We start from the raw sequence: 144,179 nt of genomic DNA on the forward strand, positions 1-144,179 counted from the left end.
AGTCCGGACAAGTCAAGGAGACAGTGCTGAGCTGGAAGTTTGAAACTAGGATGAGGTGGGGGAAGGGGAAATGAGGAAGCTGTTGAAGTCCACATTGATGCCCTGGGGTTGAAGTGTTCCGAGGCGGAAGATGAGGCGTTCGTCCTCCAGGCGTCTGGTGGTGAGGGAGCGGCGGTGAAGGAGGCCCAGGACCTCCATATCCTCGGCAGAGTGGGAAGGGGAATTGAAATGTTGGGCCACAGGGCGGTTTGGTTGATTGGTGCGGGTATCTCGGAGATGTTCCCTAAAGCGCTCTGCCAGGAGGCACCCAGTCTCCCCAATGTAGAGGAGACCACATTGGGAGTAACAGAGACAATAAATGATATTAGTGGATGTGCAGGTAAAACTTTGATGGATGTGGAAGGCTCCTTTAGGGCTTTGGATAGAGGTGAGGGAGGAGGTGAGGGAGGAGGTATGGGCACAGGTTTTACAGTTCCTGCGGTGGCAGGGGAAAGTGCCAGAATGGGAGGGTGGGTCGTAGGGGTGTGTGGACCTGACCAGGTAGTCATGGAGGGAACGGTCTTTGCGGAAGGCGGAAAGGGGTGGGGAGGGAAATATATCCCTGGTGGTGGGGTCTTTTTGGAGGTGGCGGAAATGTCGGCGGATGATTTGGTTGATGCGAAGGTTTGTAGGGTGGAAGGTGAGCACCAGGGGCGTTCTGTCCTTGTTACGGTTGGAGGGGTGGGGTCTGAGGGCGGAGGTGCGGGATGTGGACGAGATGCGTTGGAGGGCCTCTTTAATCACGTGGGAAGGGAAATTGTGGTCTCTAAAGGAGGAGGCCATCTGGTGTGTTCTATGGTGGAACTGGTCCTCCTGGGAGCAGATACGGCAGAGGCGGAGAAATTGGGAATAGGGCATGGCATTTTTGCAAGAGGTAGGGTGGGAAGAGGTGTAATCCAGGTAGCTGTGGGAGTCGGTGGGTTTGTAAAAAATGTCAGTGTTAAGTCGGTCGTCACTAATGGAGATGGAGAGGTCCAGGAAGGGGAGCAAGGTGTCAGAGATGGTCCAGGTAAATTTAAGGTCAGGGTGGAATGTGTTGGTAAAGTTGATGAATTGCTCAACCTCCTCGCGGGAGCACGAGGTGGCACCAATGCAGTCATCAATGTAGCGGAGGAAGAGGTGGGGAGTGGTGCCAGTGTAATTACGGAAGATCAACTGTTCTACATAGTCAACAAAGAGACAGGCATAGCTGGGGCCCATACGTGTGCCCATGGCTACGCCTTTGGTCTGGAGGAAGTGGGAGGATTCAAAGGAGAAATTGTTAAGGGTGAGGACCAGTTCGGCCAAACGAATGAGAGTGTCAGTGGAAGGGTACTGTTGGGGACATCTGGAGAGGAAGAAATGGAGGGCTTGGAGGCCCTGGTCATGGTGGATGGAGGTGTAGAGGGATTGGATATCCATGGTGAAGATGAGGCGTTGGGGGCCGGGGAAACGGAAGTCATGGAGGAGGTGGAGAGCGTGGGTGGTGTCTCGAACGTATGTGGGGAGTTTCTGGACTGGGGGGTAGGACAGTGTCGAGGTAGGTAGAGATGAGTTCAGTGGGGCAGGAGCACGCTGAGACAATGGGTCGGCCAGGGTGGTCAGGCTTGTGGATCTTGGGAAGGAGGTAGAACCGGGCAGTGCGGGGTTCCCGGACTATGAGGTTGGAAGCTGTGGGCGGCCACTTCTTCCATCGCCTCCGCCTCAGAGCTTACTTTCACAATCAGGACTCCCGCCCACCTTCCGAGGACCCCTTCACCCACCTCCAACACACTGCATCAACCTGGACACCTCGCGCTGGCCTATTACCTGCCCTCGACCTCTTCATTTCCAACTGCCGCCGGGACATTGAAAACCGCCTCAACCTGTCGACCCCCCTCCCCCACTCCAACCTCTCACCCTCACAACACGCAGCCCTCCAATCCCTCTGCTCTAATCCCAACCTCACCATTAAGCCAGCGGATAAAGGGGGAGCAGTGGTAGTCTGGCGCACTAACCTCTACACCGCTGAAGCCAAACGCCAACTCGAGGACACCTCTTCCTACTGCCCCCTCGACTATGACCCCAACCCCCATCACCAAACCATCATCTCCCAGACCATACAGAACCTCATCACCTCAGGAGATCTCCCACCCACAGGTCTGTGCTATATGACCCACACTCTACCATAGACACAACCACAGACTCCCACACATCCACACAGTCCTACAAATGCACTCACCCACATTCACACAAACTCAGACACACATGCTTACATGTCACATGTCAAGTTTTGAAATACTAATGGATGAGGCTGAAAGAGTTTGGAGGTTCAAAGGACACTCAAGATGCTCACACTAGACAAAGCAGCAGCAATGAAGGCAACAGCTTATTAAAAATCACTGTCAAATTATTGGATAAACTCAGTGGGAGTGCAGATCAAACTGCACACACTCGAATCAGACATTACCTCTAGTCATTCAGACAAATGAGAAGTATTCAACATGCTGGAGACAAAGTTCTGAGTTATAAAGAGAGACTTTAGAAACTTGAAAGGAATTTGAACTTTCACTTCTGAACTGTGAAATGAATGGAATGATTGTTCCTCTCACTGAGAGGTGGGAGCTGCTTTCATGCGAGGAGGAGGAGAATTTGGGATCGAAACAACATCATTTAAAACCTTTCTGCTCCTTCCTAAGACAAAGTGCAGTCTTCATTCCAAAAACTAACCACAGAAGCTAGTTTCAAAATGGGCAAAGAGTCATTAAGGCTAATTTCCCCCCCCTCCGCCCCCCTGGTTCAGACAAGGGTGAAAAACCAGCTCTTCACTGTAGATGGGAGATGGTACCATGTCAGTTAACCAGAAAGCAATGCCCCAAGGTACCCAAGCATCTAAAGACATGAAGCATGGCACCCTAGCTTGGCATCAGCAGTGTAGGAAATTTATGACTTGGTTTCAATGATAAAACACCAAATCACAGGTTTGTTTTGTTGTGGACGCAGCCCTACCTCACTAAATTGCATAGCACCAGCCCCGTTTTACCTGACCAAACACATCAGTACAAGTCTGTGTCCTTCCTACTTCAGTCTCCTCCACATCCAGCTGCCGTCACAGCCTATGTGCTCTCGTCTACATTTGATGTTTCTTCACTGCACCATCCAAATTATACTCCACTGACATACAGTGGAGCCACTACCTTTCAGCAGGCCACTCACTGACACATCCCATTGCCTTATGCAGGAGAAGATAGCAGCACAGGACACAGAGTCATACAGCACAGAAACAGACTCTGATCTACCCAGTCTATGCCGAACATAATCCCAAACTAAATAGCCCCACTTGCCTGCTCCTGGCCCATATCCATCTAAACCTTTCCTATTCATATACCAATCCAAATGTCTTTTAAACATTGTAATTGTACCCACATCCACCACTTCCTCAGGGAGTTTGTTCCACATCAAGGAGAGTATCACATTGGCATCAGCTCAGGCTTGGCAGCAGGTGGCAGGCACCAAGGCTCAGCTCAAGCTATCATGGATAATGAAACAGAAGTAAACATGGGAACAGGAAGAGGCATTCAGCCCCTCAAACCTATTTCACCAGTTAGATCATCACTGATCTGTATCTGAGCTCCATCAACCTGTGTTGTCACATAATTCCTGTCAATCTCAGTATTGACATTTTCAACTGATCCCCAGCCTCAACAGTTTTTTGGGGAAACAAGTGTTCCAGATTTCAGTGACTGTAAAAAGTGCTTTCTGATTCATCTCAGATGGGCCTGGCACTCATTTTAAGGTTGAGGTGTCTTCATCTGGAAGGGGCTTTGCTCTCAAACTGGATTAGTGGTGCTGGAAGAGCACAGCAGTTCAGGCAGCATCCAACGAGATGCTGCCTGAACTGCTGTGCTCTTCCAGCACCACTAATCCAGTATTTGGTTTTCAGCATCTGCAGTCATTGTTTTTACCTTTTTACTTTGCTCTCAAACTGCCTGTCTCTCATCACTGAGATCAGCCTGGGGTTTCACTAAGCAGCCACACTAGTGCCACCAGCAACTGAACATGGTGCCTTTATGAAACCTTTGCAAGTTCTGGGGATCATTGGTATTAGAGGAGTGAGAGGACAGTATGCTAGAAGATGCACAATACTCAGTCTCCCCCATGCAAACACCAGCCCAGAAACTGATATCCAACAATTGGTAAATAGGGATATGTGAGCCTTGACAACACTCCGGCAATAGTACTGAAGTAATGTGCTCCAGAATTAGCTGTACCCCCTGCCAAGCCGTTCCAGCTACAACTCTGGCATCTTCCTGACAATGTGGAAAATTGCCCAGGTACATAGAAAGCAGAACAAATTCAACTCTGCTAATTACAAACCCATCAGCCTCCTCTCGAACATCAGTAAAATGCTGGAAGGTGTCATCAACAGTGCTCTCAATCAGCACCTGCTCAGCAATAACTTGCTCAGTGACATCCTGTTTGGGTTGCGCCAGGGCCACTCAGCTCCTGACCTCATTATAGCCTTGGTTCAAACATGGACAAAAGAGCTGAATATCAGAGGTAAGAGTGACAGCCCTTGACATCAAGACTGCATTCGACAGAGTGTGGCATCAAGTAGAAACAAAAACAGAAGTTGCTGGAAAAGCTCAGCAGGTTTAGATTACATTACATTACAGCGTGGAAACAGGCCCTTCGGCCCAACAAGTCCACACTGACCCGCCAAAGCGCAACCCACCCATGCCCCTACATTTACCCCTTACCTAACATTACGGGCAATTTAGTATGGCCAATTTAGTATCACCTGCACATCTTTGGACTGTGGAAGGAAACCCGAGCACCTGGAGGAAACCCACGCAGACACGGGGAGAACGTGCAAACTCCACACAGTCAGTCACCTGAGGTGGGAATTGAACCCAGGTCTCAGGTGCTGTGAGGCAGCAGTGCTAACCACTGTGCCACCGTGCCGACCACGGTCTGTCGGCATCTGTGAGGAAAAGTCAGAGTTAACGTTTTGGGTCTGGACCCAACATAGACCTGCTGAGCTTTTCCAATAACTTCTGTTTTTGTTTCTGATTTACAGCATCCACAGTTCTTTTGATTTTTATTTAAAATGGCATCAATCAGCCAGAGCAAAACTGGAATCAATGGGTATCTCAGGCAAACTTTCCAGTGATTAGTGTCATACCTGGCACATAGGAAGATAATTGTGGTTGTTGGAGGTCAGTCATCTCAGCAGGAGTTCCTCAGGGTATTGTCCTACGTCCAACCTTCTTCAGTTGCTTCATCAATGACCTTCCTTCCATTATAATGTCAGATGTGGGGATGTTTGCTGATGATAGTGCAATGTTCAACCCCATTCAAGACTCCTCAGATACTGAAGCAGTCCGTGTTCAAATGCAACATAATCTGGGCAGTATCCAGGCTTGGGCTGGCAAGTGGCAAGAAACATTTGCACCACACACATGCCAGGCAATGACCATCTCCAATAAGACACAATCCAACCGTCATCACTTGACATTCAACGGTGCAAATATCATTGACTCCCCAAAGCTGTCCACCATCTACAGGCACAAGTCAAGAATGTGTTGGAATACTACCCACTTGCCCAGATGAGTGCAGCTCCAACAACACTATCTAGGACAAAGCAGCCTGCTTGAGTAACACCACATCCACAAACATTCACCCCCTCCACCACCAATACTCAGTATTAGCAGTGTATACTATCTACAAGATGCACTGCAGAAACTCAAAGATCCTTCAACAGCACCTTCCAAACCCAGGACCATCTAGAAGGGCAAGGGCAGCAGATACATAGGACCACCACCAACAGCAAGTTTCCCTCCGAGGCACTCCCCATCTTGATTTGGAAATAAATTGCTATTCCTTCACTGTCACTGGGTCCAAATCTTAGCATTTCCTCCTTAATGGCATTGTGAGTCTACCTACAGCAGGTGGACTGCAGCAGTTCAGCAAGGCAACTCACCACCAACTTCCCAAGGGCAACTAAGGAGATACAATAAACACTGGCCAACCAGTGATGCCCATGTCACACCAGTGACTAAAAAAGTGTTTCCAACAAGTAGTGCACCGAGGACAAAGATGTGAGATCAAGGGCAGAGCAAGTGGACTGCTGATGCTACAGCTCACCAGAGGTCATGCTCAAATTCCAATCCAATGTAGTTTCCAAAGCCCAGTCTAGAGGAGGGTGCACGAGAGAGCTGGTCAGCAGAGCTATGTATTGGACAATGTAGACAAGTCAATTTCTAATTTGCATGTAGCACATTGAAGCATCAAAACTCATGGTAAATCAAGAAGTTACCTACAGCTCTCAGAACTTACAAACAGATCTCTTATGGGTACTGAGCTCAAAAGGGGCAGGGGGAGCAGTCCAAAAATTCTTCATATACTTAATCTGTTGTCCCACAGAATATAGCAAGTGCTGGTGTGCAGAATTACTGGCAGAGGTACTATAGGAGAGGCATATGCTTTCCACTTTCAAATGGGTTTTTGCTTGTTCTCCTTCCTCCTACACCAGTAACAGTCCTTCATACAATGTCAACTGAACCTGACTACCCTAGCAGCAATGACATTCAATAGTCTATAGCCAGCAAATTCACAGGAACAGAATTTCTTGGGATGAACTACAGTCAAGACAAGTGTCCTCATGGGGAGCTTAGCTGCCTATCACTTCCTGAACTATAATTCGTGGACAATTATCTTATATGGCCATAATGGGAACACAGGACAGACTAGGAGAATGGATCGGAGTAATCTTTAGTTTCTGTATGTCTCTGGTATTTGCAAATTGCATTTTCACATGGACGCCATGTGTTGTGTTTGAATAGAAGACTTGGCCAGTGACGGGATGAGATGGTGAAAAATCCCTTGCTGGCTTTTGGTGGGACACTCATTGAAAGATACAGTGGAAGGATGGATTGAGGTGCAGGTGGGAAAGAGCTGAATTCTGCAAAGCTCTTCAGGTTAACATCAATCAGCTGGAATTAATGCTTCCAAATAAACCTGTTGGACAATAACCTAGTGTTGTGTGATTTTTTTAAAAACCATATAATATCTATCATCGTGTGGTATTGGAGAAGGACATGAGATGTGCATAGAGTATGGACCGGTACACTGAATCATCTTAGTAGAAACAAGGAACAAAAACTTCACTAGAATTGCCCAGTTTACTGATTCAGTGTTGGAGATAACTCATTCACCAATAATTATTTTTGGAGATTTGTAATTACCACTTCCTATAGGTCTGATAGGTTGAAACCTGAGCAGAAGCCTATTTACACAGTAGACTCAGCACTTCTGTGGTGGTTGACAGAAAAGGTATTTCCACAATAATTTGGACAAAAATAAGACTTTTTAAAAAAATGTTCATCATGGAATGTGGTTGTCACTGGCTGGCCAGCATTTATTTCTTCATCCGCAGTTCCCCTTCAGGTGGCAGTGAGCTGCCTTCTTGAAGCACAACAGTCCACCTGCTCTGGGTTGACCCACAATGCCATAGGGGGAGAATGCGAGGATTTTGGCCTAGCAACAGTGAAGGAATGGCAATATATTTCCAAGTCAGGATGGTGAATGGCTTGAAAGGGAACTTGAAGGTGATGGCGGTGTTCCCAAATCTCTGCTGCCATTGCCCTTCTAGATAGAAATGGTGATGGGTTTGGAAGGCGCTGCCTTAAGCTCTTCAGTGAATTTCTGCAGTGCATCTTGTAAATGCACTGAGTGTCAGTAGTAGAGGATGAAATCCATGTTTGCGGATTTGTGCCAATCAAGCAGATGCCCTAGATGGTGTCAAGCTTTAGTGTTTTGGAGCTGCACCACCCAGGCAAGTGGTGAGTACTCTACCACAATCCTGGCTTGTGCCTTGTAAGTGATAGATCGGTTTTGGGGAATCAGGTAGTCAGTTACTTGCCATAGTATTTCAAGCCTCTGACCTGCTCGTGTAGCTATTGTGCTTATGTGGCAAGTCCAGTTGAGTTTCTGGTCAAACACACATGCACTAGGAATCTACATTGGACATAGCAGCCCTAACATGCATGACTTCCTTTGAAGATTGTGAGTGATGGTTTAAGTTTGCCTTCACCAGCCTTCGCACCATAGTGGCCTGGTCAGTGCATACCCCAGTGATTGAATAAATTGGTCAAAACTGATATGCAGTAGTTTTAATAACAAATAGGTGTGAATCCAATTAAATAGGATGGCCTGCACTCAAACTGCACAGGGTATGATTCGTGTATAAAATTCATGACAGCCTCTTTTCACACATCCAGAAAGAAAACCTTAAAGAGATGTTAGGCTTATTTAGTACATTAGAGTCCTAACCCCAGTTGAGGTGCCCTATATAATTTTAGTTACTTTTTAAATAATTTTTATACTTCCAGATGGGCAAAAAGCTTCAAAACACACTTGCAAATGTTGGGTGTAAGATGCATATGCGCAGACTGCTCTTTGTCTTTGCAAGGCCCAGGAAGTCTGGGTCAAAGAACAGTCTGCAATGGAATCTGTTCTCCAAGTTGTCAATCATTTGCAGGTTGTGTCAAAGCCTGGTGTACCTATTGTCTTTACAAACACAGTTTCTGTGAATTTCTGCCAAAGTTGCCGCCTGATGTCGGAGAAATTCCTCCTGTTCAACATGTCGAAGATTCGCCATTATTCCTATGACACTGTGCAGTTACTAAGCAAAGTTAAGAAAGCTCGAGAATACAGTTGAAATTTTGCCACCTTGTTTCCATTTTTATTGCTCTATAAACATTCAAATCATTTCTACTTGTATACACTTAAAGATGCACAATATCAAATTTCAATTGTTCAAATTTGTTGATGCACGTACTTTGCGACTGAAAAGACTGGGCTGTTTTACAAAACATGCCGCACCACTTGTGGTGCACGAAAGAACAATGAAAGCTGACTGTTCATCTCCCCCGTTATTCCACATTAAAGTGTATCACCCAAAAACCTCCTTCAAAATGGTTGAAAGAAACAAAAGAAATACCATAATGTTGAGACAGCAGTATAGACAGTTAATGTCACTGTAAATGATCAAGACTACATTTGCATTGGAGTAATTCATGATTTCTAAGCTTTATAGTGCAAACTTTTCATCCGTTTTAGCATTTGTATGTTATTTATAAAAAATATCATTATTGGTTTAAATTCCACCGGCTGCCATGATGGGATTTGACTTCACATCTCCCTGGGGCCCTGTCATTGGATTGGTAATACACTATGCTAGCAGCTCCACCTACTTTCCACCCATTTAAATGTAAATTTTTGATCTATTCTTCATTTTATTTTGAATTATATTCTGGGTTTATCTATTGTTTCATGTTATTTTACATACTTTTAATGAGATCTTCTTCTCCAATACTGGCAGAAAAAAGTTTAAACTCAAGAGTCTCAGCCTTTTTCCAACCTTTAAACTTGGTGATCTTTCCAACTTTTAATGGATGATATTAACTGAACACAGTTGCTCCAAGGTATTACTGTAAAATCTTAACATTCAAAAGTATCATAAAAGACTAAAGAAAATGAACAAATTACTTTGCACCTGATATGCTCATTATACAAACGGATGAACGAGAAAGTAACAGATTGACAGTGTGTATAGATTCAAAAGAAAACTCGATATCTGTAAATAGTAAAGAAGATGGAGAAAGGACCGAAGGGTCTGTTTCCATGCTGTACATCTCTATGAATAACAGGGTTTGTGATTTTTCAAGTACAAGACTAATCAGATGGGTTGGAATGGTCTCCATCTGTTCCAGACACACACATTGTCCGTTGATTTGTGCACTGCTGTTTTGGGGGAACAATTCTAATTTTTTTGTTGTTGTTTTGTGACAAAATTTAGAATTTGGAAATGACAACTCTACTTTTTTTCCTTTCCAATTTTACTCACTACAAGCAACCTGATACTTATACAATTCATACCAAATAAAGTGTTAAATGCACCCATCCAATTGCATAACAATGAAATCTTTTGAAGAATGTTCAGTTGCACCTACTGTTTTACATAGTTACAATAAGCGGAAATTTAAATTATGGTAGCCGCGTCATATAATCCTTTATTCCATACGCTTTTGCGCAAATGATTTTGGTTGTGCCTCTCAAAAACAAATGAAAAAAATTTAAAATTCACAATAAATTGTCACAGCCTTTGGTGCACTGTAGAGGAATACATTTAGCAGGCGATTGGAAATCACAGTGTGATTTGGAGGAACTTTACATTAGGTTACACAAAGATACAAAAGCAATGCATGATATCTCAAAAAGGGTCATGTTGTACCATAACACCCTGAAACACTGGAACTCATCTAAACACGTGACAAAACATTATTCTTCATTTTGATCACTAAAAACAATTCTAATGCATTTATTTCTCTCAGCCATGATTTTATTAGATAAGTGCACGTGTCATAAACAGATTCACTTGAACAATAAATATTACGAGAAAAGGTAATCAACGTCAAACCAAAAGTGTAGCAAGATAAAGCTGGTTCAAATTACTGAAGCAAATATTCACAATAAATTATCAGGTTTTCCCTGGTAACTCAAATAGTTACTACCAATGGTGGTTTAATGAAATTCCAGCACAGCAACATAATATGGTACAGCCAACTTTTTGAGACACTCATTCTGGAATGCTCTTCTGTGATCGACACTTGTATTATAGGCTTTCTGCAAAACTATGAAAACAAATGCATTAGGTAGCAATTGCAAAGATAATTCCTAGGGGAAAAAACAGCAATATTGAAACATTGCTCATTATCCTGAAAATCTTCTACCACAAAACCTTTCAAAGAGTTCTGTTGATATAGATATATCAACTCAAATTACTGTATTGATTGCTGAACACTAATCTTGCAGAGAGTAACACTGGATTAATACTAAAGATCATTAACTATCTCCTTCAAGCACAGTTCAGAGTCTCTGGTAACTATTTCTTAATTACGATCCGGCAGCATTTACCATGGACAGACGAGTTTATGGTAAAAACAACTTGAGCTCTGTACATTTTGAGGGAGACAGTTATCTTGTTCATTCATATAAATCTGTGGTGAAACATCACACAGACGAAACCAGAATTTTAGAGACAGAATTCAGGAATCCTGCTTCCGCAACTGGATGAACTTTGCCTTTTGCACTTACACTATTTTTGTATTTCCAAAGGCACAACAAACCACTGATAAAAAATGTGATAAAATCAGGAGAGAATCCTGTCTGGCATGTCTACTGGACTAACACTTTAGATAGGGATCATGGTTAGAAGTCTCACAATCTCAGTACATGCTGTTGTTTCTTGCTGCCTTTGAGGTAATTTGCAGATTCACTGCATGTAAACCAACTGCAGCAGCCATGTAAGCTTTTAAAAGGAAACTACAAATTTTGATTATTAATAGGACATTCATTACCAATTAATGTAACCACCGTGTCCTGGTTACAGCCGTGCCATTGCTGATTGCAGGATGAGCAAGAAGCTCTTCACCATATCTTAGTGGAGATTCATATTACATTTCACAATAGTTGACAGTGGTGATGTATCTTAATGCAAACTCAATAAGGTACAGCAATTTTGACTACTCAGCATGAAGAGTTCGTCTCATCCTAGCACAATGTTGCAAGAGTCCTCTATGGGCCAGCTTGTCTGAGTGATACACAGTACTGATCACACTCACTGGTCCCTAAACACTGCTACATCTCACACTTTGTGGTCGTTCAGAAATTATAGCATTAAAGCAGGGACTGCTTGGTTTTCTCCGAGAGATGAGACTTTACACAAAGCAATAAGCGGTCTTACTGTTTAAGGTTGAGAAACAGTCTTGAATAGCTGGGGAAATTTAACAGGATACAGACAGCAGTAATATGAAAAGCTATTTTTCAATAAGCATATTTCTGGTTGATACAACTGGAGATTCCAAGTAGATGATTCTGATAGAGGATCTTTGCTTTTCAGAATTCTTCATGAACGCTCTGAGCGTAATTCATTAGTTTACTTCCTGTAAAGTACTCGCTGTATTTCAGGATCTCTTCTAGTTCAAGGTAGTGGTCTTGATTCTCATCTGCAACAGCTATCATCTGCTTGGCCTCATTCAGGGCACTGTATTCATTCATGGGATCCATGTATTCCTGTCAATTTAATAACACTGAATTAATTACGGGTGATTTCTACGTGGGAGAGCGAAGCATGAACTTGAAGAGGCAGATTTTTATTATGAGAAAAGTCACAAACATATATCTCATAACACTCAGCAGGCTATTAACCCTCAGCTTTTTGTTTGTGTTTTGTTGCATTTATTTAAATTTTGGTGATGTGATGACAAGCAGTGCTAGAACATAGCATCTAATTCAAAATCCTTTGTCTTCCATCCGTGGTAAGAGCTGGAAAAAGCAGTTGTGATTCATTCTTCTCAACTGAATTCTTTTCTTGTGGCTTTCCTTGTTTGGGAGACGTTTCTCTGAAAAATGTGACTCTTTTTACCAACCAACTCCCACTTCCTTAAGTCACTGTCCACATGGAGATATAAGCACTTTAACAAATACAATCCTGTATACTTACCTGCTATTGAAGAGAGTATTGCCCAACTTTTGGGTTTTGTTCAATTCTAACCACCTACCTCACTTTGACTCCTCAGTAGCTGCAGCTTCAGAGCTATCAATCCAATGAGATTTCAACATAAACTGCAGTGTATCAGCCATGGGTCAGTTGGTAGTGCGCACACACACACACACACACACACACACACACACACACACCTTGAAGCAGGGCTTGAGAACAAAAATCAAAGCTGACACTCAAGCCCAGGATGGAGATGTTAAATTGAGGCTCCACCTGTCTGACTGAGTGAATATAAAAGATCCCATGGCATTCATTTGAAAAGGAGCAGTGGAGTCATTCACAGTAGCTTGGCCAATATTTATTCCTCCTTCAGTTTTACAACAACTGTGAATCTTGTCATTATCATATTAACGTTTACACAGCTTACTGTCTGCAGATTGGATGCTAGATTTCGTACATTACCACAGTGACTACACTTCAAAAAGTAGTTCATTTCGTTGTAAAGCAGGTTGGAGGAGTTGACTGAAGGGAAGGGATGAATAGGCTGGGGCTGTTTTCCCTGGAGTGAAGGTTGAGGGGTGATCTTATATAGATTTATAAAATCATGAGGTGCACGGATAAAAGCAAATAGACACAGTCTTTTTTCTGGGGTGGGGGAACCCAGAACTAGAGGACATAGGTTTAGGGTGAGGGGGGAAAAATGTAAAAGGAACCTAAATGGCAACGTTTCATGCAGAGGTGGTGCATTTATGGAATGAGCTGCCAGAAGTAGTGGTGGAGGCTGGTACAATTGCAACATTTAAAAGGCATCTGGATGGAGATAAGCATAAGAAGGGTTTAGAGGGATATGGGCCAAATGGGACTAGATTAGGTGGGATATCTGGTCGGCATGGTCTAGTTAGACTGAAGGGTCTGTTTCTGTGCTGTACATCTCTGTGACTCTAAAGTGCTTTCAGAAGTCCAGTAGATGGGAACAGCATTCTATAGAATCCCTACAATACAGAAAGAGGCCATTTGGCCCACTGAATCTGTACTGACCCTCTGAAGATCATCGCACTGCGTTCCCAACCCTAACCCTGAACTTCTCATGTATATCTCCACTGAGCCTGCACATCTTGGACACTACAAGGAAATTTAAAATGATCCATCCACCTAATCTGCACATCTTTCCACTGAGATGACAGATGCAGACATGGGATGAACGTGCAAACTCCACACAGACAGCTGCCCAATGGTGGAACTTAACCTGGGTCCCTGGCAATGAGAGGGGACTACTGATAAGTTGCACGCCATTCTCTCTTTTTAAAGAAAAAGGATCAAGGTTTCAATTTATTCCAAATGGTTGTAATCTACACCCTCGTAAGAAAGCATGACATGGCTCTCTGGATCATGACAACTCCTGAACAACCAGCCTGCCATGAGCCTCAGGATCTCAAAGCAGCACTCAGCCTTGTTATTTTACTGAGGACAGAAATGATCACCCTCAAAGTCCAGCAACTGTGTCCTGCTCCTAGAACATCTGACTGCCATTGCATCAATTAGACATTGGGCTTTTCAATCTTTCCTAAACCAAATAGATCAGAATTGTGCAGACATTACACTGTGGGAAAGGAGAATAAGCAAGATTTTGGCCAAGGGGCACCATTCACTATTTTAACCCCTTTCAAAGACTCCAACTTAAGCAACAGTAGTGCCACCTGAGGAACGGGTAGGTTTGGATGAAATGATAAATTAAGACAGAATCTGGTCTCTCACGTCGATACAAAAAGATCCTGTCACACGGTTTTGAAGATCAGCAGGTGAATACTATCTGGGCGTCCTGGTCAATATGTACACCTAAAGCAACATGGCCAAAACAGATCATATGCTCATTATCACTTGCTGTTTATGAATGTTTGATGCATAAAAACTGTAATGTAGGAATGGGAGCAATCAACAGGGAAATGCGTATTTCTCAAAACAATAGGCACAAGCATCACAAAACCAAAGATGAAAGGAAGTCATATCACAAAAAAAGGGAAGTATGAGCTTTGTTCACCTGCGAAAAGCAAGACTGGCCCATGCTGTACTCACACAAGGACAGTCTAATGCTGGTACTAAAATGTACTGAGCATTGATGTTGGATGCTGGAAATGTCTCCTGTAGTTATGAATTTCGGAAAACTGCAATGCCTCTAACAATGAACTGGTTAGCCAAAAACATGAGTCAAAAACTGTATTGTTCTAAATCAACAGTACTCCCTTCTGGCAATGGTAAAAGTCTCATTTTCTGCTTCCCCTTGGCTGGAGGGAAGATGCCAAACTGAAGAGGAAGAAATTCTAAACAAGGATAGGTCAAATAAAATTCAGGAGAAATAGGATGATTGTAGAAAGAATGCAAAAATCAGTCCTGTGCTTGAAGCACAATTCCAACAGGGGAAAAACTATTTGGTTGCATAGCTTTAAGAACTGGTCACTGTGTACATTCGTGGAGGAAAAGAGTTGGAACTCAACCTGAGGAAGATCAGAGCCAAGAAGGTCACGTCAACAGAATAAGGAAAATGTGATTAATAAACTATTTTCACCCTCTCAAAAACAAAGGGGTAGATTATAGTCAATTAAGTACATGAAGAAAGTGCTTAGGATGCCTTGAAGTGATGAATGGTGCCATTAAGTGCAAGTCTTTCTTATTTTCTTAGTCATGAAGTGTGACTGTGAAACTCCGAATCCAAGACCCTGCACTGGAGTAAGGGAGAAGCAGTGTTTAATTGGAATTGTAACAAAGTTGAAAACATTCAAACAGAAATTAAACTAATGTAACTCAGCAAAAGAAAGCAAGCTATTAGCAAGCAGCCTTACCCACTTCCCTTTACACAAGGCAAGATACACAGAACCTCAACCACTCCTGGAAAGTGGTAAATTCAGTTCTCAGAAACATTTTACTCTGGTTTTACAATTAAATGAACTTTAACCATTAAAGTCTTTATTTTTACCTACAATTTTCACATGGTATAAGGGCCCTCTCAAAATACGTCTTGAAATGAAGATAAATCTGCCAGTTCATTGACAAAGCTGCAAAACACATTTGCAGAGTTCTCCACTTCCTTTTGTTTTTGTTAAAAGAAACTACACTTGAGTACAGCTTACTTGGTTTTTGTGGGTGATGGGGAACGTCTGCTTATTCAACAACTCGGCACAAGGAGGAAAACCCAATCTGTTCCATTGTAACTTCCAGTGCTCAATATTTTAAACATCTCATAGAAAGAAAAGATTTGCATTTCTATAGTTCCTTTCACATCAGTAGTGCATTAATGGGAAAATTTACCCTCCCCCCCACCCCCAAAAGTACTTTACAGGTAGTAAAATACTTTTTGAAGTTCAGGGAGTGGCATAACAAAGGAAACAACAGTTAATTTGCACACAGCAATTTGATAATAACCAGACCATCATTTTTTTTAATATATTGGTCAGGAGGCTGGGAAGACTCTTTCCGCACTTGGTCAAATAGTGCATTGGAATCCTTATATCTACAAGAGGAAGACAAGGAATGGTTTAACTAGGTTCTGACAGTACAGAAGTCCCTCAGCACTTTCGCCATTCTTAAAAACTCAAAAGCCAGCAGTCATCTGACTGATAGGTATCAAATCCTGCTGGAGTTTCTGAAAATGGATATAGTAGGGGTGCCATCCACTATCTGGCTGGTGGATAGAGTAACCACAACAGTCATTAAATTCAGCCCATAAAGAGACAACAAGGCCAAATCTACTACATGAACTGTTGGCTAGGTTGATCTTAGGCAACTGACCAGACGCTGAAGATCAAACCCTGACCTTCTGGATCAATTTGGCTAAAATGCTCCAAACAGTGCTTTCAATCTGAGAGGTGGCATCAGCAATTTTCAAGAATTTGACTGGAAAACAACTGGGTAACATCCAGCAGATACCAATCTTGAGAAATGTTTATTCTCCTTGGATAGCAGGAACGCATGCCAAGTACCAACCTAAGCAATCACAATGCCAGTAGGAATGAATTTAACTTGTCACACTACATAGATCTGACGAATCAGTTCATATAAAAGTTAATTATATGGTTTGGACTTTTTTTTTGATCCTTATCTCATTTGTTCACATTTTGATCTTTATTTGCCTAAATTGGGGTAAAGTGGGTTTGCAGAGGTGTGTAATTAATAGCACAAATCATAGTTTGCATATCTTATTTTTAAGAAATTACCATTGCCAGTTACTACAGATCTGTACCCGGAGTTAAGGTTTCCGGTATTGAACATAGATTGGTGTTGATCTTAAATGTAGATTGCAAGATGGTGCAAAAGAAAAGCGATATATCAATTTTGACAGCAAAAACTAAAATATTTGTATGACGTGCAGCTATTGTGTGGCTGCCAAATACTCCCTTCCAATTATAAGTAATATTATATACAATCCGCTTAACCTACGTTCGTGTTCTCAAAAATAAGTTGAAAATGTGGTTTTAACGCTATTACTAAAGGGTGTTTGAAGAAAATACCCACCTCCAGCTCTTCCATTGTGACAATGCCATCTCGATCAGCATCAATAACCTCCTCAAACTCCTTTCTTCTTTCCTTGACCCAATCGTCATCTATGTCTTGAGCCTCTTGGTTTTCCACTGTGCCAACTGGCAATGAAATGAATTCCGATACAGTCAACCTTTTGTCTCCATCTTGATCTGCAGAAAAGAATCCCAATGTATTAGCGTTACAGCGTGTGTGTGCGCGGGGTGGGGGTGGGGGAGAAAGAGAAGAGAGAGAATCATGTAAAGGACTGCTGCACCTCACCAGGTTGGGCCCCCTTCCCAAGTGTCAAGATGGGCCCTACCCTGGGATTTAGGACACTGTCAACCATTTTCCAAAAGAGGTCACCAAAAAGGCCACAAACGGTGCTGGAATCCAGCAATCTCTGGCCCAAACAATCTCCATCCACCACCACTCTCCTCCGCCTGGCTGAACTTGTTCTCTCTCTCAACAACTTCTCCTTCAACTCCTCCCATTTTCTCCAAATTAAAGGTGTAGCAATGGGTATCCACATGGTTCCTAGCTATGCCTGCCTTTTCATGGGGTAGGTAGAACATTTCTTGTTCCAGGCCTCCCCTCCTACAACTGCTTTATCGGTACATCGATGACTATTTCAGCTTCGTGCTCTCGTCCTGACCTGGAAAAATTCATAAACTTTGCTTCCAGTTTCCATCCCTCCATCACCTTCACCTGGTCCATCTTCGATACTTGCCTTCCTTTCCATGACCTTTCAGTCTCCATTTCCAGCAATAGTCTATCCACTAATTCCCACAGCTATCTGGACTACAGCTCTTCTCACCCTACGCCCTGTAAGGACTCGATCCCTTTCTCTCGGCTCCTTCGCTTCCGCTGCATTTGTTCTGATGAGGCCACTTTCCAAAGCGGTGTTCTTCATATGTGCTCCTTCTTCTCCAACTGTGGCTTACCACCTACAGTTGTTGACAGGGCTCTAGACAGCGTGTGGCCCATCTCCCGCGCCACGACCCTCACTCCGCTCCCAGAACAAGGATACAGTCCCTCTTGTTCTCATCTTTCACCCCACCAGCCTTCACATGCAAAGAATAATCCTCTGCCATGTTCGCCAACTCCAACACGACACCACTAAACACATCTTCCCTTCCCTTCCCTCGTCTGCATTCCGCAGAGACTGTTCCCTCCAGGACAACCTAGTCCACTCCTCCATCACACATGGTACCTTCCCATGCAATCGCAGAAGGTGCAACACCTGCCCCTTTACCTCTTCCATGCTCACCATCCAAGGCCCCAAACACTCATTTCAGATTAAGCAGCGTTTCACTTGTACCTCTTTCAATTTGGTCTATTGCATTCGTTGCTCCCAATGTGGTCTCCTCTATATCGGAGAGACAAAACGCTGACTGGGCAATCGCTTTGCGGAGCACCTTCAGTCTGTACACAATCAGGACCCGGACCTTCCCGTGGCTTGCCACTTCAACACACAATCCTGCTCCCACGCCCACATGTCTGTCCTTGGCCTGCTGCAATGTTCCAGTGAAGCTCAATGCAAACTGGAGGAACAGCATCTCATCTTCCGACTAGGCATGTTACAGCGCCTGCCTGTCTCAACATTGAATTTAACAACTTCAGATGATTATCCCATCTCAACCCCTCTGTTTTCATTCTGCTCTACAATTTTATTTTTTTTAAATATATATATTTATTTCACTGTCCTGTACCTCTTATTTCTTGATTGTGTCTCTTTCTCTCGCTCCCTACTCTCTCATCACCTTTTTCCTCTCCTCTTCCCCCTTAGCTACCCTTCTCCCCTGTTTTCCATTTTGCCTCTGCTTCACCCATCCCTCACATATTTTGTCACATAGCACTGGCTTCAGCCTTGGTCATTCACAGCTCCTAATCTCCCTATAATCTCTGTGCACTGTCATTATCACCTCTTTATTGCTACCTTTGCTTCTGGAGCCATGACTTACCTTCTCTCAGCCTAGTATAAATACCTCTCTATTTCTCCTTTTTTTAAAACTTTGACAAAGGGTTAGTTAGGTTCGAAACATCAGCTCTTTTCTCTCCTTACAGATGCTGAGATTTTCCAGCATTTTCTCCTTTTTGGTTTCAGATTCCAGCATCCACAGTAATTTGTTTTTAACCTCTGGGGTTCAGTGTGCTTTTAACCTTTTGCTGAATAGCTTTTCCACACTCTCCTTACACTTTTTCCTACAGGAACCATTTCCTTGTTACAGATGGTGCTGTTTTTGGAGTTAAGGACTTTTTCTTGTCACTGGATTCCATATTCATATAGGTTCATACAACTTTTGTCTACTGACAATGTGAGTATAAGATTGATCGGTAGAATAAATCTTTACAGGAACCTACAGAATGGGTACTTTGATAAAAGAGGAATACAATAGGAAATCTCACCATCTGATTATTACCAGCAGGTTGCTGGGAAATCATGTCAACTGCTGAATTCACTTCATGCTCCAGCAGAATCACATTACTGACTTATAACGAAACTTGGAGATTTGCATTTGGAGAGAATCGACTGTGCTTCAGGATATCACACTACACACTTTACAATTACTACACTGGTTGAGACAGGAAGGCTAGGAGAAAGCAAAAAGAACTTCTATCTTTTTCTTCACATGATGCAACGTGATTTTTTTATTTTTCTTATTTGTATGGTTGGGGTAGTAGTTGGAGCTCCATGTTCAGATTAATAATCTGCTCAATGGTTTCAGTTGATGCAGTAAGCGTGGTTGTGGTAGCATCAGCAACTGATCTCTCAAAGGCAGACGTCCAATCTGAGGGTGATGGTCTGACTCGAACAGTTTCCCATTTTCACTTGCAAGTGGCCACATCTTCCTTGGCTCTATTCCAAGCACCTGAGGATTTTCTGCAGTAGGTTGAAACCTAGGACTTCACCACTTGGGTCAGTTGTGGTTGGTGACATTAACTAGATGAGCCATCAAGAGGTGGAGCTCTTGTTAGCTTTTAGGGTTCTGGATGTAGGTTTGCTCATTGAGCTGGAAGGTTTCGTCACCATACTAGATAATATCTTTAGTGGGCCTCTCGATGAAGCACTGGTGGCATGGCCCGCTTTCTACTTATGTGTTTAGGTTTCCTTGGGTTGATGCCATCATTTCCTGTTCCTTTTTTCCCCTCAAGGGGTGGTAAATGGGATCCATGTCAATGTGTTTGTTGATAAGAGTTCTGGTTGGAATGCCATGCTTCTAGGAATCCTCGTGCGTGTCTGTTTGCCTTGGCCGAGGATGGATGTGTTGTCCCAGTCAAAGTGGTGCCTTTCCTCATCTGTATGTAAGGATACTAGTGAGAGTGGGTCATGTCCTTTTGTGGCTAGTTGATGTTCATGTATCCTGGTGGCTAGTTTTCTGCCTGTCTGTCCAACGTAGTGTTTGTTACAGTTCTTGAAAGGTATTTTGTAAATTATATTTAGTTTTGCCTGTTGCCTGTATAGGGTCTTTCAAATTCACAAAGAGAAAGTGGGCCATGCCACCAGTGCTTCATCCAGAGGCACACTGATGATGTTTACTAGTATGGTTATAAAACATCTGAAAACGAACATTCCAGTTCAGCAAGCAAACCTACATCCAAAACCTCAACCTGAGCTACAAATCTTCTCAAAACTCGCTAGCTTGTAGTGTGTGGAGACTATTCCAATAAGGACTACAGCATTTCAGAAGAGTACTTCTTTTTTGAGGTTCTGTTTCAGAAGCAGTACTTCTTCATTAGCTGTCAGCCAGTGATGTCCTTTAAAGAAGATATTTTCCCTACAGACATCAGTAAGTTCCGTAAGTTCTAGAACAAGAAGCCAGTTAAGCATCCATTTAAGTGAAGCAGCTAGAGACTCGGTTTAAAGTCCCAGCAGAAAGATGGCATGAGAAATAATGCAGCATGCCCTTAGCACTACACAGTGGTGTCATGCATTTGTCGAAATATGCAGCATAGTCAGAGGCCCTATATACAAAGGATGAGTTTGAGATCTACAAATGACCACAAAGTATGTTTATTAGTACATTCACTGTCGGAAAGCAATCAGATATCACAGATGAAATGAGATGTCCTATTGCAATACAGCATATCCTGGAAATGGCGGTGCTCAATTTGCATTTTTTTTTCTCCCCTTTAATTTATGGCTGTGCTCTAAGGCCATTGTGACTGTTTCAAACTAATTCATAAGCATCTACATTTCATAAACCTTTATCAGCTTCTCATATTAATCCTTATGAGTATGCATTCGACATTCCAGGCCACTTAAACATTTCTATCCCTATATACCATTCTGCAAGGGAACAGAAAATCCCAATGTTTACCATTAGCAAGGCATACAAAGTTTACAATAATAAAGTGAATATAGACGTAAGCATGCGCAGGCCGGCCTCATAGTTTACTTTCATACATAGCAAGGTATGCAGCCTATGGCCCTGGAGCCACAGGCAGTTCACTTAGGAAGCATGTGACTCCTGACCTTGATGGATCAAACTCATTTTGATGGCTAGTAAATGGCCTTTTTAAATAAAAGGCTTCTAATAACCTTTACAATACTTTGTCACATGTAAAATTATTGCATGCAATAATCTTCAAAATATTGCTAATAATGAAATCTCCACTTTCACATGACACTGGCATTTAAGATGTTGTATTTTTGACCAGACTAGAAAAAAAATGGCTGTTGCCAAAGTGTTGACCCCTAGTATAGGCATAATGTCTACTGCTTGTGCAATCTTCCAGATGCTGTCTTTTAACTATAATGCTAACTAGAAACTGATCTTAATATAACTTCTTTTCATACAAGATCCTTGATCCTGATCTCAATGGATAAGATTAACTCTAATTCTGACATGATAGTAAAGCCAATTGTTTTAACCACAACTGAAATTATCTTTGTGCCAAGGCAGTTTCATGAATGAATTTTCTAAAGTGATCTTCAAAACTGACAGGCTGAAAAATATTTTACTTGCTATATAAAAGATCCATTACAATAGCACAGAAGAGATCTTTGAATCAAAACTAGATAGAATTCTCAAAAATAACAGTCTATTCCAACAAGAGAAATGTTTTGAAAACATTGGAGTATGTGTCAGACTGTTTGCAGCAGGTCATTAGAAAACCCAAAAGCATGTCCCATCTCACTGTCTCTAATCTGTAAAATATCAAGATAAAGCAGTGTATATTAATTTGAATTCCTCAGCAACTTTTATAGGTGTATAATTTTTTCTAGCATCTTGTCCAAAAGACCCCTCTGCCAACTATCAGACCTACTCACAATGCTCAACAGAAGTCAGAGTGTGTTCCCTAGCACAACCTGAAATGATCTCAGTGTCCCATGCGATTGATAAAAGTAGTGTATTTCTTGGCATTTGCTTACTTCTTTCTTTCTGCAGCTTGGACTAACATGATTGATAGCCTGCTCGACACAGGGCAAAGCTGTGCCCTTCAAACAATGCCCTTCAGCAATGCCCTTCAAACTCAACTTCAGAAAATAGTTTGAGCTTTCCTCTGTCCTGCACACATTGGCGTTAGCTTGACATCTTAGAATTCCCTACCATCATGACTGAACTTGCAGTTATCCTCTCAGGATAACTAGGGAAGGTAACAAATGGAACCTTGCCACGGTGCCCTGCAAACAAATTTAAAATGAGAAAGTAGCATGTTCAATTGCACCAATTTTAATTTTTTCAACTTCTGATTGCTCATGGTCTCTGACCTAGACTAGTTCATTAGTAGGCAACAGAAACAAATTTGTCATGGGACTTGAGGTCAGCCTAAGCCACAATACAAGAGGATGATCAGACAGAGGAAACATTGGTCAGTCAGGGTTGTATCAAAACACGGGTATTTGCTCTGAAAAGACAAAGCTCAAGTCCATAGCTATTACAATTTTCAAACTGTTGAAGAGAGGCAGTTCAAAAGGAGCATTTCATTTTGTGTTTAACTTGACAGACAAACCAGCTAACGGGGGCTAGTTTTTTTTCCCCCTATTTGCTGTGCCCACACTCAGGATTTTGAACATCTCCATCAAATCTCCTCAGCAGGGAGAACATCCAGCTTCTTCAATCTATCCACATAATTGAAGTATCTCACCCTGGGATCTGTTCTCCTAAATCTTTTCTGCAGCCTCTTTAATAATTGCACATCCTCCCTAAATGCCAGAACCCAGAAGTCAATAATACTCCATTTGAGACTGAGCCAATGTTTTATAAAATTTATCGTAAATTCCTTACATTTCCACTCTATGCCTGTGCTTATAAACCCCAGGATCCTGTAAGCATATTAACTGCTTCCTCCATCTGAACTTTAATATTAGTCATTATTTGCAAGAAATCTTACATCCGTTCCACAACAGTCATTGCGTAATGAAAAATAACAACGAAAGCCAGACTCTGGAATTTCTTGTGAAGTCAATCAATCTCCAAAGCTCCTTCATCAAGCAACAATTAAACTCCAATTGGAATTTAAATCTCATTTACTTAACACTGATTTGATGCAATGTACATTACATGGCAGAATACTACTGGTCTTACAAATCAGACTGCGCCCCCATTGAATGTATTATCAATCATGCAGAATTAACTCTGCCAGCATTAATTAAAACTAAACATTCACACCTATTAAAAATGGTGAAATCATTTTACCTAAATCACGGATAATCTCCCTAACCATGAATTTGAGCATTCCACGGCTATGTTCTGGGTGAAGAAAAGCCAAGAATTCTTCTTCATTCAGGAGATGGTTTGCTGGAGGCTCATCAGCCTGAAACCACCGATCTTTCAGGTTATCCAGAAGTTCCTGAGCTGCAAATCAACAAGACAGCACTTTATTCAATGTACTTTGTGAGGAGAGCTCTTTTTGGAGATGAAAATAATTAGGGCAGATAACAAGAACATTTCCAGATTTACAGTGAGGCCATACAGTTATTGTAATCTCACATATTATATTGGGTATTTCTATTACATATTTCAACTTGGTTGAGGTTTTGTGGGGTTAGCAGTCCCCTCATTAAATAATTAGTTTTTCTAACAATGACATTGAGACAGTACAATTAACATTCGTCCATCAACTGCACTGGCTTCTCATTGCTCCAGAAATCAGCGAGGCAAAAATGGATGGTAAAAATGCTCCTAATGCCTGGATTAAATATTAAACCAGGAGGCAGAGGTATACTGGTAACACTACCTGGACTAGCAACACAGAGGCCCAGACTAATTACCTGGGGAATAGGCGCATATTGCTGTACAGAAGTTGGTAGAATTCGAATTCAATTAATAGATAAATCTGGCATTGAAATTAATTATGGTGACCATGAAACTAATCATTAATTGTTACTAAAAAAAAAACACACACACACACCCCTAGTCCAATAAAGTGCTTTAAGGGAAGAAATCTTCTACATTTCCCTTGTCTGGCCAATATGCCACTCCAGGTTCTCCAGTAATATGGTTGATGCTTAACTACCCCTCTGAATTGACCTAGCAAGCCACTCAGGTCATGGGCAATTAGGGATAGGCAGCAGATTCGGGTCTTGCTATCAACATCCATGAAAGAATAAAAGAAACAGAAAGGTAGCTATAAATGGGTCTACTCTGGCTATCTGCTCACCACATCCCACAAAAGGAGGTCAATTTCATTCCCACATTTAAGAGTGGCTCACAACACCTAACACAGTACATGGTGTTCTTGCATGTGGTTAAGTTGCAAGGTTGATGGAATTTAACTGGGCTGCATCCAAGTCCTTTTTGAAACAAAAGAAAGGTCAGTAGGGGAAGGCTTTTGCTGTTTGCCGGAGGTGCTGCAATGAAACATGGCCTTAAACTGTTCTGAAATAGAGATCGGTGTAATAAACCAGAATATGACCTATTCAGTTTTGACAACGGAGTGGCCCAGTAAGAAACCTATGCTCAGGCTCAATATGATGTTTGTCTTAAAATGGAAGTTTTTAAATAGTTTTCTAATTTGACATGGGAATCAGTAATCCACTACTGGCAATCACAAGAGACTTATAATGGATTTCCCTAGCTCCTCTCCAAAATAAGTGTGTGGCCTGTGAGCCAGAAACTGCAGGTTCAAATCCCACACTAGGGATTGTTCATCCCAGATGTTGAAGTTGTGATGTGGCCCATGACCAATCCTTCCAAGGCAGACAGCAAGAGGGGGAGGGGCTCTGGTCAGCCATGTTTGATGTGGACTGATATCCCTCCTACTAAAATCTCTGGCTTCAGACAAAGAATTTGCTGGGAAAATCAAGCTACTAAAAGCAAACATAAGCGTGTGCTTGAATATGTTTCTAGACAATGGGAAGTACTTTAAGCCTAAGTCTCTCGTGGGTGCTTCAAATGCAACTTTGAATAAATGTTTGCTCTCAGTTTGTAAAACATTGAAAGCAATAACCAAGTGTCCTCTTCCTGCTCATCAAGGATAAGAATTGAGCAATTTATTGAAGAGGATTTCTTTTATTCAGTTAATCAACTAAGTGATTGATTTTATTTAAGTTTCGTATATTTGATATAGTTATAATATTTTTCCATTTTAACATTATTTTCTGTAGGCAATAAAAGGTAGCTTATTTTATTATACAATGTTATTGAAACATTTTTTAAAGCCTTAGTGTTATTAAAGTCACACATAATGTAGAGTGAGATGGCTAGTGGATTTAGAAAAGTTAATTACCCAACAGGCTCAATCTGATAGATAGGTGACTGTCAGGAAAGGTAAGAAGGTACTTTAGAGGTATCCACTGGCAGATGTTCAGCTTTTGGAACTGTAAAAGGGGATAGCCTCTCTGAGGAAAATGGAAGTCAGTTACTGGACACTTGTAATGATTCTTACGTTAGGCAGCATTTAACAAGATTTAATAGAATTATTGTTATCGAGGGCTGTCCTGTCAGGGGCATAGACAGAAAATTCTGTGGCAGTAAGCATAAATTTAGGATGGTTTGTTGCTTTCCTGGTGTTAAGTTTAAGGACATCTCTAAGTGTTTCATGCATATTAGAATAGAGAACATTACAGTGCAGTACAGACCCTTTGGCCCTCGATGGAACCAATCTGAAGCCCATCTAACCTACACTAATCCATTCTCGCCCATATGCCTATCCAATGACCATTTAAATGTCCTTAAATTTGGCGAGTCTACTACTGTTGCAGGCAGCGTGTTCCATGCCCCTACTAGGGAGTAAAGAAACTACCTCTGACAACTGTCCTATATCTATCACCCTCAATTTAAAGCTATGTCCCCTCATGCTAGCCATCACCATCCGAGTAAAAAGGCTTTCACTGTCCAACCTATTTAACCTTCTAATTATCTTATATGCCTCAATTAAGTCACCTCTCAAACTTCCCTCCATACATCCTAGAAATCTCCTGAATCCTTTCCAAAGCTTCCATATCCTTCCTTAATGCGGTGATCAGACCTGCACGCAATACTTCAAATGTGGCCACACCAGAATCTTGTACAGCTGCAGCATGATCTCATGGCTCCGAAACTCAAATCATTCTACCAATAAAAACTAGTACACCGTATGCCTTTTTAAGAACCCTATCAACCTGGGTGGCACCTTTCAAGGATCTATGGACCTGGACACCGAGATATCTCTGCTCATCTACAATGCCAAGAATCTTAACCATTAGCCCAGTACTCTGCATTCCAGTTACTCCTTCCAAAGTGAATCACCTCATACCTTTCTGCATTAAACTCCATTTGCCACCTCTCAGCCCAGCTCTGCAGCTTATCTATGTCTCTCTGTAACCTACAACATCCTTTGTCACTATCCACAACTCTATCCACCGAAGGGTCATCCGCAAATTTACTAACCCATCCTTCTATGCGCTCATCCAGGTCATCTATAAAAACAACAAACAATACTGGACCCAAAACTAGCCACTAGTAACTGAACTCCAGGATAAATATTTCCCACCAACCACCACCCTCTGTCTTTCAGCGAGCCAATTTCTGACCTAAACCGCTAAATCACCCTCAATCCCATGCCTCTGGTAATTTGTGCGATAGCCTACCGTGGGAACCTTACCAAACGCCTTACTGAAATCCATATATACCATATCAATTGCTTTGCCCTCATCCACCTGTTTGGTCATCTCCTCAAAACAAATAATCAGGGTGAAACGGAGAAGCCAGAAATTGTTATACACACTGGGAGGAATGACAATTTTCAGAAAAGTTTAATGCACTACAGAGTGAATTTAAGAGATTAGGTAGAAAATTTTAAAAAATACCCTTAAAGTAGTAACTTCTTCCAACGCCAAACTCAAACGAGGGAAGGAACAAAAGGACAAAGGAGATAAATCAATGGCTGAAGAGGTGGTGTATTGTTCAGGGATTCAGGTTTTTGGACAATTGGAATGTCAAAAAGGATGGGTCTAACCTAAACTGGAAAGGGATCAATATCTTAGCTGGGAGATTTGCACATTCTATTAAGGGAGACTTTGTACTGAAAAAGCGCAAGTGGGAGAATTGTGAGTAGCAGGGTAAATGGAGGAATTAATGGAGTAAGTTCTGAATGTGAGGAGAGCACGTCAATTAAAGAAGCAAGACAAGAGAGAGAGCCAGAGTATCTAGTAACTCTGAAGAACTAAATTGAACTTATTCTAATGCAAGGAATCTTACAAGTAAGGCTGATGAACTCAGGGCATGTTTAAGAACATGGGATTTGGATGTCATAGCTATTACAGAAACTTGGCTGAGAGATGAACAAGACTAGCAGCTCAATGTTCCAGGTTTTAGATGCTATAGGAGGGATAGGAAAAGAGGCATGGGGGAGGAGGGAGTGGATGGAGCTTGGTCTTTTTGATTAAGGAATACATTACTGTTACAATTAGGGAAGCTATTTCTGAAAAATCATCCAGTGAAAACGTATGGATAGAAATTACAAATAAGAAAAGAAAAAATCACTGATGGGATTGCACTATATCCCCCCCAATAGTGAGAGAGAAATTTAGAAACAAATATGTAGGGAGATCTCAGATATAAGTATGTATAGTAAGGTTCTAATAGTGGGGGACTTTAATTTTCCAAACATTGACTGGGACTATCATAGTGTTAAAGGTATGGATGGTGAAGAATTTGTCAAATGTACTCAAGACATTTTTCTGTATCAATATGTGGATGCTCCTACTTGAGGGGGAACAAAAAAAAAGATTTTTTTTGGGCAATAAGGCAGAGCAAGTGACTGAAGTAAAAGTGGAAGGACACTATGGGTCTAATAATCATAAGGCTATTAGTTTCAAAATGGTTATGGAAAATAATAAGCTTTCATAATAGTTTAAGTTTTTAATTGGAGTAAGGCAAATTTTAATGGTATAAGACAAGAACTTCCAAACTTTGATTGGAATAGACTGTTCTCAGGTAAAAGGAAGCCTGACAAAGTGGGAGGCATTCAAGAGGGTGATAATGAGCGTTCGGAGGCATTTTGTTACTGCTAGAGAGAAGGGTAAGGCTGGTAAATTTAAAGAACAATGAATGAATAAAAAGAGATTCTAGTCAAGTATAAAAGTATATCTTATTTTAGATATAGACAACTTGGCTCAATTTAATCTCTTAATCGATATAAAGTGAGAGAGTAATCAGGAAGGCAAAAAGGGGATATGAGATAGTATTGACAGATAAGGTTAAGGATAATTCAAAGAGATTGTCCAAATACACTAGTAGCAAGAGGGTAACTAGGGAGAGGGTAGGGTCTCTTAAAGATCAAGGTCATCTTTGTGTTGAACCCCAGGAGATGGGAGAAATAACAAACAAATATTTTGCATGAGCTTTTACTGTGAAGAAAGAAGTGGCATCTAGAGGATGCAGAAAAATAAACTTTAGCGTTTTAAAAGCAGCTCACATTACAGAACAGGAAGTTTGGGAAGTCCTAGAGAATACAAAGGTTGACAAATCTCCGGGACCCAATACGATATATCCCAGAATGTTGTGAGGAGGAGGAAATTATGAGATCCCTTGCAGAAATATTTGCATCATCTAGAACTACGGTAAGTTGTCCGCTGACTGAATTGTGGCTAATGTTGTACCTTAGTTTAAGAAAGATTGCAAGGAGAAACCAGGGAACCACAGACCTGTGAGCTTGACTTTGGTGGTGGGCAAATTGTTGGAGGTGAATATAAAAGACAGGATTTATGGACATTTAGAGAGGCAAAAATTGATTAGGGATAGTCAGCATGGGTTTGTGCAATGAACAAATTTGGTTGAGTTTTTTTGAGCAAGTTACCAAAACGATTGACAGAGCAACAGATGTTGTTTATTTGGATTTTAGTAAAACCTTTGACAAGGTTCTGCGTTGTAGACGAATTCGTAAGATTCAGGGTGAGCTTGCCAATTGGATACATAATTGGGTTACTGGCAGGAGACACAGGATGGTGGTGGGCTGCTTTGCAGACTGGAAATGTGTCACCAGGTTTTCTAAGATTACAAAGGAATCTTGAATCAAATGGGTCAATGAGCTGAAAAACGTCAGATGGAATTCAATCTGAATAGGTACAAGGTATTGCATTTTGATACAACAAAGGGTAGAGCTTACACAATTAATGGTAGGACCCTGGGTAGAGTCATAGAACAGAGGGACCTAGAGGTGCAGGTACATAATTTCTTTGAAGTTTGTGTCATATGTAGTCAGCATGGTTAAAAAGGCATTTGGCATGCTTGACTTCATTGTTCAGTCCTTTGAGTAAAGAAGTTGGGAAGTCATGTTAAGGTTGTACAGGACATTCATGAGGCCTCTTTTTCAATGCGGTGTCCATTTCTGGTCATCCTGTTATAGGAAGGATATTATCAAGCTGGAGAAGGTTCAGAAGAGATTTACCAGGATATTGCCAGTATGGAAGATTTGAGTTATAAAATAAAGTTGGATGGGCTGGGACTCTTTTCACTGGAGCGTAGCAGGTAGAGAGGCGATCTGATAGAAGCTTGTAAAGTAAGAGGTAGAGATAGAGTTAATAGTAGTTGTCTTTCCCAGAGGATGGGCATTTCAAGACCGAAGGCTCATTTTTAACATGAGGGGAGAAAGATTTTAAAAAGTCACAAGGGGCAATTTTTTTTAAAAAATAGAGGGTGGTTTGCGTGAGGAATGAACTTCCTGAGAAATTGGTGATTGCGAGTACAATTACGACATTTAAAAGACATTTGAATAGGAAAGGTTTAGAGGACCAGAAGCAGGCAGATGGGACTAGTTTAGTTTGGGATTATGTTCAGCATGGACTGGTTAAACCAAAGAGTCTGATTCAGTGCTATATGACTATGACTCTGAGATGCTGCCAATTCTGCTGAGCTTTTCCAGCAACTTCTGTTTTTAACCACATGATAAAGTCCCTGGAAGAGGAAGGCAGCATCAGTCTAGGGTTGGGGGTGGTGGTGGGGGGTTCTGACAATTGATCATAGCTATATAGAATGGTCAGCAATTACTGGAGAATATGTAAATAAATAATAAAATACAGGATGGGGCAAGGTGTCGTTTGGTTGAAGGAAATGGAAAATCTTCCAGTAATTACCCTTTGATTATTTATCTAACTTGAGATGTTTTGCTATGTCAAGGGCAGAATATAGATTAAGATTGTTAGTCTACAATTGTCTTCATTAAAATGATGAATAAAGCCTGCTGGTAATCTTACTTCAATACAGAACTTCTGAGTCACTCAGGAAAATTTGTGGCATGAAGTCTTGCTCCTACAAATAATGGTGTAAAAATTAGGTCGCTGTGGATTTTTAGTTCCTATCTGAAGTCTACTTGCATTTCAATTGCTTTCATTTAAACAACTCAGCTCCAATCCAGACACAAACTTCCTATTGGTGATAAACCCCTTACATATATGTATAAAATTTAAATCTATGTAATATTTCTAGCACAGAAAGCAAATATGGTGAGGAGACCATTCAGCGCCTGCATCTAACTTTTCAAATTATGGCATCCAACACTGCAGTCTGAATAAGCAATTTTGCTAAATCACCCCTATTCTACCTGATGTTAATGCTTGATTTCAAATGTCTGTCTCATTGATATATCATTGAGCACAATTGGAGACTACCGTGTCTCTACTATTTCTTTGAAAAAGGATTAAATATTTTGTCCCACTACTGCATTCTTAGCCTGTAACCCACCAATCCACCCTGAATAGCACCTTTCAAGCCCACAACCTTTACCCTACTTGGAAGAACAAGAGCAGCAGATGCACCTCCTCCTCCTGCAAGCTCTGCTCCAAGCCACATAAAATCCTGACATGGAAAATCTTATCTTCACTGTTGCTGGAACTCTGGTTGTAGCCTAACAAGAACTTTATAAAGCTCCTTTTGTACTCAATGCCTCTATCTATCAAATTAAAAATCACACCACACCAGGTTATAGTGCAACAGGTTTCTTTGGAAGCACCAGCTTCCAAATAAACCTGTGGGACTATAATCTGGTGTTGTGATTTTTTATTTTGTCCACCCTAGTCCAACACCAGCACCTCCAAACCTATTTATGAAGTGCAAGTTCACATGCTGCTTTGCTAGCTGCACTCTCAATGTGTCCAATCATCTTCAAAAGGTTGTCTCACGTCAGTAGCCCCTTCAGCACACCCTTTAAAATTATACTGAAGTCTATACTGCTTCTGGCTATCCATTCACTCAAAATGCATCACCTCAAACTTCTCTGCATTGCATTCCATCTACTCCATGGCTAGGCTAGCAGGATGGGCAGACATGTTCTGTTACACACAAGCACACGAAATAGAAAACCACTCGGCCCCTTGAGCTGGCTCTGCCATTCAGCAAAATCTTGGCTGATCTGTTTGTGCTTCAAACCCCACATTCCCATTCATTCCTGGTAACCTTTGTTACCCTTGCCCAACAAGAATTTATCTATGCCAATATTCAAAGACTCCATTTCCACCACCTCCTAAGACAAAAATCCAAAGCTGCACAAAGCTCAGAAAAGAATTCTCATCTGTTCAAAAAGGGTGATCACTAGTTTTTAAACATTTCACCCTCACAAGAGAAAGCACTCTTCCCGTGTCCACCTTTTCAAGACCAGTTCCCAGGTGGCTCAATTCATCCTGTTTGTCACTCCAAACTTTGTAGATTTTGCATTTTACTCTGTTCTAAAATCAAAGCCAATTATGTTTTGTAAAAACTGCCGGTGTCCAGGTACTGATCTTTAGGAAAACCACTGCTTCCATCCTGCAATTACAACAACCACCAGATACTAGGATTCATTGCTTTCCCATTTTAAAAAAAATAGTGTATACTGGCTTCAATTTGTTAAGAGCTTTTCATAATGATACTCAGTTACACACTTTCCATCACATTCAAACAAACAAAACTTAACTGGATGTGGGAAATCAGTCCAACATCAATAATTTGGGCAGGAAAATGGAACCAATTCTGTTAGTTTATAATGAAAAAGTAAACAACAGCTAACACTTGTCAAAATGGGCAAGATGGTGCCTAAATAACTAACTTTTTGTTTTGTGGAAGTGAAAAGCAAAGAAAAATGCAGTGTTGGTGAATTTCCACAAGGTCTTCCATAAAACACTTCCCTGTTACAGAACCTAAAGCAATAACATCAAGACTAGAAGTTTGCTTGAAATAGTTGACTGAAGGAAGCAGGTCATCAGATACATACAGTTAGAGGAAGGAGATATTAAATGGAATGTGATGTTTGAGCCCTTACTGTCTCTAATGCACAAGAGTGACCAATTCATAAATCTAACCAGGTCTGCTCAAATTCTCCAATGATTCAGGAATAGTAGAGACTATCCAGACAGAGGAAAGAACCAGAAAGGTTGATAGGTTTGAAGCCCTAACTATGGACCTACACAAAATTTAAAAATAAACCTCAATAAGGGCAACAGCCAAATTTCAATTACCATAGAATGCCATTACAAAATTCCACAGCTTTTCACTTCCACAAAACAAAAAGTTAGTTATTACGGCCTCCCATTTTCACCGTCACTGCTCCACTGACCTGATGACCTCAGGTTCACATTCTACCCTTTCCCCTTTGCTCCACGCAACAGATTTCAAGCCTGCACTAGGAACTTTTAGTCCTAATGACACTGATCTTTCCCAGAAGGAATTCCTATGCCACGTCTGTTTGTTGTTTGTTATATTTTCACAACCAGTTCGTTTTCTTTGGGGATTAGAGGGGAAGCACGAGTAGGCAAAATAATCAATCTGTTGAACCACATAAGGAATACTTCTATCATGGAAGACAAATCCATGCGGTGGGACTTGAAACCGGAGCTTCTGGCTCAGAGGTAGGAGTGCAACCCATTGCACCACAAGACCTTCCTGATTCTTACGACCAAGACTTCATTAGTGGCAAATATCTTTTCCATGATAATGTGTCTCAGATTGTCTCACCAATCTGAATTATTTTAAAATTGTGAAATGAATAGAATATTTACAGTAAATCTCATTGCAATATAACTCAATTTCAGTATTATCCATCATAAAAGAAAATAACCAAAGATGCCATATCACCCTGGCTAATGAATGGAATATTCACTTTACTGGCCAATCTCTTTCACTGCTCCCATCTTAAAAATGTCTTGGCCCTGTTCACCTCTCAGCTGATATTCTAAACTGTAGTCAGTGTTTCTCTTGTTTACTCCAAAGCTGGAGAAAAAGGATTAATTATCATGCCCCACTGTCTCTCAATGTCTGTGGTTGGCCAGCTAAGTTGGCTTTCAGCCTTACAGTTGTGGTCTCAGCTAGACAACCTCACGCTGAGGTTGCACAAACTTGTTCTTTCCAGCATCGCATCTGTGAATACCAATTGGAGGTACTAGAATATGGTAACCCAGACTACCCCCGACCCACCAACCCTTCTCATTCCCCAGATCTCAAAAGTAAAATTATTTCAAAGAGTGGTGCATTAGCCTTCATAAGAGCTCTTAAATATCCTTAGCCCCTCTATGCCTTTGTTGAGGTAGAGGGACAATATCGGTTCCTTAGGGATTGACTTATCAAAATCTACACTGTTTAAACTATAAAACACAATTTAAATTTTATTATTTAATGTAGATTGACCCACTCTCTCTGTCTGTAAATGACCATATTCACAAGTGCTGCCCTGACTTCACATTTAATCATCTTGAATGGAAAGAAATTTGAGTGTCCAAGACATTATAGAAACAAACCGAAAGTACAAATATTGGGAATACTAATCCCTATTTTAAGGGAGTTGGAACACAGAAGAGAAGATTCAGTGACTCAGTCAAATGTTATTTGGAGTACAATGTTTAGTTTTGGCTAATGAACCTCAGGCAGGACATACAATATTGGCATCAAACAGGGCATAGGACATATTCACCAGTATCAGTCCAGAACAATAATTACCCAGTTATTGGCACTATATACTGGCAAATGGAATATGAGAAAGCCTACTATGTAAGAAATCACAGGAATGTAAATCAGTTTGTAATGTGCTGTACGTTTAGGCATAAACAAGGAATTAATTTAATAGAACATAACAAAACTGTGTATTGGGAGAGGTGAACAACTAACATATTAAATTGTAGCTTAGTAAATACTCTCAATACTTGGTTCACAAATGAGTCCTTAAGTGGAACAGAAGGTATTTTCAGTTTTCTGACATCTAAAAGTTAACCCCTTCAGTGGCGGATTAAGCAATGCAAAAATTTCCCCAGATGTAAATAGCAAATATCTACCTGATATTTCAAATCAAAAATGTTTCCACTGTGTTATAGCTGAAAATTTGCTGATTTCTAAGTGCGGCTTGGAGACAACACTGATAACATCACCACTGTGAGCATAATTACCCTTCATGAGGGGGCGCTTAGAGGTTTTGTGCAACGCTTAACTTTGTAGATTTGCAAAGAGAGGTAAAGAAAACAGGAAGCTCTGCAGGTTTCGGAAGGTCTTTTGAAAGGTTAAGGTGAGCGGATCAGTCTTTTACTCCACAATGAATATTTCCACCTATGCTAAATATATTTCCACAGATGCTGACCATAGTCTCTGATGACCTATTATCCATGTAAAAAACAGAAAAGTCTATTCAACCACAGACATTAAGCTACATCTGACCCAGTTCCAACTACTGTCTCATACATACTAGGGAAAGGCTTCAGAAATGTGAAGCACAAAGGTAAGTGGGAGTCCTAATTCTGGACGCTTTTAAGGTTAACAGGCATGGTTCAGTAGGCAGTTAAGGTGGCAAACACAATGTTCGCATCAATTTCAAATGGACTAGAATACAAGAGTATAAATGTTCTGCTGAAGCTGTATCAAGCTCTAGTCAGACTGCATTTGGATTATCGCCAGCAGTTTTGAGCCCCATATTTAAAGAAGCATGTGCTGGCATTGGACGAAGTCCAAATGAGCTTTCTAAGAATGGGGGATAAAGGGCCTGTCATGTGAGGAGAAGTTGAGGACTCCAAGTCTGCACTCAATGGACTCTAGAAGGATGAGGGCCAGAATCTGATTGAAACTTATGGAATACTGAGAGGCCTGGACAATGAAGAGTGGACATGAAGATGATGTTCCCATTAGAAGGCACAGTCTCAGACTTAAGGGAATAAGACATTAGAACTGAGATGAGGAGCATTTAAGACTCAGGTAGGCATGTTTTTGATTAGTCAGCAGATCAAGGGTTACAGGGAGACCGCAGGAGAATGGGGTTGAGTCAATAAAAGGCAAGGCAATGGCCTAGTGGTATTATCACTGAACTGTTAATCTAGAAACCTAGCTAATGTTCTGGGGACTGGAGTCTGAACCCCATTATGGAAGATGGTAGAATTTGAATGCAACATAAATCTGGCATCAATCATTTAATGATGACCAATTGTCAATTATCAGAAAACCCATCTGGTTCACTAATGCCCTGTAGGGAAGGTAATTGCCACTCTTACCCAGTCTGGCTGACATGTGACTCCAGACCCACAGCAACGCAGTTGACTCTTGACTGCCCTCTGGAGGAAACTCAATGGGTCAAATGGCCTAATTCTGCTCCCTTGTCTGATGGACATCCTGTGTCTTTCAAGCAGGATTCACTGGTGGCATTCAGGACCAATATTAGGATTTCTATTTTTAAAAAGGTGATACTAATTCACATTAAAAGGGACCCATGATCCCAAAACAATCCCTTTCCTTCCACCAGGCAGAGATGGAAGGCAAATTCCCTATTCCCGAAGTTCTATTTATGTACTGTGTTGACATTCCAAAGGGTATGGATGCTTCAGTATTGAATACATTTAATGCTTGGATAGACAGATATTTGGACTCTCCGAGAAACAAGTAGTACAAGGAGCAGGCAAAAAGGTTGAGCTGAAGCCAAAGATTAGCCATGATCATGGTGAAAGAGGCACAGCAAGCTGAGCTACTATTTGAGTTTAAAGACCACTAGGTGCACAATGGCAGTTTAGGCTGGTTGATTGCTCAGTCACCCCCATACTCCCTCGACAGACCACTTCATTGGAATTAGATAATACCAAAAGAAGCACAGCTGCCACAGTAACTTGGTTGTTCACTTACTGGGCCAGTATCTTTATAAGAAATGTATGGTCGTTTGTGTACACATCTGAAATGAATACCAGTTCTTTTATCATCCATATAGTCTTGAATATTGTGTGCTTAGTTTTCGGGGTTGGAGCTTGAAATTAATAGCAGCTTGTATAGGATGCACAAAGCAAAAGAGAAATGTGTGCATTTGTTAGTTTATTGCCAACACAGACTCACTTTCTTCATCAATCTTCAGTTCTTCATTGTTCTTGATTTTCTCTGCAACCTCTTCCTCATTAAACCCTTTACTTGCAAGAAATTTGATTCGATATTCATCCCAGGACACCTGACCTACAGAAAAAAAAACAGTACATGTTTTAAGTTAACAAAAAGTGTTTGCAGTAAATTCGGTGACATTTGTTTCTTTTATGCAAAACAATTAAACAGTTTTCATTTGAGGTAGGATCTCAAACTGATCCCAAAGTTAGAAATTACCCCATCAAACTCGCTCTTGCCCCATTCTCTCATTCATTTTTAACTCAAAGAAAAATTGGTTCTCTCTTCCACTTCTCAAGAGTAGTTGCCACCACCTTCACTTGCATTGGTCTGCCTGATGCAGTCATTGCCCTGTATTTGAAGCAGAGGAGGGACAGAGCAAGAGAGCGACCAACAGACACAGACCGACAGAGACAAATTTAGCAAAGCTGGATTTACAATCTGTCAATGAAAAGTGGAAACCCACAGGGTTCACTATAGTGCTTGTATTCTTCCACATCTGGAAAAGAACATGTGCAGTTTCACCTCAAAAAATGGACTTAAAGACTTTCTTTCAGGAGATGGGTCTTGACGCTTGAGGCAGCAGTGCTAACCACTGAACTACCGTGCCTTCCCTGAAGTAATGCCATAGAATCTCAACATTTACCCAAACAGATAGGGCCATAGTTTGAAGTCTCATCAAAAAACCTGCACTGGAATGGGCTCAACCAATGGAGTGGGGCTTGACTCAAGAATCTTGCAGCTCAGAGGCAAGTTCTAGCTGACATAAGAAGTATGGAGTAAATGGAACTTTTGACAAAAAGCATTTTGAGGTTATCACCAGATCATTGCAAGGACATGGTTGGAGAAATATATGCTTCACAAAGCAAACAGTACAAGGAGTTAACTGATCATGGCTTACACTACCAAAAAAAATGGAAGCAGTGTTCACAATGCTATGAAAAAGGGAAATTAATAAATATTTGGAACCTGCTTTTGTAAAGGCATCAGAAGAACAGAATTAAAATGGACAAATCATTCAAACAGTCAGCACAGGAAGCTGAATGGCCTCTGCCTGTGCTGTAAAACTTGACCCAACACCTAATCAAACAATTTGTGAAAATGATCTCTCTTTTGTGCAAAATACTGCCCACTCACGGCCCTTTAAAGAATCAGATTAATATAGAAAACTAGAAAATACTTAATTGAAATTTACATTAGATAAGGAACTAAAAGATGCTGAAAATGCATGACCAAAAATAAAACTTGCATCTATATAGCACCTTTAACAAATAAACAAAAATCAGACAGACAGTCAACTACATAACAGAATATAACAACGAATAAACAAACGCTTGGATCAAGAGATTTGTTTTAAGGAACATTCTAAAGAAAAAGAGAATTAGAGGGGTTTGAATTAGAGGAACTTAAGTGCCTTGATTGTTGAAGGAATGGCTGCCAGTGATGGGTGATTAAAATTGAAAATGCTCAAGAATCAGAATTGCAGCAGCACAATTATGATGAAGGCTGTTGTGGGTGGAAAAGATTGTAGCGTTCAGAAAGCACAAGGCCATGGAGGGACTTGAAAACAAAACTTACAATTTAAAAAAAAAATTAAGATATTACTTAATCAGGTACAATCTCGGTCAGCAAGTACAGAAACAAATAAGGAATTTGGATAGGATCAGAGTTTTGTTGTGTGGCAATATCACCATGCTAAATGGGATAGATTTCCAGCAACTCGAGATTGGACATCCATGAGATGCTATGGGCCACCAACAGCAGCAGCAGAACGGCACTTCAATACAATTTACAACTCCATGGCTCTATCGTTAGCATCAAGCCAGGCAATCAACTCTGGTTTAATGAAAACTGCATGCTGGGAGCCAAATCAGACATACCCAAAAATAAGGAGTCAACCTAGTGAAACTACAACAGGCTAACTTGCAAACCAAACAGCAAGGGATAAACACAGCGAAACAATTCCACAACCAGCAGATCCAGATTTAAGCTCAGTAGTTCTGCCATGCTGTGGAAGGTGGTAGACAATTAAGCACTTCACTGAGAGGAGGACATTCCACATCGTAAGGTCAGAAGTGGGGATATTCAATGATTGCACAATGTTCACCACTATTTGCAACACATCAAATGCTGAAACAATCCATAACCACATGAAGCAAGCTGTGGACAGTAACCAAGCTTAGGTGGATAAGTGGCGTTAGCTGGATGACTTAGAATGAGGTCAACAGCACGAGTTCAAATCTCACGTCAGCTGAGGTTACCATAAAAGGGCTGTTCTTCTCAACCGCTCCCCTCAAATGGAGCATGATGACCCTCAGGTTAAACCACCCCCAGTTGACTCTCTCTAATGAGCGTGCAGACCTATGGTCCAATAGAATTATGGTGACTTTATATTTAAAATCACATGCCTATTACCATCTTCCTCACCAGGGCAAGTAGGGATAGGAAATGCATTCCTAGCCAGCATCATCCAGATTCCACAAATTAAATTTTTAAAAAAGCTTGAAGGGTTTAATGTGCAGTTATTAACAATCAAGTATAAAAATGTGCCTGCTTGCCATCTAAAGGTGACATGCGATCTTACAAATCTTATTAAAATGAGTTTATCTGAGGGAACAGAAAGACAACACAGTCTTGTTTGCCTTTCTCATAGCTCCCTTCATCAAATTATATACTTTTTTTTAACAAATTCCCGCTGCAAACAATTGCGACTATGGTGGCTCATCATACTACAAACGCACAAACCACATCTAAGGCAGACTTTTATCGTTGCAATTACATGTGTCTGATGTAAATAATGGTCCAGGAAATTTGTTTCACTGTGACCACTACCACTTAAACCACTAGTTTCACAGGACACAACTTCCTGTGGTGACGAACTAACCAGTACGTGATAACTCCTTACTTTGCATTAAAGGTCATGCTGTATGTGACTGCTCACCCGAGAACAGGGATTTAGTAGAGGTTCAAAATCAGGAAGGGTTTGAATAGAAAGACAGAGGAATAATTTCCATTGGCAGGAGAACTGGCAACCAGAGGACACAGATTAAAATAATTAGCAAAAGAAACAAGATAACGGTAAGAGTTTTGAGCAAAAAATAAAGACCGTTCTGATGGCCTGGAATACACTGCCTGAAAAAGTGGTTGAAGCCAGTTCATTCAACAACATCCAAAAGGAAATTGAACAAATATCTGAAAACGAAATAAAAAGCTGAGGGGAAGGAGTTGGGGAGTGGACAGCTGACCGTCAGACACTGACTAAACTGCTCTTTCAAAAAGCTTGATGGGCCAAATTCCCCTGTGATCTTAATTGTTACGTCCTTCCTTGCCTAGATTTTTTTCCAACATTGTATTTCTTAGTATCCTGTTTTTAGGATCGGATTCCAGCACTGAAACAGACCCTACGGTTCAACTCATCCATGCCGAACGGATATCCTAAATTAATCTCGTCCCATTTGCCAGCACTTGGCCCATATCTCTCTAAACCTTTCCTATTTATATACCCATCCAGATGCCTTTTAAATGGTGTAATTGTACCAGCCTCCATCACTTTCTCTGGCAGCTCATCCCATACACGCATCACCCTCTGCATGAAAATGTTGCCCTTTAGGTCCCTTTTGTATCTTTTCCCTCTCACCCGCAAGCTATGCCCTCTAGTTCTGGACTCCCCCATCCCAGGGAAAAGACCTTGCCTATTTATCTGATCCATGCCCTCATGCTTTTATAAACCTCTATAAAGGTCACACCTCACACTTTAGGGAAAAACAGCCCCACCCTAGAGCTCAAATCCTCCAACCTTGGTAACATCCTTGAAAATCTTTGCTGAACCATTTCAAGTTTCAAAACATCCTCCCAATAGGAAGGAAACCAGAAATGCATGCAATATTCCAAAAGTGGCATAATCAATGCCACAACATGACCTCCCAACTCCTATAGTCAATGCTCTGACCAATAAAGGAAAGCATACCAAACACCATCTTCACTATCCTCTCTACCTATGACACTATTTTCAAGAAACTATGAACCTGCATTCAAAGGTCTCTTTGCTTAGTAACACTCCCCAGGACCTTACCATTAAGTGCATAAGTCCTGCTCTGATTTGCTTTTCCAAAATGCAGTACCTCGCATTTATCTAAATTAAACCCCATCTGCATTGTACGCTGAGGTAACCTGCTTTGCTGTTGACTACACCTCCAATTTTGGTGTCACCTGCAAACTAACTATACCTTTCATTTCCTAATATTTCAATATCCCGTAACTCTAAATGGTTAAACACAACTAATTGAAAAGAGCTCTTCAGCTAGGTGTAACTTTACAGAAAACTACTACTTGCTGTGAGAATGGGGTGGCTAATAGATGGATTGGATTAGATTTTCTGATATATTTGATCCATGATCAATGCGTCGTTTCCTGACTGCCATTTATTTGGAATTAACATTACCAGAGGATATTTAATACCAGTTTCTTTCAAGAAGTTAAGGCTGCAGGAAGGGGGATCAAAAGGAAACAAATTCATTACAGAACTTCATTCATATCGAAAATAAAGTGCAAGACATCTTTCTGCACCTGTTATGACGAAAGGCAGGTGAACTTATCAGATTGTACACTTCATCAGAACTGAAAACCTAACCACCAAATTGTGCCAAAGACACAAGAAAAAAGGGTGGGGAAAAAGCAACAAGTATTGTAGTTACAAGGAGGAAGTTAATGACCTCAAAAGCAGCAAATGCTTCAAGAGATGTCAGGAAAACTAATCAGATGACTTAAAAAAAACCAGAAGATTCCGAAAATAGCCAAGGTTGTAGCAGCCAACAACACCAATAGTTCTAGAAGAGGTTCTGTTGAAGCATTTTGAACAGTTAGGAGCTAAACTAAAGAAAACTCCAAGATAATAATATCCCAACAGAACAGTTCTCTCTTTTCCCAGTACTGATGCCAATACCCCATAAATCAGGATCTACTTCTCCCACATCATTCTTTGTAATTCTTCAAATCTACCAAAAGCAATGCGTCTTGTGAAAGGATTTTGATAGACAAATTCGGTTTGAGTGAGTTAGTTAATGCAAAATTACTTCTTTAAAAAAAAAAGTTCACTGTATTGGTTGCCCAATAAAAGAATGTTTGAACTATTTATGTTTTAATTTGTTTGTTACATTAAAATCTCAAAACATGGAATCCTGTCCTTTGGGAAACTCCGCAATGACTGAGAGAACCATTCTTTAAATGCTGTCTTTGAGGATTGTAACAAATATTAGCAGTGGAACATTTAGAATCCTTAAATAATGTTTTTGGAAAATTTATTTTGCTATTTGAATTATATAATGTAACTGTTTCGATAGGTAGTATTCTTTGGAAGGATAGGTAGAGAGATTTAGGGAGGGAAGTTTTGTGGACACAAAAATAAATTACATTACCATCTCCATCAGGATCGACAGCTTTGAAATGCAGTTTGTTCTCTTCATTGGCCTGTTGGAAATGCTCCTCGGTTTTTTCCATGATCCATCGCTGCATCTCACTCGCACTAATTTTCTTGTCGACATTGATATCAACCCTGAAGAGGAATACAGTACACTGGTGATCCTTGCTGTTAAGCAGAAAATAATTTAATGTTTTGCAACACTGACAAAGCAATTGTCATTAATCTTGAAGGTGCTGTGATCCTTTGACATAAGAAGAATGTGAAATAGCAGGAGTGGACTATTCGGCCCCTCGAACTTGCTCTATCATTCAATAGGATCACGGTTAATCCACATCCCTGCCTAACATTGATAATTTTCCACTGCCTTGTTCATCAAGTATCTAGTTCTGTTGAGAAAATATTCTAGAACTCTTTCTCAAAAGACAGAGGAAACAGAGTTCATAATCTTCAGAGAAAAAAATTCTCATCTCTTAAATAGGTGACCCTCATTTTTACACAGTGACCCTCTATTCCAGACTCTCCCATAAGAGGAAACCTCTTTTTCACATTCATCATGTTCAGCACCTGTAGTCGCAATCATGTTTCTGTTCTCCATAACCGCCAGCGAACACAGAACATTACAGCGCAGTACAGGCCCTTCGGCCCTCGATGCTGCGCCAACCTATGGAACCAATCTGAAGAATAATACAAAAAGAGCTTCTTCATAATTCAACCTGCCCATTCCAACAGTTAGTCTAAAAAACCTGCTCTGAACTACTTCCATTGCATTTATGCCCTTCCTTAAATAATGTGCTCAAAACTGTGCATAGTACTCCAGAAGTGCCAATGCCCTGTATAATTGAAACACAATATCCCTATGTATAGAGTCACAGATTCATAGAGGTGTACTGCACAGACACAGACCTATACATTAAATATATTTGCAATAAACAGTAACATGGTTAACTTTTTAAATTACTTATTGTACCTGCATACATTTTGTGATTGATGCTCAAGGACACCCAGATCCCTTGGCAATTCAGAGATCTACAATCTCTCATTATTTAATAATTAATCTTTTGAAAAATTCTTCCAATAGAAATAGACAATTTCACATTGTCCCCACACTATATTCTATTTGCTACATTGTTGCACGTTAACCTAGCTTCCTTAGATCCTCTTCCCATAATATATATATATAATATATTCTCCTCTGAAATTAGCATCATTGGTCACTCTTCTGGCCACAATTTGTCTCAACCACTACTCCAGCGGTTTGCCATTAACCAGTTTGGTTGTTAAACAGTTGATATGTCAATTACCCACAAGTAAAAGCTACATTCCTTTCACGTTCAAATAAAGATCTCAGTCCTGTCGCAGCAAGTGATCTGGGTGAGCATCTCGATCTTGGAGCAGAAATTTAAGACGGATTAATGCCAAACAGATTTACAGCTGACAAGACTGTGCAAATGTATACTCAAGTAAGCCAGCTAGTGAAGGACAGAACAGAAGGCAAATTTTATTCAATCTAATATTGAGAGTGAAATATTACACCAAACCTCCCAACTCAACTGAAGTCCCTTCATACCCTCTCTAGTGAAACCTCAATTAATACACTCTACTTTTAATGTCAATGTTTAATCATATGTATTCATCATATGTATTCATCATAAAGACTTTCCAGACAAATTAAAACTTATTAAAATTGCACTTGCAAAGTTAAATGAGTTACATCTCAAACAGTTGACGATGTTGTGCTTTTAGACTTGATTCAGTTCAACAAATTAAATTGCACGCTTCTGTTTCAAAGTAAAGTGTCACTCCCACAAGACAAGATTATCCTAAATAGTTTTAAAAGCTATGTTTTAACATGAACTTTGCTAAGCTAAATCACAAATGCCACTGATCACATGATGCAAATTGATCACAATTTCTGGAAGGATTCCATTCAGCAATTACCAGGACAGAACTCAGACATCAGCTTCGCAGTCCACAAATGTGAAAGACCACCAACAAATGTATCTCCAACCAGTTCAAAATAATTTGCAACTCCATTTTTCTACTTTTCTCCATAACCCTTGATTCCCTTACTGATTAAAACTCTCAGCCTTGAATATTCTTAATAACAGATTCACAACCCTCAGAAAAAGTAGTCCAGAGAAGAATCCAATGTTGACCCTGGGTACGAGAATAGGTTGACTAAGTTGGCCTTGTATTCTTAGGAGTTTAGAACAATCAGAGGTAACAAAATATTATTAGCGAGTTTGACAGGGAGAAAGTGAGATATTGCTTCCCTTTATGGAAAAGTCCAAAACCAGGAGTATAATCGAACCTTTGAACCTTCCAACTCAGCGAGCAAGCCTACATCGAGGAGTATCATCTCAGACTAACAGGTTGCCCTTTTAAGGCAGAAATAAGGAGAAATTTCTTTGCTCGGGTAGCATTTCCCTTAAATTACTTACTGGCTTCCTCAGCAAAGGTCCGTACGAGGCAGGGCCTTCCAGACCCAGAAGTCAATGCCACAATTGCCATGCCAATACCAATCACCAGGCATGGAATAACAGAGCAGTTATGCACAGCTTAATAGAAACGCTGCTCTCTGGGAATGGTGAATCTGTGGAATTATTTACCACACAGGGCTATAGAGGCTGACTCATTAGGTATACTCAAGATTTTCAAATCATGAAAGGAATTAAGGATAATGGCAAATAGGCAGTTAGGGAGTTGAGGATTATCAGAACAGGCATGGTCTAACTGAAATGCAAAAAAGACTCAATGGACCAAATACTCTACTTCTAGTCCTACATTTTAAGTTTTTTTTAAATAAGAGGTCAGGGAGAGGTGGCAATTGGAACAAAATCTGTGGTAAATACTTCATTTCTAAAAATAAATACACACTATATTCAGAAATGAATCAGGGACAGCCAATGTCATATCTAATGACTGTGCTTAGAGAAAAACTACTGCTTTCACAGCTCCTACAAAGCGATTTTCACAATGCAATGCTTTTGGAAGCAATCACGTCTACTTAACTTCAATAATTTCTTTGATTAGTGCTGACTTATGTTGTACAGTAATTGAACTGAGTTCAGCACTAATACAAAGCATCAGTTAGTAAGCTGCAACTATTCTGAGAAAAAAGCAGCCATAACCATTTAGAGGAAAACAGAAAACACTGGTAAATACATTGCCAGTCTATCAGCAATGGAGTGAGAAAAACAGAACAGGGTTAAATGGTCTGATTTTCAGTATTCTTGCTTTTCTTTTCTTAAATCCTGTAATTGATTAATCAGCAGGAATTTTCTTCCTCCTGTATAAAATTTATTGCCCACAATGTTTGTTTTGGGCCTCTCTGGCTAGTCCCCTACAATATGCTCTCTGTAAACATGAGTTCATCCAAACTGTCTGTGTTATAATGTTCTCCAAGTCCCATCCATCCCTGTGCTCCTTGACCCGCGCTATCTCCTAGTCTTGTAATGTCTCAATGTTTACATTCTCCAGGTTTTCAAATCCCGCCAGGGTCTTCTTATCACACTCCATCTCTGTAACTGCCTCAAATATCTGTCTTTGACAAAATTCTCTGTTAGCTGTCCTGAAATGCAATATGGTTCAGTGTTAAATTTTATTTCATTATCTTATGTACAGTGCCCCACGTGACAATTTCCGAAGCCAAATGTCACTACATAAACAAAGCTGTTATTCTGACTCAACTACGCTTCCATTTGTAGCATTGTTAATTCCAAGTGCAAAGGTCTGGGTTCAAGTTCCCCTCCAAAACAGAGCACAAGAATCAAAGCTCACATTCAGTATAGATGAGGGAGATCCGCATTGTTAGTGGTGCTGTTTTTCACATGAGAAAATGGAGAGTCCATATATCTGTTCAGATGGATGCCCCATGAATTATTTTGAAGAGGAGCAGATAGTTCAACCTGTTGCCCTGATCTTAAAAAACTGACCATGAGATGTGGGAGTTGCTGACTACATCTGCATTTGTTACTTGTTTCAAATGCCCTGCAGAATATGGTGAGCTGCCTTCTAGAACTGCTGCAGTGTTTGGGGCATCAGGACAACAACAGTGCTGTTAGGAAGGGAGTTCCAGGATTTTGACCTAGAGAAATAGTGACAGAATGGTAACATAGTTCCAAGTCAGGCTCATTTGCAACTTTGAAGAGAATTTGCAGGTGGTGGTGTTCCCATGCATCTGCTGCTCTTGTCCTTGGTGATAGAGTTCATAGATTTAGAAGGTGCTATCTGAGTAGTATTGGTGAGTTGCTGTAATGCATCTTACAGATGGTTCATACTGCTGCCACTGTGTCACAGCTGAAGCATATACATGGTGAAGGTGGTGGATGGGGTACCAATCAAGCCTATTTTGTTCTCAATGGTATCAAATTTCTTGAAGTCGCAACCATCCAAGCAAGCAGAGAATATTCCATCACACTCCTGATCTGCATCTCCTCATTTTTATTTCCCTTGTTCTTCTGTGCAGACCTCCATGGTGAATGCTTGGCAGTGACTTCCAAAACCAGGAGTCAATGCTGGGAACAGCATCAGCACACCAAGTGGAGAGCACAGAGTTGCTGTGCAACTGTCCAGCTTAGAGAAAACATTTGGTCCTGACTTGTGCCTTGTAGACAGTGGACAGCCATCAGAGACACGAAGTAAGTTACTTCCTGCAGAACACAGAGTCTCTGACCTGCTCTTAAAACACAGTATTGATGTCATAGAAGAGGCCATATGACTCATCAAGTCTGATAAAATTATACCAAACTACAACCTGCATGAGTCTCACTTCCCAGACTAGTCCTACTTTCATGAATATTATGACATTTCAAGTGCTCATCCAAGCATACTCTAAAGATTGTAAGGTTTCCCATCTCGGTTACCCTCCCAGGCAGTGCATTCCATTTGGCTGACCAGAAAACTAAACTGGACCAATGTTAACTCTTAGGATGTCAACCGTGATGGTAATCCCATTGAACATCAAGGAATGAGAGTTGCACTCCCCCATGTTGAAGATGCTCATTGCCTGACATCCCTGCAGCAAAATGTTACTTGCCATTTATCAGGCCAAGCCTGGACGTATACAGGTCACGTATCTGAACATGGACTGTTTCAGTATTGGAAAGTCATGAACAGTGCTAACCATTGCATAATCAACATTCCAACTTCCCGGTTTCATGACAGATGAAAAGGTTACTGGGGTAGCAACTGAAGAGAAGGAACTCCTGCAGTGAGTGATGTCTAGCATCCACAACCACTTCCCTATATGATAGGATTGTTTTTCAACTAACTTCTAAATTCTTTTCCTTCCAGATTTTAAATTCAATGTTAGTCTTCTGCAACATTGAGATTGGATCCAATGTCACAAGAACATTTGCCTGGGGTTCTGAATTTAGTCCTCCAATAGTATTATCACCACATCACTGCTAGCCAATACTGATCCTTCAATCAACCTCACAAAAAGCAGACTATCTGGGTAATTACTGCACTGTTGTTTCTGGGAACTTGCTATGCATGCATTAGCTGCTGCATTTCTTACATTCTACAAGTGACTAGCATTAGAGAATCTCATTGCTAGATGTCCCAAAAGGCTTTATAGCACGTCATTAAAACTGCTAAATAATTTCAAGTTTTTTTCATTTTTTTACTCCTTCACTACCTTTTGCAATTTGGACCAAAGTGATCTGTGGGGGAGCTTCACATTCAGGGCTACTGCAGTTAGACCAAATAAAGGATATGTAAAGATATAAAGCAGTCTTTCTGGAAAAAAAAGTGCCAGAATTACAATGTTTTACTAAGGAAAAGGCTGGGAAGACTGGAAAACACATTCTCTTCATCAAATGCTGGTGGCCAAAGCAAAGGATTGTCCTGGGTTCTTTTACATACACAAGTAGACAGAAAAGACCTCAGTTTAGGTATCACCAACAGTGCTGAACTCCCTCAATGCTACATTATATTTTGCCCAGCTCCTGGAGTAGGACTCCAACACAGAACCAGTGACACTCAGAGCAAAAGAGCTCTCAACTTCTGGGTAATCCAAGATGGAGGACAGGAAAAATTTCTGGCTATAAGAGCTGCTCCTATTTCGGAGGTATTTTAGGTGTTGGAGGAAATCCCCTCGAATTCCAGGAGTAGCAATTACTGTTTTATATGCTGTTGTATTGTTTTGGAACTTTGGAAAAACAAAGTCAAAACAACAGTAGTTTAAAAGGAAGAAGAGAAGACAAAGGAAGCACATGGTGAGGATAGTGCAGGAGACAGAGACAGAGAGAGAGAGAACCTGTACAGTTACTGCCTTTGCTATTTGAATTCGTGTATTGCTGGACATCGGAGTGCATCTGGGAAAATTAACAAACAGTGAAATTCACAACTAATCTTGGAGGAACTGTTGGGCGAAGTTCACAACACAGAATCAGATAAGTTAATTGTTGTTTTAAGTCTATCCAAGAGAAAGGCTGCAGTAGTGAGTACAGTGGATTCTTTCTTGATTATGTGTTTTTGGAGATAAGTCTCTTGATTAAACTTAAAATATAAGCCATAACTATTAATTTAACCTGGGGCAGTGTTTGCAGAGGAATAAGACAATGTTATTTACTGGGTCTGTAGATTGTGAAGGAGTAAAAATGGCCTTTGCAGTGATATGTACTTCGTGTCAGATGTGGGAGTTTAAAGAAAGTTTAAGGGTTACTGCGGATTATATCTGCCATAAATGCTGTTGGATGCGAATCGAGTGGATCAGTTGGAGAGACAGATAGAAATGATGAGGAATTTGCAACAGCAACAGTGTGAGATGGATGACAGTTATAGGAAGGGACAAAGTCTTAGATACAGTCACATAGACGGGTTAACTCCAGGAAGGGTAAGAGAGGTAGGCAGCTAGTGCAGGAGTCTTTTGTGGATATACCCATTTCAAACAGGTATACTGTTTTGGAAAATGTAGGGGGTGATGGATTCTCAGGGGAACGTAGCACAAACAGCCAAGTTTCTGGTATTGAGACTGGCTCTAATGCAAAGAAGGGTACGTCGGTGTCCAAGAGATTAATTGCGTTAAGGGATTCTGTAGTCAAGAGGTACAGACAGATGTTTCTGTGGCCAGCAGAGAAAAAGCAGAATGGTGCGTTGTTTCCCTGGATCAAGGATGTCTCTGAGAGGGTGCAGAATGTTCTCACGGGGAAGAGGGGCCAGTTGAGACTCTGAAGGGAGATTACAGAGAGTTAGGCAGAAATTTAAAAAGAAGGCTCTCAAGGGTAGTAATATCTGGATTACTCCCAGTGCTACGAGCTAGTGAGGGCAGGAATAGGAGGATAGAGCAGAGGAATGCATGGCTGAGGAGCTGGTATAGGAGAAGGATTCACATTATTGGATCATTGGGGTAGACGTGACAAGGACGGATTGCACCCAAATTGGAAGGGGACTAATATACTGGCAGGGAAATTTGCTAGAACTGCTTGGGAGGATTTAAACTAGTTGGGTTGGGGTGGGACCCAGGGAGATAGTGAGGAAAGAGATCAATCTGAGATGGGCTACAGCTGAGAACAGAAGTGAGTCAACAGTCAGGGACAAGGTAGGACTAATAAATTAAATTGCATTTATTTCAATGCAAGGAGCCTAACAGGGAAGGCAGATGAACTCAGGGCATGGTTAGGAACATGGGACTGTGGTATCATAGCAATTACGGAAACATGGCTCAGGGATGGGCATGACTGGCAGCTTAATGTTCCAGGATACAAATGTTACAGGAAGGATAGAAAGGGAGGCAAGAGAGGAGGGGGGAGTGGGGTTTTTGATAAGGGATACCATTACAGCTGAGGGAGGATATTCCCGAAAATACACCCAGGGAAGTTATTTGGGGGGAACTGAGAAATTGGGATTGTATTATAGACCAATAGTCAGAGGGAAATTGTGGAACAAACTTGTAAGGAGATCTCAGCTATGGAAGGGGATCTTAACTTTCCAAACATTGACTGGGACTGCCATAGTGTTAAAGGTTTAGATGGAGAGGAATTTCTTAAGTGTGTATAAGACAATTTTCTGATTCAGTATGTGGATGTACTTACTAGAGAAGGTGCAAACCTTGATCTACTCTTGGGAAATAAGGCAGGGCAGGTGACTGAGGTGTCAGTGGGGGAGCACTTTGGGGCCAGCAACCATAATTCCATTTGTTTTAAAATAGTGATAGAAAAGGATAGATTAGATCTAAAAGTTGAAGTTCTAAATTGGAGAGAGGCCAATTTTGACGGTATTAGGCAAGAACTTTCGAAAGCTGATTGGAGGCAGGTGTTCGCAGGTAAAGGGACGGCTGGAAAATGGGAAGCCTTCAGAAATGAGATAACAAGAATCAAGAGAAAGTATATTCCTGTCTGTGTGAAAGGGAAGACTGGTAGGTATAGGGAATGCTGGATGACTAAAGAAATTGAGGGTCTGGTCAAGAAAAAGAAGGAAGCATATGTCAGATATAGACAGGATAGATCGAGTGGATCCTTAGAAGAGTATAAAGAAAGTAGGAGTATACTTAAGAGGGAAATCAGGAGGGCAAAACGGTGACAAGAGATAGCTTTGGCAAATAGAATTAAGGAGAATCCAAAGGGTTTTTACAAATATATTAAGGACAAAAGGGTAACTAGGGAGAGAATAGGGCCCCATAAAGATCAGCAAGGTGGCCTTTGTGTGGAGCCACAGAAACTGGGGGAAGATACTAAATGAATATTGTGCATCAGTGTTTACTGTGGAAAAGAATATGGAAGATATAGACTGTAGGGAAATAGATGGTGACATCTTGCAAAATGTCCAGATTACAGAGGTGGAAGTGCTGGATGTCTTGAAACGGTTAAAGGTGGATAAATCCCCAGGATCTGATCAAGCGTACCAGAGAACTCTGTGGGAAGCTAGAGAAGTGATTCCTGAAATATTTGGATCATTGATAGTCACAGGTGAGGTGCTGGAAGACTGGAGGTTGGCAAACATGGTGCCACTGTTTAAGAAGAGGGTAAAGACAAGCCAGGGAACTATAGACCGGTGAGCCTGACCTCAGTGGTGGGCAAGTTGTTGGAGGGAATCCTGAGGGAGAGGATGTATATGTTTTGGAAAGGCAAGGACGGATTCAGAATACTCAACATGGCTGTGTGCGTGGGAAATCATGTCTCACAAACTTGATTGAGTTTTTTGAAGAAGTAACAAAGAAGATTGATGAGGGCAGAGCAGTAGATGTGATCTATATGGACTTCAGTAAGGCATTTCAACAAGGTTCCCCATGGGAGACTGATTAGCAAGGTTAGATCTCATGGAATACAGGGAGAATTAGCCACTAGGATACAGAACTGGCTCAAAGGCAGAAGACAGAGGATGGTGATAGAGGGTTGTTTTTCAGACTGGAGGCCTGGGACTAGTGGAATGCCACAAGGATCGGTGCTTGGTCCTCTACTTTTTGTCATTTACATAAATGATTTTGATGCGAGCATAAGAGGTACAGTTAGTAAGTTTTCAGATGACACTAAAATTGGAGGTGTAGTGGACAGCAAAGAGGGTTACCTCAGATTACAACAGGATCTGGACCAGATGGGCCAATGGGCTGAGAAGTGGCAGATGGAGTTTAATTCAGATAAATGAGAGGTGCTGCATTTTGGGAAAGCAAATCTTAGCAGGACTTATATACTTAATGGTAAGGTCCTAGGGAGTATGACTGAACAAAGAGACCTTGGAGTGCAGGTTCAAAGCTCCTTGAAAGTGGAGTCACAGGTAGATAGGATCGTGAAAGTGGTGTTTGGTATGCTTTTCTTTATTGGTTCGAGTATTGAGTACAGGAGTTGGGAGGTCATGTTACGGCTGTACAGGACATTGGTTAGGCCACTGTTGGAATATTGCGTGCAATTCTGGTCTCCTTCTTATCGGAAAGATGTTGTGAAACTTGAAAGGGTTTAGAAAAGATTTGCAAGGATGTTGCCAGGGTTGGATGATCTGAGCTACAGGGAGAGACTGAACAGGCTGGGGCTGTTTTCCCTGGAGCATCGGAGGCTGAGGGGTGACCTTATAGAGGCTTACAAAATTAGGAGGGGCATGGTTAGGATAAATAGACAAAGTCTTTTCCCTGGGGTGGGGGAGTCCAGAACTAGAGGGCATAGGTTTAGGGTGAGAGAGGAAACATATAAAAGAGACCTAAGGGGCAACTTTTTCACGCAGAGGGTGGTACATGTATGGAATGAACTGCCAGAGGATGTGGAGGAGGCTGGTACAATTGCAACATTTAAGAGGCATTTGGATGTGTATATGAATAGGAAGGGTTTGGAGGGATATAGGCCGGGTGCTGGCAGGTGGGACCAGATTGGGTTGGGATATCTGGTCGGCATGGACAGGTTGGACCGAAGGGTCTGTTTCCATGCTGTACATCTCTATGACTCTATAACTGAGCCACAGTTGACCCAGAACAACAGCTAGCATTTATAACAGTGACATTTCAGAGTAAAATTTGTATTCCCAGCACTTTCCGTTTTGAAAAGAAATGAGGACGAGGAAAATTTGCTCAAAACCGTGAAAGGTAAAGTACATCCAGAGAAGGAAACTGTCTGCACTTTGTAAATACATCTTCACTTAGGTCTGCTGTGGGTGTAAAACAAAAGCATAACCACATAAAATTCACATCTTCATCATTCTTTCCAAAAATCTCAGTTTTCTACCAACCATTGTTCTTTATCAATGTAGTTTCAGTGTTATTTTAAAATGAGTTCTTCATGTCTTTTCCCCACACACACACCATTCACCAAATGTGTGTGGGCACAAACCTGTTTCCAGGTCTCAGTGAATGCTGACTGTGAACTTTTACATAACACTACCTTGCAACAATAGAGATATAGACATCTCCCTTGGCAATATAATTGGAAAGGATTAAACAGGGAGGCAGTTAATGTTCTGAGGTCCTGGGTTCAAATCCAGTCATGGCAGATGGTAGAATTTGAACTCAATAAAAACAAAAACATCTGGAATGATGACCATGAAACCATTGTTGGAAAATCTAGCTCAGTAATGTCTTGTCAGGAAGGGAAACTGCCATCCTCATCTGATCCAGCCTACATGTGATTCCAGCCCCACAGCAGTGTGACGGTCTCTCAAATGCCCTCCAAAATGGCCTAACAAGCCACTCAGATTATATCATTCACAGTAAAGTCTCAACATACAGCATGTGGACTGCAGTTGTTTAAGTAGACAGCTTACCACCAAGAGCAACCAGGCCAGGCAATAAATGCTGGCCAAGGAACAGACTCTGATAAGTAAATTTTTAAAATGCAGCTCTCTGGTCCTGATTGTAGAAACACCTTTAAGCCAAATGAAGAAAAATTCCATCAAATCTCATGTGATTTAGATTTTTGGGAGACATCACTAAGCATGAGCAAAGGTGGATTCTGTCAAAACTGATTATTTCAAAGCTCATCCCTGTCAATCATAATACTTTGACTCACGCAGAGATTTCAATCACTTAACAGGATATTTTACAATTCTAGAATGGTCCTTTTACATGATCCCACCAGAGGTTCACAAAATTCAGGCTGGTCTCAATTTCCATTCTGATCTGCATTAAGAATAATCTCAGTTTGTGATAAATGCAATCAGCTGAAGGAACGGGAATACCTTGCAGGGGCCTGTCCTTGATTACTTGAGAAAAGCTGTTCAAAAGCAAATTTGTAAATTACGGATTGGAGCTGTATTGTGTACACTATGTAGAATTCAAGGAAAACAGCTTCACTTATTTACTTCCTATGGTGCCACATCTAACACACTGCTTTGAAAGTACTGTTAAATACGGTCTAGCTCAACAAAAAAAGAAACTAATAAGGCTATAAATGAAAAAAATTAAGTCACAGCACCATAAAATGCCAGCTTGGTTCTCTTGTGACATAGTGGTGGTAGTGTCCTTACCCCTGAACCAAGAGGCCCAGGTTTAAGTCCCACCTGCTCCAGAGGTATGTAATACCATCTTTGAAAAGATAGATAAGAAAAATAAGTTAAATTAAGATTAGGTCAGCTTGTGTTTACATAAGCTGAAAAGTGTGGCATTGGAAAAGTACAAGAGATCAGGCAAAATGTTCTACATTCCTGATGAATGGCTTATGCCTGAAACATTGATTCTCCTATTTCTTGGATGCTGCCTGACCTGTTGTGCTTTTCCAGTGCCACACTTTTCAACTGATTCCAGTATATGCAATCCTCACTTTTGCTACATAAGCTCATTTAGTGTCTGCAAGCATTCCACACAGTCCTTTTGAGAGGCAGGTTGAAAAATATACCTTGTAGCTAAGGTATAGTATAGTATTAGAATAGAAATGCCAATGAGAAAGGTAGTGCACAGGTTAGACAGAAGATCAGAGTATACAAATGCTGTCAACTGAATGTGGGTGCTTAGCAAAACAGCCACGAAACAGAAGCAGTCAAAGGGCACAAATATAGATCAAATGGCGGATATCCGAGGGTGGGGAAGATTTCAAATGTTTAGAAAGTACTATGGTATTGCACATGCAAAAATTTTAAATACAAGACCTGCAACGTTTTGAAATTAATATTTTATTTAGGGCACACACCAAAAGCTGTCAAACTTTTAACTGCAAAATACATGTTCTTTTATTTCCTCCCTGCGTAGCTCAACATTGTTTCCAATATTTTGCGGTGGGATTTTAACCACCCTGAATCAAATCTATAGTGTTGGAGTTTCCCCAAAGCTCGCTATGCTGCGTCAACTGCACGGCAACTGTCATTTCTTCAACGAAAGATAGATCACACAGGATGCTAGGCAAGTCAATAGTTGGGTGTCTGCAAACCAACTCCAAGTAGGGGAGTCAGCATGAATGACAAACTGGCTGCTAAATTTATGCTAATAAACAAAGCAAATTCTGGCAGAGCATCACAAGGTTCTTTCAGCATGGGAAAGCTCAATTCCAAGTTAAAGTTAGAAATAGTGAGCAGTTAAAAATAGCAACAGAATGATAAATGCAAGTGAGGTTCTTTTCATGTGTATAATGAAGAATATACATGTATTGTCACCTAAACCACACAGATAGAAACACAAGCCCTGGATGAACTGTCTAGTTAAAAGTGAATGCGAACAACATGCCTGGTACAGAGGAGGGAGCCTCCTGAATTCCCATTTGTTAACAGTCCATTCTAGACCCATTTCAAAAGTAGACAGACTGCAAACATAATTAATTATTTCAAGGGTTGTGACCATAGGCAAGGCCAGCATTTGTTTCTCACCCCTAATTGCCTATGGAAGGTGTTCTGCTAGACAGATTTCATAAAAGTAGTTAAGAAACAACGACACTGCTATTGGATTGGAATCTCATGCAGTCCTGACCTGGTCTAGCCTGCATGATTTTCTTTGCTCAAGAACAGTGAACGAATGCATTGGTTTTTAAACCAATTGATATCATGGTCACCAGATTAACTTTCATCTTCTTGATTTAATAATCAATTGAATTTAAAAGTCCAAACTCCCCATGGGGGTTTAAACACACTCCCACGGCATGAGTCCAGACCTCAGGTTTACTCGCCCAGTGACATTATCATCACATTGCCTTCTCTGTCATCTTATACCAACGATATCAAGGGGTATGGGGATAGCAAGGGAAAATGACTTGGAGCTGGATAATCAATTATCTGGAATGGTAGAGCAGGCTTGAAGGACTGAATGGCCTATTCTTGCACTTATGTTTCCATATTTCTTGTGGAGGGTCTGACTCTTGATAAAAAGCTGCAGTTTCAGCATTCCTTTCACTACCTCAGGATGTCACAAGCAACTTACAGCCAAGTAATTACTTTCTGAAGTGCCGCCCGGCACAGTGGCACAGTGGTTAGCAGTGCTGGCTCACAGCGCCAGAGACCCGGGTTCAATTCCCGCCTCAGACAACTGTGTGGAGTTTGCACATTCTCCGTGTCTGCGTGGGTTTCCTCCGTGTGCTCTACTTTCCTCCCACAATCCAAAAATGTGCAGGTTAGGTGAATTGGCCATGCTAAATTGCCCATCGTGTTAGGTAAAGGGGTAAATGTGGGGGAATGGGTCTGAGTGGGTTGCTCTTCGGAGGGTCGGTGTGGACTTGTTGGGCTGAAGGGCCTGTTTCCACACTGTAAGTAATCTAATCTAATCTAAAAGTGCAGTCATCATTGTAAAATAGGAAGTATGGAAGCTTATTTGCACATAGCCAGATCTCTCAAGCAACAGCATTATAAAGGCAAGATCATTTCTATATGAACATTCATTGAGTAATAAATATCAGTTAGAACACTGGATAGCAGTGTTCAAACTGATCAACTTCAAGATTCATGAGATCTTTGGCATCCGCCACCAACAAAAGTATTAAAGTCTCATTTGATAGGTAGCTTCTCTGACAATGCCGCATTCCCTCAGCACCGCACTAGAAAAAAATCAATCTAAATTGTGTGCACAAGTCTCTGGGAGTAGGACTCAATAAACTAACATCTGGACTAAGAGTCAACCCTGTAACCCTGTCAGTGAGCTAACAGAGAAATGGATTATCAGATTCATGCTCATAAGTGTTCTGCCATTTATTTTCTACTTTCCTCTTCCATTTGACCTCCCAAAATGCATCACCTCACTTCTCTGGATTAAACTCCATCTGCCATTTCACCACTCAAGTTTCTAATTAACCTATTTCCTGCTGTATCCTTTGATAACCTTCCTCATTGTGCAGGTTTTGGAGAGGGTACAGAAGAGATTTACCAGGATGTTGCCTGGTTTGGGGTGTATTAGCTCCAAGGAAAAGTTGGATGAACTTAGATTGTTTTCGCTAGAGCATTGGAGGCTGAGGAGGTGATCTGATAGAAATCTGCAAAGTTATGGGAGGGATTGATAGGGTGGATAGTTGGAGTCTTTTACCCAGGGTACAAATGTCAATACTAGGGGGCATAAGTTAAAAGCTGAGAGGGATAAAGTTTAAAGGAGACATGCAAGGCAAGTTTTTGTTTGTAGGTGTCTGAAACACACTGCCAAGGGAGGGGCTAGCTGCAGATACAATAGCAACATTTAAAAGGCATTTGGATACAATTGAGGAATGTGGACCACATGCAGAGAGATGGGATTAGTTTAGAATGATATCATGGTCAGCAGAGACATGGTGGGCTCAAGGGCCTGCTGTTGCGCTGTACTGTTTTAAGTTTAAGTTCTACATGTTCTATATTTGAATCCGATCATTGAAGAATCAAGTTTCCTGCATTACAGTGAAAGCAAAGCTTTTTCTCCCCTCTGGAAATGGCAACATCCTTTACCAGGACAGCGATGAGACCTGAAGAATATAGGAAGCTCATCACAAAAGATCCAGGTCAGGACAGCCACTTCAGAATCTGGATTGTTAGGGAAAGGACATCAATAACAAAATGGCTGTTTATATTTCTTTCACTAAAATCACTTTTGCCAAGTCAGAAGAAATTTATCTCCCTATCAAGGGGTAAGCATTCCATCAAGTGATTCCCGAGGGTTCTATAATGATCAGAGAACAACGTTACACATACCAGCCAGACTGTGCCAAGTTTATCTGCCACCTATCAATCATTCCAAACAAAGCCAAAAATGAGGGAGTTAAACCTTAGCCTCAACATCACTATGCTAGAGAGGGGTTAAATAATAGTTTGAGAGGGGAAGGCAGGAATTTTGCCTTTACCATTCAATTACCCACATGTTTTAAAACCTGATACTGTTTTCTCAACTCTTGAACAGTCAACATTTTAGGAAAGACAAAACAAAAGCCTCAATCACACTGAAGTTCTTCTAGAAGCACTGACGTGAATATGACTGGGAGGACCTTGCTCCCAATTGTCGAGAATGGTGAAAACTGGTGGTGTATTAAACTGCATCACACTTTGAGTCCCACCATCTTAAAATGAAACAGAATGCTGTCAGAGTAAAGGAAGCAATTCCCATACTCCGGATTTCATTACCAAGCAGCACGTGCTGTGCCACGCACCCAAAGATCTGCACGTCAAGAACCAGTTATGTGAAGACCCGTATCAGAAACCAGTGACCCTGAGCAGAGATCTTTCTCAAATTGATGGACAGCCAATAATAAAGGCCTTTCCTTCAAAATGTGCAAAAGGAAATGGGACGGTTATTGGTTTCTTTCAAAATTCAACCCAAAAAGAGGAAGCCCAGCAATCCACTTCATGTTCTCCACCTGTCATCAACAGAACAGAATACTGCTGAATAAGGATAAATCAATTAGACATTTACAGGACAAGTGAAAATAAAGTATGAATGAGCATGCGGTGTGTGGGTGGGGATGAAGAAGCAGACAATTGGCAAGGAATACATAGAATGCGGGGGAAACTGATACCAAATAAAAACACCTCTAATCAGCAAAAAATTTATGAAACAGAAAGTGATATTACCATCTACTACAAATGCCTCATTAATGCCGGGACCTGCAGCCAGAAAAACCACGTTCACAGTTTTTGAATTAATCATTTGTTTGCTCACTCAACAAGTAATTACACTTTGGGGGCAGTTTCCTGAACTGGGAGCTGCCGCCACTACACTCATATACCACCCACCTGCTGCTACAGCCCTTGTAGACACATCAGGCCCAGACTGTTTGGGTTCAGAATCTTCTCTCTTCTCCCACATGTGCAGCCCTCTCATCCCTTCCCTAAAAGAAATGGGTTCCCAACTACCAATGAATTCCAGTTTGTTTTTAAAATATAATGTTTTTAAAGGTCTGAATTTAGCAGCAACAATCCACACCTCATATTTAACCCCTCGCCTTTGGTTGTCTCTCGATTCAAGATGTCTATTCAGGGTACTCTTTATCAGAGGGAGACTTGCCAAAGGTGAACAGTTTTAGGCAACAGGTTCACCTAGCAAATTATATAGAGTGTAAGCCATTGCATAGGATTACCAAGGGCAGTTCTTCCATTTGAGAAAAAGGAACATTTTTCAGGTTAAGGAATTTATGCATAAGGCTCAATCATTTCTCTACTGGCTACTATGCCACTGCAGCCACTTGTGTAGCAGAAGCAGACAAACAAATATGCACAAAGGAAATATTCATCCTGACATTTTATGTATTGCCCAACATGCCCAACGGGGTGGCACGGTGGCACAGTGGTTAGCACTGCTGCCTCACAGCGCCAGAGACCTGGGTTCAATTCCCACCTCAGGCAACTGTCTGTGTGGAGTTTGCACATTCTCCCCGTGTCTGCGTGGGTTTCCTCCGGGTACTCCGGTTTCCTCCCACAGTCCAAAGATGTGCAGGCCAGGTGAATTGGCCATGCTAAATTGCCCAATCTAAATTGCCCATAGCGTTAGGTAAGGGGTAAATGTAGGGGTATGGGTGGGTTGCGCTTCGGCGGGGCGGTGTGGACTTGTTGGGCCGAAGGGCCTGTTTCCACACTGTAAGTAATCTAATCTAATCTAATCTAATGAAAGGAGTATTCGGTGACCCACTCCATTACAGGACGAAACTCACACCCATTCCTTCTTGAGGAAGCCAACAAAATGCATACTTCTACCCGTTTTCTGTAATATTTTCTCAACATTCAAGTAGCCACCTTGTGCCCAACCCTGCATCACTTTTAAAAATGAAGGGATGACTTTCTCTCCAATATCTATCAATGTCACCTTATTACTGGCCACGAGGTCTGTTCACTGGTAACTACAACACTCCCTCAACTTCCCTTCCTGTCTTGCCTGAAAGGACCTGGTCATCAACACAATGAAGAGCAGATAAGTGAACATGAGGCACCACTAATACTCTCCTCTCACCATGCTACACTATAAGGAATGGACCGGCATAAACACCAGATAGGTTTGCCAATAAGCAGACATGATTATTGTAATCACAAACTGCAACTGGAAACATAGTGAGACACTCTACACAATGTAGAACACATGGTGTCAAAACTGAATTTGTCTGCGTATACATTTATAAATTGATTTTAGAAAATAGACACAGTCTGACTCAAGACAAAACGTTTGTACTGTGACGGTCAACTGTGTTAAGCATTACATGGAGGGCTCAGGAGCCCCATGCTGCACAGCGGTCTCAGCTGTATTTGCTGCAGAAGGAAACCCCTGAGAAAGGAGTGCAACCTGCCTGACTCCTGACTGTTCTCTGAACCAGCCTGTCAGCCAGTTGAGCTTCTCATTTCTGCTCACTGCTTACAATACAGTCAGCCTTCACAAGGTCATTTTCATCAGTAATTGCCTGATGAAAGACTACAGGAAAGTCTTAAGATCAAACTACTGAATTTCTTTCATATTTCTCTCATGTGTAACTCAGGTAAACAGATCTAAAAACATATTTTAACCCTGAGAAACAAAAGGCACAGCGCTGCCCAGTATCTGGCTGTTGTTAGCAGGAAAGCCTTCTGGGTCCCCACGCTGACTTTGGAGAGAAGCCAAGTGTCTGCTTCATTAGATGGAGATGCAGAGAGATAGCAATCTGCCTTTACTACTGTAACAAACAACTGACCATAAAACCGCAACATTTGACCAGCCAATTATCAACAGTTTCCAAATGAGTTTAAAGATTTCCTGATCAGGTGAACAGGCAAGAGTTTCACTGCGTATTTCTTTTAACTGTAAATATATTACCACATGTTGCGCTTGGTTTGAAATAAAGCCAACTATAGTAACCCCACAGGATGGAGCTGGCTGACTCCAACTCATTAGGTTGACACAGTGGTGGCAATACTCATTCTCATTTTGTTGACTCAGTTCTTTTCTGACTAAAAAGGCAGACTCTCGCGCACAAACACAATACAGGACTGTTGGGCTGAATGACCATTCCCTTATTCCTAATTTTTTTTCACAATGACAGTACAAGAATCTGACAGGAAAAACCACAAGTTGCAGTGGGAAGTGGGTACAAAAGGAAAAATTCCCCACTCCTGACCACCGAAGGGAAAGACTTAATTCGCAAAATGTGTAAAAGGGTATATTCCATAACAGTTAACATTTAACACAAGGGTCAAAACAAATTGGTTTCTTTTAGAACTGAAGTATTTCACTACAATTATAAGTTGTACTTATAAAATTCACTTCATATCAAGCATACAAGCCAAGATTTTTCCATAGAGCTGGAGTTACCACAATTAATGTACTGGAACCCAGAGAATAACCAGATAATGACTGATTCAAGGTCTTTCCATTCCATTGGTAGAAATGTCACCTGGACACCATCATTTGGCATTGCCAAGGGCTGCCAATTCTGCTTGGAATTACCCATAGAAAACTCATCATACAATCTCTCGCTTCCAATTCCCTCACCAATGCACACCCACAATCGATCACCCAACATATCACTTCTCCACATCAAGTATGACAGACATTGTCACTATCATGTGATTAACACTCAATTCCCCAATTTACTGTATTTTTCTCCATAAATTAATGAAGCAAAAGATAAAGAAAGAAAACAAATGCTAATTTATGCTAAGAGGTTCCTCCTGGGTTGTCTATAATAACATCCTGGAGATAATCTTGAATTCCAGGACAATCCTGGAGGTCAGTAACCCATGCTCTCCCCACCCACATATTATGCTGGAGACCTTTGTGCAAAATGTGGATAGAAGATTTGATGTCCACACTCTGCAGGACGCTCCGAAGACATTTTGTCACTAGGGGACGAAGTATCCCTTTATCCGAGCATCCAAAAACCGAAAAGCTCCAAAAACCAAAAGGTTTTCATGGAGCATGCAGCATCAGTCATGTCTGCGTAACATCACGGAGTTTTCCTGACGGGTAAAGGCCGCGACCACTCGACCCACGTGGCGGTGTGGCCTAGCACTCGGAGGCAACTGTTGTGTATTGTATTTACTGTGCTAAAATTGTTTAATTTTAGAGTGAAAATGTGAAAAAGAGATGCAGGTACATCTATGGCTAACAATAATGTAAAGAAAAGGAAGCATCTGTCATTATCAATAATGCAGAAAGTAGAGTTATTGCAGAAGCTTGATCGTGGTGTGGCTGTGTGGCATCTTACTGAAGAATATGGTGTTGGAACTACCACTGTCTATGATTTGAAGAAACAGAAAGACAAGTTACTGAAGTTTTATGGTGACAGTGATGACCATCAACTAATGAAAAATAGGAAAATACTGCATAGGGCAAAGAATGAAGATATTAACTGTGTGTTGATGGAGTGAATTAGACAACAAAGATGTGAATTTATGCCACTGACTGGTTTGATGGTCAATAAACAAACTAGAAAATATCATAAAGAACTGAACATTAAAGGCGAATGTCAATATTCGGAAGGTTGGCTGCAGAAATTCAAGAAGGGTAATGGTGTGAAATACCGGAAACTCTGTGGCAAAAAGGCTTCTGCTGACCATGCAGCAGCTGAAAATTATGTTGGTGAATTTGCCAAGCTGATATCGGACGAAAGCCTTAGTCCTAAACAAATTTACATTGCTGATGAAACAGCTCTCTACTGGTGCTATGTCCCGAGAAAAACATAAGCAACAGCTAATGAGAGCACACCAACAGGTGTTAAGAAAACTAAGGACAGATTAACTATTCTTGGGTGTGTCAATGCTGCAGGCATACACAAGGTGAAATTGGCAGTAATTGGGAAAAGCAAACATCCGACATGTCTTAAAAGGTGTACGCAATATACCTGTGCATTATCATGCAAACAAGCAAGCATGGATAACCAGAGAAAGTTTTTTCAACTGGTTCAGTAAATACTTCGTACTAGCGGCATGAGCTCATTGCAGACAAGCTGGACAGGAGGAAAAGTGTAAAACTTTATTGTGCCTGGACAACTGCTCTGCACAACCCCCTGCCAAAGAGCTTGTGAAAAGTAATGTTTTTGGCATTTACTTGCCCCAAAATGGGACACTGGTATTACAGCCTTGTGACCAAGGAATTTTATGCGCCACGAGGTGCAAGTATAAAGAGTATTTTTTAAACAGTATGCTTGCTGCCGTCAACAGAGAGGTAGGAATTCAAGACTTCCTGCATGAGTTTAGTCTTAAGGATGCCATTTATGCAGTTGCTGATGCTTTGGGGGCGGGGGGGGGGGGGGGGGGGAGGAGGAGGACGAGGAGGACGATGATGAGTTAGTGAACACAATTGAAAAAGTCCCCATTGACAATATGGTTAAAATATGTGATCAGTTAATTGCTGGCCTCGAACAAAGTTCATTTATCAGTGAGCAAAAGATTATGGCAATTTGCTCAATTAAAGAGACAAAGGTGAAGAGCCAGAGGTGGTGGTACATGTCGGCACAAATGATGTCAGGAAGAAGAGGAGGAACATACTACAGCGGTGAGGCCAGAAACAGGGAGATAATGGACTTGAACGTGCGGCTGGGGAACTGCTGCAGGAAGCAAGGATTTAAATTCTTGGATCACTAGGGTATGTTTTGTGGTAAGCATAAAATTTTACAAGAGAGATGGTTTGCCCATAGAAAACTCATCATACAACTCATCATAGGTTGGGGACCAGCATTCTAGCAGGCAGGTTTGCTAATGCAACACGGCTACGTTTAAACTAAGTTGCGGGAGGGGGGTACAAACTGGATGTTTAAGAAGGAAATTGAAAGGAAAGTTAGAACAAGAGAAGTGAAGAAAGACAACTGTATCAATGAAGCAGAAAACGGAAACATGCTGTAAAAGGTTGAGTGAAATAAGAGTTGATGGGAAGGGTGAGGGCAGTAGCAAATTAAAAATACTATATATGAATGCACGAAGCATTAGAAATAAGATGGATGAGCTTGAGGCTCTTTTGGAAATTGGCAGATACGATATTGTGGGGATAACTGAGATGTGGCTTCAAGTGGACAGGGCCTGGGAAATGAATATTCAAGGCTACACGTGCTATCGTAAGGACAGACTGACGGGCAGAGGAGGTGGAATAGCCATGTTGGTAAGGGATGATATTCAGTCCCTTGCGAGGGGGGACCTAGAATCAGGGGATGTAGAGATGTATGGATAGAGCTGAGAAATTCTAAGGGTAAAAAAGACCCTCTTGGGAGTCATCTACAGGCCCCCAAACAGTAGTCTGGATGTTGGATGTAAGTTGAATCAGGAGCTGAAATTGGCCTGTCGCAAAGATGTTACTACAGTTGTTATGGGGGATTTCAACATGCAGGTAGACTGGGAGAATCAGGATGGTATTGGACCTCAAGAAAGACTTTGTGGAGTGCCTCAGAGATGGATTCTTAGAACAGCTGGTGCTGGAGCCGACCAGGGAGAAGGCAATTCTGGATCTGGTATTGTGCAACGAACCAGAATTGGTCAGGGACCACGAAGTGATGGAGCCATTGGGAAGTAGTGACCATAATACAATAAGCTTCAATTTGCAATTGGAGAGGGAGTGGGTACAATCGGAAGTGACAATATTTCTGTTCAATAAAAGGGAGCTATGGAACTATGAGGGAGGAGCTGGCCAAAGTTCAACGGTGCAATACCTTAGCAGGGATGACAATGGAGGAACAATGGCAGCTATTTCTGTGTACAATGCAGAAGATGCAGGATCAGTTCATTCCAAAAAGGAAGAAAGATCCTAGGAGGCGGCATGGGTGGCCGTGGCTGACGAGGGAAGTTAAGAAACATATAAAGTTAAAAGAGAAAAAGTATAACATAGCAAAGATAAGTGGGAAAACAGAGGACTAGGAAGCTTTTAAAGAACAACAGAGGATTACTAAGAAGGAACTAGGCAGAGAAAAAAAAATGAGGTACGAAGGTAAACTGGCCAAAAATATAAAAGGAGGATAGTAAAAGCTTTTTTAGGTATGTGAAAGGCAAAAAAATGGTTAAGACTAAAACTGGGCCCTTGAAGACAGAAACAGGGAAATATATTACAGGGAACAAAGAAATGGCAGAAGAATTGAATTAGTACTTCAGATCTGTGTTCACTGGGGAAGACACAAGCAATGTCCCTGAGGTAACAGTGGCTGAAGGACCTGAACTTAAGGGAATTTATATTTGCCAGGAATTGGTGTTGGAGAGACTGTTAGGTCTGAAGGTTGATAAGTCCCCGGGGCCTGATGGTCTACATCCCAGGGTACTGAAGGAGGTGGCTCGAGAAATCGTGGATGCGTTGGATTATTTTCCAGAGTTCGATAGATTCAGGATCAGTTCCTGCGGATTGGAGGGTGGCTAATGTAGTACCACTTTTTAAGAAAGGAGAGAGAAAGCAGGAAATTATAGACCAGTTAGTCTGACCTCAGTGGTGGGAAAGATGCTGGAGTCGATTATAAAGGATGAAATTTCGACACATCTGGATAGTAGTAACAGGATAGGTCAGAGTCAGCATGAATTTATGAAGGGGAAATCATGCTTGACTAATCTTCTGGAATGTTTTGAGGATGTAACTCTGAAGATGGACGAGGGAGATCCAGTAGATGTGGTGTACCTGGACTTTCAGAAAGCTTTTGATAAAGTCCCACATAGGAGGTTAGTGAGCAAAATTAGGGCGCATGGCATTGGGGGCAAAGTACTAACTTGAATTGAAAGTTGTTTGGCTGACAGGAAACAAAGAGTAGTGAAAAGCGGCTCCATTTCGGAATGGCAGGTAGTGACCAGTGGGGTACCGCAGGGATCAGTGCTGGGACCGCAGCTTTTCACAATATATATTAATGATATAGAAGATGGTATTAGTAATAATATTAGCAAATTTGCTGATGATACTAAGCTGGGTGGCAGGGTGAAATGTGAGGAGGATGTTAGGAGATTACAGGGTGACCTGGACAGGTTAGGTGAGTGGTCAGATGCATGGCAGATGCAGTTTAATGTGGATAAATGTATGGTTATCCACTTTGGTGGCAAGAACAGGAAGGCAGATTACTACCTAAATGGAATCAAGTTAGGTAAAGGGGCAGTACCGAAGAGATCTGGGTGTTCTTGTACACCAGTCAATGAAGGTATGCATGCAGGTACAGCAGGTAGTGAAGGCAGCTAATAGCAAACTGGCCTTCATAACAAGAGGGATTGAGAATAGAAGCAAAGAGGCTCTTCTGCAGCTGTACAGGGCCCTGGGGAGACCACACCTGGAGTACTGTGTGCAGTTCTGGTCTCCAAATTTGAGGAAAGACATTCTGGCTACTGAGAGAGTGCAGCGTAGGTTCAAGAGGTCAATTCCTGGAAAGGCGGGACTACCTTATGCTGAAAGACTGGAGCGACTGGGCTTGTATACCCTTGAGTTTAGAAGACTGAGAGGGGATCTGATTGAGACATACAAGATTATTAAAGGATTGGACACTCTGGAGGCAGGAAACATGTTTCCGCTGATGGGTGAGTGCCGAACCAGAGGACACAGCTTAAAAATACGGGATAGACCATTTAGGACAGAGATGAGGAGAAACTTCTTCACCCAGAGAATGTTGGCTGTGTGGAATGCTTTGCCCCAGTGGGCAGTGAAGGCCCAGTCTCTGGATTCATTTAAGAAAGAGTTGGATAGAGCTCTCAAGGATAGTGGATTCAAGGGTTATGGAGATAAGGCAGGAACAGGATACTGATTAAGGATGATCAGCCATGATCATATTGAATGGTGGTGCAGGCTTGAAGGGCTGAATGGCCTACTGTCTATTGCTTAGACAGAAACCTATGTTAGTGAGACAGATGACACTTGAAGAAGCCTTTAAAACCACCACCGCCTGCCATAGTGCTGAAGCTGTGTACATTTGAATTTTACCAAATGTTTTTATTGGGATGTTTTTTATGGAAATAATAAGTTGTTGAATATTTCTAGTCAATGCATTTCATGAATTTGTATATGTTACTCTATAAATAAGCTTTGTTCATTTAAGTTAAGTTTTCCATGACATTTTTCTTGCAATGTTTTTTATGGAAATAAAATGTTGCTGTATATTTATGGTCGATGTATTTCATATATCGGTACACTACTCTATAAATAAAGTGCTGTAGTACTTCTAGCCTTTACTTATCCCGCTTAGTGTCAGTATTCATAAATACTGTACTGCAGCAAAAACTTATGTTTGATTATGGGTTGCTACCCTGCACCCTACAGGGGACACTAAATTAGTTCCAAAAACCACAAAATTCCAATTTCCGCTGGTCCTGAGCATGTCGGATAAAAAGGATACATACCTGTAGTGCAGAAGGTCAGTGTCAAGAGTATAGCGCCAAGGACATAGACCCAGTGCAGGAAGAAATTTAACCATGAGAGTTGTCAATGTGAATAAGCTTGGCTTTTAAATGCCACCCCTTAAATCCCAAGCATCAGTAGCCTTATTCACTGTTTTGAATTTTTTTTCAAAAATATACTTCCTTCATAAAATCTTTGTATACATACATAGTCACTAAAGCAGTTTGTATCTGTACCGAGTATAAGAAGAAACGAAAACAGAGTTTCACTATCCAGCAAACAAACTAAAAAGCATTACTTGTTTGCCTCAAATAATCTTGTACTTGGGAGCATCCAATAACTGAACATACCCCCGTTTAACTTTGGCAAAAAGACCCTGGATGATGATCGTTCCCCACTGAGCCTTCGCTGCAGCTGCCCCAAGCATTAGTACATCCCTCAGCACATAGTCCTGGACCTTGGAATGAGCCAGTCTGCAACACTCTTTTGGGGTCAACTCTTTGCTCTGGAAGACCGACAAGCTTCAGACAGACCAAAGAGCATCTTGCAATGAGTTGACAGTGTTTGTCTCAGTGTGCATCCCAGGGAACAGACCGTAGAGCACAGAGTGCTGTGTCATGGAGTTGCTCAGGATGAACCTCAACAAAACCCAGACTTTCTCCATTTTTCTCCAGACTTCCTTTGCAAAGGCATATTCCAGAAGGAGATGCATGACAGTCTTAACATCCTCCTGCAGCCACTTTGAGGGCAACGTACGGTGGTGCAGAGCGATCAGGCATACATAAAGGATTTCACAGGTAATGCCTTTCTCACCACCAGCCAAGCAATGTCTTGGTGCTTGGTGTGAAGTCCTAGTGATGAGGTATTCTGCCAAATGATTTTGACAGTCTGCTCAGATAACAATGTGACAATATGCACCCTCTCCTTTTCCTTTGGGGTCTCGAGAACGCTACATGCCAACCACTTCCTGATGGACTTGCAGTCAAAAGTGTTTTTCTTTGTAAATTCCTCCACAAAGGACAGGTGATACAGAATGCTCCAACTACTTGGAGTACTCTGCAGCAACAAGGCCATTCCCTTGCTTTGCAACACCAGGAATGGGTCAAACCTCCGTATGTAGGGATATCGAGGGTCAATGCATGCTTGATGTAGCCACGCAGGAAAGGTGGCCATCAGGGTACGTTCTTCTCCGTCCATATCCAGAATTTTGTACAGTGTCCCTGTGAACCCAGTCCAGCTTAGACCTCCAGATGAAGTGGACGATGGCTCGAGTGACTGCAACAGTGTAGTTTCAGGGAATGAGCCAGACCTGTGCCATGTACAGCAACAGAATGCCTCACACTTGATAACCATGTTTTTAATCCACAATGGAGAGGGAGCGGTGCTCCAAAAGGGCCAGTTTCTGCCTCACTTTTGTGATGTGCTTCTCCCAAGATCTGGTACACTCCCAGGCCCCTCCAAACCACATTCCCAGCACCTTCTGATAATCTGTCCTAATGGTGAAGGGGACAAAGGATCGGTCAGTTCAGTTCCAAAGAACACGGCCTCACTCTTGCCTCGATTTACCTTGGCTCCTGAGGCCAATTCAAACTGGTCACAGATGCTCATGAGTCTGCGTAATGACAGCAGGTCTGAGCAGAAAACAGTAGTGTCATCCACGTACAGCAGGCTTTGACCCGCAGGCCTCCACCATCTAGAATAGTTACCCCTCTCAGGGTTGCATCCTTCCTGATGGACTCAGCAAAAGGCTCCATACAATAAGCAAGACAGTAGGCCGCCCTGCCTGACTCCAGACCTGATTGGGAGGTCTTCAGATTCCCACCCATTGATTGAGACTGCACTAATAATGTTGCTGTAAAGCAGTCAGTTCCAATCGGGGATTCCCTCCTCAAACCCATTTTGAAGAGCATGTCCAATGTAAGTGTGCGATATGCTGTGAAAGGCCTTCTCCTGATCAAGAGTGATGAAGCAGGCATTCAACCCTGGTCCTGCACATAGGCATTCGTATCCCTGAGGGCGGTAAGGTTCTCAGCGATCATCCTGCCTAGGACAGCAGAAGTTATTTCGGAGTGAATCATTCAGAGTAGACCTGGCCTGGTTGGCTATGATCTTAGATGGGATTTTGTAAACTGCACTCTAAATTCCTCCCTTGCTCTGTTGTAGAGGAGGGTGATGACACCTTTCTTCTTAGATTCGCACATGCCACCTGCCAGAAGCATATCATCGTACACCTCCAGCAGGTCCTGGTCAATCAAGTTCAATACAGCTGAATACAACTTGGCCGGTAAGCCGCTTCTTCTGGGAGTTTTATTCTTTTCTAAGGACTGGAGGGCCTTGTTCAGCTCTTCCAGAGGTAATGTTTGGGTGGCCGGGCTGCCTGTGGACTTCTCGTCAATGCGAGGTGCTGCATTTTGGGAAAGCAAATCTTAGCAGGATTTATACACTGAATAGTAAGGTCCTAGGGAGTGTTGCTGAACAAAGAGACCTTAGAGTGCAGGTTCATAGCTCCTTGAAAGTGGAGTCGCAGGTAGATAGGATAATGAAGGCGACATTTGGTATGCTTTCCTTTATTGGTCAGAGTATTGAGTACAGGAGTTGGGAGGTCATGTTGCGGCTGTACAGGGCATTGGTTAGGCCACTGTTGGAATTTTGCGTGCAATTCTGGTCTCCTTCCTTATCGGAAAGATATTGAGAAACTTGAAAGGGTTCAGAAAAGATTTACAAGGATGTTGCCAGGGTTGGAGGATTTGAGCTACAGCGAGCGGCTGAACAGGCTGGGGCTGTGTTCCCTGGAGCGTCGGAGGCTGAGGGGTGACCTTATAGAGGTTTACAAAATTATGAGGGGCATGGATAGGATAAAGAGACCCTGGGGTCGGGGAGTCCAGAACTAGAGTGCATAGGTTTAGGGTGAGAGGCGAAAGATATAAAAGGGACCTAAGGGGCAATGTTTTCACACAGAGGGTGGTATGTGTACGGAGTGAGCTGACAGAGGAAGTGGTGGAGGCTAGTACAATTGCAACATTTAAAAGGCATCTGGATGGTTATATGAATAGGAAGGATTTGGAGGGATATGGGCCAGATGCTGACAGGTGGGACTAGATTGGGCCGGGATATCTGGTCAGCATGGACGGGTTGGACCGAAGGGTCTGTTTCCATGCTGTACATCTCTATGACTCTAATAACTCTCAGTCTGGCATTAGAGGATTTGCTGATCCTCAGGATGTCAGACTGAAACGATATTACCAAGCGATTTTCTCCCTTCAGGCTGCTGAGCATAGTGCTCTCCCTGTGCACATTCTGAAAGAAGGAACGCAAGCACGTCTCATCCGGCTCCACAGCGTGGACCTGGTCCAGAAGATTATCTTGGAGGTCTCCAAGGCAAAGAAAATGAAATGCATCTTTTAGAGAATGGGAAAGTAGAGTTTCGGTTACTTCTGATTACACAACTTCTGCCAGAAGGTGACTGTACATCATGACCACTACTTCCTTAAACAGTTCTTCAGGCTTCTGCTGAGTGCCTCTCTCTTCTTCCTTCTGTCTGCTCTGTATGCCTGCCCTTATCCTCCTAGTCACATTTAGGCGTTACTATTCAGGCCACACATGCTTAAAGAAACTTCTTTCAGCACAGCATTCTAAAGCACCTCAGAAAGCTCTGCTGGCCAGGCTGGTGTGATCCAAGTAGACAGCTAAAAGTTTAGCCAAGGACAGGAATCTTGAAACCACAACCAGCATCCAGAATAAACAACAGTGACCTGAAAGTATATCACAATGCCTTTAAATAGATGGAGAAGAGATGGTGGGAGGATCTTGCTCGTCATTTAAAGTCATATTCAGGTGAGAAAGGTTGAAGTGTTAAATTTCACTGCACTGGTAGCTCCAAGATGTATACCAATCCATGTCATGATCTATCTGCACTATGCTCAGTCAGCAGTCAGTGGCACACAATCCTAACCAGTAGGTGTGTGAACATGCACCATATATCCTATTTTGAAACCTTAGCTGGTCACATATAGCCTAAAAACAAGAAATGGGTATTGAGTGGCTTAAACTGATCCAATAATATTTACATTTTCTTTTCTACAGTCAGCTTCCTCATCCAGTGAGTAAACAATGCTTCAGGTTAACATGCTTCCCTGGTGCAGGAATTCAATTCAAATGGAGAACAGCACCACACAGTTCCTTTGAGCTGCAAAGTTGATAACATGATGGAAACCAATGATCGATCAGAACTTGAATCTTCCAAATATATTGTCCAACTCTTCCCTCTAGTGGAGAATACTAAAAAAATAATTTGCATTTTTATAGAATCACTCACCTCCATAGGATGTCCCAAGGATTTCTCAGCCAACCGAGGTTTTATTATAGTAATCTAGACAAACAGCAACCAACTTACACATAGTCAGTTCCGCAGTTTAAAATTCAATGATAATTCTTTTTTGTTGTGGTGTTGGTTAAGAATGAAACAAGCGTTCACTAGAGTACCAACAGTTGAAGCATTTACACATCCTGAACATGTTGACAATATTGTCTCTGTATTGATTTGATTTGATGTCAGATTCAAATTGGTGACAGGAAAGAAAATCAAACCAGAGAGATCACTAGATCCTTGGAAGGTCAGCATATGAGTTCACTCACCACAAGTTCAAAATTTCAGCCATTATTACTTTTATTCATGACAGGACAGATGATTGAATTTGCCATTTTCTAATGCAGTTTAGTAGGTAGTTAATTTCTAACTAGGTTTTGCCATCCTCTCCCTGTAAACAGCCCTCCCAATAAACAGTCAGCACATACTGGAATTCAATCACAGTCAGAAGTTGCAACAGAGGTCTATCCTCATTTGATGTAATGAGAAAGTAATGACACGTGGAGACAGTGGTGTAAGGAAAGATTAAAATCAGGAAGGTAGTGAGGTCTTGAATTAGGATAATACCCTGATACATTCTCACCTCCAGTAAACTTTCCTGAAGACAGACTGGTAAACTGGTCAGCTGCTTCCTCTCCCATGAACCCTTCCAAAGGAGACTGTGACTGATTATGGTTGTGGAGTTGAACGTTAGATACTATACTTTGGTGAGAAACTGAAGGCAGCACTGTACTACATAGGGGATTATTAGATCTCGGTGTAGAAGGGTAGTCAGCAGTAAGAAGTTGACTTCATAAAGTGTTGTTAAAGTTAAATCTACAACTATGTTGCACACTCAGCCTGAGATGTGACAGAAGGGCCATCTTGTGAATGCAATGGTATTTTACTACCATTGAAATGTTCCTCTCCAGCTGCTGTTGCTAAGGCCTGCCAGCTCAGTCAAAGCAGCATCTTGGCAGCAGGCTTCATACCCCACTGACAGGGCCACAGGGATGAAAGGTCGTGATCATGTCCATTACTATCCTGGAGGGGCTTCCATTGGGTTACTCAGGTGGGAGGATATTCTTTATTAGGCCCCTCGTTTGCCTGGCTCCACAGTTCCCACTCCCCTTAATGGGGCTAACCAGCCTGACATCCCAGTCCTCCAGCTTCGAGAATTTTACGGCATTACTTGAGAGCAGAAGTTTCTAATGGTGAGCATACCAATAAGGGTGCATTTGATAGCTCTCTTCTCCACAAAGTATTGGGAACTAGTACAATGGTGAGCTCATTTAACATGGGGAAAAGCCAAGAGAGGAGTGGTGAGAGATTCTGGTTATATAACAGACAAGGAATGTTCAGTGAATATGTCAAACGCTTGCCCATTATCATCAGTTACAACTCAAAGCGCCAAATTAGTGAGTATGTTAAGTTTAATATTTGGAATCATTAGGTAATGAGTTTGGTTAAAACTGCACAGGTGGGGTCAGTTTCAGTTTCAGCCAATTCACATCCAAACCAACAAACGAAAGTGGCTTCATACAAACCGGAGTTAAACATGGAACTGAGCCAGCTTGGATTCCCCGAACTGAGGTCTATGATGCTGAGTGTTCCAAATGTTCTACAGTATTATTCAGAAAAGGTTAATATTCGAATACTGATAGTAATTAAGAAAGATAATAGAATGTTATTGTTTATTGTGAGAGAAATTGAATATAAAAGTTGGGGTTGTACTTGAAACCACATCTGAACTATATTTTACAAGTACTGGCCCTACTTAATGAAGGATGTTAAAACAAGCAGGTAGCAGTTCAGAGAAGGTTTATTAGACTAAAATCTGCATTGGTTAGGTTAACTAATGAAGAAAGGTTACATAGGCTAAGCTTGGAACAGCTAGGGTTCAGAAGAGTAATTTGTGACTTGATTGAAACATACTAGGTCATGAAGGGTCACGAGAAGGTTGACGTAGAAAGAATGTTGTAGAAAGAATGTTGATGTAGAAAGATGTAGAAAAAATACGGGGTAAACCATTTAGGACAGAGATGAGGAGAAACTACTTCACCCAGAGAGTGGTGGCTATGTGGAATGCTCTGCCCCAGAGGGCAGTGGAGGCCCAGTCTCTGGATTCATTTAAGAATTGGATAGAGCTCTTAAAGATAGTGGAGTCAAGGGTTATGGAGATAAGGCTGGAACAGGATACTAATTGGGAATGATCAGCCATGATCATATTGAATGGCGGTGCAGGCTCGAAGGGCTGAATGGCCTACTCCTGCATCTATTGTCTAATGTTTGCTCTTATAGGAGAATCTAAAACTAGGGTCACTGCTGAAAAATAAATAATTGCCCATTTATGAGAGATGAGGAGAATTCTTTTCTCTTCAGGGTGACAGGACTTTGAAACTCTGCCTCCATTGCCTTTTGAGGAAGAGAGTCCTTGAATATTTTTAAGACCAAGGTGAACAGATTCTTGTTAATCAAGGGGTGAATGATTGTCAGAAGGGAATGTGGAGGAGCAAACTACGAGAATGTTGCCACTTTTAAAAGGTTAGTTTGTCCTTTTATTTGAACAGAGATTGTAAGGCAGAGGTATTGAGCTTGCTACTGAAGAGTATTTAAGTTAAAAAAAAAACTTCTGGATTCCTTTGGGTTGTTTTTTGAAAAGTCCAAATAATGGAAGCAGCCTGAATGGGTGTGGCCGGCTCTCTCAGATCCAGATTTCTGAGTTTTGGATTTTTCAGTAACATCATAAGCCTTTGGGGATCTCAAAAGGAATTGCAGCCTTCAGTGAATGACTCCTAGCTCTATTCTCTCTGAAATTTCTCTTGATGTTTCTTCCTCCTGGATTGGAGAACTACATTTAAGAATCTGTGTTTGAATTTGCCTTTTTGCCAGGGGTTGCTTATGGGGTGTTACCATATTGAAACAGTTAATTAGTAATAGGTACAGTACCTATTATTCAGTTAAGTTTTCCAACAGAGTCCAGTTATTCTAAATTCTCTTTCGTTTGTATCTTTGCTTTGGTGTTTAAATAAACTGTGTTTTCCTTAATGTCAAGCAGGTTGATTCTTTGCATTGCATCTGGAGCATGACACTTCACATCTACCTTAAAATAAAGAAAATGTTCTACCATCTTTAAATATTTGTGGGGGGGGGGGTTCCTGCTCTGGTCTATAACCAATCAGATTAGCCACTACTCTAATTAATGGCAAAGACAACTTGAGGAACCCAAATGGCCTACTCCTGCACTTAATCTGTACGTTCCAATGTATTAGCCCAGAGGAAAACACCACAGTTAGAGGACAGCTGTCACTAGTGAAAGGAAGCAGCAGTTATTTTCATCATTTGATGCCTATCTTTGTTTACAAGAGAATAAAATTCAGAAAGACAACCTCCTACAAATGCGACATGAAAGGCAAGAAGATAGAAAGAGATAAAAGAGACATTACCTCAATGATCTAACTCTAATGAATTGTAATAATTGCACAATTAATAATAATTTGTAACAGGAAAGTACTCAGCAGAATCCAGAGCTCTACTAAACTGTTTGCTCAAGATTATAATGACAAATATCATAGAGGCTTTTGCCTGCTTGATTACTGCTCTAACTACAAAAGCTCACAATAAAATGTTTTATTAAAAGCCTTCACCTTCCCTGAAGAGGCTTGAGGCAAAAAAAAAGGTCTTCCAATAATCTGCACTGAAAACTCTGTTCACATTCACAATTTTTGAGAAGATTTGTAGGTCAGGATGATGATAAGTATGTAAGTTCGCTCGCGGAGCTGGAAGGTTTGTTTTCAGATGTTTCATCACCATGACTAGGTAACATAACCAGTGAGTGAGAGAGTCTCCAGTGAAGCACTGGTGGTACATCCTGCCTCTCTATTCACAAGTCTTGCTTTCTTAAGGTGGGTGATGTAATTTCCAGCTTTTTTTCTCCCCAAGGGAAGGGAGATGGGGTCAAATTCAATGTGTTTATTGATGGAGTTCTGGTAAGAATGCCAGGCCTCTAGGAATTCTTGTGCATGTCTTACACACATCCTAGGACAAGCAAATCAAAGACACGCAGAACGGGAGGGAGTTCTTGCAGGATACTGCGTGGGAGATGGTGTAGTCCAGGTAGTTGAGAGTCTGTGGGTTTATACTGCTAAGATTTCAATTATCCTTTTAATTATCAATAATAATCACTATTTTCATCTGCAATATTCTGAACCCATTTAATATACAAAAAGACACAAGGAATAAGTACTTAACGAACAGTATGTTTTACAGTGTTTCAGCACCAGGAGACAATAAATGCTGTTCTCAGCAGGGCAACTGCTAAGTGTGACTTGGAGTTAACCCAATCCTGTTATTCCATTCAAAATAGCCCAGTTGGCAGAGCATTACACTGAAGATCTAAAAGGTCCCTCGCTCAATCCTGGGTTTCAGCCAATTGAGCTGAATCTTTCCATTTCAGCATTCATTGGGCCCTCTTGTGGTACAGTGGTTATGTCCGTACCCTTGCATTGGACACCAGGTTCAAGTCCCACCTGCTCCAGAGATGTGTGATAGCAACTCTGAACAGTTTGATTAAAAATACTTCTTTTTTCCAAAAGAGACAACAATTTGCAATTCTGTTTTTTTTACACAGGGATACTTCACAAAAGAAGAAAATAGTAAATGATAAACACTGGAAGCTTAAAAATTAAACACCAGGAACCAAACTACACAATTGAAGGAAAATAAAAAGTATTTTAGATAATTTTCCTAAAAGCAGATAGAATGGACAGGGTAGGAGTGTAGTGGTTGAATGAAGTGCCATTAATAAAAGAGTAAAAGAAAAAGGTTAAACTCAGCAAGAAACTGCACTGGAGGCAAGCAGGAAGCATACAAGAGAATTTGCCAAACTATTTGAATCAACTCCCCACAGCAGATGAAGCTCTGGAATGCAGAACATGGCAAGTGAGGACATGACTTGTAAATTTTAAAGTAAGTTTACAGTTATGAAAGGTTGTGGAAAGAGGGCTGGGTAGAAGTTAGAGAATTTAAAACTTTAGAGATGGAATGAATTACGACCTTAAACAGATGCGGGAACTAAAAATGTCATCTCCTGTTTTGACAGTATTAAGCTTCAGAAAATTGGTACAATTTCTTTCAATCATTACCTTCAACCTGATATTTTACAAATATGAACGAAAAGAATTTGTATTGATATGTGGCTGTTTCATAACAAAATAAAATCACTGAATGATGCAGCACAGAAGGAAATCACATGGCCCTTCCTGCCTGCACTAACTCTTTGAAAGAGCTAACCACACACTATATAAAGTACACAGAATCCCTACAGTGTGGAAACAAGCCATTTGGCTGAACAAGTCTACAACGACCCTCCAAAGAGTATCCCACACAGACCCATTCCCTACTTTACATTTCCCCTCACTAATGCACCTAACCTACACATCCCTGAACACTATGGACGATCTAGCTAGGCCAATTCACCAATCCTGCACAACTTCGGACTGTGGGAGGAAACCAGAGCACCCAGAGGAAACCCATACAGACATTGGGAGAATGTGCAAACTCTACACAGACAGTTGCCCGAGGCTGGAATCGAACCCGGGTTTGGCACTGTGAGGGAGAATTGTTTACCACTGAGCCACCATGCCACCCTACTGTTGCTATTTTAGCCAAAACCCTGCAAAACGTTTCACTACATGGCTCAGATCCCGAAATTGCCACTCTGCAGTCTGTTCAATTTTGAAATTTAGTTCCTGATGTCTGATATTGTCTTAGCAGGACTTCCTCTCCTTTTTTCCCCTTCCCCATCTCAGTGGTCCTGACTTGTTATGGACTACAAACTTGTCATGACTCACTAGGGTGATGCAAGAAAATCCCATTATTCCGACAGTCATCACAGAAGTGAAAGATTTGTTTTACTTGAGTAACAAACTCCGGTTAAAAGAAAACAAACAATCTGATTTCTGTATTTAACAAAACAAATAGTCTTCAGCCAATGCTAATTAGAAAATAAGAATAGCTAATTTATAACTTTACAATTCAAACTCAATCCCTTCACCAACAAAGACAGAACACATGGACATTAAGTGTGGAAAAAGAAAAACTTATAAAGGAAACATTTTAGTAAGACCAGTCTGGACCACAGGATTTGATGAGTTGGTTTCACCCCCACTCCCACCCTCTTCGTTTCAATCCCTTTTTGTTCTTTGCTGTTGATGCAAAGTTGTCTGCACACTGATATTCTCTTCCATTCACAGATTGAAAGAACGAAAAGGCAAATTCTGAGTTTTTATTCCTTCTTCAATAGGGGATTAGCAGAGAAAGGCAAGAGGAAGCCTGTGACTTTTCACTGGAGACTTTCTATTACCTTCACACAAGAGATTTTATGATGCTTTCTCTTCACAGACTAGATTGGTTTTCTGCAGCATTGCCCTGCACAAACCTTCATCACCAGTTCAGAAGCCAATCAGAACAGTGTTGTCAAGTAGTTTTACCTCAGTTCAGAACCTGATGACTTCATGGTGTCCACTTCTGCTCTCACTGTTCTGGAAAATGCAACATTGTATACAATTCACAATTTTCTCCAGTAAACATGAATTATTAAAACCAAATCCACCTCTTTGTAAAGTCTCCTTGGTTTAAACCAGTATCTTCCTTTTTCGAAAGTCAAAAGGTAACGGAAATTTTAAAATGTGGACTTTACAACTGCAAGTTTCTCTTAAGTTGCTTGGAGATTTTCTATAACCTTGCACCAAATTAGCAGCACACCTTCTTGAATTCTTGGTCACAACTGCACAGTGCATCATATATACTCTATTCATTGCAAACATGATGACAAAATTGCTTCCTATTTTATCCTTTCCCATCTAGGACTACCTTCTACTCCACTATTCATTCTGCCCATCCTCTGTGCAGGTTTCATCCTTATCCTCAGTGAGAGCAAAAATGTTGCACACTGGATAGGTTTGGTGTTTGCAGGAAATCCAAATGTAGTTCCTTCACTAGTTAGGTCAACAGCAACATTTGCTGCCCACCTTTCATTGCTAGGCCACTTCAGAAAGCATGAGAGTGAACAATATTGACACGAGTCTAGAGTTACTTGTAGGCCAGACCAAGTAAAGATCACTTAAGGACACTTGTCTTCAAACAAACAATTACTGTTTTTCCCCAAAAAAACCATTCCCGAGACTACTTTTTTTTGAAATTCCGAATATATTAAATTCCGAATATATTAAATTGTGACACTGGGATTTTAACTTATTTAGTTTGAGCCTCTGAATTTTCGGTCCAAAGACATTTCAATGAATTCACAATCTCCCCTCCTCCGTCTCCCATAGATATGGTTCTACACTGCACAAAACCATTCAGAGACTTTTACCTGCTCAGAGTTTTTTATGTCAGTCTGTAATTTGTACTCTAATCTCAATAATTTTAATGTAAAGTGATTTAAAGCAGAGACAATTCCTCTGGATCTGCTAACTCACAAACTCTAGAGCTGGCACATTGCCATTGTGTATGAATAAAGCAACAGATAAAGAGATGATTATAGTTGAAATTGATTAATCTATGCCAAGTTATAATGAAGATTTAAAACGCCAACATGGCTGATATAAAAGGGCTTTAAAAGAATATAGTTTGTTTGTATTTTTGGGGAATAGTAGAAAAAGTACTGGATAGATTAGCAGGCTGTCAATCAGCATATTTGAACTGTGTCACGAATGCCTCTTTTGTAGAGAATGAGTCTCAGAGTGGAACTTGAAGCCAGAGATTCTGCTTCAGACACAGGAGTGTCTCCCAACGTGCCACAAGACTTCCAAGGGTAGGATTATTCCTTCATAATGAACATACATTAAAAAAGCAGACAAGTATTCAGGATAAAGGCAGCAGTCTGGGAGGAAGTGACTTCCGTGTGCTTTTCAAAATCTGTTTGCAGAATATGTCTTCCTACACCTACAAGGAGCAGGGTTCTTTGTAGCCAACAAGCCCCGAGAGAAAATTAAATTTAGAGTAACCAGATCCAACAGCAGTAAAGTTACACCGCACGCAAGATGCTCCACACAAAAGTGCGAGGAAATAAAAATTGATACCAAAGCTGCACAAAAGGAAATTGGGAATGGACAACATAGAACATTACCGCACAGTACAGTCCCTTCGGCCCTCGATGGTGCACCACCCTGTGAAACCAATCTGATGCTCATCTAACTTACACTATTCCATTCTCATCCATATGCCTATCCAATGACCATTTAAATGCCCTTAAAATTGACGAGTCTACTACTGTTGCAGGCAGTGCATTCCACGCTCCTACTACTCGGAGGAAAGAAACGACTTCTGACATCTGTCCTATATCTATCACCCCTCAATTTAAAGCTATGTCCCTTCATGCTAGCCATCGCTTTCAGAGGAAAAAGGTGTCACAGTCCAACCTATCTAACCCTTTAAATTATCTTATATGCCTCAATTAAGTCACCTCTCAACCTTCTCTCTAACGAAAACAGCCATAAGTCCCTCAGCCTTTCCTCATAAGATCTTCCCTCCATACCAGGCAACATCCTGGTAAATCTCCTCTGAAACCTTTCCAAAGCTTCCACATCCTTCCTATAATGCAGTGACCAGAACTGTACGCAATACTCCCAGTGCGGATGCACCAGAGTTTTGTACAGCTGCAGCATGATCTCATGGTTCCGAAACTCAATCCCTCTACCAATAAAATCTAACACACCATATACGTTTTTAACAACCCTATCAACCTGGATGGCAACTTTCAAGGATCTATGTACCTGGTCACCGAGATCTCTCGCTCATCTACACTGCCAAGAATCTTATCATTACCCAGTACTCTGCATTCCTGTTACTCCTTCCAAAGTGAATCACCTCACACTTCTCCACATTAAACTCCATTTGCCACCTCTCAGCCCAGCTCTGCAGTTTTTCTATGTCCCTCTAACCTATATCATCATTCGTCACTCTCCACAACTCGACCAACCTTAGTGTCATCCACAAATTTACTAACCCATTCTTCTATGCCCATTCAGGTCATTTATAAAAATGACAAACAGTGGATCCAAAACAGATCCTTGCCGTACACCACTTGTAACTGAACTTCAGGATGAAAATTTCCCATCAAACACCACCCTTTGTCTTCTTTCAATTAGCCAATTTCTGATCCAAACCGCTAAATCATCCTCAATCCCATGCTTCCATAGTTTGTGCAATAGCCTATGTGGGGAAACTTATCAAACACCTTATTAAAATCCATATAAACCATACCAACCGCTTTACCCTCATCCACCTGTTTGGTCACCTTCTCAAAAGGACTCAATAAGGTTTGTGAGGCAAGACCTACCCTTCACAAAACAGTGTTGATTATTCCTAATCAACTTATTCCTTTCAAGATGATTGTAAATCCTTTCTCTTATAACCCTTTCCACCACTTTACCCACAATCGAAGGAAGGTGCACAGGTCTATAATTTCCAGGGTTCTCTCTACTCCCCTTCTTGAACAAGGGGACGACATTGGCTATCCTCCAATCTTGTAATGCTATTCCTGTAGACAATGCCAACAAAGATCAAAGCCAAAGGCTCTGCTATCTCCTCCCTGGCTTCCCAGAGAATCCAAGGATAAATCCAATGCGGCCTAGGGGACTTATCTACTTTTACACTTTCCAGAATTGCTAACACCTCCCTCCCTGTGAACCTCAATCCCATCTAGTTTAGTAGCCTGTATCTCAGTATTCTCCTCGACTACATTGTCTTTTTCGCATGTGGATACTGATGAAAAATATTCATTTAGTACTTGCCCTATCTTCGGTCTTCACGCACAACTTCCCACTGCTATCCTTGATTGGCTTTTATTCGTGATATACCTGTAGAAAACTTTAGGGTTTTCCTTGACCTTATCTGCCAATGGTGAGAAACAAATTTAGAAGGAGATCGCAGTTATTTGAAAGAATAATAGGGTGGTTATGGTAGAGGGCTTTAACATTCCAAACACAGACTGGGACTGCCACAATGTTAAGGGTTTAGATGGAGAGGAATTTGTTAAGTGTGTGCAAGAAGATTTTCTGATTCAGTATGTGGATGTACCTACTAGAGAAGGTGCAAAACTTGAGTGACTCTTGGGAAATAAGGCAGGGCCGGTGACCGAGGTGTCAGTGGGGAAGCACTTTGGAGCCAGCGACCATAATTGCATTAGTTTTAAAATAGTGATGGAATAGGATAGACCAGATCTAAAAACTAAAGTTCTAAATTGGAGAAAGGCCAATTTTGATGGTATTAGGCAAGAAGTTTCAAAAGCTGATTGGGGGCAGATGTTCACAGGTAAAGGGACGGTTGGAAAATAGGAAGCCTTCAGAAATTAGATAATGGGAGTCCAGAGACAGTATAATCCTGTTAGGGTGAAAGGAAAGGCTGGTAGGTAGAGGGAATGCTGGATGACTAAAGAAACTGAGGGTTTGCTTAAGGAAAGGAAGGAAGCATATCAGGTATAGACAGGATAGATCGAGTGAATCCTTAAGCAAAAGTGAGGACTGCAGATGCTGGAAACCAGAGAGTCTAGATTAGGATGGTGCTGGAAAAGCACAGCAAGTCAGGCAGCATCTGAGGAGCAGGAAAATCAACGTTTCGGGCAAAAGCCCTTCATCAGGAATGGAGGCAGGGAGCCTCCAGGGTGGAGAGATAAATGGGGGGGGGGGGGGGGGCCTGGGGAGAAGGTAGCAAAGAGTACGATAGGTGAATGGGGGTGGAGATGAAGGTAATATGTCAGAGGGGTGGAGTGGATAGGTGGGAAGGGAGATTGGCAGGTAAGACAGGTCAAGAGGACGGTGCTGAGCTGGAAGTGAGGAACTGGGGTAAGGTGGGGGGGGGGGGAAAATGATGAAACTGGTGAAGTCTACATTGATGCCCTGGAGTTGAAGATGAGGCGTACTTCCTCCAGTGAATCCTTAGAAGTGCATAAAGACAGTCGGAGTATATGTAAGACAGAAATCAGGAGGGCAAGAAGGAGACATGAGGTAGCTTTGGCAAATAGAGTTAAGGACAATCCAAAGGGTTTTAACAAATACATTACAGATTAAAGGGTAACTAGGGAAAGAACAGGGCCCCTCAAAGATCAGCAAGGCAGCCTTTGTGTGGAGCCGCAGGAGATGGGGAGATAATAAACAAGTATTTTGCATCAGTATTTACTGTGGAAAAGGACATGGAAGATATAAAGTGTAGGGAAACAAATGGTGACATCTTGAAAAATGTCCATATTACAGAGAAGGAAGTGCTGGATGCCTTGAAACACATAAAAGTGGATAAATCCCCAGACCTGATCAGGTGTACCCTAGAACTCTGTGGGAAGCTAGGGAAGTGATTGCTGGGCCTCTTGCTGAGATATTTATACTACTGATAGTCACAGCTGAGGTGCTAGAAGCCTGGAGGTTGGCTAACATGGTGCCACTGTTTAAGAAGGGCGGTAAAGACAAGTCAGGAAACTTTAGACCAGTGAGCCTGACATCAGTGGTGAGCAACCTGTTGAAGGGAATCCTGAGAAACAGGATGCACATGTATTTGGAAAGGAAAGGACTGATTAGGGATAGTCACCATGGCTTTGTGCGTGGGAAATCATGTCTCACTAACTTGATTGAGTCTTTTGAAGAAGTAACAAAGAGAATTGATGAGGGCAGAGCGGTAGATGTGACCTATATGGACTTCAGTAAGGCATTCAACAAGGCTCCCCATGGGAGACTGGTTAGTAAGGTTAGATCTCATGGAATACACTGAGAACTCGCCATTTGGATACAGAACTGGCTCAAAGATAGAAGACAGAGAGTGGTGGTGGAGGAGGCCTGTAACCAGTGGAGTGCCACAAGGATCTGTGCTGGGTCCCCTACTTTTCATCATTTATATAAATGATTTGGATGTGAGCATAAGAGGTACAGTTAGTAAGTTTGCATATGACACCAAAATTGGAGGCATAGTGGATAGCAAAGAAGATTACAATGGGATCTTGATCAGATGGGCCATTGGGCTGAGGAGTTGCAGATGGAGTTTAATTTATATAAATGTGAGGTGCTGCATTTTGGGAAAGCAAATCTTAGCAGGATGTATAACTTAATGGTAAGGTCCTAGGGAGTGTTGCTGAACAAAGAGACCTTGGAGTGCAGGTTCATAGCTCCTTGAAAGTGGAGTCACAGGTAAATAGGATAATGAAGGCGGTGTTTAGTATGCTTTCCTTTATTGGTCAGAGTATTGAGTACAGGAGTTGGGAGGTCAGTTGCAGCTGTACAGGGCATTGGTTAGGCCACTGTTGGAATATTGCGTGCAATTCTGGTCTCCTTATCGGAAAGATGTTGTGAAACTTGAAAGAGTTCAGAAAATATTTACAAGAATGTTTCCAGGGTTGGAGGATTTGAGCTTTAGGGAGAGGTTGAATATGCTGGGGCCATTTTCCCTGGAGCGTCGGAGGCTGAGGGGTGACCTTATAGAGGTTTACAAAATCATGAGGGGCATGGATAGGATAAATAGATAGATATACTTTTCCCTGGGGTTGGGGAGTCCAGAAGTAAAGGGCATAGGTTTAGGGTAAGAGAGGGAAGATATAAAATGGACCTAAAGGGCAACTTTTTGACGCAGAGGGCGGTGAGTGTATGGAATGAGCCGGCAGAGGAAGTGGTGGAAGCTCATACAACTTAAAAGGCATCTGGATGTGCATATGAATAGGAAGGGTTTGGAGAGATATGGGCCAGGTGCTGGCAGGTGGGACTAGAAGCTGCAATAACCATTCCTGACCCTGCTCTACCCATGTCTCTGAAGTGGCATGGACAAGTTGGATTGAAGGGTCTGTTTCCATGCTGTACATCTCTATGACTTCTCATGTCCCCTCCTGGCTCTTCGCTCTCTCTTTAGGTCTTTCCTGGCTAATTTGTAACTCTCAAGTGCCCTAACTGAGCCTTCATGTGTCATCCTAATCTAAGTATTTTTCTTCCGCTTGACAAGTTATTCAACTTCCTTAGTAAACCACAGCTCCCGTGCTCAACAACTTCCTCCCTGCCTGACCAGTACGTACTTATCAAGAACACGCAGTAGATGGATCTCGAATAAGCTCCACATTTCAATTGTCCCCATCGCCTGCAGTTTCCTTCCCCATCCTATGCATCCTAAATATTGCCTAATCGCATCGTAATTGCCTTCCCCCAGCTGTTGCTCTTGCCCTGCAGTAAATATCTATCCCTTTCCATCACTACAGTAAACATAACCGAGTCGTGGTTACTATCAAAGTGCTCACCTATCACCAAATCTAACACCTGGCCAGGTTCATTACCCAGTACCAAATCTAATGTGGCTTCGCCCCTTGTCAACATACTGTGTCAGGAAACCTTCTTGCACACAGTAGACAAAAACTGACCCATCTAAAGTACTTGAACTGTAGTATTCCCTGTCAATATTTGGAAAGTTAAAGTCCCTCATAACAACTATCCTGTCACTCTCGCTCCTATGGATGATCATCTTTGGAACATCTCTGGAACTATTCAGAGGTCTATAGAAAAATCCCAACAGGGTAACCTCTCCTTCCCGGTTTCTAATCTCAGCCCACACTACAGTAAACCAGACCTCAAACGTCCTTTCTGCAACCATAATACTGTCCTTCACTAATAATGCCACACCCCCCCCCGACTTTTACCATTTCCTGTTCTTACTGAAACATCTAAATCCCAGAAGCTGCAATAACCATTCCTGTCCCTGCTCTACCCATGTCTCTGAAGTGGCCACAATATTGAAATCCCTAGTACCAACCCATGCTGCAAGTTCACCCACCTTATTCCAGATGCTCCTGACCTTGAAGTAGACACACTTCGAACCAACTTCTTGCGACTTTGAAACCTTCATTCTGACCTCACTACTCTCAACCTCCTGTATACTTGAACTGCAATTTTGGTTCCCATTCCCCTGCTGAATTAGTTTAAACCCACCTGAAGAGCATTAGCAAATGTGTCCCCCAGGATATTGGTTCAGGTGAAGACCGTCTTGTTTGTAGAGGTCCCACCTACCCCAGAAAAAGTCCCAAAATATCCAGGAACCCAAAACCTTCCCTCCTGCACCATCCCTGTAGCCACATGTTCAACTCCTCTTTCTCCGTATTCTCGACTCGCTAGCAGGTGGCATGGGCAACAAACCAGAGATAATAACTGTTCTAGCTCTAAGCTTCCACCCTAGCTCCCTGAATTTCTGCCTTAAATCCCCATCTCTCTGCCTACCTATGTCGTTGGTACCTATGTGGACCACGAATTGGGGCTGCTCCCCTCCTCCTCAAGGATCCCGAAAACACAATCAGAGACATCACTAACCCTGGCACCTGGGAAGCAACACACCAACCTGGAATCACAGGAATGAGGAATTTGAGATGGAGTTGTTTGGCAGTTGGATGGGGAATAGTGAAGCCCTGAAGATGAGAATGTTAAATGTAAGGTGTTGAACAACAAGATGCACACAAGTAAAGGAGAAGGTCTTTGTGTATGATCAGATAAGCAGCAGACTTTTTGATCAGTGTCTCTCTCATTCCCACAGAACCTATCTGTCCCCCTAATTATGGAGTGCCCAATGATTAATGCTCTGCTCGTCTCTCCCCTTCCCTTCTGAGCAACAGGGGCAGTCTTTGTGCCAGAGACCTGTATTCCATGGCTTACCCCTGGTGAGTAGTATCCAAAACAGTATACTTGTTGTTGAGGGGAACAGCCACAGGGGATCCTTGTACTGCCTGCCAGTTCCCTTTCCATCCATAACAATAAATCATCAACCTTCTTCTTTTACCTTAGGAGTGACTACCCCCCTTTAGGTCCTCTCAATAACCCCCTCTGCCCCCCAAATTATCCAAAGTTCATCCAGCTAATGCGGTTTGGGAGGAGCTGGGGTTGGGTGTACTTCTTGCAGATGCAATCCACTCATTCTTTGTAATTTGATCAGTACACGATCTTGGGTGAATAGCAGGCAAAAAAATCCTCAAAGAAAAACCCAATCTAGTCAGATGGCTTAATCACAAAAATGAAGCCCAACAAGTTGGTTTACTGCAGTTGTTTCTAAACTTAACATTGCAATCACCCTATTTTCTCAAATACTGACCAAAGTATTACTAAATATCACTGTAATGAGAATATTTCTGCTCTGAAGCAAACTCAATTAGCTCTACATTCAGTGCAACATCGTCCTACTTTCTACCTCCATAAATCAAGAAGTCTGCTGCTTATCTGATCCTACACAAAGACCTTCTCCTTTACTGACGTGCACCTTGCCTGTTCAACACCTTATATTTAACATTCTCACCGTCATAACTTCAGGTTTCCTCATCTACCTGCCTAACAACCCCACCCCAAATTCCTTATTCCTGTGATTCCAGATTCTATACCTTACTCTGTTCCACCATCCTGTGGTGGCGGCTGTGGCCTCAGTTACTTAGGTCCTACTCATATGAAATTCCCTCCCTAAAATCTTGCGTCTTTTAAACTTCTTATATTCACTTCTACAGGGAATTAGTTTGTAACAGCCTCACAATGTTTTCTTCCTTGGCTCAACGTCCAGTTTTCAGATAAATCTTTGTTTTGCTACAGTTAAGTTACCTTTTAAGATGGGTGGTTGTTGTGGTTCTGTTCGCTGAGCTGGGAATTTGTATTGCAGACATTTCGTCCCCTGTCTAGGTCACATCCTCAGTGCTTGGGAGCCTCCTGTGAAGCGCTTCTGTGATCTTTCCTCCGGCATTTGTAGTGGTTTGAATCTGCCACTTCCGGTTGTCAGTTCCAGCTGTCCGCTGCAGTGGTCGGTATATTGGGTCCAGGTCGATGTGCTTATTGATTGAATCTGTGGATGAGTGCCATGCTTCTAGGAATTCCCTGGCTGTTCTCCGTTTGTCCAACAACGGAATGAGGACATGTCGCAACCCAAAGGACTAGCCATACTACCATACATCAAGAGCATTTCCGAACTGACAGCCAGACTACTGCGACCACTAGGACTCATAACAGCACACAAACCAACAGCCACTCTCAGACAACAACTCACCAGAACGAAGGACCCGATACCCAGCATGAGCAAAACCAATGTAGTGTACAAAATCCCATGCAAGGACTGCGCAAAACACTACATTGGACAAACAGGAAGACAGCTAACGATCCGCATCCACGAACACCAACTAGCCACGAAACGACACGACCAGCTATCCTTAGTAGCCACACACGCAGATGACAAGCAACATGAATTCGACTGGGACAACACTACTATTATAGGACAAGCCAAACAGAGGACAGCCAGGGAATTCCTAGAGGCATGGCACTCATCCACAGATTCAATCAATAAGCACATCGACCTGGACCCAATATACCGGCCACTGCAGCGGACAACTGGAACTGACAACCGGAAGCGGCAGATTCAAACCACGACAAATGCCGGAGGAAAGATCACAGAAGCGCTTCACAGGAGGCTCCCAAGCACTGAGGATGTCACCTAGACAGGGGACGAAACGTCTGCAACACAAATTCCCAGCTCGGCGAACAGAACCACAACAACGAGCACCTGAGTTACAAATCTTCTCACAAACTTTGAAGATGGGTGGTCCTAGGCCCAACCATTTCCAGCTGCTGCAAACATTAATTTCCCTGTGTAACTTCAGAAGCGAGGACGATTGCTGGTGATTCACAATGTTCAGCACCATTGGAAGTGCTCAAATAATGGGCTTGGATGCACAAAGATCTAGGCTTTGACTTATAAGTGGCAAGTAACATGAATGGCACAAGTGCCAGGCAATAGGAAGCAAGTGTCTAGCCACTGCTTGACCTTCAAAGGAATTACTACTGGTGAATTACCACTGGTGAATTACCAACCACCAACGTATTGGGAGTCAGCATTCGCTAAAACTTAACTCACCCAATTATATTAATTCTGTAGATACTAGAACAGGTCAGATCTAGGAATTATTTGGTGAGTAACTCATCTCCCAATTCCCTACAGCCTATCCAACATCTGCAAGGCACAAGTCAAGTGTGCATTGGGTCCATCCCACTTGCCTGGATGTCTGCAGCTCCAACACTCAAGGTGGTCAACACACCTCGGATAAAAGTAGCGTTCTTGATCACCACGTCATCCACCAACTTAAAAATTCATTCCCCCACCAGCAGCAATCTGGCTGGAGGGAGTACCTTCTGTAATGATGTTGTGTGAACTGCAGCACCTAACCAAGGCTGCTTTGACAGCACTGTTCAAATCTATTCCTACCACCATATCAAAGATCAAGGGCAGCAGATATATGAAAACACCACCAGCTCCAAAGCTCCCCTCCAAATCACCCATCATTTTGCTTTGGAACTTCACTGTCATTAAAATCATAGAACTCCTCTGAACACTGGAGAATATCACCACATTACAGCAGTTCAAGATGACAGCTCACCACCAATGCTCTGTCTAGGATTCATTGCCATGCAGCAACCCAGAAGTCATCAAATAGATTGCACAGAAGTCAACCCCTTTAGGTTTAACTTCTATGGCTGTGCAAACAAGGATTAAAGGTTATCAAAATAAATTGAACAGGTACCAAACAAAAAGGTACATTCATCACCATCTGCTCAAAGGCCATTTGGAATGCCAATGAGTAACTCTCACCCAAATGATGCATAAAACCAAATATAGTTTCCATACACTAAACTCACATTCTTCATATACTCACTGAACACTGGTGATAACTGTATAATTACTAACACAATGTAAACATCACAGACAGAATGCAAGCTCCATCAGGATTAGGTACCAAACAAAGGTAATAAAATCTGGAGGATATCTACTGTGAAATTCTCAGCATAATGCATCTGGGAAAATTAACAAACCGTGAAATTCATAACTAATCTTGGAGGAAACTGTTTGGGAGAGGTCACAGCACAGAAACAGATAAGTGGATATTTTAAGCGTGGCCTTACAGTAAGTCTGTAGTAGAGAGTAGTGTAGGTTCTTTCTCAATTGTATGTTTTATTGAGATATGCCTCCTGATTAAGCCATAAGTATTAATTTAATCTGGAGCAGTGTTTTGTACAGGAATAAGACAGTGCTATTTTCTGGGTCTGTAGATTGAAAGAAGCAAAAATGGCCTTTAGCAGAGTGATACGCTTTTCTTGTCGAATGTGGGAGTTTAGGAAGAGTTTACCAGTTACTGAGGATTATATCTGCGATAAATGGCATTGGTTCCAAATCCGATCAGATCGATTGGATCAGTTGGAGAGACAGTTAAAGGCAATAAGGAATTTACAAGAGCAAGGGGCTGTGATGGATGGCAGTTATAGGAAGGAGGAAAAATCGCAGATACAGTCACATAGATGGGTTAACTCCAGGAAAGATAAGCGAGGTAGGTAGGTAGTGCAGGAGTCTTCTGTGGCGATCCCGATTTCAAACAAGTATGCGGTTTTGGAAAATGTAGGGGGTAATGGATTCTCAGTGGAACGTAGCACGAACAGCCATGTTTTTGTATTGATACTAGCTGTAATGCAATGAGATGTATCAGGTTCCAAAAGATCGACTGTGTTAGAGGATTCTCTAATCTGAGGTACAGAAACACATTTCTGTGGCCAGCAGTGAAAAATCAGAATAGTGTGTTGCGTCCCTAGTGCCAGGATCAAGGGTGTCTCAGAGAGGGTGCAGACTATTCTCAGGGGAAAGAGAACAGTCGAGGTCATTATACACATCGGAACCACTAACACAGGAAATGAAAAGGTTGAGATTCTGAAGGGAGATTAGAGAGTTAGGCAGGAATTTAAAAAGGATATCCTTAAGGGTAGTAATATCTGGATTAATCCCAGTTCTACGAGCTAGCGAGGGCAGGAATAGGAGGATAGAGCAGATGAATGCATGGCTGAGGAGCTGGTGTATGCGAGAAGCATTCACATTTTTTTGATGATTGGAAGCTCTGTTGGGGTAGAAGTAACCTGAACAAGAAGGATGAATTGCACCTAAATTGGAAGGGGACTAATATATTTGCAGGAGGTGCACTGGAGCTGCTTGGAAGGATTTAAACTAGTAAGGTGTGTGCATGCGTATGCGTGTGCATGTGGCGGGGGGGAGGGGGAGGAAACCCAGGGAGATAGTGAGGAAAGAGATCAATCTGAGACTGGTACAGCTGATAAATGAAGTCAGTCAGGGCAGGCAGGGACAAAACAGAGAACAAGGTAGGACTGATCAATTAAACGGTACTTATTTCAATGCAAGAGGCCTAACAATGAAGGCAGATGAACTGCGGGCATGGTTAGGAACATGGGACTGGGATATCATAGCAATTACAGAAACATGGCTCAGGGATGGGCAGGACTGGCAGCTTAATGTTCCAGGATATAAATGCTTCAGGAAGGATAAAAAGGGAGACAAGAGAAGAGGGGGAGTGGCATTTTTGATAAGGCATTACAGCTGTACTGAGGGAGGATATTCCCAGAAATACATCCAAGGAATTATTTGGGTGGAACTGAGAAATAAGGAAGGGATGATCACCTTATTGGGATTGTGTTATAGACCACCTAATAGTCAGCAGGAAATTGAGAAACAAATTTGTAAGGAGATCTCAGTTATCTGTAAGAATAATATGGTGGTTATGGGAGGGGATTTTAACATTCCAAACACAGACTGGAACTGCTTTCATGTTAAGAGTTTAGATGAAAATGAATTTGTAAAGTGTGTACAAGAAAATTTTCTGATTCAGTATGTGGATATACCTACCAGAGAAGACGCAAAACTTGACATACTCTAGGGAAGTAAGACAGAGCAGGTGACTGAGGTGACAGTGACCTAATTCCATTAGTTTTAAAATAGTGATGGAAAATGATAGACCAGATCTAAAAGTTGAAGTTCTAAATTAGAGAAAGGCCAATTTTGATGGTATTAGGCAAGAAGTTTCAAAAGTTATTGGGGGCAGATGTTCACAGGTAAAGGGATGGTTGGAAAATAGGAAGCCTTCAGAAATTAGATAATGGGAGTCCAGAGACAGTATAATCCTGTTAGTGTGAAAGGAAAGGCTGGTAGGTATAGGGAATGATGGATGACTAAAGAAACTGAGGGTTTGCTTAAGAAAAAGAAGGAAGCATATGTCAGGTATAGACAGGAGAGATTGAGTGAATCCTTAGAAGAGTATAAAGGAAGTAGGAGTATACTTAAGAGGGAAATCAGGAGGGCAAAAAGGGACATGAGATTGGATTGTCCTTAACTCTACTTGCCAAAGCTAAGGGTTTTTACAAATACATTACAGACAAAGGGTAACTAGGAAGAGAATAGGGCCCCTCAAAGATCAGCAGGGCAGCTTTTGTATGGAGCCGCAGAGATGGGGGGAGATACTAAACGAGTATTTTGCATCAGTATTTACTGTGGAAAAGGACATGGAAGATATACCTTGTTGGGAAATAGATGGTGGCATCTTGAAAAATGCCCATATTACAGAGAAGGAAGTGCTGGATGTTTAGAAACGCATAAATGTGCCTAATTCCCCAGGACCTAATCAGGTGTACCCTAGAACTCTGTGGGAAGCTAGGGAAGTGACTGCTGGGCGTCTTGCTGAGATACTTGGATCATCGATAGTCACAGGTGAGATGCCGGAAGACTGGAGGTTGGCTAACATGGTTCCACTGTTTAAGAAGAGTGGTAAAGACAAGCCAGGGAACTAAAGACCGGTGAGCCTGATGTCAATGGTGGACAACTTGCTTGAGGGAATCCTGAGGGAGAGGATGGACATGTATTTGGAAAGGCAAGGATGGCAACATGGCTTTGTGCTTGGGAAATCGTGTCTCACAAACTTGACTGAGTCTTTTGAAGAAGTAACAAAGCGGATTGATGAGGGCAGAGCAGTAGATTGAACTATATAGACTTCAGTAAGAGTTCGACAAGGTTCCCCAAGGTTAGATCTCATGGAAAACAGAGAGAACTAGCCATTTGGATACAGAACTGACTCAAAGGTAGAAGACAGAGGTGGTGGAGCAGGGTTGTTTTTCAGACTGCAGGCCTGTGATTAGTGGAATGCCACAAGGATCGGTGCTGGGTCCTCTACTTTTCTTCATTTATATAAATGATTTGGATGCGAGAAGATGTACAATTAGTTAGTTTGCAGATGACACCAAAATTAGTGGTGTAGTGGACATCGAAGGTTACCTCAGATGACAACAGGACCTTGATCAGATAGGCCAATGGGCTGAGAAGTGGCAGATGGAGTTTAATTTAGATAAATGTGAGGTGTTGTATTTTGGGAAAGCAAATCTTAGCAGGACTTATACACTTAATGGTAAAGTCCTAGGGAGAGTTGCTGAACAGAGACACCTTGAAGTGCAGGTTCATAGCTCCTTGAAAGTAGAGTCACAGGTAGATAGGATAGTGAAGGTGTTTGGTATGCTTTCCTTTATTGATCAGAGTATTGAGTACAGGAGTTGGGAGGTCAGTTGTGGCTGTACAGGAAATTGGTTAGGCCACTGTTGAAACATTGCGTGCAATTCTGGTCTCTTTCCTATCGGAAAGATGTTGTGAAACTTGAAAGGGTTCAGAAACTATTTATAAGAATGTTGCCATGGTTGGAGGATTTGAGCTATAGGCAGAGGTTGAATAGTCTGGAGTTGTTTTCCCTGGAGCGTCGGAGGCTGAGGGGTGACCTTATAGAGGTTTATAAAATTATGAGAGGCATGGATAGGATAATTAGACAAGGTCTTTTCCCTGGGGTGTGGGAGTCCAGAACGAGAAGACATATGTTTAGGGTGAGAGAGGAAAGATATAAAAAGAGACCCAAGGGTCAACTTTTTCACACAGAGGGTGGTAAGTGTATGGAATGAGCTGGCAGAGGAAGTGGTGGAGGCTAGTATCATTGCAACATTTAAAAGGCATCTGGATGGGTATATGAATAGGAAGGGTTTGGAGGAATATGGGCCAGATGCTGGTACGTGGGACTAGATTGGGTTGGGATTGACAAATTGGACCGATGGGTCTGTTTCCATGCTGTACATCTATGATTCTATACTGAACAACTTATATTCATATCGCACTGGAACATTCAAAGTTGCTTTGCAGGAACACGTTGAAACGGAACTATTACACCAAAGCATTACACCACAAAAGGAGATATTGGTCAAGGGGTCCAAAAGAGGAACGTTTGAAGTGAAAGGGAGAGATGGTGGTGTGTTTGGAAAGATTTCCACAGCTTTGAGCCTTGGCAACTGAAAGTGCAACAACCAAACAAGGAGCACTTAAATTTCAAAATGTTAGATTACAACAGAAAGATAAGTGCGCACATTTCTCAGATGTGGGTTTGGAGAAGAACGTAAGCCATGTTGGAACTTGAAAAGCAAATGAAAATTGTGCAATCAAGAATATTAAGCGTAACATTCTCTCGAATGACGTTCCTAATCTTGGTTCAAAGATCAGTGCCAAACATAAAGCATCAGCCCCACACAATTACTATTAAAAATCTCATCCTAATTTTAGAAACAATTATCTACCAACTAGACTAGGATTAAGCACCGACACTCGACTTTCTGAATTACTGTCTTTTTTAAAAGCTATGGGCCCAGCTATGTCTCCCGCCGAAGAAATAAAATGCTGTCAACAGTACTCACTTTTCAAAAATGGCAATGAGCTTCTTTCGGTTTCTGACGGGCTCGGAGTCCGCCTCAAACTCGTCCATCTCCTTGCCCAGGAAGACCTCCTGATGGAAATCCTTGTTCAGGACACCCCCCTTCTCCAGTTTGAGCCCGCTCAGGTGGTTCGGGGGTTGGATCTCGTTTTCATCCAGCCTGGCGCCCGGCTTCTCCCGCTTGACGGCCGAGTTGTTGGTCGGCCGGGCGTAGACATCGACCATCAGAAAGACGCAGAAGCCGCTCAGGTAAATGCTGGCGACGCTGCACAGCACCGACTTCCCCGAGGCCATGGTCAGAGCAACCGGGCCCGAACACCCAATGGCCTCCCTCGCGCTGGTCCGCCCAACTGCGTCAGCCTCAGGTACCTGTCACATCCCCCTCCTCACCTTCCCCCCTTATACAGCCGGGAAGGCAATGTCCTCCTATAACCCGCCGAGGTGGAGAGGAGAACGGGATCAAGTGAGGGGTTGTCACCGTGCTCTCTATACCCGGAGATCACTGACCAACCTCCCCCCCCACCCCCGACACCGGGACATCAAACCTCCAGCTGCCCCCGCCAGCAAAAATTCAACACCAACCCCGGAAGGAGGAAATACCGGCCCCGACCAGGCAACGCCCACTCAGGCTCCCCCTAGCCTGGAGGACTGCCTTTACACCCGCCATCCGTGCCACGCTTTGATTGGTTGAAGGGTGCAGTAACAACAGAAGCTTGCATTTATGTCATGATTTGGAGGAGCTGGTATTGGACTGGGGTGTACAAAGTTAAAAATCACACAACATCAGGTTATAGTCCAACAGGTTTATTTGGAAGCACTAGCTTTCGGAGTTCTGCTCCTTCCATATAAACCTGTTGGACTATAACCTGGTGTTGTGTGATTTGTAACTTTGCATTTATGTATCACCCTCGCAGTACTAGAACACCCTTTCCAAATTATTTTAACTTATTCATTCATGGCATGGGGAATATCGCTGACGCGGGCAACATAGAGTCACCAGATTCGAGGTGTTAACTTTACTTTCTCTCCACAGATGCTGCCAGACCTGCTGAGTTTTTTCCAGCAATTTCTTTTTTTGTTTCAGGTCTCCAGATTCCCAGTTTTGCTTTATTTTAGCGCAACATTTTATTCCCATCCCTATTTGCTCCTGGACAAAGTGGTGGTGAGTCATGTTCTTTAGAAACTGAGTGGGTTAAGGACACCCTCAATGTTGTTACCAACTTTCGGAATTTTGACCCAGCACAGTGTAAGAATGACCATGTAGTTCCAATGGTGTGGGTCTTGGAATCCCACAATTGACAGTGCACCTATTGTTCAGGGGGTTCCTCAATTTATGATAGTTCTCGATGGAATGTACCAAATTGTTGAGTGTCTGGGTTAGGAGGAAAAAAAAAACTGGCTCCCCTTCTTTATTCACCTGCATTCACTTCCCCATTGTTTAGTTACAACAAAGGTTAATTTAAAAATAAATCCCTGTCCTGGTGAATACCCTTCTCTCAGACCCAAATGAACTTATGTTTCAAAAAATGCAAATTAAATTAGGCTTTTCTTGAGTCAACAAAGAGTATATTTATTACTTACTACATATAAAAACAACTAGTGACACAACAGACAAGCACACAGGTTAGAAATAAGGGGTAATCCCAAATAAAAGTTTTTAAAAATGCAGATCGTAGTCTGAATTGTTGACGGAATTGAACAAGGTTCTAACTGGGAGACATAACACAACAAAAGCACTATACTGTATATGTTAAATGCAATTCTCCTTTCGTGGGTGGCACGGTAGTACAGTGCTTAGCACTGCTGCCTCACAGCGCCAGAGGCCCGGGTTCAATTCTCGCCTCAGGAGTGGAGTTTGCACGTTCTCCCTCTGTCTGCGTAGGTTTCCTCTGGGTGCTCCGGTTTCCTCCCACAGTCCAAAAGATGTGCAGGTCAAGTGAATTGGCTATGCTAAATTGCCCGTAGTGTTAGGTAAGGGGTAAATGTAGGGTTATGGGTGGGTTGCGCTTTGGCAGGGCGGTGTGGACGTATTGGGCCGAAGGGCCTGTTTCCTCACTGTAAGTACATTACAATGAATTTCTTCATGCTTCCTCCTGTCATACAGCATGGTCTAACTCATCCATGCCAATAAGCTATCCCATTTGCCCCATATCTGTCTAAACCCTTCCTATTCCAGATGCCTTTTAAATGTTGTAAGTGTACCCACCTCCACCAGTTCCTCTGGCAGCTCATTCCATAGATACACTACCCTGTGTGAAAAAGTTACCCCTTGGGTCCCTTTTATATCTTTCCCCTCTCACCTTAAACAGATGGCCTCTAGTTGTAGACTCCCCCACCCTAGGAAAAAGACTTTGGCTATTCACTCTAACCATGCCCCGACTGATTTTATAAACCTTTGTAAGGTCACCCCTCAGTCTCTGATGCTTGAGGGGAAAAAGCTCCAGCCTATTCAGCCTCTCCCAATAGCTCAAATCCTCCAGTCATGGCAACATCCTTGTAAATATTTTCCACATTCTCTCAAGTTTAAAAACATTCCTTTAGATGAAACTCTTGCTGGCTTGATTTTTCATCCACACTCAAATTGTCAATTCAGTTTCCTTGTTTAAATATTGTGTTCTTACGGGATAGTTCATTTTCCTTTTGTTTAAATACTTATTGACCAAAACGACATTAAGTGCTATTCATATATCCCAACCAAAGCTGCCACCACATCAATATATGCTAGATTTCTATACAATGTTTGATTGATTAAGTGTCATATTTCATTATTTTGGTTGATCAGATTATTATCTGTAACATGGAGAGTGGCTAAAGTCTCAATAGACCTTAGTCAGACCTTGATAAGAATCCTTACCCTGCATATCAATGACTGAAATGTTACAAAGACTACCATATGATCATCCTTCTCCTTATAGATAATGGATAATAGTTCATTAAGGCAGGGCACATTTTTTGTACCATATGTTGAATGATTTAGATAAACGATTGAATCTCCAAAAATGAGCTTCAGAACTAAACTGGTTACACATATACACACACACCTTGCAAGCTTTCCATGCTTACAATTTATCTGACAGGAGTTCAAAGTTGTCAACAATAATGTCTGAGATGAAAATGTACCTCAGGATATGTAAGTACGTCTAATTAAAAGTCTATAGTGCAAATCGAGTGAAGTTACATCTGAAAGCTTAGATATGTCAAAAAGGTATCTTCTCAGAATAGTCAAACTTTTTAAGATCATGTCACAATATCTGTGTGACATATAAATCTTCTGCAACTAATCTGCTCCCCTAATAGAAGTGATACTTATACAATATTTTCATAACCTTACAAAACCCCATACTTTGCATTTCCAGTACAAAATGGAATATGAAATAATGTTAATCATGGAATGTTACAGTACAAAGGGAGGTCATTTGGCTCATCAAGCCTATGGTGGTTCATTATGAAATTCTCAATTAATTCAACATCCTATTCTATTCCTATAACCTCGCAAATGTCTCCTTTTCAAACACTACTCCAATTCCTCTTTAAAAGTCTGATTATGTCCAGGGAGCTGGGACTATTGCCATTTTATGCCAGGTTGTTGGATGTCATTGTGGTGAAAGATCAGTATGCTCATTGCTATTTCCCACATTATGAATGAAGTCGTATTGATTAAATAAGATCGCAAAGGAGTGTACAATCTTTAGTAACTTGGTGCCATCAGTTGGAGGAAACTTGCTTGAAAATCCACAATCCCATGACTTGGTATTCAGCATAAAATGGGACCTGAATTTGCCTGAATTTTGGCAGGAGAAAGTGGTGGTAGTGTAGTTAAAGGACAACCTGAAAGCCGGATTCAGACTCAGCGATTTACAGATATCACTGTGAAGCAAATTAATGACCAGAATCAGCCATAGTATGCAGAAAGTCATTGGGGAAAGTTTAGATATAGATAATTAATGTGGCTGTGTACAATAAAAACCAATGGCAGCAAAGCAAGGAAGGTTCTGGTAGGATGAATTATTTAGTTAAAGATTGTATCCAGGTAGCTCAGCTCCCCATTCTTTGTCTATATTTTTCATGGTTATCTTTAGCACTATTTAGTGTAGCTGCTTCCTTGTAAAATGTATACATAATTTTAACAATTCTAATAAGTCTTTGATACATCCTAAAATACCCTATTACTAATCCAACAAAATGCTTGCTATGGTTTTTATACCAAATAAACTGGGTATGTGTCTTTCCACACACTTTTCTTCAGTTCAACATCCTTTCCTGTTTTCACCTACAAAATATAATTTCTAAATTATTTTTATATGGTTGAAACAAAAGCAGTGCATGTACATGTTATTTTTGTCTGCAAAGAACAGTAGCCTGTCATACAGTCGGAATCACACAGCATGGAAACAGACCCTTAGGTTCAACCAGACCACGCCGATCATAATCCTAAAATAAACTAGTCACACCTGCCTGCACTTGGCCCATATCCCTCCAAACATTTCTTAATGTACGTACTTAACAACTATTAAGAAATCTAGAAGTAAATCTATAAATAAGCCTCTAACCTCAGGAGCAGCTGCAAGATCCATGCTGCTCTCAGTCCACCAACCAGCAGAACAGATTACAGTATACTGCACAATGGAATTGGAACTAGTATCATTTTCAGTGGTAATCTCCTAGAAGCAGAGAATTTTTGTTAAAGTTGTTTCCACACCCGAGCAGATTGATGATTTCTTTCCAAACAGGGGTCAAACCCTGGGATTGTCCATTATTTGCATCCACCTCTATCACCAGTGGGATTGTACTTGTACTGTGTGTTTGAAAATCTTTGAATTAGCATTATAATATGGTTTAGATTATATTTATCTTCATTTTTTATTAATAAACCTTTCATTGGTAAAGTAAAATCCGCAGCATCATGTACTTATGCTTCAGCGAGAGACCACTTTATGATTTGTTTTTGTTTTCACAATGCGATCCATCAAGCAAGGGTTCTGTCAGAAATATGACATATTTAGTTGTAACATCAGCTGGTATCATAACATCAATCTTGTTGATTGTACGGGATAGATGGAGAAGTTCTATTTCTCTAAACCAATAGAGAACATTTATGGAGCACAAGTCATTATTAACCATGTAAAACAATTGGGGAACAAAACAGCGAATTTATTTGGGCTCTCAACCCATGGTGATAACATGCATATGTTTTAATAACTGCACGCCATAAAAATGGCATTTTAATATGAAGACGGCAATCCAAATATATTAGGTAGGACTGCAACCAGATCAGAGTTTGCAGACTCTAGGTAGCCATTTTGCCATATTAAATCCAGCGAAGTATGGCAAAGTTAATTGATTCTGCACAAGTGAATCCATAGTTGAAACCAGCATGATGGCCATAGAGAAAAGGGATCATGAACTCATCAACCTCCCGTGCTTTAATACATGTAGCTCTCAGCCTACACAAGTTCACCGTACTACATCCAGATGACGATCTAGATCGATTGTCTGCGTAATTCCTTGCACATTCAGGATTAGCAAACAAAATGTTGTCTGATTACAGATTCAACTGTAATCATTCACTGGTTAAATTTCCCAGGGCAATCAGTCAAAGTCAATCTGCATGGTTCAATATTTAAAAAAGACTGACTGTTAACTGTTAATTGATGCATTTTTTATGTTAATACTTCTACCCCCCCCACAGTACACTTTCCAACCAATCAACATTCTCCTCATATTCAGAATAAGTATTGTTTTTCCTTTGAATTAGTATTCCTGCAAGTCATCAAGTGTAAGACAAAAAGCAAGATACCAAGATGTGTATTCTTTTCAGGAAGTGTATAAATCAGTAAAAGCAGGCCCCAGTTAGGACAAGTGCATTCATAACTTATAAAGTGCAATCATACGTGCCTTTGTTGTACTTTTCAGTGTGTTTCCTCTTTCGAACTGTGGAGGATCAATGGAACCAAAGTAATTTCTTCTCCAGACTTAGATTGCAACAGATGGAAGCAAGAATGGTTGAAAAGAGTTGGAAACAAAGTCTCCTGATTCAACATAGTAGGAATATTTTATGAGAAATTATTTACATTTTCATTGGACTATTAAGTTACAGAACAAAGATTTGTAACCTTTCACCAATGATCACTTTCTTTCACAGAGCCAACTCCTGCAGGTCTGACCACCCATCCTGCTTGTATTCATTCCAAACACACAAGCTGAATCTTCAATGAAGGGAAACATTGAATCAGACAAATGTAAAAATTTTGAACCAAGTCACTGGTAGAGCTTTGAAAACCCCACCAACTTTTAGATCGAGAAAAACTGAACACACTGACCTGTGCTCACCTGCAAGGATTCAGATTAAGAACAGAAACTAGTTAAATATGGGCTTTAAGAGGGGATAGGTCAATCAGGAAAGGGTCTAGATTAGAGTGGTGCTGGAAAAGCACAGCAGGTCAGGCAGCATTTGAGGAGCAGGAAAAATCGACGTTTCAGACAAAGGCCCTTCATCAGGAATGAATAATTAGGAAAGGTACAGATGGGAAGCACAGGTTTGTGAATTTACCTTGTGGGAATTACAAAAGGCAGTATTTAGTGAAGAAAACATCAAGATAGATAAGAGCCTCTGCCTCTCTCCCTGGTCATTTTCTGATTACGTACTCTGTAGTAGAAATAATTCAAGCATCTGAATTGTTGGTTCAGCAATTCAAATTCTTGATCTTGCTGAATTTATTTGTGCTTTTGGTACATGACCCCCAGCCCCTTCTTAATTAACCTCTCTGTGCAGGGTTTTTAAAAAAATGCTGAATGAGTGTGATTAGTTAGAGACAAAAAAAACTGCAGATGGTGGAATCCAAGGTGGACAAGCAGGGGAAGAACACAGCAAGCCAAGCAGCATCAGGAGAAGTTAACATTTCAGGTGTAAACCTTCTTCAGGGCGTGGGTGTGTGTGTGTATGTGTGTGTGTGTGTGGGGTGGTGGTGGTGTAAGGGGAGCTTCAGATAAAAGGGAACGGGCTGGGGGAGCAGGTTGGGGAGGTAGAGCTTAGTGAACACAGATAGAAGGTATGACCTGGTTGGTTGATGGGAGGAATAAATCTTGTTGGTAGCGGGAAGGAAGGATCAATTAGAGGAATAGAAAGGAGGGAGAGGGGCTGGGAACAGAGTCGGGTGATGGGAAGAGAGGTTATTTGAAATTGGACAACTCAAAATTGAGTCCTGGGCAGCCTACAGTGTGAATGACTCAATATCAGAGTTCACCAATTTCAAATAAGCTCCCTTCCCATCACCCGACACTCTCCCTTCTATTCCTCTTATTGACCCTTCCTTTCAGCTACCAGCTGGATGCATCCTCCTGTCAACCAACCAGGTAATACCCTCGACTTGTGTTCACCAATTTCTACCTCCCCAGTTCACTCCCTTTAACTGCAGCGTCCCTTACACCTACTCCACAGCTCCCCCCTCAAGTCCTGAAGAAGGGTTACACCTGAAATGTTGACTTCTCTACTTCCTGATGCTGCCTGAATGAGCGCAATTGGCTGGCAACAGAAAATCTGGCCAGATCACTGTTCATAAAAAAAAAATCCTGCTGGCACTTCATAGAATCATAGAATTCCTACAGTGCAGGAGGAGACCATTCAGCCTAACGAGTCTGCACCAACCCTCCAAAGAGCATCCCACCCAGACCCAGTACCACCATATTCCATAATCCTACATTTACCATGACTAATCCAGGTAATCTATACAAACGGGTGGCACGGTGGCTCAGTCGTTATCACTGCTGTCTCACAGCACCAGGGTCCCAGGTTCGATTCCAGCCTTGGGCGACTGTCTGTGTGGAGTTTGCACATTCTCCCTGTGTCTGCGTGGGTTTCCCCCATGTGCAGGCCAGGTGAATTGGCCATGCTAAATTGCCAATAGTGTTAGGTACATTAGTCAGTAAATGTAGGGGAATGGGTCTGGGTGGGTTGCTCTTCGGAGTATCGGTGTGGACTGGTTGGGCTGAAGGACTTGTTTCCACACTGTAGAGAATCTAATCTAATCTAATCCCTGAACACTATTGCCAATCCGCCTAACCTGCACAACTTCAGACTGTGGGAAGAAACCTGAGCACCCAGAGGAAACTCATGCAGACAGTGGGAGAATGTGCAAACCCCACACAGATAGTTGCCAGAGAGTGGATTCGAACCTGGGTCTTGGTGCTGTGAGGGAATAATGTTAACCACTGAGCCAACAAACTGCCTTAACTAGGATGCGACATTTGAAAGCCAAGAAATAAATGTTTTCTGGTCTAGTAAATAGCTGACAGGGTAAATCTGGGCAAAAATATTTCAATTTCACGTTGATCTCTTAAAAGTTACTATTAGGAGGAAGGAAAATGGTCCTGAAGATAACCCCATCCTGTGTTAGCAGTATGGTGACAATTGCTGGATTAAGTTAATTCTGTCACTCTGCTCTGTCATGGTGATTGAAAACAAGGAAAATGTTTGCTGATGCAGGGGCAGGTTTCCCCACTATTGTGCACATTTCCATTGAGGCTTCACACATGAATCACAAATTTAAGTTGTAAACGTCAGTCCCCTCAGGAAGGTTTCATTTAACTCACATGATATTTTATTCTGAAATATCCATAAACAGCATCTAGGAACAAGAATTGGGTGCAACTCTCGGGCCTGCTTCCCTCATCTAATTAGATCTAGTTTCCCTCATTCACAAGATACACCTTGGAAACTCTTACATAACACCCCAAAAATCTACCCCTTTCATCTGTAAAAGCTCAAATTAGCCCATATGCAATTCTTCAAGAAGGGAGAAATGGAAGTGACAAAAATTTCAGATTTTCCAGTATTTTCTATGAAAAAGACACAGAAATAAGGAACACATAACAATTAACAAATGGATTTACACGTGTGGTTTCAATTTATTGACCATAACTTGTATAATAATTAAATATCTTGTCACAGCTTTTACATAATGATCCCAACATTTTTAAAAGAACATTTTAAAATAAATATACTATGATTTTGTTTTATTGGATCGTTAAAGTCATTGCATAATATCTCAAATAGAATTAGTCAACAGCCTCTGAGGAATTTGTTTCTACCATTGTCCCCCTGAAAATCGGACCTCAAGTAATAAGAACTTAAAGAGCAGAATTAAACCTTAAGGTTCAAGCCTGCTCTGCCATTCAACATGATCGTGACTAATCTGACCTTGACCTCAACTCCATTTTCTTGTTTAGCAGTGTCTCATAACACTCAAGTCACCTAGAGTTAAAAAATCTGTCTCTCTCAGGTTTGCAATATGTTCAATGCAATATCTTCACTGGTCTCTTGAGGGAACACAATTTCAAAGCTGTATGACCCAGAGAAAAAAAAATATTTTTCTCATCTGTCTTAAAAAGGCCAGGTTTAGTCTAGGGTGAACCAGGGACTTTACACAGCAGGTATGTACAGGTTCTAGTTTGCTGCTTTGGAGGAGTTACTTGGGCTCTAGCTACTCATGGACTGTATCATATGCTGAACCAGAAGTTCATCAACAATAGTGATGGATAGTTGACAGCCAGACAGGAACATGGAGAATAACCAGTGATTAGATTGGGGGGTGAGGTACCAAGAGGGAAATAAGTTAAAAATGGGCGGAGACGTGGGTTTCCTCCAGGTGCTCCAGTTTCCTGCCACAGTCCAAAAATGTGCAGGTTAGGTGAATTGGCCATGCTAAATTGCCCATTGTGTGAGGCGAAGGGGTGAAATGTAAGGGAATGGGTCTGGGTTGGTTGCGCTTTGGCGGGTCAGTGTGGACTTGTTGGGCCGAAGGGCCTGTCTCCACACTGTAAGTAATCTAATCTAATCTAAACACACTAATGGATAGTTGACAGGATATTGCAGGAAAGAAAGGCAAATTATATTTTGGATCAGATCATGAGCTGCATTTGCAACATCTGGATATGAAATATCACATTAAAATATAAGGTAATTAAATCTTTAACCTTTCCAATTTAGCTTGTTCTACACGGAAATTTTAAATTTGCAATTTCCCAGGTATAGGAGTTGTATTAAATCCTTACAAAACAAAACAATTGAATTTGTGAGAGACACTTCAGTGATTTAAATACATGCATTGAATTGATCATGCAAAAGTATTTTAAAAATGCATAATAATTCCTTCTCTTGCTCTAAAATACTGAGGTCTACATATCTGTATAGAGTATTAGCCTTCTACACTTTCACTACACTGACCTAAATTCAAATGCAATATTGTAACTCTACAACTCAAGTCACTTTGTGAGCTACCAACAATATCACAAAGGGCAAATAAAGCTTGATAAACTGGAATTTCAACAAAGTGATTCAAAAGAGAATATTTCAGCAGCTTAGTGGCAAGAGTCAGGACGTAAAGACAGATAAGAATGAATAATATTATTGATTGGATCTATTTCAGACAAAAGATCTGTAAGAAGTCAGTTCACAACTTCATTTGAGGCGGGCTGAGCACTCATGGGGAAAAGCACAGTCTCAATCATCATAAAATCCCTACAGTGTGGAAACAGGCCATTTGGCCTAACAAGTCCAAACTGACTCATTGAAGTGTATCCCATCCAAATACAGTTTCCTACCCTATTACTCTACATTTCCCCTGACTAATGCACCTAGCCTATACATCCCTGAACACTTTGGGAAATTTCCCAAGGCCAATTCACCTAACCTGCACATCTTTGACTGTGGGAGGAAAACAAAGCATCTGGAAGCAACCCACATGTGCAAACTCCATACAGGCAGTCGCCCGAGGTTGGAATCGAATCCAGGTCCCTGGCAGTGTTAGGCAGTAGCGCTAACTACTGAGCCGCTGTGTCGCCCAGTATGTCCAACAATTATTTGAAAATGACGAGGCTCCCTAACAGAAGTGTGCAGACAGAAAATTATGCCAATTGCAAAGCCCCAACATTGCCCTCAGAAAGTGTATAATCTTCAGAGTTATCTTGTTTGTAGAGGTATGCATTTGTAGGTGTGATGAATAGCTTTATTACAGGGAATGTCCCATCGAGTGTTAGCCAGATGTATGACAGAATGGTAATGCCCAAAATAAGGAAGGTGCATTATTCATGGCAAAGCTAACATTTCACAGATGGTCAATTCTCAGAATTGGATGAAGGAGAATGGTTTAGTTATTAATTTTAAATGTCATTCTAAATGGATGGCTTGTTGAACATTACCACCAGTATTAGGCTTTATTGCCAGAGTGATATGCCAGTTTCATTGAATACAAATGAATAATAGTTAATTACTCCTTGAAAGCATTGACAAGTAAATGTCAACATAGCAGCAAAAAAGTAATTATACAAACACTCTTGACAGCGTTACAAAGTATAAATCCATTAATTGGGTCAACACTTGGAAAAGGTGTGACTCATTCAATACGTATACTGTTTAACATTTTCAACACAAGACAAGACAAGACATACGAGAACTCAGCCCAGATTTACATAACCTCTTCAAACTGGGCAAATGCAGTAGCACATTTGGAACAAAAGATGATCTTCCTAATCTACACACTCCTAGGTCCACATTCAAGCAAAATATGTTTGCTGGGTCAAGGTTTGAAGACACTGTAATTAATTTGTTTCCATGTTATTTGTCCATACTGATCCCACTATAAAAGCTTTCTTCTTGGACTAGCCACTTGAATTTCAAGTTTAAATAAGTAGGAAAGAATGTGAATGTCATTAGAAATTCCACAGAAACCTACTCAGCAATTATGGATTAAAAAAATACTCCTCAAAATGCTGTCATTACCCGCTTCAACACCCACATTCCCAATCACAGCACAGGCCTATAAGTATGCAGATCAGACTCTCTGACAGAAGGTACACGTCTTGACATTTAGTTACAGAATGATATAACTTACCAGACCCTGCTTGTCATGATTTAAGATGTAGTGTCCGATGACATCTTTCATTGGTGATTATCTGCTGCACAAGACTTAGAACCTAAGTCACAACAGTTGGAGGTCTAATTCTACTGTGAATGCAACATCTTGAGCAATGGTTATGGACTAGACAAATACAACACATTGCTAGTGAAGTGGACTTGTGCATCAATTGCCGGCATTAATTAAAAACACACAAAAAAAACAGTCTAGCTTAGATTGCCTCTTCAAGATAAATATCCCATTGTTTTTAAAGCTTAGTCTTTCAAGCAGTAACAATGACATTTTTAAAATGGAATAATTTTACTTCTACACAAAAATCACACTGGTTATAAAATCCATTGGAACTTTTCACCTGATGTTACCCTGAACTATAACAAATTTACATGTTTTCTCAACTTAGAAGTTTCTCAATTTCTTGTAAATACATTTTTGTGGAATGGCAAAATGTGAAACACGACACTTGAAATTACTCTGAATGTTTTACATTTACAATAGTGATTAGGAAGAAACATATCCTCAGGATGATTTAATACACTAGTTAATTATAGGACGTAACAGGATTGTTAAAGTATTTTCCTAACACGGTTCATCAACATTACTGACAAATTTAAAGCTCCCTGAATTATTAACATGATGCAATTCAAACAAATTACTTTAATTCCAGGTACGAAAATCAAAACAATAAAGGTCTATATTAATGGGTTCTCACTGTAGATTAGGAGAAAGTGAGAACCGCAGATGCTGGAGATCAGAGTCAAAAAGTATGGCGCTGGAAAAGCGCAGCAGGTAAGGCAGCATCCGAGGAGCAGGACAGTCAACGTTTTGGGCAAAAGCCCTTCATCAGGGGTGCTGAAGGACTTATGCCTGAAACATCGACTCTCCTGTGCCTCAGGGCTGCCTGACCTGCTGTGCTTTTCCAGCACCACACTTTTCAACTAACTGTAGGTTCTCATGTTCCTGGAGAGCAGAGTAAACGCAAAGTAATCTTATTTACATGTATGAAAATTGTATTTACATCTTTACAAAAATGAAAGGACTGTGCAAATGGTTAAAGACTGAAGCACAGACATACCAACAGTCAATCACGCAACATCAAGACTGCAGGCACAGGTGGACAATCTCCATGCAAATTTAGTTGGGCAAGTTAAAAAAAATCCTGCATTACAATGAATACAAAAACATAGTTACTATTTTTAAAAGTATTAAAAAAGCAGCAAAACATTGGGGAAGGTAAAACACTGTAGACATTCTCAAGGTTTTGATTTGCAACTTTTAAATGTTTCTTCTCACTGCCGAGCCGCATAAGAGAGAACTTTAATGAGCGTCAATTCAACTTGAGCAAGCTGTGATGAAATAGGTGGCTCAGAGCCACGTTAAAAGGCTTTTATCTAAGTAAGCAAGTAAACTTAAACACACATTTATGCACGACACATATACAGATACATATGTATATCCACAAATATAATTAAATTATGTTTACTATAATGGGATTACGCAAATCCCACATGTTCAGACTTTTGTGCAATTGGATACAACGTACAGTAAAATCTATGTAACTACCTGTGAACATTACTCAGGTTGGAGTAATGAGTTAGGATTTGGAATACCAGGTGTTTGTTCTTTGACATTGACTTTGCACAGGGTAACAGTGATTAGGGTGACCAAAAGTTTAAATGTCTCAAAGATGGACAAACAGGAATTGAACCCTTGGCACTACAATGAACCAATATATACTCTGATCAGGAAGAACAGCAAACTTTGTGCTTTTTGGAGAAAAACACTGAAGGTACAAGTTTTCATCTCTCAAATTTGCAGACTCATTATTCAGTAAACTGGATAAAGATCTGCTCAGTGTCAAACACCCTGGAAATAAGTGCTGTGTGGATGCTGGAGCTCCTTTCAGGAGAAACATCCTGCATTAACATCCACACTACTGCTTTCCAATTCCCAATACAGATCTTGCCATCTCTTCCTATCCAGTGCCATATTGCGATGTCAAGGTATGCCATCTTTTCGCTGGCAGCATTGGGATGGAGGGACGTACCAATCATAAATATAAGACAATCTCACTTTAATTTCTTCCTTGCACAATTTCCCTTCTCTTTGGAGTGTCTGATGCTTTTCCAGCATATCCTCAATGCTCTGTTTGTGTGTCACGATATACTTGTTATTGCACCCCCGTGACTTGTACTCCGTATCAAACCGTGGGTCATGTAGGCGTTTGACATCGATAGGTGCCAGCCAGGCTCCCAAAGAGACATCCTCACTCTGCCACACTTTTAAATAATCAACATTAATTTGAATATAGTGCACTAAATCAGCAGACAGAACATATCCGCCCCCTAGGGCATACGGCAAATAATAGTCACATAGAACCCAAGTGCTCTCCTTCCATTTACCTGCAGCCTTAACCCTTCCACGTCCAGAAAAAAATCCCCAGTAGAGTTTCTTTGGTTCTTTTGCCTTCAGTTCTTCCTTAATGATGTCTAACCTGGCAAAAGTGTCATCATCTGCTTTCAGCACAAACTTATAGTCAATGTTTTGGTCTATCCAAGCATACATATGAAGGATCTTATTGGTAAGGTTTTCGTAAGAGTCCTTCAAATCTGGCAGCAGCAGAAGATCATGATGCCGAGTGTTCTCCTGCTCCAAATTTTGAACTTCCTCTGCAGGAAGGCCGCTGGTGCCAATGGCAAAGTAAGGGAGGATTTCCGGGTCCCGGTTAGCTAGCCACGTACTCCTGATAATGCTTCGCCTCTCGGTGTACTTGGGGCCAGTGGTGATCAGCAAAACAAGAAAAGCAGAGAGGCTTTTTGTTCTGCTGTGACCCTGACTGTCACTCCGTCTCTCAACCCCACGAGGTAAACCAGGGGATTTTAAAGTCTCTGAGGTGCATTTAGCCAGATAAAGCAATACCAGTGCAAACAAGGACAGGGTTGCAACCCCAAGGGCTGTTTTGTGGCGACAGACGAGTCGAACTAGATTCATTGTGTAAATACTTGAATTTCTGGAGGGTTCTCAGCTGAAGGACAAGAGGAGGAAATTAGTTAATATTGCAACAAGAAGCAGAAAAATAGCAACAGAACTGCAGATGCTAGAAATCTGAAACAAAAACAGAAAAGACTGGAGAAGCCAGCAAAGTCTAATGAAGGGTCACTGGACTCAAAACATTAACTCTTGTTCTCTCTACAGATGCTACCAGACCTGCTGAATTCGCCCAGCACTTTGTTTTTATTTTACAAAAAGGAGCAGGATTGTTTCATGAAGTTCACAAAGGTTAACTTCACTTTGTCTCAAAAGTTATTCTGTAAGAGAAGTTCAACTGCAATTTAATAAGGTAAATTTAAAATATGGTTTATTCAAATCTTAAAAATTGTGAAAAAAAAACTGTAGATCTTCACCTGGGAGAGACAGGCTATCAATTTTAATCAATTCTGTTGCAGATCTCATGATTTTCAATATGGTTAACATTTTCCACACGTTAGAAGAGCTACAAAGATAAACTAAAATTTCCAAAACAAATGGCTCATGAACTAAATCAGGGCTTCTTCATGCTAATGACTGCAGCATCCAAATTACCTACCTACATTCAGCAGGTACTTAAGGGCAAAAGTGAGGACTGCAGATGCTGGAAACTAGAGTGGTGCTGGTAAAGCACAGCAGGTCAGGCAGCATCTGAGCAGCAGAAAAATCAACATTTCGGGCAAAAGCCCTTCATCAGGAATGATCGCCCTTGGGTATCTAAGGGTGATCAGTCAACTCACTAATCAGTAGTGACAGACAGAGCAGTTCAAAGAATGGTCTGTGCTAAGCAGCAGTACTGACACATCTGTGATTCTGATGCTAAATTTTGCAGTCACATTGCAGAACACGATTTGATCCAATATCGAAGTAGTACAGCATTATTTTGTTAACTACAGCTGCACAAGGACTCACAATCACAGATTTGCTGCTCAATGCAACAAAGTAATATTATTCAGTACACCATGATGATGGTTTAGTCATTTTTGGTTCAACAAGCTAGTAGGATTCAATATCACAGTACCTTTACTCACTAGATCAGCAGCATTATTCAGTGGAGCACAGAATACCACTTTGGAAGTTGTGTCTGATACTTAGTTCAGAGGTTTCAGATTATGGCCCCAATGAGTTCAACCACAGATTAAGGTCAGGGATGACAATGGAATTGATAACAAGGGGCCTAACATGGTGGCTTCAGTCTATCCAACATTTAACTGCTTATTCAAATACTGGATGTTGACTTAGTAGTCTGACAGCAGAGACAGTGAATGGCTTAGATTACAGGACAGCAGCATATCAGTAGTATATGTGGGACCGTATTCTAAATACAAGATGCTGCCAACAAGGAACAGCATGCTGGCAAGGAAAGCAGGACACTTGAAGATAAACCCATGAGGATTTAAGAGGTATCAGTGCAGCCTTGCTTGACATACTCTAACTATATTTGGAATTTTGACACAAGAACCAAGCAACAACAGTTTTACTTAACTAGACAACAGAGGAATGACTTTGAAGATAGTATCTCTGACCATATCAGAAGTTGCAAAAAGATCAAAAAGGATAAGGAAGAATAGTGTATAGTGTACCGTGTCACAGTAAGAAGATAAAAGTATTGTTTCTGTGATTAGGGCCATTTCTATCCTGTCAAAGGGAGAATACTTAATTGGAGGGACCTAAACATGGGTGGTGCACAAAATATTGTTTTGACTTTGGGCAGTTGAAGGACTTTAAGGAAAGAGAAATTGGGGCTGTAATTTAAAAGAAAACTTCACTCATCTGAATAACAATAATATCATACTATCCTGGGTATGAATGTTGGACCACGCTGAAAATACTGAGCTCTTCTGAATGCTCAATCTTCACTGACACTGCCACAGCCATACATTGAAAGACCACTTTTACTGCTCTCAAGAAAAGCTTTTGATCTGAAAGGTTAACTGCTCTCTGTCCACAGATATTATATCACATGCTGAATACTTGCAGCACCTCCCAATTTTATATTAGAAGAGGGATTGATGGAGACATTTAGCAGTGGATTAAAGATGGCAGGTCAGATTTGCTTTTCAGGATGATCTCAGAACAGTAAGCGGCTTTGACAAAGGAGAAGAAGAATCTGGCATTGAGTAGTTAAACTAATGGTGCATCAGCTATATTCAAGATTTCCTCCAAGGGCATGTGGTGGAAAGATCACAACCATACAAGGATGAATGGGGAGGCAGTAAGGCTTGTACTGGATAAGATTATTAATGGTGGCCATGAGTAAATGGGTAAACAGATTAACAGCTGAAGCAGTACTTTCACAAATGGAGGATCAAAGGTTAAACAGCTGGAAGTTTGAAAACTTGGTTGGAAGGAGCTGGAGACAGAGTGATTATTCCCAGGGAAACAAACAGAATGGGGATGGGGGAGGTTGGTAAGAACATCAAGAAAGTGGATGGCAGAGGATACAAATCGCTACTAATGCCTTTCTTGTGATTGAAAAAATAGAGACAATATTGAGGGGCCACCATGACCATGTGGCAGAGGGGGGGGGAGAAATGGACAGTGAAATCTGAAGATAAAAAAATCCAGAAGTCAAGATGGAAACTGAAATCATAGAAAACAATGCATAGCTTCAGGCAGGAGAAAAGTGAGTTTATCACATGAGAGACACTCAGGTGGGTGGCCAATTATGAGAATTTTAATGGCTGCAAGAGGATTGGAAGAAAATAAGGATTCGGAATTATTCACAACAATGACAGCTCATGGCGCTACAATATTACGAGGCATGATTCAGAACAACTAAATCAGCATTATTCAAAACACATTATTCAGGTATTATAATTCAAGGCATTGCTATTCAGGGACAACAGCAGCATCATTCAGGGCAGTGCAATATTATTCAGGACACTGCAGTATTATTAATCAGGTGAATGAAGCATCATTTCAGACACTAGTATAAAGACATTATGATTCAGTGTGACTGAGGTGTCAAGTATTATTTAGAGCAATGCAGTATTGAGCTAAGCATCATTATTTAAGACCAGCAGTACGATTAGAGGACATTATTAATCAGCTCAGTACAATAGTGAAGTAGTGTTATCCACGGCTGGACAATATCATTATTCAGGATTAACCAACTTTGATGAAATGATGGAGATTTTGCTACTTACCGCAGCATTGATTGGTGACGGAATGAGGTCAGTGTTTGCCCGACAGAGGCAGTCGGTCATTCAGCGGCTCTCACACAAACGGGCCACAGTGCCGCCGCCACTGCGGCCTCCTCCCGGCCCGCGATCCCTGGAGGGTTGGGGGCGAAAAGACGCAGAAGTAACACCATTCCCGGCGGGCAGCGGCCCAACCGGCGTCAGGGGGAAGGCTCCAGCGACGTGATGACATTAACGCGGTGAGCATGCGCAGTTTTACTCGCTGTGGAGACGGTGTGAGAGTGGGCGGTATAGCGCCACCCTGCGCCCGGGAGGACTCACGGGCTGATTTTTTCCACTGAAATTACAACAACGACTTAACAGGAATAAAACAAAACAGAAGTTGTTGGTAAAGCTCAGCAGGTCTGGCAGCTGCTGTGGAGAGAAATCAGAATTAACGTTTCGGGTTCAGTGTTCTAAGGAAGGGTCACTTGACCCGAAACATTAACTCTGATTTCACTCTGCAGACCTGCTAGGCTTCTGTTTTTGTTTCTGGTATAAAGCATCAGCACTTCTTTCGTTTGTTATTTAACGGCTTAACAGCAACTGGCAGTATCTGCAACAACTTAACAGCACTGTATTTCATATTTACGTTCCTCTATCATTGGCCGACATAACTCTGGAACTTCCTCCCTACATTTCTCCACCTCATTCTCTTTCATAAGGTTTCCTAAAATGTCCCTCTTGAGGCCTTTCCATATATTTTCGAATCATCCTGTTTAGCATGTTATAAGACACCCCTAGAGGATGGTTTGTATGTGGAATGAACTTTCTGAGAAAGTAGTAGATGGGGTACGATTACAACGTTTAAAAGACATTAGGTAGATGAATAGGAAATGTTTGGAGGTAGGGGCTGAAACAGAGGGCGAGAAACAGAGGGGCTGAAACAGAGGGCGAGAAACAGTGGGGCTGAAACAGAGGGCGAGAAACAGAGGGGCTGAAACAGAGGGGCTAAAACAAAGGGCGAGAAACAGAGGGCGAGAAACAAAGGGGCTGAAACAGAGGGCGAGAAACAGAGGGGCTGAAAGAGAGGGGCTGAAACAGAGGGCGAGAAACAGAGGGGCTGAAACAGAGGGCGAGAAACAGAGGTGCTGAAACAGAGGGCCTGAAACAGAGGGGCTGAAACAGAGGGGCTGAAACAGAGGGGCTGGAACAGAGGGCGAGAAACAGAGGGGCTGAAACAGAGGGCGAGAAACAGAGGGGCTGAAACAGACGGGCTGAAACAGAGGGCGAGAAACAGAGGGGCTGAAACAGAGGGGCTGAAACAGAGGGGCTGAAACAGAGAGCGAGAAACAGAGGGGCTGAAACAGAGGGCGAGAACAGAGGGGCTGAAACAGAGGGCGAGAAACATAGGGGCTGAAACAGAGGGGCTGAAACAGAGGGGCTGAAACAGAGGGCGAGAAACAGAGGGGCTGAAACAGAGGGCGAGAAACAGAGGGCGAGAAACAGAGGGGCTGAATCAGAGGGGCTGAATCAGAGGGGCTGAAACAGAGGGGCTGAAACAGAGGGGCTGAAACAGAGGGGCTGAAACAGAGGGGCTGAATCAGAGGGGCTGAAACAGAGGGTGAGAAACAGAGGGGCTGAAACAGAGGGGCTGAAACAGAGGGTGAGAAACAGAGGGGCTGAAACAGAGGGGCTGAAACAGAGGGGCTGAAACAGAGGGTGAGAAACAGAGAGGCTGAAACAGAGGGTGAGAAACAGAGGGGCTGAAACAGAGGGCGAGAAACAGAGGGGCTGAAACAGAGGGCGAGAAACAGAGGGGCTGAAACAGAGGGTGAGAAACAGAGGGGCTGAAACAGAGGGGCTGAAACAGAGGGCGAGAAACAGAGGGGCTGAATCAGAGGGTGAGAAACAGAGGGGCTGAAACAGAGGGCGAGAAACAGAGGGGCTGAAACAGAGGGCGAGGAACAGAGGGGCTGAAACAGAGGGGCTGAAAGAGGGGCGCGTAACAGAGTGGCTGAAACAGAGGGCAAGAAACAGTGAGGCTGAAACAGAGGGCGAGAAACAGAGGGGCTGAAACAGAGGGCGAGGAACAGAGGGGCTGAAACAGAGGGGCTGAAAGAGGGGCGCGTAACAGAGTGGCTGAAACAGAGGGCAAGAAACAGTGAGGCTGAAACAGAGGGCGAGAAACAGAGGGGCTGAAACAGAGGGCTAGAAACAGAGGGGCTGAAACAGAGGGCGAGAAACAGAGGGGCTGAAACAGAGGGTGAGAAACAGAGGGGCTGAAACAGAGAGCGAGATACAGAGGGGCTGAAACAGAGGGGCTGAAACAGAGAGCGCGAAACAGTGGGGCTGAAACAGAGGGGCTGAAACAGAGGGCGAGATACAGAGGGGCTGAAACAGAGGGCGAGAAACAGGGGCAGAAATAGAGGGGCGGGAAACAGAGGGGCGGGAAACAGATGGGCTGAATCAGAGGGCTAGAAACAGAGGGGCTGAAACAGAGGGGCTGAAACAGAGGGGCTGAAACAGAGGGGCTGAAACAGAGGGCGAGATACAGAGGGGCTGAAACAGAGGGCGAGAAACAGGGGCAGAAATAGAGGGGCGGGAAACAGAGGGGCGGGAAACAGATGGGCTGAATCAGAGGGCGAGAAACAGAGGGGCTGAAACAGAGGGGCTGAAACAGAGGGCGAGAAACAGAGGGGCTGAAACTGAGGGCGAGAAACAGAGGGGCTGAAACAGAGGGGCTGAAACAGAGGGTGAGAAACAGAGGGGCTGAAACAGAGGGGCTGAAACAGAGGGGCTGATACAGAGAGTGAGAAACAGAGGAGCTGAAACAGAGGGCGAGTAACAGAGGGGCTGAAACAGAGGGTGAGAAACAGAGGGGCTGAAACAGAGGGGCTGAAACAGAGGGGCAGAAACAGAGGGGCTGAAACAGAGGGTGAGAAACAGAGGGGCTGAAACAGAGGGCGAAAAACAGAGGGGCTGAATCAGAGGGCGAGAAACAGAGGGGCTGAAACAGAGGGCGAGAAACAGTGGGGCTGAAACAGAGGGGCTGAAACAAAGGGCGAGAAACAGAGGGGCTGAAACAGAGGGCGAGAAACAGAGGGGCTGAAACAGAGGGCGAGGAACAAAGGGGCTGAAACAGAAGGGCTGAAACAGAGGGGCGCGTAACAGAGTGGCTGAAACAGAGGGCAAGAAACAGTGAGGCTGAAACAGAGGGCGAGAAACAGAGGGGCTGAAACAGAGGGCTAGAAACAGAGGGGCTGAAACAGAGGGCGAGAAACAGAGGGGCTGAAACAGAGGGCGAGAAACAGAGGGGCTGAAACAGAGGGGCTGAAACAGAGGGCGAGATACAGAGGGGCTGAAACAGAGGGGCTGAAACAGAGAGCGCGAAACAGAGGGGCTGAAACAGAGGGGCTGAAACAGAGGGCGAGAAACAGAGGGGCTGAAACAGAGGGCGAGAAACAGGGGCAGAAATAGAGGGGCGGGAAACAGAGGGGCAGGAAACAGATGGGCTGAATCAGAGGGCTAGAAACAGAGGGGCTGAAACAGAGGGGCTGAAACAGAGGGGCTGAAACAGAGGGCGAGAAACAGAGGGCGAGATACAGAGGGGCTGAAACAGAGGGGCTGAAACAGAGAGCGTGAAACAGAGGGGCTGAAACAGAGGGCGTGAAACAGAGGGGCTGAAACAGAGGGCGAGAAACAGAGGGGCTGAAACAGAGGGGCTGAAACAGAGGGGCGGGAAACAGAGGGGCGGGAAACAGAGGGGCTGAATCAGAGGGGCTGAATCAGAGGGGCTGAAACAGAGGGCGAGAAACAGAGGGGCTGAAACAGAGGGGCTGAAACAGTGGGGCTGAATCAGAGGGGCTGAAACAGAGGGTGAGAAACAGAGGGGCTGAAACAGAGGGGCGCGTAACAGAGGGTGAGAAACAGAGGGGCTGAAACAGAGGGACACGAAACAGAGAGGCTGAAACAGAGGGCGAGAAACAGAGGGGCTGAAACAGAGGGGCTGAAACAGAGGGTGAGAAACAGAGGGGCTGAAACAGAGGGGCTGAAACAGAGGGGCTGAAACAGAGGGTGAGAAACAGAGAGGCTGAAACAGAGGGTGAGAAACAGAGGGGCGGAAACAGAGGGCGAGAAACAGAGGGGCTGAAACAGAGGGTGAGAAACATAGGGGCTGAAACAGAGGGCGAGAAACAGAGGGGCTGAATCAGAGGGCGAGAAACAGAGGGGCTGAAACAGAGGGCGAGAAACAGAGGGGCTGAAACAGAGGGCGAGAAACAGAGGGGCTGAAACAGAGGGCGAGGAACAGAGGGGCTGAAACAGAGGGCAAGAAACAGTGAGGCTGAAACAGAGGGCGAGATACAGAGGGGCTGAAACAGAGGGGCTGAAACAGAGAGCGCGAAACAGAGGGGCTGAAACAGAGGGCGAGGAACAGAGGGGCTGAAACAGTGGGGCTGAAACAGTGGGGCTGAAACAGAGGGGCTGAAACAGAGGGGCTGAAACAGAGGGGCTGAAACAAAGGGCGAGAAACAGCGGGGCTGAAACAGTGGGCGATAAACAGAGGGGCTGAAACAGAGGGCGAGAAACAGAGGGGCTGAAAAAGAGGGGCTGAAACAGAGGGGCTGAAACAGAGGGCGAGAAACAGAGGGGCTGAAACAGAGGGGCTGAAACAGAGGGGCTGAAACAGAGGGGCTGAAACAGAGGGCGAGAAACAGAGGGGCTGAAACAAAGGGCGAGAAACAGAGGGGCTGAATCAGAGGGGCTGAAACAGAGGGCGAGAAACAGAGGGGCTGAAACAAACGGCGAGAAACAGAGGGGCTGAAACAGAGGGGCTGAAACAGAGGGGCTGAAACAAAGGGCGAGAAACAGCGGGGCTGAAACAGTGGGCGATAAACAGAGGGGCTGAAACAGAGGGCGAGAAACAGAGGGGCTGAAAAAGAGGGGCTGAAACAGAGGGGCTGAAAGAGAGGGGCTGAATCAGAGTGCGAGAAACAGAGGGGCTGAAACAGAGGGGCTGAAACAGAGGGGCTGAAACAGAGGGCGAGAAACAGAGGGGCTGAAACAAAGGGCGAGAAACAGAGGGGCTGAATCAGAGGGGCTGAAACAGAGGGCGAGAAACAGAGGGGCTGAAACAGAGGGCGAGAAACAGAGGGGCTGAAACAGAGGGGCTGAAACAGAGGGTGACAAACAGAGGGGCTGAAACAGAGGGCGAGAAACAGAGGGGCTGAATCAGAGGGCGAGAAACAGAGGGGCTGAAACAGAGGGGCTGAAACAGAGGGTGAGAAACAGAGGGGCTGAAACAGAGGGTGAGAAACAGAGGGGCTGAAACAGAGGGGCTGAAACAGAGGGGCTGAAACAGAGGGTGAGAAACAGAGGGGCTGAAACAGAGGGCGAGAAACAGAGGGGCTGAATCAGAGGGCGAGAAACAGAGGGGCTGAAACAGAGGGGCTGAAACAGAGGGCGAGAAACAGAGGGGCTGAAACAGAGGGTGAGAAACAGAGGGGCTGAAACAGAGGGGCTGAAACAGAGGGGCTGAAACAGAGGGTGAGAAACAGAGGGGCTGAAACAGAGGGCGAGAAACAGAGTGGCTGAAACAGAGGGTCTGAAATAGAGGGCGAGAAACAGAGGGGCTGAAACAGAGGGCGAGAAACAGAGTGGCTAAAACAGAGGGCGAGAAACAGAGGGGCTGAAACAGAGGCGCCGAATCAGAGTGCGAGAAACAGAGGGGCTGAAACAGTGGGGCTGAAACAGAGGGGCTGAAACAGAGGGGCCGAAACAGAGGGAGAGAAACAGAGGGGCTGAAACAGAGGGCGATAAACAGAGGGGCTGAAACAGAGGGCGAGAAACAGAGGGGCTGAAACAGAGGGGCTGAAACAGAGGGGCTGAATCAGAGTGCGAGAAACAGAGGGGCTGAAACAGTGGGGCTGAAACAGAGGGCGAGAAACAGAGGGGCTGAAACAAAGGGCGAGAAACAGAGGGGCTGAATCAGAGGGGCTGAAACAGAGGGCGAGAAACAGAGGGGCTGAAACAGAGGGCGAGAAACAGAGGGACTGAAACAGAGGGTGACAAACAGAGGGGCTGAAACAGAGGGCGAGAAACAGAGGGGCTGAATCAGAGGGCGAGAAACAGTTGGGCTGAAACAGAGGGGCTGAAACAGAGAGGCTGAAACAGAGGGTGAGAAACAGAGGGGCTGAAACAGAGGGCGAGAAACAGAGTGGCTGAAACAGAGAGGCTGAAATAGAGGGCGAGAAACAGAGGGGCTGAAACACAGGGCGAGAAACAGAGGGGCTGAAACAGAGGGCGAGAAACAGAGGGGCTGAAACAGAGGGTGAGAAACAGAGGGGCTGAAACAGAGGGGCTGAAACGGAGAGGCGCGAAACAGAGTGGCTGAAACAGAGGGCGAGAAACAAAGGGGCTGAAACAGAGGGGCTGAAACAGAGGGGATGAAACAGAGGGGCTGAAACAGAGGGCGAGAAACAGAGGGGCTGAAACTGAGGGCGAGAAACAGAGTGGCTGAAACAGAGGGGCTGAAACAGAGGGCGAGATACTGAGGGGCTGAAACAGAGGGGCTGAAACAGAGAGCGTGAAACAGAGGGGCTGAAACAGAGGGCGAGAAACAGAGGGCGAGAAACAGAGGGGCTGAAACAGAGGGGCTGAAACAGAGGGGCTGAATGAGAGTGCGAGAAACAGAGGGGCTGAAACAGAGGGGCTGAAACAGAGGGCGAGAAACAGAGGGGCTGAAACAAAGGTCGAGAAACAGAGGGGCTGAATCAGAGGGGCTGAAACAGAGGGTGAGAAACTGAGGGGCTTAAACAGAGGGCGAGAAATAGAGGGGCTGAAACAGAGGGGCTGAAACAGAGGGTGACAAACAGAGGGGCTGAAACAGAGGGCGAGAAACAGAGGGGCTGAATCAGAGGGCGAGAAACAGAGGGGCTGAAACAGAGGGCGAGAAACAGAGGGGCTGAAACAAAGGGTGAGAAAAAGTTGGGCTGAAACAGAGGGGCTGAAACAGAGGGGCTGAAACAGAGGGCGAGAAACAGAGAGGCTGAAACAGATGGCGAGAAACAGAGGGGCTGAAACAGAGGAATAGAAACAGAGGGGCTGAAATAGAGGGCGAGAAACAGAGTGGCTGAAACAGAGGGGCTGAAACAGAGGGCGAGAAACAGAGGGGCTGAAACAGAGGGCGAGAAACAGAGGGGCTGAATCAGAGGGCGAGAAACAGAGGGGCTGAAACAGAGGGGCTGAAACAGAGGGCGAGAAACAGTGGGGCTGAAACAGAGGGTGAGAAACAGAGGGGCTGAAACAGAGGGGCTGAAACAGAGGGTGAGAAACAGAGGGGCTGAAACAGAGGGCGAGAAACAGAGTGGCTGAAACAGAGGGTCTGAAATAGAGGGCGAGAAACAGAGGGGCTGAAACAGAGGGCGAGAAACAGAGTGGCTAAAACAGAGGGCGAGAAACAGAGGGGCTGAAACAGAGGCGCCGAATCAGAGTGCGAGAAACAGAGGGGCTGAAACAGTGGGGCTGAAACAGAGGGGCTGAAACAGAGGGGCCGAAACAGAGGGAGAGAAACAGAGGGGCTGAAACAGAGGGCGATAAACAGAGGGGCTGAAACAGAGGGCGAGAAACAGAGGGGCTGAAACAGAGGGGCTGAAACAGAGGGGCTGAATCAGAGTGCGAGAAACAGAGGGGCTGAAACAGTGGGGCTGAAACAGAGGGCGAGAAACAGAGGGGCTGAAACAAAGGGCGAGAAACAGAGGGGCTGAATCAGAGGGGCTGAAACAGAGGGCGAGAAACAGAGGGGCTGAAACAGAGGGCGAGAAACAGAGGGACTGAAACAGAGGGTGACAAACAGAGGGGCTGAAACAGAGGGCGAGAAACAGAGGGGCTGAAACAAAGGGTGAGAAACAGTTGGGCTGAAACAGAGGGGCTGAAACAGAGGGTGAGAAACAGAGGGGCTGAAACAGAGGGCGAGAAACAGAGTGGCTGAAACAGAGGGGCTGAAATAGAGGGCGAGAAACAGAGGGGCTGAAACACAGGGCGAGAAACAGAGGGGCTGAAACGGAGAGGCGCGAAACAGAGTGGCTGAAACAGAGGGCGAGAAACAGAGGGGCTGAAACAGAGGGGCTGAAACAGAGGGGATGAAACAGAGGGGCTGAAATAGAGGGCGAGAAACAGAGTGGCTGAAACAGAGGGGCTGAAACAGAGGGCGAGAAACAGAGGGGCTGAAACAGAGGGGCTGAAACAGAGAGCGTGAAACAGAGGGGCTGAAACAGAGGGCGAGAAACAGAGGGCGAGAAACAGAGGGGCTGAAACAGAGGGGCTGAAACAGAGGGCGAGATACTGAGGGGCTGAAACAGAGGGGCTGAAACAGAGAGCGTGAAACAGAGGGGCTGAAACAGAGGGCGAGAAACAGAGGGCGAGAAACAGAGGGTCTGAAACAGAGGGGCTGAAACAGAGGGGCTGAATGAGAGTGCGAGAAACAGAGGGGCTGAAACAGAGGGGCTGAAACAGAGGGCGAGAAACAGAGGGGCTGAAACAAAGGTCGAGAAACAGAGGGGCTGAATCAGAGGGGCTGAAACAGAGGGTGAGAAACTGAGGGGCTTAAACAGAGGGCGAGAAATAGAGGGGCTGAAACAGAGGGGCTGAAACAGAGGGTGACAAACAGAGGGGCTGAAACAGAGGGCGAGAAACAGAGGGGCTGAATCAGAGGGCGAGAAACAGAGGGGCTGAAACAGAGGGCGAGAAACAGAGGGGCTGAAACAAAGGGTGAGAAACAGTTGGGCTGAAACAGAGGGGCTGAAACAGAGGGGCTGAAACAGAGGGTGAGAAACAGAGGGGCTGAAACAGAGGGCGAGAAACAGAGTGGCTGAAACAGAGGGGCTGAAATAGAGGGCGAGAAACAGAGGGGCTGAAACACAGGGCGAGAAACAGAGGGGCTGAAACAGAGGGCGAGAAACAGAGGGGCTGAAACAGAGGGTGAGAAACAGAGGGGCTGAAACAGAGGGGCTGAAACAGAGAGGTGCGAAACAGAGTGGCTGAAACAGAGGGCGAGAAACAAAGGGGCTGAAACAGAGGGGCTGAAACAGAGGGTGAGAAACAGAGGGGCTGAAACAGAGGGCGAGGACCAGAGGGGCTGAAACAGAGGGGCTGAAACAGAGGGGCACGTAACAGAGTGGCTGAAACAGAGGGCGAGAAACAGAGAGGCTGAAACAGATGGCGAGAAACAGAGGGGCTGAAACAGAGGAATAGAAACAGAGGGGCTGAAATAGAGGGCGAGAAACAGAGTGGCTGAAACAGAGGGGCTGAAACAGAGGGCGAGAAACAGAGGGGCTGAAACAGAGGGCGAGAAACAGAGGGGTTGAAACAGAGGGCGAGAAACAGAGGGGCTGAAACAGAGGGTGACAAACAGAGGGGCTGAAACAGAGGGGCTGAAACAGAGGGGCGCGAAACAGAGTGGCTGAAACAGAGGGCGAGAAACAGAGGGGCTGAAACAGAGGGGCTGAAACAGAGGGTGAGAAACAGAGGGGCTGAAACAGAGGGGCTGAAACAGAGGGTGAGAAACAGAGGGGCTGAAATACAGGGCGAGAAACAGAGTGGCTGAAACAGAGGGGCTGAAACAGAGGGCGAGAAACAGAAGGGCTGAAACAGAGGGCGAGAAACAGAGGGGCCGAAACAGAGGGGCGGAAACGGAGGGGCGCGAAACAGAGTGGCTGAAACAGAGGGCGAGAAACAGAGGGGCTGAAACAGAGGGCGAGGAACAGAGGGGCTGAAACAGAGGGGCTGAAACAGAGGGGCGCGTAACAGAGTGGCTGAAACAGAGACCGAGAAACAGAGAGGCTGAAACAGAGGGCGAGAAACAGAGGGGCTGAAACAGAGGGCTAGAAACAGAGGGGCTGAAACAGAGGGCGAGAAACAGAGGGGCTGAAACAGAGGTCTGAAACAGAGGGCGAGAAACAGAGGGGCTGAAGCAGAGGGCAAGAAACAGAGGGGCTGAAACAGAGGGGCTGAAACAGAGGGGCTGAAAAAGAGGGCGAGAAACAGAGGGGCTGAAACAGAGGGCGAGAAACAGGGGCTGAAATAGAGGGGCGGGAAACAGAGGGGCGGGAAACAGAGGGGCTGAATCAGTGGAGCTGAATCAGAGGGGCTGAATCAGAGGGGCTGAATGAGAGGGGCTGAAACAGAGTGCGAGAAACAGAGGGGCTGAAACAGAGGGCGAGAAACAGAGGGGATGAAACAGAGTGGCTGAAACAGAGGGTGAGAAACAGAGAGGCTGAAACAGAGGGCGAGAAACAGAGGGGCTGAAACAGAGGTGCTGAAAGAGAGGGGCTGAATCAGAGGGCGAGAAACAGAGGGTCTGAAACAGGTGGCGAGAAACAGAGGGGCTGAAACAGAGGGGCTGAAACAGAGGGTGAGAAACAGTGGGGCTGAAACAGAGGGCGAGAAACAGAGGGGCTGAAACAGAGGGTGAGAAACAGAGGGGCTGAAACAGAAGGGGCGCGAAACAGAGTGGCTGAAACAATGGGCGAGAAACAGTGGGGCTGAAACAGAGGGCGAGAAACAGAGGGTGAGAAACAGAGGGGCTGAAACAGAGGGTCTGAAAAAGAGGGTGAGAAACAGAGGGGCTGAAACAGAGGGCGAGAAACAGAGTGGCTGAAACAGAGGGGCTGAAATAGAGGGCGAGAAACAGAGGGGCTGAAACACAGGGCGAGAAACAGAGGGGCTGAAACAGAGGGCGAGAAACAGAGGGGCTGAAACAGAGGGTGAGAAACAGAGGGGCTGAAACAGAGGGGCTGAAACGGAGAGGCGCGAAACAGAGTGGCTGAAACAGAGGGCGAGAAACAAAGGGGCTGAAACAGAGGGGCTGAAACAGAGGGGATGAAACAGAGGGGCTGAAACAGAGGGCGAGAAACAGAGGGGCTGAAACTGAGGGCGAGAAACAGAGTGGCTGAAACAGAGGGGCTGAAACAGAGGGCGAGATACTGAGGGGCTGAAACAGAGGGGCTGAAACAGAGAGCGTGAAACAGAGGGGCTGAAACAGAGGGCGAGAAACAGAGGGCGAGAAACAGAGGGCTGAAACAGAGGGGCTGAAACAGAGGGGCTGAATTAGAGTGCGAGAAACAGAGGGGCTGAAACAGAGGGGCTGAAACAGAGGGCGAGAAACAGAGGGGCTGAAACAAAGGTCGAGAAACAGAGGGGCTGAATCAGAGGGGCTGAAACAGAGGGTGAGAAACTGAGGGGCTTAAACAGAGGGCGAGAAATAGAGGGGCTGAAACAGAGGGGGTGAAACAGAGGGTGACAAACAGAGGGGCTGAAACAGAGGGCGAGAAACAGAGGGGCTGAATCAGAGGGCGAGAAACAGAGGGGCTGAAACAGAGGGCGAGAAACAGAGGGGCAGAAACAAAGGGTGAGAAACAGTTGGGCTGAAACAGAGGGGCTGAAACAGAGGGGCTGAAACAGAGGGTGAGAAACAGAGGGGCTGAAACAGAGGGCGAGAAACAGAGTGGCTGAAACAGAGGGGCTGAAATAGAGGGCGAGAAACAGAGGGGCTGAAACACAGGGCGAGAAACAGAGGGGCTGAATCAGAGGGCGAGAAACAGAGGGGCTGAAACAGAGGGTGAGAAACAGAGGGGCTGAAACAGAGGGGCTGAAACAGAGAGGCGCGAAACAGAGTGACTGAAACAGAGGGCGAGAAACAAAGGGGCTGAAACAGAGGGGCTGAAACAGAGGGTGAGAAACAGAGGGGCTGAAACAGAGGGCGAGGACCAGAGGGGCTGAAACAGAGTGGCTGAAACAGAGGGCGAGAAACAGAGGGGCTGAAACAGAGGGGCTGAAACAGAGGGTGAGAAACAGAGTGGCTGAAACAGAGGGGCTGAAACAGAGGGTGAGAAACAGAGGGGCTGAAATACAGGGCGAGAAACAGAGTGGCTGAAACAGAGGGGCTGAAACAGAGGGCGAGAAACAGAGTGGCTGAAACAGAGGGCGAGAAACAGAAGGGCTGAAACAGAGGGCGAGAAACAGAGGGGCCGAAACAGAGGGGCGGAAATGGAGGGGCGCGAAACAGAGTGGCTGAAACAGAGGGCGAGAAACAGAGTGGCTGAAACAGAGGGCGAGAAACAGAAGGGCTGAAACAGAGGGCGAGAAACAGAGGGGCCGAAACAGAGGGGCGGAAATGGAGGGGCGCGAAACAGAGTGGCTGAAACAGAGGGCGAGAAACAGAGGGGCTGAAACAGAGGGCGAGGAACAGAGGGGCTGAAACAGAGGGGCTGAAACAGAGGGGCGCGTAACAGAGTGGCTGAAACAGAGGGCGAGAAACAGAGAGGCTGAAACAGAGGGCGAGAAACAGAGGGGCTGAAACAGAGGTCTGAAACAGAGGGCGAGAAACAGAGGGGCTGAAGCAGAGGGCAAGAAACAGAGGGGCTGAAACAGAGGGGCTGAAAAAGAGGGCGAGAAACAGAGGGGCTGAAACAGAGGGCGAGAAACAGGGGCTGAAACAGAGGGGCGGGAAACAGAGGGGCGGGAAACAGAGGGGCTGAATCAGTGGAGCTGAATCAGAGGGGCTGAATCAGAGGGGCTGAATGAGAGGGGCTGAAACAGAGTGCGAGAAACAGAGGGGCTGAAACAGAGGGCGAGAAACAGAGGGGATGAAACAGAGTGGCTGAAACAGAGGGTGAGAAACAGAGAGGCTGAAACAGAGGGCGAGAAACAGAGGGGCTGAAACAGAGGTGCTGAAAGAGAGGGGCTGAATCAGAGGGCGAGAAACAGAGGGTCTGAAACAGGTGGCGAGAAACAGAGGGGCTGAAACAGAGGGGCTGAAACAGAGGGTGAGAAACAGTGGGGCTGAAACAGAGGGCGAGAAACGGAGGGGCTGAAACAGAGGGTGAGAAACAGAGGGGCTGAAACAGAAGGGGCGCGAAACAGAGTGGCTGAAACAATGGGCGAGAAACAGTGGGGCTGAAACAGAGGGCGAGAAACAGAGGGTGAGAAACAGAGGGGCTGAAACAGAGGGTCTGAAAAAGAGGGTGGGAAACAGAGGGGCTGAAACAGAGGGCGAGAAACAGAGTGGCTGAAACAGAGGGGCTGAAATAGAGGGCGAGAAACAGAGGGGCTGAAACACAGGGCGAGAAACAGAGGGGCTGAAACAGAGGGCGAGAAACAGAGGGGCTGAAACAGAGGGTGAGAAACAGAGGGGCTGAAACAGAGGGGCTGAAACAGAGAGGCGCGAAACAGAGTGGCTGAAACAGAGGGCGAGAAACAAAGGGGCTGAAACAGAGGGGCTGAAACAGAGGGGATGAAACAGAGGGGCTGAAACAGAGGGCGAGAAACAGAGGGGCTGAAACTGAGGGCGAGAAACAGAGTGGCTGAAACAGAGGGGCTGAAACAGAGGGCGAGATACTGAGGGGCTGAAACAGAGGGGCTGAAACAGAGAGCGTGAAACAGAGGGGCTGAAACAGAGGGCGAGAAACAGAGGGCGAGAAACAGAGGGGCTGAAACAGAGGGGCTGAAACAGAGGGGCTGAATCAGAGTGCGAGAAACAGAGGGGCTGAAACAGAGGGGCTGAAACAGAGGGCGAGAAACAGAGGGGCTGAAACAAAGGTCGAGAAACAGAGGGGCTGAATCAGAGCGGCTGAAACAGAGGGTGAGAAACTGAGGGGCTTAAACAGAGGGCGAGAAATAGAGGGGCTGAAACAGAGGGGCTGAAACAGAGGGTGACAAACAGAGGGGCTGAAACAGAGGGCGAGAAACAGAGGGGCTGAATCAGAGGGCGAGAAACAGAGGGGCTGAAACAGAGGGCGAGAAACAGAGGGGCTGAAACAAAGGGTGAGAAACAGTTGGGCTGAAACAGAGGGGCTGAAACAGAGGGGCTGAAACAGAGGGTGAGAAACAGAGGGGCTGAAACAGAGGGCGAGAAACAGAGTGGCTGAAACAGAGGGGCTGAAATAGAGGGCGAGAAACAGAGGGGCTGAAACACAGGGCGAGAAACAGAGGGGCTGAAACAGAGGGCGAGAAACAGAGGGGCTGAAACAGAGGGTGAGAAACAGAGGGGCTGAAACAGAGGGGCTGAAACAGAGAGGCGCGAAACAGAGTGGCTGAAACAGAGGGCGAGAAACAAAGGGGCTGAAACAGAGGGGCTGAAACAGAGGGTGAGAAACAGAGGGGCTGAAACAGAGGGCGAGGACCAGAGGGGCTGAAACAGAGGGGCTGAAACAGAGGGGCGCGTAACAGAGTGGCTGAAACAGAGGGCGAGAAACAGAGAGGCTGAAACAGATGGCGAGAAACAGAGGGGCTGAAACAGAGGAATAGAAACAGAGGGGCTGAAATAGAGGGCGAGAAACAGAGTGGCTGAAACAGAGGGGCTGAAACAGAGGGCGAGAAACAGAGGGGCTGAAACAGAGGGCGAGAAACAGAGGGGTTGAAACAGAGGGCGAGAAACAGAGGGGCTGAAACAGAGGGTGACAAACAGAGGGGCTGAAACAGAGGGGCTGAAACAGAGGGGCGCGAAACAGAGTGGCTGAAACAGAGGGCGAGAAACAGAGGGGCTGAAACAGAGGGGCTGAAACAGAGGGTGAGAAACAGAGGGGCTGAAACAGAGGGGCTGAAACAGAGGGTGAGAAACAGAGGGGCTGAAATACAGGGCGAGAAACAGAGTGGCTGAAACAGAGGGGCTGAAACAGAGGGCGAGAAACAGAGTGGCTGAAACAGAGGGCGAGAAACAGAAGGGCTGAAACAGAGGGCGAGAAACAGAGGGGCCGAAACAGAGGGGCGGAAACGGAGGGGTGCGAAACAGAGTGGCTGAAACAGAGGGCGAGAAACAGAGGGGCTGAAACAGAGGGCGAGGAACAGAGGGGCTGAAACAGAGGGGCTGAAACAGAGGGGCGCGTAACAGAGTGGCTGAAACAGAGGGCGAGAAACAGAGAGGCTGAAACAGAGGGCGAGAAACAGAGGGGCTGAAACAGAGGGCTAGAAACAGAGGGGCTGAAACAGAGGGCGAGAAACAGAGGGGCTGAAACAGAGGTCTGAAACAGAGGGCGAGAAACAGAGGGGCTGAAGCAGAGGGCAAGAAACAGAGGGGCTGAAACAGAGGGGCTGAAACAGAGGGGCTGAAAAAGAGGGCGAGAAACAGAGGGGCTGTAACAGAGGGCGAGAAACAGGGGCTGAAATAGAGGGGCGGGAAACAGAGGGGCGGGAAACAGAGGGGCTGAATCAGTGGAGCTGAATCAGAGGGGCTGAATCAGAGGGGCTGAATGAGAGGGGCTGAAACAGAGTGCGAGAAACAGAGGGGCTGAAACAGAGGGCGAGAAACAGAGGGGATGAAACAGAGTGGCTGAAACAGAGGGTGAGAAACAGAGAGGCTGAAACAGAGGGCGAGAAACAGAGGGGCTGAAACAGAGGTGCTGAAAGAGAGGGGCTGAATCAGAGGGCGAGAAACAGAGGGTCTGAAACAGGTGGCGAGAAACAGAGGGGCTGAAACAGAGGGGCTGAAACAGAGGGTGAGAAACAGTGGGGCTGAAACAGAGGGCGAGAAACAGAGGGGCTGAAACAGAGGGTGAGAAACAGAGGGGCTGAAACAGAAGGGGCGCGAAACAGAGTGGCTGAAACAATGGGCGAGAAACAGTGGGGCTGAAACAGAGGGGCTGAAACAGAGGGTGAGAAACAGAGGGTCTGAAAAAGAGGGTGAGAAACAGAGGGGCTGAAACAGAGGGCGAGAAACAGAGTGGCTGAAACAGAGGGGCTGAAACAGAGGGCGAGAAACAGAGGGGCTGAAACAGAGGGCGAGAAACGGACTGAAACAGAGGGTGAGAAGCAGAGGGGCTGAAACAGAGGGGCTGAAACGGAGGGGCGCGAAAAAGAGTGGCTTAAACAGAGGGCGAGAAACAGAGGGGCTTAAACAGAGGGCGAGATACAGAGGGGCTGAAACAGAGGCGCCGAATCAGAGTGCGAGAAACAGAGGGGCTGAAACTGTGGGGCTGAAACAGAGGGGCTGAAACAGAGGGAGAGAAACAGAGGGGCTGAAACAGAGGGCGATAAACAGAGGGGCTGAAACAGAGGGCGAGAAACAGAGGGGCTGAAACAGAGGGGCTGAAACAGAGGGTGAGAAACAGAGGGGCTGAAACAGAGGGGCTGAAACAGAGGGGCTGAAACAGAGGGCGAGAAACAGAGGGGCTGAAACAAAGGGCGAGAAACAGAGGGGCTGAATCAGAGGGGCTGAAACAGAGGGCGAGAAACAGAGGGGCTGAAACAGAGGGCGAGAAACAGAGGGGTTGAAGCAGAGGGCGAGAAACAGAGGGGCTGAAACAGAGGGTGACAAACAGAGGGGTTGAAACAGAGGGGCTGAAACAGAGGGGCGCGTAACAGAGTGGCTGAAACAGAGGGCGAGAAACAGAGAGGCTGAAACAGAGGGCGAGAAACAGAGGGGCTGAAACAGAGGGCTAGAAACAGAGGGGCTGAAACAGAGGGCGAGAAACAGAGGTGCTGAAACAGAGGTCTGAAACAGAGGGCGAGAAACAGAGGGGCTGAAGCAGAGGGCAAGAAACAGAGGGGCTGAAACAGAGGGGCTGAAACAGAGGGGCTGAAAAAGAGGGCGAGAAACAGAGGGGCTGTAACAGAGGGCGAGAAACAGGGGCTGAAATAGAGGAGCGGGAAACAGAGGGGCGGGAAACAGAGGGGCTGAATCAGTGGAGCTGAATCAGAGGGGCTGAATCAGAGGGGCTGAATGAGAGGGGCTGAAACAGAGTGCGAGAAACAGAGGGGCTGAAACAGAGGGCGAGAAACAGAGGGGATGAAACAGAGTGGCTGAAACAGAGGGTGAGAAACAGAGAGGCTGAAACAGAGGGCGAGAAACAGAGAGGCTGAAACAGAGGGCGAGAAACAGAGGGGCTGAAACAGAGGTGCTGAAAGAGAGGGGCTGAATCAGAGGGCGAGAAACAGAGGGTCTGAAACAGGTGGCGAGAAACAGAGGGGCTGAAACAGAGGGGCTGAAACAGAGGGTGAGAAACAGTGGGGCTGAAACAGAGGGCGAGAAACAGAGGGGCTGAAACAGAGGGTGAGAAACAGAGGGGCTGAAACAGAAGGGGCGCGAAACAGAGTGGCTGAAACAATGGGCGAGAAACAGTGGGGCTGAAACAGAGGGGCTGAAACAGAGGGTGAGAAACAGAGGGGCTGAAACAGAGGGTCTGAAAAAGAGGGTGAGAAACAGAGGGGCTGAAACAGAGGGCGAGAAACAGAGTGGCTGAAACAGAGGGGCTGAAATAGAGGGCGAGAAACAGAGGGGCTGAAACACAGGGCGAGAAACAGAGGGGCTGAAACAGAGGGCGAGAAACAGAGGGGCTGAAACAGAGGGGCTGAAACGGAGAGGCGCGAAACAGAGTGGCTGAAACAGAGGGCGAGAAACAAAGGGGCTGAAACAGAGGGGCTGAAACAGAGGGGATGAAACAGAGGGGCTGAAACAGAGGGCGAGAAACAGAGGGGCTGAAACTGAGGGCGAGAAACAGAGTGGCTGAAACAGAGGGGCTGAAACAGAGGGCGAGATACTGAGGGGCTGAAACAGAGGGGCTGAAACAGAGAGCGTGAAACAGAGGGGCTGAAACAGAGGGGCTGAAACAGAGGGCGAGAAACAGAGGGGCTGAAACAAAGGTCGAGAAACAGAGGGGCTGAATCAGAGGGGCTGAAACAGAGGGTGAGAAACTGAGGGGCTTAAACAGAGGGCGAGAAATAGAGGGGCTGAAACAGAGGGTGACAAACAGAGGGGCTGAAACAGAGGGCGAGAAACAGAGGGGCTGAATCAGAGGGCGAGAAACAGAGGGGCTGAAACAGAGGGCGAGAAACAGAGGGGCTGAAACAAAGGGTGAGAAACAGTTGGGCTGAAACAGAGGGGCTGAAACAGAGGGGCTGAAACAGAGGGTGAGAAACAGAGGGGCTGAAACAGAGGGCGAGAAACAGAGTGGCTGAAACAGAGGGGCTGAAATAGAGGGCGAGAAACAGAGGGGCTGAAACACAGGGCGAGAAACAGAGGGGCTGAAACAGAGGGCGAGAAACAGAGGGGCTGAAACAGAGGGTGAGAAACAGAGGGGCTGAAACAGAGGGGCTGAAACAGAGAGGCGCGAAACAGAGTGGCTGAAACAGAGGGCGAGAAACAAAGGGGCTGAAACAGAGGGGCTGAAACAGAGGGTGAGAAACAGAGGGGCTGAAACAGAGGGCGAGGACCAGAGGGGCTGAAACAGAGGGGCTGAAACAGAGGGGCGCGTAACAGAGTGGCTGAAACAGAGGGCGAGAAACAGAGAGGCTGAAACAGATGGCGAGAAACAGAGGGGCTGAAACAGAGGAATAGAAACAGAGGGGCTGAAATAGAGGGTGAGAAACAGAGTGGCTGAAATAGAGGGGCTGAAACAGAGGGCGAGAAACAGAGGGGCTGAAACAGAGGGCGAGAAACAGAGGGGTTGAAACAGAGGGCGAGAAACAGAGGGGCTGAAACAGAGGGTGACAAACAGAGGGGCTGAAACAGAGGGGCGCGAAACAGAGTGGCTGAAACAGAGGGCGAGAAACAGAGGGGCTGAAACAGAGGGGCTGAAACAGAGGGTGAGAAACAGAGGGGCTGAAACAGAGGGGCTGAAACAGAGGGTGAGAAACAGAGGGGCTGAAATACAGGGCGAGAAACAGAGTGGCTGAAACAGAGGGGCTGAAACAGAGGGCGAGAAACAGAGTGGCTGAAACAGAAGGGCTGAAACAGAGGGCGAGAAACAGAGGGGCTGAAACAGAGGGCGAGAAACAGAGGGGATGAAACAGAGTGGCTGAAACAGAGGGTGAGAAACAGAGAGGCTGAAACAGAGGGCGAGAAACAGAGGGGCTGAAACAGAGGTGCTGAAAGAGAGGGGCTGAATCAGAGGGCGAGAAACAGAGGGTCTGAAACAGGTGGCGAGAAACAGAGGGGCTGAAACAGAGGGGCTGAAACAGAGGGTGAGAAACAGTGGGGCTGAAACAGAGGGCGAGAAACAGAGGGGCTGAAACAGAGGGTGAGAAACAGAGGGGCTGAAACAGAAGGGGCGCGAAACAGAGTGGCTGAAACAATGGGCGAGAAACAGTGGGGCTGAAACAGAGGGGCTGAAACAGAGGGTGAGAAACAGAGGGGCTGAAACAGAGGGTCTGAAAAAGAGGGTGAGAAACAGAGGGGCTGAAACAGAGGGCGAGAAACAGAGTGGCTGAAACAGAGGGGCTGAAATAGAGGGCGAGAAACAGAGGGGCTGAAACACAGGGCGAGAAACAGAGGGGCTGAAACAGAGGGCGAGAAACAGAGGGGCTGAAACAGAGGGTGAGAAACAGAGGGGCTGAAACAGAGGGGCTGAAACGGAGAGGCGCAAAACAGAGTGGCTGAAACAGAGGACGAGAAACAAAGGGGCTGAAACAGAGGGGCTGAAACAGAGGGGATGAAACAGAGGGGCTGAAACAGAGGGCGAGAAACAGAGGGGCTGAAACTGAGGGCGAGAAACAGAGTGGCTGAAAAAGAGGGGCTGAAACAGAGGGCGAGATACTGAGGGGCTGAAACAGAGGGGCTGAAACAGAGAGCGTGAAACAGAGGGGCTGAAACAGAGGGGCTGAAACAGAGGGCGAGAAACAGAGGGGCTGAAACAAAGGTCGAGAAACAGAGGGGCTGAATCAGAGGGGCTGAAACAGAGGGTGAGAAACTGAGGGGCTTAAACAGAGGGCGAGAAATAGAGGGGCTGAAACAGAGGGGCTGAAACAGAGGGTGACAAACAGAGGGGCTGAAACAGAGGGCGAGAAACAGAGGGGCTGAATCAGAGGGCGAGAAACAGAGGGGCTGAAACAGAGGGCGAGAAACAGAGGGGCTGAAACAAAGGGTGAGAAACAGTTGGGCTGAAACAGAGGGGCTGAAACAGAGGGGCTGAAACAGAGGGTGAGAAACAGAGGGGCTGAAACAGAGGGCGAGAAACAGAGTGGCTGAAACAGAGGGGCTGAAATAGAGGGCGAGAAACAGAGGGGCTGAAACACAGGGCGAGAAACAGAGGGGCTGAAACAGAGGGCGAGAAACAGAGGGGCTGAAACAGAGGGTGAGAAACAGAGGGGCTGAAACAGAGGGGCTGAAACAGAGAGGCGCGAAACAGAGTGGCTGAAACAGAGGGCGAGAAACAAAGGGGCTGAAACAGAGGGGCTGAAACAGAGGGTGAGAAACAGAGGGGCTGAAACAGAGGGCGAGGACCAGAGGGGCTGAAACAGAGGGGCTGAAACAGAGGGGCGCGTAACAGAGTGGCTGAAACAGAGGGCGAGAAACAGAGAGGCTGAAACAGATGGCGAGAAACAGAGGGGCTGAAACAGAGGAATAGAAACAGAGGGGCTGAAATAGAGGGCGAGAAACAGAGTGGCTGAAACAGAGGGGCTGAAACAGAGGGCGAGAAACAGAGGGGCTGAAACAGAGGGCGAGAAACAGAGGGGTTGAAACAGAGGGCGAGAAACAGAGGGGCTGAAACAGAGGGTGACAAACAGAGGGGCTGAAACAGAGGGGCTGAAACAGAGGGGCGCGAAACAGAGTGGCTGAAACAGAGGGCGAGAAACAGAGGGGCTGAAACAGAGGGGCTGAAACAGAGGGTGAGAAACAGAGGGGCTGAAACAGAGGGTGAGAAACAGAGGGGCTGAAACAGAAGGGGCGCAAAACAGAGTGGCTGAAACAATGGGCGAGAAACAGTGGGGCTGAAACAGAGGGGCTGAAACAGAGGGTGAGAAACAGAGGGGCTGAAACAGAGGGTCTGAAAAAGAGGGTGAGAAACAGAGGGAATGAAACAGAGGGCGAGAAACAGAGTGGCTGAAACAGAGGGGCTGAAACAGAGGGCGAGAAACAGAGGGGCTGAAACAGAGGGCGAGAAACGGACTGAAACAGAGGGTGAGAAGCAGAGGGGCTGAAACAGAGGGGCTGAAACGGAGGGGCGCGAAAAAGAGTGGCTTAAACAGAGGGCGAGAAACAGAGGGGCTTAAACAGAGGGCGAGATACAGAGGGGCTGAAACAGAGGCGCCGAATCAGAGTGCGAGAAACAGAGGGGCTGAAACTGTGGGGCTGAAACAGAGGGGCTGAAACAGAGGGGCTGAAACAGAGGGAGAGAAACAGAGGGGCTGAAACAGAGGGCGATAAACAGAGGGGCTGAAACAGAGGGCGAGAAACAGAGGGGCTGAAACAGAGGGGCTGAAACAGAGGGGCTGAATCAGAGTGCGAGAAACAGAGGGTCTGAAACAGAGGGGCTGAAACAGAGGGCGAGAAACAGAGGGGCTGAAACAAAGGGCGAGAAACAGAGGGGCTGAATCAGAGGGGCTGAAACAGAGGGCGAGAAACAGAGGGGCTTAAACAGAGGGCGAGAAACAGAGGGGCTGAAACAGAGGCGCCGAATCAGAGTGCGAGAAACAGAGGGGCGGAAACTGTGGGGCTGAAACAGAGGGGCTGAAACAGAGGGAGAGAAACAGAGGGGCTGAAACAGAGGGCGATAAACAGAGGGGCTGAAACAGAGGGCGAGAAACAGAGGGGCTGAAACAGAGGGGCTGAAACAGAGGGGCTGAATCAGAGTGCGAGAAACAGAGGGTCTGAAACAGAGGGGCTGAAACAGAGGGCGAGAAACAGAGGGGCTGAAACAAAGGGCGAGAAACAGAGGGGCTGAATCAGAGGGGCTGAAACAGAGGGCGAGAAACAGAGGGGCTGAAACAGAGGGCGAGAAACAGAGGGGCTGAAACAGAGGGTGACAAACAGAGGGGCTGAAACAGAGGGCGAGAAACAGAGGGGCTGAATCAGAGGGCGAGAAACAGAGGGGCTGAAACAGAGGGCGAGAAACAGAGGGGCTGAAACAAAGGGTGAGAAACAGTTGGGCTGAAACAGAGGGGCTGAAACAGAGGGTCTGAAACAGAGGGTGAGAAACAGAGGGGCTGAAACAGAGGGCGAGAAACAGAGTGGCTGAAACAGAGGGGCTGAAATAGAGGGTGAGAAACAGAGGGGCTGAAACAGAGGGTGAGAAACAGAGGGGCTGAAACAGAGGGCGAGAAACAGAGTGGCTGAAACAGAGGGGCTGAAATAGAGGGTGAGAAACAGAGGGGCTGAAACACAGGGCGAGAAACAGAGGGGCTGAAACAGAGGGCGAGAAACAGAGGGGCTGAAACAGAGGGTGAGAAACAGAGGGGCTGAAACAGAGGGGCTGAAACGGAGAGGCGCGAAACAGAGTGGCTGAAACAGAGGGCGAGAAACAAAGGGGCTGAAACAGCGGGCTGAAACAGAGGGGATGAAACAGAGGGGCTGAAACAGAGGGCGAGAAACAGAGGGGCTGAAACTGAGGGCGAGAAACAGAGGGGCTGAAACAGAGAGGCTGAAACAGAGGGCGAGATACTGAGGGGCTGAAACAGAGGGGCTGAAACAGAGGGCGTGAAACAGAGGGGCTGAAACAGAGGGCGAGAAACAGAGGGCGAGAAACAGAGGGGCTGAAATAGAGGGGCTGAAACAGAGGGGCTGAATCAGAGTGCGAGAAACAGAGGGGCTGAAACAGAGGGGCTGAAACAGAGGGCGAGAAACAGAGGGGCTGAAACAAAGGGCGAGAAACAGAGGGGCTGAATCAGAGGGGCTGAAACAGAGGGCGAGAAACAGAGGGGCTGAAACAGAGGGCGAGAAACAGAGGGGCTGAAACAGAGGGGCTGAAACAGAGGGTGACAAACAGAGGGGCTGAAACAGAGGGCGAGAAACAGAGGGGCTGAATCAGAGGGCGAGAAACAGAGGGGCTGAAACAGAGGGCGAGAAACAGAGGGGCTGAAACAAAGGGTGAGAAACAGTTGGGCTGAAACAGAGGGGCTGAAACAGAGGGGCTGAAACAGAGGGTGAGAAACAGAGGGGCTGAAACAGAGGGCGAGAAACAGAGTGGCTGAAACAGAGGGGCTGAAATAGAGGGCGAGATACAGAGGGGCTGAAACACAGGGCGAGAAACAGAGGGGCTGAAACAGAGGGCGAGAAACAGAGGGGCTGAAACAGAGGGTGAGAAACAGAGGGGCTGAAACAGAGGGGCTGAAACGGAGAGGCGCGAAACAGAGTGGCTGAAACAGAGGGCGAGAAAGAAAGGGGCTGAAACAGAGGGGCTGAAACAGAGGGCGAGAAACAGAGGGGCTGAAACAGAGGGCGAGGACCAGAGGGGCTGAAACAGAGGGGCTGAAACACAGGGGCGCGTAACAGAGTGGCTGAAACAGAGGGCGAGAAACAGAGAGGCTGAAACAGATGGCGAGAAACAGAGGGGCTGAAACAGAGGAATAGAAACAGAGGGGCTGAAATAGAGGGTGAGAAACAGAGTGGCTGAAATAGAGGGGCTGAAACAGAGGGCGAGAAACAGAGGGGCTGAAACAGAGGGCGAGAAACAGAGGGGCTGAAACAGAGGGGCTGAAACAGAGGGTGAGAAACAGAGGGGCTGAAACAGAGGGGCTGAAACAGAGGGTGAGAAACAGAGGGGCTGAAATACAGGGCGAGAAACAGAGTGGCTGAAACAGAGGGGCTGAAACAGAGGGCGAGAAACAGAGTGGCTGAAACAGAGGGCGAGAAACAGAAGGGCTGAAACAGAGGGCGAGAAACAGAGGGGCTGAAACAGAGGGCGAGAAACAGAGGGGCTGAAACAGAGGGTGAGAAACAGAGGGGCTGAAACAGAGGGGCTGAAACGGAGGGGCGCGAAACAGAGTGGCTGAAACAGAGGGCGAGAAACAGAGGGGCTGAAACAGAGGGCTAGAAACAGAGGGGCTGAAACAGAGGGGCTGAAACAGAGGGGCTGAAACAGAGGGCGAGAAACAGAGTGCGCGAAACACAGGAGCTGAAACAGAGGGGCAGAAACAGAGGGGCTGAAACAGAGGGGCTGAAACAGTGGGTGAGAAACAGAGGGGCTGAAACAGAGGGGCTGAAACAGAGGGCGAGAAACAGAGGGGCTGAAACAGAGGGCGAGAAACAGAGGGGCTGAAACAGAGGGCGAGAAACAGGGGGGATGAAACAGAGGGCGAGAAACAGAGGGGCTGAAACAGAGGGCGAGAAACAGAGGGGCTGAAACAGAGGCCTGAAACAGAGGGGCTGAAACAGAGGGCGAGAAACAGAGGGGCTGAAACAGAGGGCGAGAAACAGAGGGGCTGAAACAGAGGGCGAGAAACAGATGGGCTGAAACAGAGGGCTAGAAACAGAGGGGCTGAAAAAGAGGGCGAGAAACAGAGGGGCTGAAACAGAGGCCTGAAACAGAGGGCGAGAAACAGAGGGGCTGAAACAGAGGGCGAGAAACAGAGGGGCTGAAACAGAGGGGCTGAAACAGAGGGGCTGAAACAGAGGGCGAGAAACAGAGGGGCTGAAACAGAGGGCGAGAAACAGAGGAGCTGAATCAGAGGGGCTGAATCAGAGGGGCTGAATGAGAGGGGCTGAAACAGAGTGCGAGAAACAGAGGGGCTGAAACAGAGGGCGAGAAACAGAGGGGATGAAACAGAGTGGCTGAAACAGAGGGTGAGAAACAGAGAGGCTGAAACAGAGGGCGAGAAACAGAGGGGCTGAAACAGAGGTGCTGAAAGAGAGGGGCTGAATCAGAGGACGAGAAACAGAGGCTCTGAAACAGGGGGCGAGAAACAGAGGGGCTGAAACAGAGGGGCTGAAACAGAGGGTGAGAAACAGTGGGGCTGAAACAGAGGGCGAGAAACAGAGGGGCTGAAACAGAGGGTGAGAAACAGAAGGGCTGAAACAGAGGGGCGCGAAACAGAGTGGCTGGAACAGAGGGAGAGAAACAGTGGGGCTGAAACAGAGGGGCTGAAACAGAGGGTGAGAAACAGAGGGGCTGAAACAGAGGGGCTGAAACAGAGGGTGAGAAACAGAGGGGCTGAAACAGAGGGGCTGAAACAGAGGGGCTGAAACAGAGGGCGAGAAACAGAGGGGCTGAAACAAAGGGCGAGAAACAGAGGGGCTGAATCAGAGGGGCTGAAACAGAGGGCGAGAAACAGAGGGGCTGAAACAGAGGGCGAGAAACAGAGGACTTGAAACAGAGGGTGACAAACAGAGGGGCTGAAACAGAGGACGAGAAACAGAGGGGCTGAATCAGAGGGCGAGAAACAGACGGGCTGAAACAGAGGGCGAGAAACAGAGGGGCTGAAACACAGGGTGAGAAACAGAGGGGCTGAAACAGAGGGTCTGAAACAGAGGGGCTGAAACAGAGGGTGAGAAACAGAGGGACTGAAACAGAGGGCGAGAAACAGAGTGGCTGAAACAGAGGGTCTGAAATATAGGGCGAGAAACAGAGGGGCTGAAACACAGGGCGAGAAACAGAGGGGCTGAAACAGAGGGCGAGAAACAGAGGGGCTGAAACAGAGGGTGAGAAACAGAGGGGCTGAAACAGAGGGGCTGAAACGGAGGGGCGCGAAACAGAGTGGCTGAAACAGAGGGTGAGAAACAAAGGGGCTGAAACAGAGGGGCTGAAACAGAGGGTGAGAAACAGAGGGCGAGGACCAGTGGGGCTGAAACAGAGGGGCTGAAACAGAGGGGCTGAAACAGAGGGCGAGAAACAGAGTGGCTGAAACAGAGGGCGAGAAACAGAAGGGCTGAAACAGAGGGCGAGAAACAGAGGGGCCGAAACAGAGGGGCGGAAACGGAGGGGTGCGAAACAGAGTGGCTGAAACAGAGGGCGAGAAACAGAGGGGCTGAAACAGAGGGCGAGGAACAGAGGGGCTGAAACAGAGGGGCTGAAACAGAGGGGCGCGTAACAGAGTGGCTGAAACAGAGGGCGAGAAACAGAGAGGCTGAAACAGAGGGCGAGAAACAGAGGGGCTGAAACAGAGGGCTAGAAACAGAGGGGCTGAAACAGAGGGCGAGAAACAGAGGGGCTGAAACAGAGGTCTGAAACAGAGGGGCTGAAGCAGAGGGCAAGAAACAGAGGGGCTGAAACAGAGGCGCCGAATCAGAGTGCGAGAAACAGAGGGGCTGAAACTGTGGGGCTGAAACAGAGGGGCTGAAACAGAGGGGCTGAAACAGAGGGAGAGAAACAGAGGGGCTGAAACAGAGGGCGATAAACAGAGGGGCTGAAACAGAGGGCGAGAAACAGAGGGGCTGAAACAGAGGGGCTGAAACAGAGGGGCTGAATCAGAGTGCGAGAAACAGAGGGTCTGAAACAGAGGGGCTGAAACAGAGGGCGAGAAACAGAGGGGCTGAAACAAAGGGCGAGAAACAGAGGGGCTGATTCAGAGGGGCTGAAACAGAGGGCGAGAAACAGAGGGGCTGAAACAGAGGGCGAGAAACAGAGGGGTTGAAACAGAGGGCGAGAAACAGAGGGGCTGAAACAGAGGGTGACAAACAGAGGGGTTGAAACAGAGGGGCTGAAACAGAGGGGCGCGTAACAGAGTGGCTGAAACAGAGGGCGAGAAACAGAGAGGCTGAAACAGAGGGCGAGAAACAGAGGGCCTGAAACAGAGGGCTAGAAACAGAGGGGCTGAAACAGAGGGCGAGAAACAGAGGGGCTGAAACAGAGGTCTGAAACAGAGGGCGAGAAACAGAGGGGCTGAAGCAGAGGTCAAGAAACAGAGGGGCTGAAACAGAGGGGCTGAAACAGAGGGGCTGAAAAAGAGGGCGAGAAACAGAGGGGCTGTAACAGAGGGCGAGAAACAGGGGCTGAAATAGAGGGGCGGGAAACAGAGGGGCGGGAAACAGAGGGGCTGAATCAGTGGAGCTGAATCAGAGGGGCTGAATCAGAGGGGCTGAATGAGAGGGGCTGAAACAGAGTGCGAGAAACAGAGGGGCTGAAACAGAGGGCGAGAAACAGAGGGGATGAAACAGAGTGGCTGAAACAGAGGGTGAGAAACAGAGAGGCTGAAACAGAGGGCGAGAAACAGAGGGGCTGAAACAGAGGTGCTGAAAGAGAGGGGCTGAATCAGAGGGCGAGAAACAGAGGGTCTGAAACAGGTGGCGAGAAACAGAGGGGCTGAAACAGAGGGGCTGAAACAGAGGGTGAGAAACAGTGGGGCTGAAACAGAGGGCGAGAAACAGAGGGGCTGAAACAGAGGGTGAGAAACAGAGGGGCTGAAACAGAAGGGGCGCGAAACAGAGTGGCTGAAACAATGGGCGAGAAACAGTGGGGCTGAAACAGAGGGGCTGAAACAGAGGGTGAGATACTGAGGGGCTGAAACAGAGGGTCTGAAAAAGAGGGTGAGAAACAGAGGGGCTGAAACAGAGGGCGAGAAACAGAGTGGCTGAAACAGAGGGGCTGAAACAGAGGGCGAGAAACAGAGGGGCTGAAACAGAGGGCGAGAAACGGACTGAAACAGAGGGTGAGAAGCAGAGGGGCTGAAACAGAGGGGCTGAAACGGAGGGGCGCGAAAAAGAGTGGCTTAAACAGAGGGCGAGAAACAGAGGGGCTTAAACAGAGGGCGAGAAACAGAGGGGCTGAAACAGAGGGGCTGAAACAGAGGGCGAGAAACAGAGGGGCTGAAATAAAGGGTGAGAAACAGAGGGGCTGAAACAGAGGGGCTGAAACAGAGGGCGAGAAACAGAGGGGCTGAAACAGAGGGCGAGAAACAGAGGGGCTGAAACAGAGGGCGAGAAACAGGGGGGATGAAACAGAGGGCGAGAAACAGAGGGGCTGAAACAGAGGGCGAGAAACAGAGGGGCTGAAACAGAGGCCTGAAACAGAGGGGCTGAAACAGAGGGCGAGAAACAGAGGGGCTGAAACAGAGGGCGAGAAACAGAGGGGCTGAAACAGAGGGCGAGAAACAGATGGGCTGAAACAGAGGGCTAGAAACAGAGGGGCTGAAAAAGAGGGCGAGAAACAGAGGGGCTGAAACAGAGGCCTGAAACAGAGGGCGAGAAACAGAGGGGCTGAAACAGAGGGCGAGAAACAGAGGGGCTGAAACAGAGGGGCTGAAACAGAGGGGCTGAAACAGAGGGCGAGAAACAGAGGGGCTGAAACAGAGGGCGAGAAACAGAGGAGCTGAATCAGAGGGGCTGAATCAGAGGGGCTGAATGAGAGGGGCTGAAACAGAGTGCGAGAAACAGAGGGGCTGAAACAGAGGGCGAGAAACAGAGGGGATGAAACAGAGTGGCTGAAACAGAGGGTGAGAAACAGAGAGGCTGAAACAGAGGGCGAGAAACAGAGGGGCTGAAACAGAGGTGCTGAAAGAGAGGGGCTGAATCAGAGGACGAGAAACAGAGGCTCTGAAACAGGGGGCGAGAAACAGAGGGGCTGAAACAGAGGGGCTGAAACAGAGGGTGAGAAACAGTGGGGCTGAAACAGAGGGCGAGAAACAGAGGGGCTGAAACAGAGGGTGAGAAACAGAAGGGCTGAAACAGAGGGGCGCGAAACAGAGTGGCTGGAACAGAGGGAGAGAAACAGTGGGGCTGAAACAGAGGGGCTGAAACAGAGGGTGAGAAACAGAGGGGCTGAAACAGAGGGGCTGAAACAGAGGGTGAGAAACAGAGGGGCTGAAACAGAGGGGCTGAAACAGAGGGGCTGAAACAGAGGGCGAGAAACAGAGGGGCTGAAACAAAGGGCGAGAAACAGAGGGGCTGAATCAGAGGGGCTGAAACAGAGGGCGAGAAACAGAGGGGCTGAAACAGAGGGCGAGAAACAGAGGACTTGAAACAGAGGGTGACAAACAGAGGGGCTGAAACAGAGGACGAGAAACAGAGGGGCTGAATCAGAGGGCGAGAAACAGACGGGCTGAAACAGAGGGCGAGAAACAGAGGGGCTGAAACACAGGGTGAGAAACAGAGGGGCTGAAACAGAGGGTCTGAAACAGAGGGGCTGAAACAGAGGGTGAGAAACAGAGGGACTGAAACAGAGGGCGAGAAACAGAGTGGCTGAAACAGAGGGTCTGAAATATAGGGCGAGAAACAGAGGGGCTGAAACACAGGGCGAGAAACAGAGGGGCTGAAACAGAGGGCGAGAAACAGAGGGGCTGAAACAGAGGGTGAGAAACAGAGGGGCTGAAACAGAGGGGCTGAAACGGAGGGGCGCGAAACAGAGTGGCTGAAACAGAGGGTGAGAAACAAAGGGGCTGAAACAGAGGGGCTGAAACAGAGGGTGAGAAACAGAGGGCGAGGACCAGTGGGGCTGAAACAGAGGGGCTGAAACAGAGGGGCTGAAACAGAGGGCGAGAAACAGAGTGGCTGAAACAGAGGGCGAGAAACAGAAGGGCTGAAACAGAGGGCGAGAAACAGAGGGGCCGAAACAGAGGGGCGGAAACGGAGGGGTGCGAAACAGAGTGGCTGAAACAGAGGGCGAGAAACAGAGGGGCTGAAACAGAGGGCGAGGAACAGAGGGGCTGAAACAGAGGGGCTGAAACAGAGGGGCGCGTAACAGAGTGGCTGAAACAGAGGGCGAGAAACAGAGAGGCTGAAACAGAGGGCGAGAAACAGAGGGGCTGAAACAGAGGGCTAGAAACAGAGGGGCTGAAACAGAGGGCGAGAAACAGAGGGGCTGAAACAGAGGTCTGAAACAGAGGGGCTGAAGCAGAGGGCAAGAAACAGAGGGGCTGAAACAGAGGCGCCGAATCAGAGTGCGAGAAACAGAGGGGCTGAAACTGTGGGGCTGAAACAGAGGGGCTGAAACAGAGGGGCTGAAACAGAGGGAGAGAAACAGAGGGGCTGAAACAGAGGGCGATAAACAGAGGGGCTGAAACAGAGGGCGAGAAACAGAGGGGCTGAAACAGAGGGGCTGAAACAGAGGGGCTGAATCAGAGTGCGAGAAACAGAGGGTCTGAAACAGAGGGGCTGAAACAGAGGGCGAGAAACAGAGGGGCTGAAACAAAGGGCGAGAAACAGAGGGGCTGATTCAGAGGGGCTGAAACAGAGGGCGAGAAACAGAGGGGCTGAAACAGAGGGCGAGAAACAGAGGGGTTGAAACAGAGGGCGAGAAACAGAGGGGCTGAAACAGAGGGTGACAAACAGAGGGGTTGAAACAGAGGGGCTGAAACAGAGGGGCGCGTAACAGAGTGGCTGAAACAGAGGGCGAGAAACAGAGAGGCTGAAACAGAGGGCGAGAAACAGAGGGCCTGAAACAGAGGGCTAGAAACAGAGGGGCTGAAACAGAGGGCGAGAAACAGAGGGGCTGAAACAGAGGTCTGAAACAGAGGGCGAGAAACAGAGGGGCTGAAGCAGAGGTCAAGAAACAGAGGGGCTGAAACAGAGGGGCTGAAACAGAGGGGCTGAAAAAGAGGGCGAGAAACAGAGGGGCTGTAACAGAGGGCGAGAAACAGGGGCTGAAATAGAGGGGCGGGAAACAGAGGGGCGGGAAACAGAGGGGCTGAATCAGTGGAGCTGAATCAGAGGGGCTGAATCAGAGGGGCTGAATGAGAGGGGCTGAAACAGAGTGCGAGAAACAGAGGGGCTGAAACAGAGGGCGAGAAACAGAGGGGATGAAACAGAGTGGCTGAAACAGAGGGTGAGAAACAGAGAGGCTGAAACAGAGGGCGAGAAACAGAGGGGCTGAAACAGAGGTGCTGAAAGAGAGGGGCTGAATCAGAGGGCGAGAAACAGAGGGTCTGAAACAGGTGGCGAGAAACAGAGGGGCTGAAACAGAGGGGCTGAAACAGAGGGTGAGAAACAGTGGGGCTGAAACAGAGGGCGAGAAACAGAGGGGCTGAAACAGAGGGTGAGAAACAGAGGGGCTGAAACAGAAGGGGCGCGAAACAGAGTGGCTGAAACAATGGGCGAGAAACAGTGGGGCTGAAACAGAGGGGCTGAAACAGAGGGTGAGATACTGAGGGGCTGAAACAGAGGGTCTGAAAAAGAGGGTGAGAAACAGAGGGGCTGAAACAGAGGGCGAGAAACAGAGTGGCTGAAACAGAGGGGCTGAAACAGAGGGCGAGAAACAGAGGGGCTGAAACAGAGGGCGAGAAACGGACTGAAACAGAGGGTGAGAAGCAGAGGGGCTGAAACAGAGGGGCTGAAACGGAGGGGCGCGAAAAAGAGTGGCTTAAACAGAGGGCGAGAAACAGAGGGGCTTAAACAGAGGGCGAGAAACAGAGGGGCTGAAACAGAGGGGCTGAAACAGAGGGCGAGAAACAGAGTGCGCGAAACACAGGAGCTGAAACAGAGGGGCAGAAACAGAGGGGCTGAAACAGAGGGGCTGAAACAGTGGGTGAGAAACAGAGGGGCTGAAACAGAGGGGCTGAAACAGAGGGCGAGAAACAGAGGGGCTGAAACAGAGGGCGAGAAACAGAGGGGCTGAAACAGAGGGCGAGAAACAGGGGGGATGAAACAGAGGGCGAGAAACAGAGGGGCTGAAACAGAGGGCGAGAAACAGAGGGGCTGAAACAGAGGCCTGAAACAGAGGGGCTGAAACAGAGGGCGAGAAACAGAGGGGCTGAAACAGAGGGCGAGAAACAGAGGGGCTGAAACAGAGGGCGAGAAACAGATGGGCTGAAACAGAGGGCTAGAAACAGAGGGGCTGAAAAAGAGGGCGAGAAACAGAGGGGCTGAAACAGAGGCCTGAAACAGAGGGCGAGAAACAGAGGGGCTGAAACAGAGGGCGAGAAACAGAGGGGCTGAAACAGAGGGGCTGAAACAGAGGGGCTGAAACAGAGGGCGAGAAACAGAGGGGCTGAAACAGAGGGCGAGAAACAGAGGAGCTGAATCAGAGGGGCTGAATCAGAGGGGCTGAATGAGAGGGGCTGAAACAGAGTGCGAGAAACAGAGGGGCTGAAACAGAGGGCGAGAAACAGAGGGGATGAAACAGAGTGGCTGAAACAGAGGGTGAGAAACAGAGAGGCTGAAACAGAGGGCGAGAAACAGAGGGGCTGAAACAGAGGTGCTGAAAGAGAGGGGCTGAATCAGAGGACGAGAAACAGAGGCTCTGAAACAGGGGGCGAGAAACAGAGGGGCTGAAACAGAGGGGCTGAAACAGAGGGTGAGAAACAGTGGGGCTGAAACAGAGGGCGAGAAACAGAGGGGCTGAAACAGAGGGT

General features: G+C 44.5%; 2 protein-coding genes and 1 pseudogene across 2 annotated transcripts; 1 reads left to right on the forward strand and 2 right to left on the reverse strand.

Annotated features, from left to right (window-relative positions):
• Window positions 1-8,715: 8,715 nt before the first annotated feature.
• sdf4 (stromal cell derived factor 4) lies at window positions 8,716-94,744 on the reverse strand. Its single transcript, XM_072586486.1, has 6 exons — window positions 94,179-94,744; window positions 42,219-42,355; window positions 36,766-36,879; window positions 23,719-23,877; window positions 17,072-17,247; window positions 8,716-12,135 (listed from the first exon to the last, which is right to left on the reverse strand). Exons 1-6 carry the CDS (start codon window positions 94,487-94,489, stop codon window positions 11,959-11,961), a joined length of 1,074 nt encoding a protein of 357 aa, XP_072442587.1. The 5' UTR covers window positions 94,490-94,744; the 3' UTR covers window positions 8,716-11,958.
• LOC140487239 (small ribosomal subunit protein eS8 pseudogene) lies at window positions 14,509-15,099 on the forward strand (annotated as a pseudogene).
• Window positions 94,745-103,075: 8,331 nt separating the features above from the next.
• Window positions 103,076-112,484, reverse strand: b3galt6 (UDP-Gal:betaGal beta 1,3-galactosyltransferase polypeptide 6). Its single transcript, XM_072586487.1, has 2 exons — window positions 112,281-112,484; window positions 103,076-109,129 (listed from the first exon to the last, which is right to left on the reverse strand). The coding sequence occupies exon 2, from the start codon at window positions 109,093-109,095 to the stop codon at window positions 108,103-108,105; it is 993 nt and encodes a 330-aa protein (XP_072442588.1). The 5' UTR covers window positions 109,096-109,129; window positions 112,281-112,484; the 3' UTR covers window positions 103,076-108,102.
• Window positions 112,485-144,179: the final 31,695 nt, after the last annotated feature.

The sequence above is a fragment of the Chiloscyllium punctatum genome, chromosome 16 (genome assembly GCF_047496795.1).
Source record: "Chiloscyllium punctatum isolate Juve2018m chromosome 16, sChiPun1.3, whole genome shotgun sequence".
Lineage (NCBI taxonomy): Eukaryota > Metazoa > Chordata > Chondrichthyes > Orectolobiformes > Hemiscylliidae > Chiloscyllium > Chiloscyllium punctatum.

What these genes read in the sequence shown, in the direction of transcription:
- sdf4 (XM_072586486.1), bottom strand. Translation starts at nt 94,489, where the DNA reads ATGGCCTCGGGGAAGTCGGTGCTGTGCAGCGTCGCCAGCATTTACCTG. An exon ending in TGTCGATCCTGATGGAGATG is followed by an intron (nt 36,880 to 42,218) that starts GTAATGTAATTT and finishes TTTTTTCTGTAG; the next exon opens with GTCAGGTGTCCTGGGATGAA. An exon ending in ACTGAAGATTGATGAAGAAA is followed by an intron (nt 23,878 to 36,765) that starts GTGAGTCTGTGT and finishes GTTGATTTGCAG; the next exon opens with CTCAGGAACTTCTGGATAAC.
- b3galt6 (XM_072586487.1), bottom strand. Translation starts at nt 109,095, where the DNA reads ATGAATCTAGTTCGACTCGTCTGTCGCCACAAAACAGCCCTTGGGGTT.